Genomic DNA, 144,179 nt, shown 5'->3' with positions numbered 1-144,179 from the left:
AACTTGAGCTGAAGCATTTGAGATATCCCATGCACTCATACTGAAGCACCTTCATGGCCTGAGACCAGACCCGATACCATATGACCCCAAACTTTCCGCACCCACACTGCTCTTTGCAGCCTGCACCAAGGCCACCCAGCCCCGCAGGTCTGCAAGCCCAGCAGCGCTGCAGCCTCTGCCCCCACGCCAGAAGCATGGCAGCACAGCAAACCCTGGGGCAGCAACCCCAAGGGCAGAGATCCCTCGGGAGACCGAGACCATGTCAGTAGAGTACGATGCTCAGGCTAAAGGCATGGCTGCAGCGGTAAGGAAAAATAATGGGTCCCACAGCGAAGCACCTTGGGACTGAGGCTCAAGAACTTGTCTCAGGGGGCCAACACAGAGAACCACAGAAGCGTATTACTAAGTTGCACCCACCTTTCTGCCCTTGGCTGGCCACCTGCCACTTTGCTCTTTGTAAAACAGATTACTAGAGGTACACAGACAGATGTAATTGGTTTCAAGAAGTTTGCCATTCCAAAAAGTTACTAATTACAGGGTACTTTTTTGGCACAAACAACATTTTCTTTGGAAATAAGATTGTTTGAAGGGAGATGAAAAGCATCACAAACATGCTCACAATTTGTGAATATGCATTCATACACATATTTCTAGTAATGCTCATGCAGCCCTCCTTAGAGCTCTCTTGCAGGTCTGGTGAATCACACCCTACAAACACCACTCAAGCAATAGTCATGCTGAATAGTGCATGACTAACCCCCAAGCAGAAGTTTATTCACAAAGTGTATGCAAATAGAAAACACATCTGTAAGCAGCAGCACTTCAGGATAATTTGCAAACAAGAAAGGGGTTAAGTCTGTCATGCTGATTGCTTACAGAAAGTAGATCACTCAGCCTTAGTCATTTGCATCTCTTTCTGGATTGCAAATCCTTCTGGCACAGAGTACAGCAGGCCCTTTCATTTGTTTTCCTACTCCTCATCCTCCAGATGTTCAAGTCAGACTTGTTTTCTGCAGTATTTTTTAATGACTTCTCCGCCAGATAATGAAACCTACTAAGGTCACTACTTTGCAGTAGGATAACTATCCAAGCTCTGAAGACTCATAAATATACTCGATTTATTATTTCCAGCTATCAATCATATAAACACATTAAGCTTTTCCAAAGAAGAAGTAGCCCTATAAATATTCTGCTTCAGCAGCAATGGAAGGTTAATACTGGGATTCAGCTGCAGAATGAAACAACGAAGAAATAATTTGTACCTCAGCAACACAAGTGGAGCAGCACTATTTAGCAGGCTCATGCTCAGCAAGACCAGTGAAAAGGACTATGCTCAGACATGGAAAAAAAGAAATTATAAAACCAAAAAGCTGGCATGGGTCAGAAGAAAAACAGATATCTGTCCCCTACTCCAGTAAATAAGTGTGTAAATAACTTATTTGATGTAATATTGCCCAGAGCACTCCATAACTGGACACACAAATTTCAGAAGCAACATCTCTAATTTAACTTCACCAAAAGTCAAACTCCCAAGAACTCCTTTCATTTGAGACTGAAATAGTAACACCTGCAGTGCATCAATAAGAGATCAGTTCAACTCATTACTGCTGTGCTGAACTCCTGGCAAGAAAGTGCAGAAGAATTTCCGCCCCCCTCCCTCAACAAGGAAGCAGGTGAGTGAGGAACAGACACTAAATTTGTACTGGGTGTAGGTAAAATTGATAGACAGGTTGTAAGCAAGCTTGGAAGACTGAATGCATTGTCATTTCTTAGTAGACTTCATGCTGCTTCTAATGACTGCTTAGGTGCTATCTCTTGTTTTATAGCTTACGCAATGTCTTCAAATTGTGTCATAAAATGACTGACTTGTAATCGTGTTAGTGTTACTGCTATGGGACATCTTTCGTGATGTTTTCTCAATTCTTAACATAAGCATTGACTGAAGTTCAAGCTACCTATGTGCATGCTAACCAAATCAAGTATCTGCTTTCTCACATACTATGAAAGATAATTTTTTAGGAGCAGACTTGCACTTTACTCTGATTTAAACCTGCACTCAGGAACTTCAGTAGATAAAGGATGCCTCTAAACACCGCTGCACATCCCACAATTTATTTTGCAGGAAATTGCCCTTTTCCCTGGATGTAAGATGTTACCAGGGATAAGAAGTGAGCCACTGTTAAAAGAAGTTGTTGTGAATACTGCGTCTCTCTCTTTTTAAAAGTTTGTCAATGTACAGTCAAAGCCTCGCAGCTTGCCCATGTTACAAATGAATAGTTATAAGCTTCCTCTTATGCTGCCTTGGTTAGCAATCCTAAAACAGGATGGGATAAATAATTCCTGGCACATATCACTTCATCCTCACTCACCATCCAAGGACTTGGGGTCGCAAGGGCCAGGGTCTCCAGCTGGAAGAGGAGCATAGAAAGTCTGTATTCCTGATCCCTCTCACTGGACTTCATTTCGGAGATTTGGGAAGAGTAGGTTAGTGCCTGACAGCTACAGCAGCCAGCTGGGAGTTATTCTTGCTATAGAGAGCAGTGATAAAGACTGCTTGCTTTCGGGACTTTGTATTTAGGGGGCTACGTCTCTCAAGCCACCTCTCGCGGATTGCCATCTTACTTTGGCAAATCATCATCATCAACAACATATCATCATTCAAACTGCAGCAACACGCTGCCTTGGCAGAGCTGAGCCTGTGTGCAGTGCAGGCTGGGGTCCCAGGGGGTTATACACCCCGTGCCCACGAACACGGGTGCCCGGTGCTCCTCCCGGGGACCTCTGCCCAGCGTTGCTGCGGCTGGTGGGCTTCACCAAAACAGGTAGCTTACCCTGGGCTTTGGAGTCACTGCAGTTTCCATTGGATGTCTTGCACACCTAACTCTCAGTGTGCCCTAAAAATGTTATAGCTGGTGTTAGCAAGAGCTGCTGCCTCATCTCACCGAACCTTTCCTAGCTGCATCTTTAAAAGTAAGCAATGGTGCTCAAGGGGAGCCTCTTTCTCCTCAAAGAAAGACTCACTTTTAATTACCAACTACTAAGTAAAACCATTCTCATTCTTTTCAGCTACCAGCACATGCGCCTAAATAGATAATGCACCACATACTCATAAATAACCTGGTAATGGAGACACAAGGAGAGGGAGATGCCAAGCGTAGACATAGATGTATTCCTCTGGAAAGCGTAATACAGCCTTATGCATGAGGTAAATGCTACTTCATGTAGTCCAACAGTGGTAATAAAGTGACTGTATATGTACTAAATGTTTTTGTTTATGACAGGTTTATAAAAAATCAGCAATTTAGAAATAACAGGAACAGAGTGTTTATTTTCTGCCTCTAGCAAAACCACAATTGTTGATACTCCTGTTTCATTGACATAAGCATCTTTTCCTACTTCTCTTCATTCCTGACTGATTTGAGTCTTTGGAAGTTATTTTGGTCTTGTGCCATACAGCCAGCTAGGCCTGATGATTTTACCTTATGTACTTCTCTGCCCTTTCTCCTAACCAGACATCAAACAGCACTCCCTATGGGTGAAGTCCCCCTCTTTACCCTGATGTGATGATTTAAATAAGTTATCTCCCTCTTACCTGACATAAATACTGGGCAATCAGGATTAAGCAGTGCTGAAACAAAAGGTTTTGCTTCAGTTCCTTTGCTTAGGGATGTGCTAATCTCTCAGTGAACACTGATTATAGGAGAAGGACATGGTGAGTGTGATTTGGTGAGCATTAATTTGGGTTCCCCACACTGTTCAGGCGTAGGTCCACAGACAAAGGACGGGCGAGGGACCACTCGCTCAGTGGGTTACCCAGTTCTCAGCCTGCCAGCAGTGCAGAGCGATGCCCACTCGCAGCCCCAGCCACCCCAGCCTGGCGCCGTGGGGCTGCCCACCCGGGACCTCCCTCTCCCCTTGCACAGAGCAGCAGGCAGCACACATGTCGGGGCATACGCATGCACATGGACAACTCGGCACCCCACCAAGCCAGCTGCAGTGCCGGGGGTGCTCCGTGGGGGTTAGCTTGAGCCATGGCAACTTGGGGTGGTGCTGGGCTTGTGAGCGGGGAGGTGAAGGGTGGAAGCGGTGTGGGGAGAGCGGCGTGCATGGCGAGCCGTGCCTCGATTGACAGACCTGCAACACGCTGTTGGTACCGAGCATCAAGAAGATGCTGACCACTTGGAAGACAGCAAACCGCGTCTCCTCGCTGCTTCACTGGTGGTTGGTTTGGGGTTGGGAAGGCAACAGCCTCTGCAGCTGCGCAGGGGGTGTGAGCCCCCAGTCACTGGGGCTTGGCCAGTGCCACCTCAGGGTGATGGTGGTGGGAGAAGAGGAGGTTTGTGTGCCTGGGGACACAGCGGTTGTTGGTGTTTGCCCTGGGCCACCACAGGACTTCTTGACACAGCCAGCACTTGCCTGCACCAGAAAGTGTTTGTCAGTATGGGTCCTCAAACAAGATAAGTCATGCCTTAGATAGCTAGTTATACCATATATAGCTATTACGGCTAAACTTGCATCTCAACTGGCCTTTCATGGCTACCACTTCATTAAGCAAGAGAGTGACTTTTCTCCATGCTCCTGATAGCTATGCCAGTGAGACTTTTACTTGCTAACCATAACATGTGTTCATTCTTTGTAAAGGGTAACACCATTCACAAATTCACCAGCTGGGCAGGATGGGATGGGCATGCACCCAGATAAGGGGGATGCTGCTCATGCAGCAGAATGACCTACAGCACTGGCATCCCCGTGCCAGCCCCCCAGGGATGCCCGTTGGCTGTTTTCCCTGGGCATAGTCCAACACAAAGCCTTCAGAGCCACCATCCAGATGACATTTCCACTCAGGAGACGGGCTCCAACCGCACTGTCTGACCAGGACCTCCTGCAGCCTGGGGTAGTGATACAGGGATGGGAGATGAAGTGTAGGACCCATCGGATCCAAACCCCACTTCCATCCCCGCCAGCTTGTTGTGTGCTGGGGAGTTTGCTGGGGCAGCCAGGCTGGATGTGCGGACTCTGGTGTACGTGTGACCCTGTTCCACATCTGCTCCCACAGACAAGCAGCCTCAGACTGTCACCGGGCAACAGGGTGATGCTGGTAATTTAGGAAATGGCAAACCATTTGTGTGTGCCTGAATGCTGGAAAAAATAAATCCAGGAAAGGTTAAATCTGTCTTTGCAGCAGCACAAAACTAATGCAGGTGAACATCAAGATGGGTGTGCTGTTGCTGCTGGAAGGAGATTGGTGCCCCTATTGTGGTAAAGGATACTGCAACGTAAAGGAGACTTGCAATGTCCTTGTTTGTCTCTATTTCATGTTACAGTAAAGACTAGGGCTGGGGATTGGGTTTGGCTTTTTTTTGTTTTTTTTTTTTTAATCAAAATAATTCTGCAAGTAAATTTCCTCAGATTCTTCACTTGATGGATTGTTTTTGACAAAAATTGATACAGAAATAAATATCCGTGCTGGATGCTACCTGAAAAAGCCATTGGTTCTCTGTTTTCTGTGTCTTCTAGGAAATAACCAGCAGTTACTCACCTTAATTGCCTTAGTTTTGCTTGTTTTTAAAAATTAAAAAGTCAGCTCTTACCTGAAGTTTTCCTAGAAGACTCTCAGCAATGAAGGGAAAACGGTGCAGCTGGTGGCATTACAGGCACCAGTGAAGCACAGTTTCATACAAGCATTGCTTAAACTGTGGTCCTGAGTGCTTCAGGACGTATATTGAGTATTCCTGTCTAGCCAGGGATGGAGATGGGGATGTTTAAACAGGAGCGGCTGAAGTCCATGGTGAAGCACAGGGTAAAGGCGAGGTGTGTGGCCGCAGGGTGGACCTCAGCAACGGAAGGCAGTGGCCACGCAACGACCCAGGGCAGAGCCACACAGGCGGTGAGAAGATGATTCTTGGGCTGTTTCCCATCATCCCTCCAAGGTAAAAATACACATGTGTCCAGCTGTGAGCCTGCCGGACTCATCTTCCTGCAATCAAGTCCTCTGTGTGTGTTTTAAAGGAAGGAAACAAACACGCAGCTGAAGGCACAAAGGTGGATATGGTAAGATGCAAGACAGGTTCACCACTGGGTAGATTATTCTTGCCAAATCTGATATCTGATTTTCTAGATATCAAATCTGGGATAAACCTTTCCTCTCTGGGTTCCAAAAAGGCTGCAGGGCAAGGCATGAGTTTACCTGGAGAAGGAGGAGGTTGAGTTGGGCAAAACCCTGGCTAAGGGGATAGGGCCCCAGGCAGTGGGGAGAAGATTCAGAGCAACAGAGGCTCCTTCCCCAGGACTGTTTCCAAGACTGATCTTACTCTATATTTTTTCTCATAACCTTGGCTCAGAACATCAGCATGTGCTAATAAGACTTGCTGATGACACAAAACTGGGAAGCAACATTAATTCAGAGTGTTAGAACATGTTACAGGAGGACCTCATGAACCAAAGTAAGAGAAAAGGGAGGAAATTCAGTAGCACAAAAAACAAGGTCATGCATTTGGGAAATACTTATTTTTTTGCTGTAAGCAAGGAACTCATAAGCTAACAGCAACAGAGCTTTTTCCCATGAGCAAAGGGAAGTTATGAACAATAACATGATGCAGCTGTGAAGAGGGAACTTCAGCCTTAAAATGCTTCCAAAGAGGTATCTCTGTTAGCAATAGCTCAGGAAGGGTCATACTAATGCCACTGTATAAGCTTTTGGTTAGCTCTTGTTTGCAATAGCAGGTACAAGTCTTGCTTCCAGTTTCCAACATGAATTCCCAAGGGACACAAAATAGGGATGGAGAAGAGTTATCAGGACAATCAGAAGAAAAAATGCTGTATTACCAGAATACTTTTGCTAAAAAGGTTTGGCTTGGGAAGCCAGAAGAACAAAGCTCACAAGAAATTCAGTTGCTGTCTGTAAGTGTGCTGGGCACAAACACTTGGGAAGAAGACCTGTTTACACATTAGGACAATTTCATCATAAGAACATATGGATACACACTAGCCATCAATATATTTAGACTGCACATTAGATTAAAAGGCTTCATATCAGATCATGGAGTCAAATGATCCACCAACTCTTAATATGGAGATTAATGAGTTAGAAAAGGGAGCGTATAGCTGGACTGGGTGACTCAATTAGTCCTTCTAATCACTTGTCCTACCCTAGCACGCTTCCTCAGTGCTATCCATCAATAACATAAGTGGTAAAACAGAGATGTATGGGTAGCTTTGAAGCTCCAACTTTATCTCAGGTTTCCAAAGACAACTGAAGGTCTTCACAAGCCTACACTCCCCGCTCTGCCTGCAAAGGATTCCAGCCAGAGAGTGTGGACTCAGGTTTCTGAGTATAAAGTAGCACACAGAATATGAAAGTGAGATTTCAAAGACATGTCCAAACCACTTATTCTGAAGAAAAAAAAAGAATCTGACTACATCAAGGTCTTTTAAAAACCCCACTGAAAGAACTGAAAGTAGTAAAGACTTTGAATACTTCTATTTTGCATGCTATCCTTTGTCTTTTTCTACAGCAAATTCCGAGCATGACAGATTTTTCCTGTTTCACATTCCCCATTGAGACATCTGCAAGAGGCTCCAAAAAGACAGACGTTTCCCATCTGTCTGGCCACTGTGATTCCACAGAGTCCTACAGGTGTAGAGTGGTGATAATAAATATATAAACTGTTTGATTTATATAAACCAGGTCCAACCCACCTGGACTCACAAAATCTGAGGTTCTTGGGCTGTCAGGCTTGTCGGGGAAGACATTTTTCCTTGTGCAGCATTCATTTTTTGATGCCAACAGCACCGTCCAACATGAGAGAATTGCACAGATTTCCAGGTCACATGTCTTTCTTTCACAGTGTTCTATTTAAAACATGTAATCACAAAACCCATGAATTATTGTCATTTAACAACTGTGACTTCCTGTCCTAAAAGCTCTTTGTTTATAAGTCATCACCCATCTCTCTATTAGTGAATTTTCCAGTAACTCGACACATTTGAGGACTACCTGGAAGGGCATGACTAATACCTCCCTGCTCATCTTTCCCCACTTTCCTAGTAAATTAGGCATGAGAAGTAGCCAGAGCATCTCCATCTGAGCACTGTCCGCCTCATGGGCTCCTCTGTTCTATGATATTTTCTGCATACAGTTCTGCTTCCCTGCATCACAGCGCACCCCGTCCCTGCCCCTCTGGAGCCTTGCAGATGTTGAACAGAGAGGCCAGCTGGTAGGTTTTGCACTGGCCCTAGACAAGGGCTCTTTCTGCATGACCGGCTCAGCCACACGACTCTCATACCCTCTTAGGTCCCATTCACAGACCTACCCTGGAAATACACCTCCTGTTACCTACATACTACTCCCATGCAAGCTGTTTCGCCTTCCAGTCATCTCTAGTCATAGGTCTCATTTTTCTTTCCCTCCCCCAAGACATACTCTCTTTCACCTCGGGCTGTCTGAGTCTGGTTCTGGCACGTCATCTCAGAAGACCTCCCTCCACCCTTACCACAGCCTCCAGGCCCGCTCTCCTTAGGCTATCAGCTTGCTAAACTTTTGGCACTCCTAGAGCTGCAGCTTTTGAATGGATACATCAATGACTTCTTGAAACACATTCTTATTCATGCTCTTCACTCAGCTCTCTTGGAAGCAAGCCCTTCCTTATCTCCACAGATCTTGTTGCTCGAGATCATAGCCGAGAACAATAAACAATTAACAAACTCCCGGGGAATACCTTAGGTCTATTTTCACATCGCGCCTTACATCACATCCCAGCATGCCCACACATGTTCGTGACTTTAAGTTCCAAGCTCAAACCCACAATTTCCCAAAAGATTTTTTTTCAGATCCATTTTTTTTTGCTGTCCTCCATCAACATCGCATGCAACCGCCACTTCACTCATCCCGTTGATTTTACACAAAAAGCATTTCTATGTTATGCTGACAGCCAGGGCTTATGTGGATAGACAGACAGAGGAATCCATCTCTTTCCAGATTTTAAACCCATTTTCCCTTCTCGGTCTAGTGCTCCACAGAGCAGTAACTATGTCCTTGCTGCTTTTCTCCCTCTGAAACACGCCTCTGTGTTTCTGCCATTGAAGTGAAGATAAGTTTGCCCCAGGAGAGACTAGCTAGGAAAGCAAGAGTGCACTGCAGTGACAGTGCCAATAAGAACATTGCCAGAGGTGTAAAGTTGTCTCCTCCTTTGTGATCCTCTGCACAGATGGCTTTTGTGCCAGGGAGACAACACCTCGTCTTTCCCTGAAATACCATGGTGTGGGAAGGGCGGAGGGCAGACTTTTCTTGAATGATTCTTCAGCTGGCCTGCGAAGGAGACTGGTCTTATTAATAGTTTCCTTAAATACTATGCAGTGGCACTGAAAAAAACATCTTTTATTCCACACATAGCTTCCTTCAAAGAAAGATGGCTTGTGGAAAGAGGAAATGGCTTTTCTTAGGTTCCCTAACATAGCTGGAAAACACAGGTGAGGTTTTGGGCACACAGCCCTTTCTACGGCTTCTTTCTCATATAATTGCTTTAGGATGTGTAATGGATGTACAGCACACGCAAGGTAAAAAAAAAAAAAAAAATTCATTTCAACTCTATTAACATGAATGTGAGCTTTCCAGCAGGACCATCCTTTTCACTTCTGTGGCACTCTTCTGTTGACATTAGGAGCTGCTTAATTATAGCCTGCCTGAAGAGTGCTGGTCATCTGAACTGTGCCAAGGGGAGAGGAAGCAGGCGGTCTGCCCCAGCCTGGCCTACAGTGCGAAGGCTAATAGGCATAAAGGGATGGTTTGCCCCATCCGACTGCCTCAGCCTCTTTATAGACTTGCTAGGTTGAAATCATTAACAAATAATTTTCAGACATGTCTTACTATGCAAACAAATGAGCCTAGAAAACTTCCAGAGGTGGTTCCTAATGCAAGCAACAAAATAGAATTAGTATCTTAGCTTTCTCCTTGAATATTTCCACCTGAAATATTCTGAAAACAAGTAAATCCATTGAATTACACAGGGAAAGAAACACACTAAAGCCCTTCCAAAACACTCTGGGAAAACAATGGCACTTCCAGTGACTTTCCTGCAGCACATCAGGGAGGAGAGAACAAAGGTCTGATTTATCAGACTTGTGAAGAATCATAGAACAATTTAGGTTGGAAAAGACCTTTAAGATCATCGAGTCCAACCATAAATCTTAATTTGGTGTTATTGTTCTTTTATTTCCGACACATGCCCACCCAAAAAGAAACGAGCCCTTCCTCCAAACAACACCAGGCTGCTGACATTCTGCGGATGTCTCAGCTGATATGTCTCTACCACGGCAGGCAGGAACACAAAGTACTTTACCGGATTGCTTAACAAGCACTGAGCAAGCAGCTATAACCTGTGGCAAGTATGTAGGGTTTTATTTTTTAAGCCAAATTTACATATAGGTGTGAAGAAGTGGCTCTAACTTGCCTCCACGTTTGAAATCTCATTAATTTTTCTGTTGATTCATTCAGTCACCTAGTTAGCACAGAACATACTGCATGCTGAAACTTGACCTCTAAGCCTGTTAAAAGCCCGGAGAGAAGTACTGGTTTGATTAGCATCTCCATAAACAAAAAATTTCCAGTAAGAAGAAAGATTTCTGCAAGATGATTGTAGCAGGAGCTGGTATGACGTCTGTCACACCAGTGATGGCTGTACAAACTTGGCTATAAATTACCACCCAGAAAAGGCTCCTTTCCAGGTCAGGGCTTCACGTCTGGCCCCAGTGGATGCTTACTGAAGAAAGCTGCTGATCCTCTCAGAGTTTCCAGGAGAAAAATCTCAAACATACGATGATCACTAGCAACTGCTACTACTTTTGTGATGAATTAGGATAGGAACTGTCTGCACGCTGCCTGACACAGTGTTGTCCTAACCCAAGCCTACTGGATGGGAAACTACAGCTGCAGCACAAGTAAGCATGGATACCACCCACATTTCTGTGTGCTATAGCTATGACATTTAACCTGATATTTAAAGCTAGTGGAAAAGTAAAAGCAATTGAAAGCAGAAAAAAGATAGCTACGTCTTAAGTAAATTCCTTCACTTTCCTTTGTGTTTTTGTGATTTACTGTGAAACTCTTTCACCAAAATACTTGAAGAGTCTTTTAGCAGAAAAATCAAATTAATAAGAAAAAGCATGGGAGCATTGTTTTCCTCACAGCTGGCCTTTGGTTTCTGGGCCACTGAATTTTTCCTCTCTTCACACTGTGATAAAAAAAAGAAGTTACCATAACTCAGGGATCCCTACATGCTTTATTGCAGTATGAGCAAAGCTAACTGAAATTACTCTACATTTGCACAGGCTAGGGGAGGGTACATCAGCAGCTAATGCTCAGTAACTAACTTGCAATGGCGATTCATCTGACCCGCTGGAGGCATCAAGTTCATCTGAGCTAATTCTTCCTTTACAGCCAACAGAAGGAAATCCAGAGCAATTCACCTTACCCTAGGACAGAAAGCAAAAATAGGCTGGTTGACTCATGACCAAAACACACCCATTTCTCCTGTTGACAGTAAAGGGAGCCTTGGGTTATGTGCCGATGGAGACAGCCATGGTGTAGACATGTAAAGGTAGGTGAGCCAAATCCCACCCCCAACATGGGAGCCCTCAGCCTTGGGTGCCTGGTCCAACTCCAGCCCCTGAGCTGGCTGTGAAAATGAGAATGATCCCTTTCCTTCTCACGTTTCATAAAAAGCAGCCAAAGGGTCATTTCTCAAAGAGAGCATCTCCCTCACCCCCAGGAGTCATGTGGAAAGGAGAGACATTTCCTACCCAGCTCTTGCTACTCATAACCCAGGCCATCACTGCCCTTTGTCCTTGAAGAAGACCTGTTTCACTGCAGGGTTTGCTGAGGTGCCCTCCAGTGCCTGTCTGCTGGCATGAAGTGCCGGGGCCCTGGAGCACCCACCAGTCTTGCCGCCGGAATTTTGAGTACACATGCTCATGGCTACCAGCTTGCACCTTCACCTCTCCAAACTGGCCATGGACCATTTGGTGCCCTCACTTGAGTCCACAGGTTTGGTCTTCTCAGCTTTCACTATCAATGTCTCATTGATCAGGGCTATTACTCCTAATTGCTATTGCAACCACTATTAGGCTTAACAGCAACATTTGTACCTCAGATAAGCCGGCAGAGATGCTGAGTGCCCTCAGGCCCATGTGGCTTGGAGGTCAGCAGGGTGGTGGCCTTCCTTCCTCCCCTCTGCCACCCCCACTGCCTGCACCCAAGCTTAGTCATGGAGAGGAGGCCTTCAAGGGCCATAAGGATGTCTGAGATGGCACCAAGTGGCACAGAGCCACGTGGGATCCCCTGCAGCCGGGGGGGCTGGCAGGCTGTCCTCAGCCCTCGGAGGGACGTGGTAATCCAGGGAGGGTGCCCACACTCATCCAGCACATGTCCCAGCTCTGCCAGGAGGCACCTGGTGGGTGCTGGGGTGTGGTACAAATAGCACACATGCTATTAAATCATATACACAGTGGGGAAATGAACATTGCATGTGCATAGACACATGCATTCACTCAGAAAGCACGAAGCTCTTCAGTCAAATAGGCAGCACTTCAGCTAAGAGAAAAGCAGGGGAAAGCAAAGAGCTATCACCCAGCAAGCAAATGCATCACAGTGAGAATTTAGTAAAAAATAGCTGCTGCGTAGTTCGGAAATATAAAAATAGTTTGGCTGTTCCCTTACCCTTTCCTTCCAGTCACCACTTCTCCGCAGACCTGGGGTTTGTTTGTGCCAGTTGCTATGGGGAGGCTGAGCCACTGATCTCTGCTAATGAGCCGTCCCGCTAACGAACCGGCTCACCCAGAGCTAACAGCTCTCTAACAACATTAACTGAGACCTTCCCCCTCTCCCTTTGAACATCTGGCTTAGCGTATCTTGATGCAATAAAGCATCACCGCATCTCCCCTCCTCATAAAGCATTTCCTGCCCTTTTAAAAGAGCTGTGGTGGCTGGGGAGAAAGCATGTACATATCAACAAACTGCTCTTGGGGTGCTCCCTGCAACGAGCGCCGTCCACTCCGTGAAGCCGCTGTCAACACCACATTACCCCTCCCGGGAGGGAAACATGCCCATGGCCACGTCCAACCTGGGTACCCTGGGAAATACCGTGGGCCACATTCTGCTGCCGTGGGCAGTGAGTGTGCTGGCACACTGACCCCGCAGAGCCGGCTCTGCCAGGGCAAAGCAGGAGAGGGGAATGGTGCCTGTCCCCCTCCGCACCCCTTGGGGCAGGTTGGAGGGCACGGCCTTCGGCAGCGGGCGAAGTGGTGGCACTTCCAGCACTCACAACCCTTGCAGGAACATGAATGCTTCCTGCATATGCCTGATAACAGCACTGACAAGTAATTGCAGGCAAGGGCTTGCAGCAGCTGCTTTTACCGCTCTGGCTCTATTCGTAGGCGACTTGAAGAAAACCTCGGCCTCCTTTCCATGCTCCTTCACCTCTGCCTTGCAGCCTCCCAAACATTTGGTGCCTCAGATCACCGTGCTGGCCAGGTTATGGACCTGGCACCCTGCACAGGTTAACCATCCACCTCTGGCTCTGCCGCCTGGTGCCACTGGTCATCAGGGGTGTACTTTATGGAGTGCCTGCAGTCCATCACCTCCTAATAAATGCACTTCGGCATCCTGTATTTGCGAGTTTAAACATTCCTGTCTGCAATAAACTTGTCTTGATCGCCCCACAACTGTCTGAGCGCCATATTTCTCTTTCCTGCAATGTTCAAATATGCTGTTTGGCACCTAAAGGCTTCACATTTTTGTAACACCTTCTATGTTTGCAGCACTGTGCAGACATTCATTGCCATCTCCCAACACCCCGGCGAGGTCGGCAAGCAAATATTATTCTCTTTTCTCCGGTGGGTAGACTGAAACAAAGTGAAAGCGGCTTGTCTGGGACCACATGGCTAAGGCTCCCCAGACATACCAAGTAGCTCCCTAGCCTCCTTTCCCTTTGCTGGAGCGCTGTGTTTGCACACAGCCCACAGACTTTCTCACACCTGGAGCCCATCCCTGCGGCTGGCAGAGCCATTTGCTCTCTGTGAGCTTGGCTGCCAGGGCAGCGCATCATGTGAGCACAGCATGAGTAAGAAACATTTCGTGCTGGGGACTCAGGTTAGAGCTGCTTTTTCACATCCACGGCACATAATGTGGAAACACCCGGCTCTCAAGAGCAGCCCCAACCTTCTCTGCTGGCCAGGTTGCAAGTGCTGGAGCTCAGGCAAGTGTGAAAAATGCAAGAGCGCTTTCCAGAGCTCGTGGGTGGTTTAGCTGCCATACAGGCACGGACAGTGAGGCTGAGCAATGGGGGTGGGAAGAGGGATTTACAACCTCCCCATCTCCAGGCCTGTGCTCCTCCAGCCCCACCTCAAAAGAATTAGGCAGATCTAGTGCAGAAAGGCAAGTCTTTGCTTGCAATTACGCAGAATAGTTGGGGTCCTGCATGTTGAGTTTCCTGCCCATTTGAATCTTTAATCCTCATTGCCATAAGGTACCAGGTAACTCAATGAAATGAGAGGAAAGCTGCAGCTGCTGTCCCGCCTATTCTACCGTGTTCCCGTTTATTTCTGAGCTCTGTGATCTCAACGCCAGAGCCTCAAAAAGAGCTGAACACCAAATATTGCCAGGCACTTCGCAGAGCTGTGCTGATAAGGAAGGTGCCATCAAAGGCAAGCACAGTGTGAACAGTTGTAAAAGGAGTGCCTGCAACTTTCCCTAATGGCTCGCAGGTGGGGGAAAAAAGACAACTCCGTTTTTTTTTTCTGTCGGGGTCAGCACTTATACAAGCCAGCGAAAGACTTAAGGCTTCTATTTTGGGCAAACCCTCTTGCCATTGGACTAGAGCAAGGTGTGCCATCCAGCTGCACCGCGGCTCCTCCAGCAGCACCGCCAACATGTTCGAGTCCTGACAGGCTCTGAGCTCCGAGAGGCTTACAGCTGGAAAGTCTGAATACGCCGCACTTCAACTTGACTTTCTAGGGTTTTTTTCTCTGCACGTGAGTTTTGACTCAACAAACTAACGTACACTCAGTTCATTTTCAATTTAAAAGCTTGGTTTGGATGTATGTTCAACAGACTTCTTTTTCTTAAGCGTGTAATGAACAACAGTCACGCCCTTCCTCACATCACCCCCCCTGCAGCATCCACCCCTGGGTCAGACACAAGTTTTGGACATGTTGCTGCAGCAATGCCACAGCCCTGTCCATTCAAACCAAACAGAAGAAAGAGCAGGATGGGCCCAAGTGCATGAGAAAGTTTTTCAGGAGCATTTCAGGCATTTTGATGGTTCAGCAGAAATTTGGTAGCATATCTACACCAGCTACAAATTTACCTGCACTGGAGTTTAGCGGTTCAGATTCCAGAGCATATTATCTAGGCTAGGGCACTGTTTCAAGTTATTAGTTTTATAGCCTGTTTGTAACTACAGAGAGCAATTTAAATAATTACATCCTTGCCACAAAGAGCTTGAAAACCTAGCCGGCTGGGCGAAAGGCGAACGGGAAGATGTGACAACACTGCTGGAAAAGCGATCGGCCAGGGAAGTGAGCCAGAAGCAGCTGGGAGACACCCTCAGTGGAGAGATGCTCGACAATCTGGGCTGAATGGGCACCTGGCTTCAGCTGCGCTGCCAGCAGCCCCTCAGATACCTCCCTACTGGTACCACTGGCAGCCGGGCAGCCTTGGCACTAAGCAGGCGCATCTATCGTGCCATCCATGCAGAAACTATTTTTGCACCTGGTTCCTCTCTAGGAAATATGCTTGGGGCCTGAAAAAGGGTGGTGAGTGCTCAAGCAGGGCTCTGCCCATCCCTGGGGGCTAAAGAGAGGAGCTTCCCCCACTAAAGATGTGACTCCACGAAGCGCTAAGGTTGCTATGGAAAACTGCAAGGACGAACAAGCAAAAGATGAAGATCTGGATGCAAGAAAATTAGAGAACTACAAAGTGGATGTTGAAAAAACCTGGGATAAATACCAGCTGAAGCGCCACAGGGGAGGGCATCAGCCTCCCCTGGCAGCATAAGAGAACAGGCGGTGGGCAGCGTGTGGGGGGAGCCCCGCCGCCCCTTCCCCTCCCTCTCATCAGCCTCCTGCAGGGAGCCACCCCTGCTCTGCACCATTTGCTACCCAAAAAACGCATGGGGGCAGAGGGAGGAAGCCAGGCTGCAGCCAGCTCCACAAGCACCAGCCCCCTGGGAAGCCACTGAGCAGGGGGGGTACCAGGAAATAATCCAGGGAGGGGAGCAGCGGGCGTTGGGCTGCCTGGCCAGCCAGGCTGTCCCAGGACAGGAGAGCTTTCCTCATCCCTCCCGCAGTGGTATGGATGGGTGGGAGCCACCCGCCTGGCCCAGGTCACCTGCATTATGCCTCTGGGTACTGGCAGCACCACCTCTGCCAAGAAAAAAGCACTAGAGCCATTCAGTGGAAACGGTGAGGGCTTCTACTACAAATCTCTGTTTAGGGCAGCATTAGTCATCTTCTGTGGGTGTGATTCAAGACCAAAGTTAGCTGACCAAATTCCCTATATAGTCAAGAAGGAGACCAAGAAAGACGGGGGTGTGATCCAAACTGCCTACGTTACATGCCTGAAGTAAAACAGCGTCAATACTGCCATTGTATACAGAGCAGTATTTTAGTTTCTGGCTGTACTGAATTTTCTGTGGAATCTGTAAAAGTAAAACAATCTTTTAATACTTCATCAAAGTAGTTTTCCTTTTTTTCTGCCACCAGCAGGAGGTATCACACATGTTTTGCTGGTATGCACTCACCACCAATAAACAGCACCGTTTTGGCTACACTTACCAGGTGTTCTTGAAGGTTTCGTGCAGCACCAATCCAAAAAACACACCAGGAGCAGCATTTCTCTCCACCGCCTCCAAAGCAGGGCTGGCAAGGAGTGTTGCAGCCCAGATCACAAAGAGGAGATTTTCAAAGGCCTTAGAAATCCAATGCAAATACACAGAAATGAAAAAAATGGAGTGAGGGCTGGGCAAAAGGCACAGGAGCCCTGTAAGTGTTCAGGTCGTGGTAAATTATGGGAATGAGGGAAATCCTGGGCAGTTACAGTCACGGCACAGGTGAAGGGAGAAGAAGCCTGTGAGATTAAATAAAGAGTTAGGATTAGTGAAACACAAATGATGGAATAACTGAACCAAAAATGTATCTGCCAGGACATGGGTCATTTACTGCTAGCTGTCAAGGAACTGCGTAAGAAAGAGTTGCTATCTTTAGTTACCCATCATATGAGGAGGCAGAGAAAATGATGCAGTGATGCAGCAGAGCTGGAAAAGAGTAAACATCATAAAAAGTTCATCCATCGGGGAGGAAGAGGCAGGCCAGCTAGCCTAATACTAATATTGGTGAAATGACAAGCTGTTCAGTTTCTGAGCACTTCTAAGGTTATAAAGAGCACAGCCAAAACTCTGCCACCAGTTTTCTTATCAGCTTTCCGAATTCCCTTGTTTCCTCCCCCATCAATCGTTTTGCCTTCACACTGCGTTTCAGATTCTGCTCCTTCTTCCTTCCACATCACCATTAAGCCTGCCCCCCCTGCAACTGAAGGTGCTTGCATACTTATGTCAAACAGCTTATCCAGTGACACCGTGATTTTCTATCTTTGGAATAACCAACAACATATCTATTTCCATACACAATTTTGTGATTCAAAGTGATGCAATCTCCCAGTTAGCATCCATCAATTGTTCTTAAACAGTTCCCTGGGACTATTTGTTATTGGCAATTAAGTTTTGTTGGTCACATAAAGTTGTGTGCCATTGTTTCCATTTCCTGACTGGAGAACAAGGCAAGTCATTTCAGTGCTAATATTAACACGGTGTGATTTTCCATTTGCTTTTGCAAATACTAGTACCTGCATCATTGAAATAATTCTTTGAACCACCGTGGCAGTACGGTTCAGCTGACCCAACAGTCATGACAGGTGCATGCAAATGGAAGGCAAGAATAGTTAGGCAAATTTCTTTAATTACATGCACAAATATAAGTGGATTTTTGTTTAATACTGTTTACCCTGTTCTCCATCACAACCGTTAGCCTGTTTTCCTATATTTTTGTTCTTTGCCTTTGTTCAGCTTCATTTCACGGTCTTTTCCTTTTCTTCCCATATTCCTAAGATGTCCTTCTCTATTCATTCCGCTACCTAGTGAGCCTTTCTCCTTCCTGAAATGACTTATCTTTGGCAACACTTAAAGCAAATATTCTCTATTATGAACTCTGTAATTACGTGAAATCTAATCTCCTCTTCAGCAAAGTTTGTTTGGGACATGTCTTGCTTTTCCCTTGGGATTTGTTTTGCACACTTTCTAGCAAAACATTTTAACCAGTTGTGAAAGACCTCAGCCAAAAACACTCTCCAAAATTGGATGGCAGCCACATTAATAAAATCAGCGATTGCAAAGGAAGAAAACGATTATTAAAAGTAATGCAGCAAACCTGTTACACTCTCCATTCTGCTTTTGCATGGTTTGGAATCAGGGCAGAAGGGATGTCTGGTGTGTAACCAAATGAACCAAGTGCTGCCACCTGGTTAACCTCTGCACAGCCCAGCTGGCTCTTCGCAGGGGACCCCACATCTGCCCTCAGTGCAGCAGCAGCAGACATGCCGCTTTTTTGATGCCTTGTAGCCATTCACCTGATGTGTCCACATCTGTGATCATTTTGTCCTTTTCACAGGCATCTATCATAAATATGAGATGGGCAAACTTTCCTGGATATTTTCTAGAAAAATCGTGGAGGGGAATCCTAAGAGTTAAACATTACTATAGAGGAAATGTCTCTCTTAGGGGAAGAGGTGTGACTTGCAGAATAAATGCCCTTCAGATAAACGCCAGTATGATGAGCTATCAACAGGCATTGCCTTTCTTCCTGGCATGCCCCACCCAAGCAGAATTCAGTTTTCTGCCCATACAACAAGTGAGAGCTTGTGGCATACTCTTCTTCATCCAAATGAGACACTCTCAAAATAAACTTTATGAGGCAAGCGAACCTCTGGTGTCTTGCTATCAAAGGAGAAAGATCTGCACACACACCAGCACACCAGTAAAAAATTGCATTGTGAAATACTTGCTGTTGACATGCAGCTAAAGGAACACACATCCAGAAAATGGAAGGAAATAAAAATTAAATTACCCAGCAGTATTTATCTCCCTGTTCATTCAGCCATGCTCCTACCCAGTTTTCTACCAATTCATTTACAGTGAAACTCAATGCATATATATATATATATACTGTAACCAGCTCTAGTTATAGCTTCTTTTTGGACTTTAGAGCTTGGCAAGGTAGATGTATTAAAATAATAGTCTGGTTTAAGCACAGTTTTCACACCCTTATTGACACAGTCACATTGAACTAGTGTCTGGGGATACAACATTATATCCTTTATTATCTCTCATTATGGCAAATTCAACACAGAGAAATATATGATAGACCTAATAATAGAAATCAGGAACTTAAGGCAGCTATGCAAAACTCTGATCTCAGTAATATGATAGGCACTTAGAAGATGCAAATTTGCCTTTTATTTCTTCATGCAGGCAGTCAGCTGATGACTAGGGACCCATGCCGGGGCTCACAGGCCCACACCAAAATTTCCAGTTCAGCCACAGCTTCCTGCATGATCTTAGTCCAGTTAATTAATCCTATAGATCTGTTTGCGGTGGTAGAAGGAGAATGCATGCTTTCCGTATCAGAAGGTAATTATGAAGGTAAAATCCTTCAACTACTGTAAGGAATGAGAAGTTCCGAGGGCTCCGGCAACCTCTCACTGGATTTTAAACACTGATCTCACTGCTGCAGCTGCAGGAGCAGGACAGACCAACACACTTGTGGTCAGACAGAGCCTCCTGTTCCACCGCACAGTCGGAGGAGCTGTTTTGGGTGGAGCTGCTGTGGATTTAGGGGTGACCTTACTCTCCAGCTGCTTGCCACCGTTTTCAAGCCGGGGCGGTTGTGACTACACGGACACCAAGTTTAAGGAAAGCAGCCTGTAGAGCTTTAGAGCCACAGCTTTAAAATTAACAGTTTAATGATTAGTTAAACTGTTGCGCCATCTATGTTTAGATATGTCTTCAGTTAATACTGTGCTCAATCATCCCTGAAATGGCACAGCAAGGTATCTCTCACCAAAGGTCAAGATCTTGGCCACAGGTGTCCCTGCACTGACCCCATCCATGCAGCATGGGGGGTGATGGCCCATGTGGGGCACTTTCCTTGAACTTTGGTTGTGTTCACATTTCGGTTGGCAGACTTGCAAGTCTCACTGACACTGAGATTTCTGTGCAGATGCCTGGTCCAACATCAGGGAAGGTCCATGACACTCCACGCCTGGCCATCTGCAAGAGAAACAATGTGGCTTGGACAAGAAAAGTAAAGCTCATAATAAAAGACTGAGGGAGCTTTGGCTGTAGCTGGCAGGAGACTGAGCTCGTCATTCCTCAAGACCAAGAAACACCCAAATGCATTTTTCTTCTCAAACCACTACCCTTCTCACCACTGGCGTTTTAAAATGCCGTGGTTTCATGTTCCCTTTTCTAAAGTGCCAGGCATTGCAGAGTAAGGTGTCCCTATTTTGGAAGTCCAGTTCTTTTCCTTAGTGCCCTCCCCTGCACTGTCCTCCTCACAGTTGAACTAGTATCACTGCAGTAAAGCTGTGTCAAAGGGATCAGTGCTGCAGCACTGCTATCAGCAGAGATACACGCTGTCCTTCCAATGAGATGACTGGGGAGGGAGGGAAAGGGTTTCAGCAGAAGTATTTTGGATATTTCCTTCTTAGGAAAGCTTTCCACTGGGTTTTCACCCTAAAAAAGAGGTGGTTTGGGTCACATTACCTGTCAACGCCTTGTTTTAAACATGCACAAAGTCACTTACAGGTGTATAGCACCCAAATGCCAAGGTCACCATTTGCAAATACAGTTGCCCCATTTGCACTCAGCAGAGTAGCTCGTTGTCTCAGGCAAGCAAAGGATTCTGCATGCACCCAGAAGTGCTTGTAAATACCATTCATGCCACTAGCTACCATTTTGCCTTCAGATTAGCAGGCTGAGTGTGAACCTGACTCTGAATTCAGCGATTCTTTTGCTTTGCCTCTGACCTGTGCCTTCAGCACTCCCCTCTTTGCCTTGTACACCCGCCGCACAGGGACAGCACCTCTTGGGAGTGAACACTGAGCTCTTGCTTATGACCATGGAAGCCACGTCCCCCTCCCTACCACCCTGCAGGGACACCAGTGAATTTTTGAGAGTAGTGACAAAAAGGAGAACACAACGTAAGCCAGATGGGCTGCAGCGTGCTTCCTGTTACAGTGCAGCCTACTCCCCAGCTGGCATCCAACACAGGCACCTCTTAGAAGAACAGATAAGGGCCAACTGAACCAGTCACCCATCACTCCCCTGCTCCAAGAAGCGGTCTCTACTCCCCTGTCTCACTCTCCTGGCAAATCTTTATTTTGATTCCCAGCTACTTTTGCAAACATCTTGATTTCACTACTTCTCCTCCCTTCTCCATCTACCAATGGTTAGGATAATCATGTAGACAAAGGAAGACCTACTCCCAGATCTCAGCAGTGTCTCTGTTTCACATGCAACAGCCTCTGGATAAAGTCCAGAGGACACATTTGGGCAGCAAAGATATCCCCTGACCATGTGTGAGCAGAAGCCACAGCGGCTCCTGTGCAGAGTGCTGCCCCATTCCTTGGGCCCCATGAATGGTGCACATGGGGTGCCTCCAGGCTGAGGCAGAAGCTGAACAGACATTTTCAAGATCACGGCTTCAAACTTAGTCCTTAAAGGGATCTGGACTTGTCATTGTACTTACCTCTCAGCTTTACAGGCTAATGCCAAAGCAATGCCCCTGCGGTTGAGAGCTCAAGTTGTAAACAAAGCAGATTTTCACAGGGAGTTTCCCAGAGGTCCAAAAAGTGAGATATCCAACCTTCAGTGCTTTCAGCTATGTCCATTACGCAAACGTGGTGCATTTCAAAGTACATTTCAAAGAAGGATATCATCCTGGAAAGGTACTAAGTTGTTAATTATTTGACACTGGTTGCAGGGAGCAGGGCGAGTTTGGCAATCTGTTAATGACTGCAGACTCACTCAGCAGCGACACATCCAAGGGAGCCTGGGAGATATATGAGCTGTTTATGAAAACTATTTTATTGTGAAAAGTGTTAAAGGCATCCTTTAAACTGCTCCTCCTTGGCAGGTTTTATTAGCAATTCATTTCTGTCACACCTCAGGTCAAGCTACTGTACATCATGCAGTGATTTTTTTAAAATGTGTTTTTATTTAATTGGTGTCTCAAAGATTGTTTTGAATCCTGTGTGTGCCCTGTGAGCGGTTGTCTGGGTCCTCTTCCAAGTTGGCCTCCTCAGCAAAGCATGTAACTTAACTGTGTTTTGCTTAGTGTGACTGCCATTACTAAAGGACCACTGCCACACACTGGCAAACTTTAAAATGCATATTTTCCTAAAGTCCTGCTGATGTTTTTTTCCATCCATCATCTCTGCTTCCCACAGGGTTTGTGTAGAAACAAAATTTCTCTCTTTTCTTAACCAGATTTAGTCCTCTGCCCAATTATATGAGAGATGATGCACAATCTGCTCCACAGGTGACATGAAGATTCATCACCACAAAAGCTGCTGGTAAGAGGAGAGGGCTGGTCATAGCACAACAAACTGAGCACTTACAAATACTCTTGCAAAAAATCAGCAATGACCAGAAGATGCTGCAACCGCTCTGACTTTCCGAAGATCTCTGGGCGAGCAGTTGAGGGTCTTCCATGTCCCATCAGCTTCTGAGAAATCCCGGGTGCCACACCACAAGGACAGTTCCAGTTCAAGGGTAGCTTGCTACAGAAATCTCCTGCAGGCCTTCAGCACTGTCTCTGCACAACTGTTCCTGGGAACATGATTAAACTTGTCTTAAAGAAGGAGATGCTAACACAGGTTGGCAAGAAAAACATCACTCAGGCTTCAGGTTCAGCTTGTGCTGACACTTCTCAGGCGTTAGAGGCCAAATTCTGCACTGATTACTGGGTCAGATGGATGGGGCCGTGGTTTTTCTTCAACATCTCAGCTCCGTTATTTTGTTCTTCCTCCAGCCAGGCATTATCAGTGACACTGTGGTCTAAAACACAGACCCAAAAGGATAATTCTGTTCTCTCTTTTACTACCTTTGGCAAATGGTTTACAGTCATGATTACAGAAGCTTGGTTTAATTGCTTTTGATACCCTGGGGTGCTCTATTTACATGTGATTATTTTGTTTTATCAGTCTTCTAGCTGGACTTTTTTCTTCCCTGAAACTAATGTTCATGACATTTCATCTTGCTTGTAAGGGTTTCTCAGAGCTGCCTGCTGGGTGCTGTGGTCTGCAGTAAAAACAGTGGAAGTTAACAGGACTGCAACAGACTTTATAGTCATTTTGAAATATTGTCACTTCAACATCTACTTTAAAACATTTTCAGGTGTATTCTGTGGTAGCCCTGGAATTATTTTTCTTCTCCTTGGGTGACCTCTCTGAGGCTGGAGCCACTTGCCACCCTGCTTGGGAGACACTTCACCTGATTTTTAAAAGAATTTATAAGTTACAGTGCTTCTCCCTTTCACTGCAAACACTAATCAAACAGCACTGATTAGAGCACTGCTCCATGTCTGATTAAACTGCCTCTCAGGTAGAAAACATTTCTTCTTCTGTAGCAGTGTGTCAACAACTGTTCAAGGCTGTTACCGATGAAGAGGAAAGCTGATGGGAAGAGCAGTTTCAGAAGTTGTTATTATGCCCCAACAATTCCAGCCCAGCTGAGTCAGAGGCAAAGAGAGACCCCTCATGCCTGTGTCTTCTTGACTCAGTACAAGATACACCAAATAATGCATGGAATGAGCTCCTTAAAAAAGCTAGGACATAAGGTTTCTATTAATCACTCCTAAAGCCTTGCAATGGTGAGAGTATATTTCATTTGACTGAAAAACATCATTCCAGCCTTTCTTCTTTTTCATGTTTCTCATGCCAAACCCTTGAACTCTACTGACTTGCAACTCACCTGTCACAACTCTTTCATAAACACGTCCCAAAAACTGATGCTGAGGCTGAGAAACATGGTTCTTTAAGCTAGATGGTCACATAAAACTTTTGCCTAATAATTGTGGTCACTTATAGCTGCTGTGATTTTGTTGCTGCTGTTGTTACAACATTTTTATGACAGCAAAAGCCTTCATATAGAATCAACCCTTCAAGCATACAGTAGATTTGCTTTTGTGTATCTTGTATTGGTCCTCATGCCTGCAATATATACTGGCAAAGCATTTTTGCCTGTGTGTGCTGCCTGCAACCAGAAGGATGACCCGGGTAGTTACTCTGGCAGAACCTTTGCATCTAAATGATGCCCAAACCTCTCGGCTCCTCGAATCACTTGGTGGAGTCAACAGAGCTCACATGCCTGAACTCTGTGGGTGGGTGCTTTGGAAAACAGGAGCAGATCAGAGGCTTCTTTTCCCCTCTGAATTTAGTTATTTTAAGTCAATACTCAGTATTTTTCTGCAGCATGTATGAGACAAACAGCACTCCTCTGCTGAAGACTGAAGCATTTTTCTTGCTTGGCTTTTCCCTTTTTTTTTGCAAAGGTAGAGATGGAAAGCAGAAAGTTCATCTTTTCTGAAGTGCCTAACCCTCAGGGTTTGTTGTACCACTTGTCAGATACTCACTAGAGCCCTTTCCAAGGAGAGGTTCCTGCGTGGTTTTTTGCTACATCTTGTTTGTGCCATGCTTTCTATGAGTTCACTCTCTTTTTGTAGTGAGGCACTGTATTCCTTATTTCTTTTTAGAAAAATTTTAGTTGATTTTCTTTCATTTTTCACCAGTTTGTCATAATAGGTGTTTGTGTAGTGGATTGCTTAATAATTAGATTTGTGTAGTAATTTAAGTAGATAATATATGGAAAGTCCATTTATCTTAGAAATCCCTTTAACTTCAAAAGCCAACATATCAGTTTGTCATGGTGCATCAGTGTGATGGAACTCGATTTCCTTCAGTAGCACGGACTGCATTCAGACCAGCTGGGATGTCAATGAGAGATGTGCATAAAGACCCAAAAGGCTTTGGCCCCTGAAACACTCTTAGACCAAGCCCAAGCAGCCTGACCTGTCGCACAAGTCCAGATCACAGAGACGTCTTCTTTCACATGGCATCAGCACCGTTTTCTTGGCAGCGTCATTTTAATGCTCAGCTTGATGAGCTCCACCTATCATGGTGATGTATCGCCGAACATCCCTCTCCCAGCTCTTCTTGCTCGGGACCCTTGACGCGCAGCAGGAGAGCGTAGGCACAGCTTCCCGAGCAGCCACGGGTGTCAGCGTCCCTCAGGAACCATGCCACGTGGCAGGAACCGTCTCCTGCTTCTCTTCAGACATGAAGAGCCAATCTCCTTAGATCCTTTGCAGTTTGCACGTTACTGATACAGCCCTGCTTTCACCGCCTTGGGTTAACTGTGCAACCCTTGGTGCAAGAGCCCTCTGCCCCTGGTGCCGCCTACCCGCCCAGCTCCACCGAGCGAGATGGGAGATAGCTGCATCCTGCCCAGCACGTGCAGGTCTCCCATGTCCTGTGTAGCAACTTGAAGCTGCTTACCCTGTTCCAGCTCTTCCTTAACACCTTCACCTCTCTCCCCATTTCACTCCACTGTACTATGGATTTCTCGCTCTGTCCTTGAAAGCATCTGAAATCACTAATCAGAGGAAGGTGCTGGAGTAAGTGTTCTGACCTGGCACGTCCTATTGCAACATCATTATTGAACTTAGCAGTCAGAATAACCTGGCTCAGTTCTGCATTCTGCTTCTGCTGTCCGCTTACCTGCTGTGATAATTTCTAGTCCTTTTCATTGTTTCATCTTTCTTACAGCATCCACTTTTCCTGCAAAGCTCAGAAATCCTCCTGTCTGCCTGTGCAGAAGATGCTAAAATGCCAGATAACAAACTGTTGTTATGTGCAATGCTAGGACAATCCTTGGCACTTTCTGAGGCATTTTTATGTCTGACTTTTAATTTACTATACTGAAAGCTGCTTGAAGCAGAAAGCACGTTTGCCCTCGTTTCTCACCCTGGCACCCAATGCAGCACGATCCCTTGTGTAACCATGAGGGGCCACGTGTGGTGGGAGCTGGATTTTTCACCTCCTTGTTTTGTGGCGTGTGGCTCTCCATACCCTAATCTCCCCACAGGTACTACTCAGCAGGCAGATGTGAGCCTCAAACTTCATTCAAAGATGCCCTCTTTCTGCCCAAGGGAGATGGTATTTCCATAAAACTCTTCTTTGGAAGGGGCTTGTTTCTGTAGTACTTTTAAAACGTTGGCACTCTGCAACAAGATGCAGCTTCCTTAAGGGCAACGTGACCATGGGTCCACCTTTCATCCAGACATGCCTTTGTGCAATGTTTGGAGGAGCCTCCTGCTTTTATTAGTCTGCTCTTCATAACTCATCTGCAAAAGAGAGCTCTGCACAGCCAAACTCAATAGAAAATATTCTCCTGGGGAAACAGAAGTATTCTCCAGGCTTTGTGTATATTTATAGCAGGCAAATGAAATGCATAAATTAGAAGGACAGGTAGAGGCTCTGAAGAGTTTAAGCCAGCCAGGATACTCACACACTATGTATATTTAATAAGGATAGGGTTCTTTTCACAAGGAGCTTTACTGTTTCATGTCTGACTTTCACAGTTGTGGTAAAATACACGGTGGCATTTCAAAGTGGTGGGACTGCTGTGAAACCCCTCACTTGGAAAGGTTCCCTGGTAGGAGACCTTGGCACTGCAAGATGGCAGAGAGGAAATCCTGGAACAGACCAAGAGCTGAAAGAAAGCACAGCTAAACATCACAAGATTTAAGTGCCGTGAATAGGGAGTTTGTCTCCAAAAGAGTCACATGGGCCTTTATCTGAAAGAGATAGGGTGGGAGGTGGTGGGGCTGTTTGCAGTTTTTATCCTCTTTTGCCAGCACAAAGCTACTTTCTGCCTGCAGGTGCCCCCGATGAGCACCTGGGCTGGAGGCCGATCAATAAATAAGCAATGCCTGTCAATACCAGTGCTCGCCCCTTGCCATGGCAGGAGTGTGCTGAGCAGCGAGGTCCCAGCGCCGGGAGCCAGCCGTGCTTCCACATGCGGCCTGAGGGCGAAATGGAAACCAGACGGGAACCTCTCCAGCCCCACCGGGCTCGCCTTCCACCCGGTCTGCAATTAATTAAGACTGAAGGGGAGGTTTTGAATAACCCCTTTGTGGAACAAAATACACACAGTCAAAACCCAGCTGACAAACACAACAAAACTGACTTCATGGTTTCTTATGAGAAAGCCATTAATGGCTAGAGAAATGAAGAAACACTTTGTTCAAGCCACTGGTGTGAATGCAGCATATTCAGATTACAAAGTGGTCCTGCCCTGCTATAATAAATATCATATAGCTTTATCCACGGATAACCAGGTATATAAAAGCCAGGAATAACACATTAGGTTTTAAGTTAGCATACAGTACCTACTATGACATTTTAGTGGAGTTGACTCACAAAGAGTCAGCACTTCGACAGCAGCCTATGCCTCCGATGCAGCAAGCAACAACGGGGCACTCGCCCGATATCCACCGCCACGGCTCTGGCTTGCGTTCAGCTCTTTGTCCATGCCCTCCTCCTGTGTCAGTGCCCAAGGGAGAGGGGGCTGCATCCTAAAAGGTTTTATAAGGAAAGATCTCCTTTAGCACATCGCTTTATTTTCCACAGTGGAGGACTTTAGAGCCTGCTGATGAACGGCAGCAGGTTGCTCAAACAGTCAGGCAGGAAGAAGTAGGGGAAAAAGATCGTATTTGGGCAAAACATTTACAGTCGCCAGACCTTATCCAGGGTGCAGTGTAATGGTGCGTGTTACATGGCAGGTCAGAGCAAAGGCTGCTACAGGCTCCTCTCCCTGTACAGGCTGTGAAAGCAGTACTCACCCCCTGTTCTACTGCCAGCACCCAAAAGCATCTCAGAGGTGCCCAAGCCTGGCTGCTTCCTGCTGTGGATGTCTCTTGCAAAGGCTTTGTGCGAAGGCTGGTTCGCCCCTCTCCATGACCCTTGTGAACGCACCACCCAGGGCCGACCCTGAGACGAGGAGTGTCAGCCCATAAAGCGCAGATCTCGAAGGCCCTTCGTTCTCCCTTTGGGCGTTAGCACCTGAAGCCCCTGAGGTCAGAAAGCACCCTTCTGTCTGCACCAACCCCTCAGCTCTGACTGGAGGCTCCTATCCTAACCTGCAGGTGAGAGACCTGGAGATGAGACTGCAAAACCCATTGCTCTTTGAGGCCTAACCCAACCCAGGAATCCAAGCCCCTTGGGGGAAAAGGAAGACACCATGGCATATAGGTGTTTCAGGCACAAATCTGGATAGTTTTTAGTAATAGCATTGTTAACATTCAGAAACACGGTAATTTTTAACCTTATATCATAGTCCTAAAATGAAATAAATTCAGATTGACACATCATATTTTCATTAGGTTCTCAGGAAAACAACCTTATTACCTCCATAGTTTGACAGCAGTTATAACTGACTATTCACATTTGTCTCCATCCTTTTTAAGACTTTCACGCATCAAGCATGCCAGGTGGGATAACAAATAATTATTTTACTTCCAGAACATGAAAAGAACCCACTGCAAGACAATTGAAAAAATCCTGTTTCTACACCTTTACCAGCCCTCAGAAACCTGAAAGATTCAACTTGCTGAGGTGGTAAGTGTGCAAATTCAGCAACAGTTTCTGTGGGCTGTATTCCAAGTACTTAGTTACTCCATAACAAGTCCTCTTTACAGACTCATGATCTGGAGTGATGGTCAACCTTTTCCAGTACACAATAATTTCAAACATGAAGTTGGTTCTGACTCTTCACCTTGTCCTGTCACGTTACAAGACAAACTGTTCTCTTCAGGCCCATGAAATATGAGATGATCGTACCATCCTCTGGGTAAGCAAGCTGTGCTGAAAGCAACCATGACCATATGCTGTAAGCCTTCCAGTCACAAGAAACAGGATCAACATCTCATTCTTCACTCACTGAGTTTGGGAGACCATATCACAGCTGTCACTGGCCCTGTGGTTTGGTACTCACCTGCCCACAGGACTTTGCTGTCTTTTCTAATGCATGCACAGAGCTCTTCCCTCCACACCTGGTAGGAGATGTCTTCTTCCTCCCTCTCCCCCATTTCAAATGTATGATCTTAAAGGTTATGGTTTATAAGCAGGCTCAGGTCAGGTCATCCACTAGGTGCTGTAGGGACAAGGATCTTTATGTGGACTCCCTCTTAAAACCAGCTGGGACTACTAATATCAGCCTTGCTTGATCAACCACCTTTGGATTCTTGACACTAATCTCTCCTGACCTCTCTGACTTTTCTCTTGAGAGACCGTGTAAGTTTGATCTCAAAAGATGGCCTGGGCAGAGCAGATGGGATTCCTGTGGAGAACTGAAAGACCTGACTTGTCCTTCTCCAAAATCACTGCAAAATTAGCTGGTACGCAGGTGGCCTTAGAAAGATTTCTCACCACAAACCTTTCATGACTTCAGATATACAGAAATATTAGAAATGAAGCCAAGCTTTTTCTGAAGATGAGATCTGAATTTGAAAGTGACCCCTGAAAAGCTAACAGAGTAATTAGCCAGACCAAAGAAGCATATTTCCTAAGGAACAGACACCAATGGTTTCCACTTCTGTCCCTAGTGCAGTCTTGGTCTTTAGATCTTTTAACATGGATGGTTACATCTGCCACCCGTGGGCTAGGTGAGACTGCAGCAGGGCCATTACTCCTCCTCTAACTGTACAAGATACTTTATTTCAGTGACTTGCCTCTTCAAGCATTTGCTCAAATTGCAATTAACTTAATGCACAAATTTCCTTCTACTAGGGTTTCTCTTATTTCTTCATAACTTGCCACACCGCCAGTCTGAGCTCTCCTCCTTCCTCCTGGTAACTTTGGGTCTGAGTTTCACACTGTGACTTTCTGCTTTCATCCATACGATGAGCAACCCCTTCGTCCAGTCCAGCTACTTCTTTAGGACCTTCAGGAAATACCAAGGAACAGGTTGCTTCTCTGCACACCACTTTGACCAAACCACAGGCCTTTTCTTAAATATCCGCTCTGGCAACCACAACACCACAGGAGCTGTCTCCTCCCTGGCTCTGACCCCAGCTCATTTGGGTAGATCATTACATCATCCTCTATTATAACCCACCGAATGCAAGGACCTACTCAGCATTTTACTTTGTGCTGTAATTTCTTGTGTATAGTGTGAGTCAACAGGACACATATAGCCCTGAGAAAGACCAAAGAACCTGCCACCACATTTACACACTCAAAACTTTGAAAAGTTTCTGAATAGATTTGCCAGCTGGATCACATATTTGACAACCTTCACAAAATAAGCCAAGAGTGATATTTCTGCCTAAGGTTTGTAAGTGATACCCGCACATAAAATTTCTCATCAAGTCTTCTTCAACACAACAGAAAGGATAAGCTGTGTTTGCTCTGCTCAAACTTCACAGAGCAGAATTTCCCTTTTACCAAGAGAGACCAGCACAGAGCATTTTGCTCAAAAAACTAGGTAGGCAGAGCTAGGAACAGGTAGAGAAAGTGGGGTACAACTGGAAATTAAACCCCAAGCTTAATTGTGTCCTCCAGTAACTATACTCACAGTCATTTAGACTTTTGCCTATCACAGATGTGTTAAAAGATCAACCACTTCATTAAGAAGACAATAAAAATGTCTGTTCAAAAGTAAACCTCTGTTATTCCACGAAAGGAAGCACTGCTTTCTACAGCTCACTGTCCCCACAAACCAGGAGAATGAAACCAAGGAGAGGGAGGAATCTAATAAAAAAGAAAAAGAAGGGAGGAAAATAAATAGCTCTTTGATAAAAATATCATAAGACACAGTAACTTTTGCAAAATATTAATACTTTTACTCTGTTACTCTGATCAATCATTATGCATAGGCAGCTGTTGGAGAATGACCCAATATAAAAACAGACTGTAACTTAATTGCTTCCTGGAAAAAAGTGGTGGATAAGGACTATTTTTTAAAGTCACCGTTTTTGAGGTGATCAGCATAACATGCTTTAACAAAATCACTCTCAGAAAGTAAAAAGATGAGTAGAAGTTGCCAAAAATCAGGAGCTCTTCTAAAGTCTCAAACACAAGATCATTTAAAATTAGTATTAGTACATGAGTTTATTGAGGCCATTGAGACAGGCAAAGTTTTAGTCAACAGCTTGTTCTTTCCCTGTGTCATCTTCTTCCTCCACTGCTATTTTTTTTAAACACAAGCCCACACATCGATTTTATCCAAAGTACTACCAATAGCACATAAATATTGTTTACATTTCTATAAATGGAACAGTTTATTACAGCAATTTCTGTGTGATTGTTGCTCTGTGCAAGAATGTTTTCAATGTCAAAGCAAGAAGGCTGCTGAAATCCTGCTTGAAAGCATTTTCTATTGTCCATGAAGTATAAAAAGAAAAGGCCCATGTTTCTTAGCATTTTAACGATTTGATAGAGTACTGAATCTCAGATCTGAACACACAGCAAAGTGTGATGGCTTTGGCCATTTGAAGCCATGTGAAAGCGTGAGGTCATTAAAGAAAGTTCTCTTGAAACCTCTGCATTAAAAGAGATTAACAAGGTCATGAAAGGGCTCAGATGTCTGTGGCAGGCCACTCCTCGGGCCTGAAGGCTCTGCATCATACCAAGCACCCATCCGCGAACAGCATTCACTCATCTGACATTTCATCTTGGATTAATTTTGGGTGGCTGTAACAAACTCCTCTGCAACCTCCAGCAGTCTCCAAATGGCAGTGTCAAAACTCGACAGGGCAAGCACTCAAGACATCTGGCTTTGCAGTCCCCCATATTGGGATGTGGGGACAGGGCTAGGGGCCTCCAGAGGTCCCTTCCAAGCCAAAACTTTCCATGATTCCATGAAAACATTGCATTTTTTTCTACTGAATCCATTAACATTTGACCCCTATCCAAAGTGAGCCACCATTATGCTGCAAGTTTTTTTGGTTTTTTGTTTTGTTTTTTTTTTTTCTTTCCAAATCAACCCTATAAAATTGTCTCTTGGTCCTACCTGTAAAAGAGAGGAGTACAACATATGACAATTATTTAGCTTAACTGAACACCTGATGCCTTATTATAACTGAGAGAGAAGTACTGTGAATTACATGCAACTCTAAAATTGGAACAGACTGAAGAAAACCCATAAGAAATCCTCTGTGTACAATTTCTGAGAAATACAATCATTATCTAGCTAGAAACGTTAGCTGTCAACTAAATGCGACTTGAGTACATACAGGAAAAAACAACTCAGAACATATTCCTCTGAGGATCTAAAGATGAAATTTCCACACCTTTGAGAGCTGAATCATATTGTGCTTCCATTTACAAAGCTCCTGTTCACTTCAGTAGTCAAGTATGCTCAGGAAGTGCCTATTTAAAAAGAAAGGAGCTTTTGCTAGACAGGCAAACAGCAGGATAAAACGCTGTCGTTTTGCAGCTTGCCACTAGAGCGGAGTGAGCTGGACTGGAGACCATAATGAACATTGCATCAAAGGAAAAAGCAACAGTGAGCTTGAATCTTCTGCCACAATCATCTGCTTCAGTGTTTTGGGTTAGTTTTTTTTAAGAGCCCCTGCAACAGAAATACATTCAGAGAGATGTTATTTTGTCCACCCTGGTAAATTAAGCACACTATACTCACATTTCCAGTTGGATATTAGAGTAGATGACGTGCTGGTTTCCACCTGTCCATAATCTGCTCAATATTAAATCAAATTAATCTCATACATGCAAAAATAAAGTATTAAATCTCTTCCACAAGGTGTTAAACGTGGGTGACTCGTTTTTGTTTTTAGCACAACTAGTCTCACAGCTTCCTCAATGTTAGGCATTCAGATTCCCTCTGAAGTGCTGATGAAAGCACCTCTTTCCAGCAGACACTGCTTCCCGCTTTGCCCTGGCCTGGGTGGGTGGCAGAACAGCAATCCTATTTCTGGCATTTTTTTTTTCATAACTACAGATACTGTAGCAACAGGCTACAAAAGGCTTCAGGCATAAATGTCATGGGACAGGTTAGGCACACGGTAGAATATAAACAAGGGAAAAGGATCTCATGCCTGGAAAGCCTCTAGGCTTTTCTCCTATCATCTCTCTTCCTCACGAAAGGTATTACTTCTCCTCACCTGTACCCCTGCGCCGTGTCTATGGCACTGTTAGGATGACAAGATTATTTGTCAAGTCGCTATGAAAGCAGGGGGTGCCGGCACCCTGCGACCCGCAGGGCTCCGAGGCCGTGCGCCGAGGGTGCTGGACCCCCGCGCCCCCACGTCCTCGTTGGAAAGAGGAAGCAGAGCACAGGTTTCCTCTGCAACATGCTTGCAGGTCTCTGGATGGAGAATGCTTTCAGTCACCCCGAGCAGCAGCTGCTCAGCAGTCAGGTTTGAAATATGGTATTTTCCAGATTCAAATCTGGAAGCATATCTAGTTTTATAACACACTCAGGGAGCAGGAACGACATGCACTGTATCACCTGCTGCAAAGACCTTCCTCAGCAGATTAAACCAACGGGCCAGACAAATGCATATATTATTCAATTCAGTTATTCATCTACAATACCAGATGAGAAAATTAATTCATTTACTAAACAGCAGTTTACAGCCCTTACAATATTTGAAACATGGGGGGGAGGGGAGAAAATCAACCTCTACTTATGCAGCTCTCTTGTCTGCATATTACAGCCATCTGGCATTAAAACAGAAATAAAAATCTCTTTTTATGGAATGTCGGTACAGCAAAGAGGAATCTGAAGGCTCACCAAGGGTCCAAACGCAGTAAACTCTGCCTGCTCAAGGCTACGAACTGCGCCAGGTGACATCCCGCATTTGCCTCCAGCCGGAGCGGGCTCGGCAGAGACGCGGCAGAGCAGGACACGGTGACGTGCCACCACGGGACAGCCAACCTCGTGCGACTGCCGTCCAGTGCTACCGTCACCCTGCAAGCAGGCGGAGGACTGACGTCCTCAGGGCTGCCACCGTGGCCAGACTCAAACAGGATAGCCAAAGCTCCCCGATTCCCAGGCCAAGCCTGCTGCTCCGTCACCTCTTACATACCCGTCACGTCTCAATTTTCAACCACCCCACCATTAGGCAGCCAGCCCTCTGCCAAGCTCCGCGCTACAGTTCTGAAAGGGGCTACAAAGACATCAGGTTTCTGCCATCTTTTACAAGCAGACAGTGTCTGGGTGCTGCATGTTGCACTTACACGTGCTCCGTGCAGACTGAAACACTGAAGTAAAGCGGGCTGTTTAAATCAGCCAGTCTGTAAGTAGAAAAGAGGAATATCAGAGGGCACTGCAAGAAGAAGACTTGGTTTACATAGTCCAGGTCTTCCCTCTTTCTCTGAGATAAATACTGTGATCCCAGAGAGCTGTGTTGTCTTGGTTATTGAAAACTCTCAAACACTTACCAAGAACTTGGATCAATTTTCTTCCATGTTACAAGAGAGAGGAAAAGAGGAGATGTTGCCTTGCCTTTTTTTTTTTTTTTTCTCTCAAATCTCAAAGTAACCACTTAAAATCAGGTAGAATAACTTTCCTATTTCTATTAATTTTTCAACATTTTTACCTCCTTAAAAAAAAAAAAAATCTATCTGAACTCTGCTAATCCATACAAAAAAGGAACCCACCCTTCCCAGGTTCCAATAATGGACTTGTTACCCATTTTAAACCCAAATGCACCCTCCTGGAGGTACCTGCTCTCTCTGTTTTTAGTGAGAACGATGAACAAAGCCAGTTATTAAGATTTTGTTGCTTATTCCACAAACATGGGACCAGATTCCCTCAAGGAGACAATAATCTTTCCATTGTACATCTCACTGAGCAAATTATAACCTTGACATAAAACAGGAAGGCATAAAGACATCTCATAGAGGGAATAAGATCTTTCTGGTCCCCTGTTTGTGGGATAAAGCAACCAATCTATCTCATTTCATTCCATGTGAGCTGGAGATCTTGACAGCAGAGCCTTCAATGAAGGGAGATAAACAAATCGTGGTGGATGAACCATCCCATCCTGAAATCAGTGTCTCAAATAGCTGGGATTAATCACCCTCTGGAAGTTCCTGGCTCTCTCCATTGACTAGAGAGGGGTTTTCATGTAAGGCATCATAGTAAACAACAGCCTGCTGTTGCGACAGCACAGTCCCGTTCAAGACACTACCAAAACACCCGTTTACTGCAGTGACTAGAGCGTTTCACCCCATGTTGCTAGGGAAGCTGTGGTTTCATGTCACAGCCTGTCTTGAAGGAGGGTTGGATGGCCACACTTCCTCAGGAACTCCTGCTGGGCTCCAGCTCAGTCGAGTAGTTGCTCATCAAGTGGTTCTCCTGCAACCCAATGGCCAAAGAGGCACTGTTCCCATCCTTTTATGGGTATAATCTGCACTTCCCATCGACTGTCCCCAGGTCTTCCTTTCTAGGCAGGCTGCGTGGTGCTCAGCAGCAGTGCTGTCTTTCAGTGTGTAGGGAAGAGGGAGAAATGCCCACCAGAAGAGTTCTTCCACCATTGGGTAGAGATGCTGATGGAAAAAAAAAGCAAGATGACTACAAGAAATGCTTACTTCTTTCACACAGCTTACACTTGCTACCTTTTTCGGGCATACAGGGATAGGGATGTAGCTAATCAGAAGATCTGTGCAGGAATCCTAATTTCTTCTGGAGAGCAGACACCTCCCTCTGGTAAAGCAGTAAGAAAATTCCAGCAGGAGTAGGGTCACAGGTGGAATATTCCAGGTGCCTGAGCTCAGATCACTCTGTCAGCCGCTCTGCAGAAGCTTGTGCTTTGTATTCAGGGAAAAAAAAAATGAAGGAAAAAAAAAGGCATATTCAAACAGAAACACCTGTTTCCCGCAGGACCACAAAATCCCCAGGGCCCTTCTCCCTCACAGAAGCCGTAGCTCATTAGCAGGTACAGCCAGCCTTGCAGAGAGCATTTGCAAACACATTAGCAGATGTAACAGCAGGCTGTTAAGATGTTTAAAAAACACATCCAAAAAGGTGCTGGTTATTTGAGATTGTTCATAAAGAAAAAAAATAACTCAGCTCCCGAAGCCCGTGAGCTGCACTGAACTTGCTCAACACAATCCTTTGCCTCCTCCAGGTGCACTACGCCACACTCCGAGGGAAAAGCAAACTGTGCAGCACACCGCAGCATGTGGGGAGGCCCAAACCAGTGCCTCTAGCAGCAGAGTATGTGTGCAGAGGCAGGTAAAGAGAGGAGAGACAGAAAAAACACCTCACATTCTGCTCCCAGTTTGACCAGGAATCATCTGAGACCAGCACCTGTCCTGAACATTCTTTTTTTCCTTTCTGTTTGTTTGCTTTGATTTTTAATGAAAGGTGTCATGGGTATGTCAGCAGAGCTCAGATTGCACCACAACTGAAGCAGCAGCACCTTGGAGGGATTTCCCCAGGGCAATTGTGAAACCTTTTGGGCAAGAGCCCCTTCCCAGTGCTGGTGTTGGGGGACCCACCTCCCCAGCTTGCCTCTCTTTGGCAGTTCAGTCCCCCACACAATGCAATGCACACGGGGCTTCTGTCAGGCAGGTGGAGAAGGTGGCCCACCTTCGTCTCCTCCAGAAATCATGCCCATGCTGATCTCTCCCCAGCCCACAGCACGTACCCCCCAGTGCAGGGTGCCCATAGGCAGCCCTTATCCCTCCTCAGCCTGAGCTCCCAAAGCTCCTCAACCCACGTCACGGTGGAGTTTCCCACTGCCTGGCCCCCAAAACAACGGGTTTCCCCAGGCACACCTCTGGCCAGCTCTGCTGCCCTCTCTCCACCATCATCCAGGTCTCCTCCCCAGTGACCCCACACGGCCCATCCAGCCCACAGTCCAGAACACAGACAGACTCTTCTACTGCTAAACCTGCAAACACCTGCACACCAGTTTAGTGACAAGTCTCACCCAGGAAGGTTCCAGCAAATGCAAAAGATTATGCGCATAAATGATCCAGTGTAAAACAAGCATACTATTAGGTATCACACACTGAAGCATAACACTTGTCATGTGAAACACTACATTGCAGAGCATCCCAACACGGTACCCACTGACAGATGAGCTTTCCTGATCGCTCTGTTCTCTGAGAGACACGGGAATTGTTTTCTGCTGCCTGTTATTACAACAGATATCTTCTCTGGAGGGGAAAGCTTATCAAAGTAAGTTGCCAAAGCAAAGACAAGAAGACATGGCAAGCCAAATGGAGAAGCAGAAAAACAGAAGAATGGAAGAAATCCTCAGCTCCACAGTGAGTGACGGATGCCACGAGCACCACTGGCCTCAGGAGGTCCGTGCAAACCCCGCTGCCACCACACCAGTAAGTAATCGGTAGTGCCAGGGAGAGACCCTCCAAGTGCTGGGCCGCAGGTGAGCTGCAGACGGGGGGGTCTGCAGCCAGCGTGGGACATGCTCGCGCTCCCTTCACAGGCGTACGGCATGGAGCATGCAGGGCGCCTCGTCCCGGGCCCTACGGCCAGCCCAGGGCCAAGGACAGCATGGGATTTGCCTAGGAAAAAGTTGAAAGAGGAAGAAGAAAAAAAAAAAAGAGATAAAGAAAAATCACCAGACAACTTACATACAAGACAATGTAGGCTTTAAATAAAAAGGAGATATATAATTGCATAATAATTCTGTAGTCAGATTATGGGAATGACATGACATTTTTCTATTTGTGTAAATAAAAAGAGAGTGTTAGAACAAATAGTTTCCCAAGAAAGGGAAGCATGGGCTGATTTTGCAGAAGATGAGTTTATCTTCTAGCTATAGCTGATGATAAAAAAAGTAGATGTAGTGGAAAGAATATCACACTTATTTGGGTCTCTCTCTTCATATCTGCTCACTGACAAATAAGAGAAATACTACAATTTAGCTCAACAAAGGCACCTCAGTTTAGACATACGGTGGTAATCTAAGAAAAAAAAAAAGGGTGATTGGCATGTGTGCTTGTGAACTGCAGAGGAAGGAGCCGTTCAGCAAGGCACGGGAGAAGCTGCCCCGTCACATGTCAGCATCAGATGCCAATTCGGTCACCAGACTGGTGAGCATGGAGTGAGAAGTCACACCTGAGCCCTCACGCTTCCACCAACAGCCAGAGGCTGTGCTACTCCAGTTAGTGTCGTGTCCGGCACAATGCTCCATGCCAAAAATAAATTATTTTTTTTTTATAAAGTTTGTCCAGCTGTGTACAGCATAAAACTTTCCAGGAAGACTTTTGGTAGAGAGGAATACTGTAACCTCATTCACTTCGTTTAAGGCCTCTGTTGATTTCCCGTCCAAATAATACGTGCACAACTTTTAAATTGCTTAAAAGGAGTTAAATGGAAAAAAATAACGGAAGGAAAAAACTCACCCCCAAAACCGTGGGTGAAACTTTAGCAAACCAGCTAAGATAAAGACCTGCACGTCTTTGCTTCAATCCATTTAAACCTGGGTCCGTTGGGTTCTACGAATTACTGTAGCACCCAAAGTTTTCCAGAAATGTCAGACAAGTTTACCACAGAAATTAAGCTGTCTACCATCTGTAAAAGATTTGCCCAAGAGTTTCCCTAATGTTTTTTTCCCCCTGAAATACATTTAACTTAATTCTTTCAACATTTTGCCTATCATTCAAGTCCATATACATTAAGTATTGCAGAGCTGGCTAGATTTTTGAGGGCAACTTTTTCCTTCTAAGGATTAGTTGTGCACTGGTGCGCTGAAATTTTATATACAGAGTAACACTCTGAATATGAATTATTTCTTGAGGAACACTGCGCCTATTCTTGGGAATGGAGAAGTAAAAACTTTATTAGCAACTTCAGCCAAGGAGCTGAGATTAACACCCTTTATTCTCCTCCCAAATGGTGAGTTATTTTCAGAATACTAGACCAGGCTTGAGCTTAATGTCTCCATCACACTGTATAAAAGTGCCCTACAAGTAAATATGTGCACTCAGCCAGTGACAATGAAAGATGTGGATCTGAATTCTTGAGCACGTTGGAGAAAGTTTGAAGTTTTCTCAGCAGCATTTAGTGTACCTTGTGGTCCAAGTAAAACAGCAGTTAGGAAAGCTGAAGGGTATTCTTTATGTTTCTTCTCCTTCTAGCTTGCATATAAACTGATTATTCCCAACTGCCTAACACTGGTGGGTGTTCTCACTTTTCACTATGGAAACCATATTTTTTATGTAACTCTCTAAATACAGATTGCTTATGTGACAAATAATCAACCAGTCTACAACATGTTATTTCCTCTCCCTGTGCATTTACGTTCTTACTGCGACTTTTGTTCTTCCATCATATACGCAAATACTGAGTCTCCTAAAATAACCTCTGAAAAAGTAATCCATTAATGATTAAAAGGCAGAACAGTTGGCGGCACAACCTTGTTCTTGTCACATAGATGTGGCGTCCCCTTTGGAGCCTGATTTTGACAGAGTTGGGAACAATTTTATGCTGCTTTTGTGACTCTGCAGAAGCAGAAGATAAGGTCAGGCCTTAGAATAATTGAGAATAAGGATCGGAATTTTAACAGTGCCCAATAGATGACTAAGTAACTGAGAAGTGTGGCAATTATGAAAAGAAATAGCTCAATTCCTCACCTGGGTTTGCTGTAGGACCTTTGAAATCTTTGAGTGAGAAGATCTATCTGTAAAATATAAAATGCTCCTTTGCTGTTGCAAGCACATACTGAGTTTTTGGACGGTCATTCTGCGCAGTTAATATCCATCCATTGGCCTCAGTGGTTTTATATCTGCTGCTTCATATTCATAGAAAATGTAGCAATCCTCCTGGTTTCTTCTTTCAGTTTCTTATTACATGTTTTTTTCTGCTTCTGAATTTCGTCCGAATGACGAAGCCCTTTGGACATGTCATCCATTTCCTAGTAAAGCACCCAAAATCACAGAAAGGGCTGATCACAGATGAGCAGCGCTCCACATGACCGGTCCCACCACGCTCGCCGGGAACACCAAGGCAGCAGAACGCTGTGCACGCTCCTCGAGCCACCCCAAGCGCCACGCAGCCGCGCTCCCGAACCCTCCCAGCTGCAGGGCTCCTCTCCCTTCCCTCCCCGTGCCCCCCGGCCCAGCCCTGTGCCAGCTGCCCACGCCTCGCTGCGAAGCACATCCCGGGGCGGCCGCCTCCGCTCTCCCCAACAGCTGCGAGGTGGGACCCCCCCGCCACCCTCCTGTGCCAGCCCCAGGGACTCGGCTTTGGGCTGGCTCTGCTTGGCTGCTGTGGGCCAGCACGGCCGTGGCCCCGCTAGCCAAACCCGCCAGGGTTGGGGCGGCCAGGCTGCTCTCCCTTCGGAGCCGTCCCTCGTCACGTCTCCTGCAGATTTACTGTCACTGACCCCTGCACCATGAGGTAGCGTCTCTGGCTTGCAGGTCGGGTGCCACAGCCGAAGAGGATGGCAACTGTCAGGGTTTGGGTTGGTTTGGTTTTTTGGGGTTGTTTTTTTGTTTGTCTGTTTTTTGTTTGCTTGGTTGGTTTCTTTTGTTTTAACAGGCTGCATTTCAAGGCAGTGAAGAGAGAAGCAGGACTGATGTTTGTTTTCAGTTGGGATGTTGAAAGCCACCCAAACAACACATGGAGCGCGGCGCGGCTAAGCCCCGGCACTTGCTGTGCCGAATACACGTGCTTCACGCTGCGCCTGTCCTCTGCTGCTGTATGTACGCCTTGGGTTGTCGTGCAAATTCTGGTGGAAGAAGAGCTGACGCAGATGCTAAAAAGTTGCACTGATTTAAAGCGGTGAAGGGTTTTGCTGCTTGTTCTTCTCTCTGTGCAGAAAGGCAAATTTACAGCACTCAAACGAGATGTCTCTTCACCCCACTTTACACACACTTCTGAAAATATTGCTGCTAGTCCAAATAGCATATGTTAGGCACTAAAAAAAAAAAAAAATAATCATCAACAGTGTGGAACACATTTGTTCCATTAAAACTTTTTTTACAGCCCGTGGGCCCCGTGTTGCTTGCAGTGAATAGGATACACACAAAAATACAGCAAAGCCATCAGAAAGGCTGTAAGGCCCCAGTAGCCCTGCAGGGGAGCCCGGGCTCTGGAGGTGAGACGGGGCAAGCACGCCCATTCCACAGGTTTAGCAGCTGGGCTGAAAAAGACAAGACAAAAAGGGCATCTGTGAGGACTGGGAACAGCACAGGGAACTGAGGAAGGGGATGGGGAAAAAGGCGGCCAGGAGTGTCACTGAGAGGAGGCCCATAGCCTGGGGCAGGCAGGGCCACGCACCCTCCCATCCCCAGAGCCACCTCATTCCCAGCGCCAGGCGTCTCTCCATCCTAGAAAGGTGCAAGGGGCACTGCTGGCCTCCCCCTTTCTGGGGCGAGGGCGGAGGGCTGACGATGCTGGTATAATCTTTTCTGGGGCTGGGAGTCCACACCCTCACTTGGATGCCTACGCCCTGGCAGCATCCTCAAAGCTGGCGGGGACAAAGCATCCCTCTGCCGCCTGCATCCTTTTGGCTCTGCCCTCTGCTCTCTAAACTACGTGGGTGCAGACTACAAAAGCTCAAGCAATTCCTTAGCATGCCTCCCTAACGCCCAAAAACTTCAGGGATAGTATTTCTGAGAGAGCTCGGCCAGAGCTTTCCAGCAGGTCACTCCTAAGGTATTCAGTCCAGGCAGCAATGGCTGGATCAATTTTCACAGATCAGGCTCAGCCACCTGTGGCTGCAGCCCCTATATGCACCCTCTTCTTTCATTCACTCATTTATTTGTTCAATCATTCATTCATTCAGAGAACACGGGGCTTCCTTTTTTTAGTGCCTTTTCACGAGTTACTTCTTAAAATTATCCCACACCTCCCCAGGGGCTCGTCGATGTCTGACAGTAACCACCAGTGCACCACTGGCAGCCTCCTCAGCAAGCCCAGCCGGGCACCACCGGTCACCAGAGCCGCATCCACGAGCCCCCAGCAGCCTCCCCTGGGGCCCCAGCGTGGCCCTGAGGGGGGTGGGAAAGCGGCTGCCCCCCCCTTAATTTTCAGCAGCACCACAGACACGCAGTCTCTGCTGCTCGCTTGCCCGTGGCGTAAATGGCTCCACGGGAGACAGTACAAACAATATGCGGTGTGTGACACAAGTCCACTAGGATCCCTTGGTTCTGCTTTTCCATCTGTCCTAACAGCTGGAAATCCTTCAAAAAAAAAAAAAAAAAAAAAAAAAGAAGAGATTCTTAGCAGCTCTTTTATTAAAGCAACTCTGGCTCATACATCACTTTAAGTTGTGTGAGGAGGTGCTGTGACCAGAAGCCACAGAAACACAATCAAGAACAAAACAGAAGTTTGAAAAAAAAAAATAGGTTCAGAACCATTTTCTCCTTATGATTTCTCCTGCCCTTTTCTCACAGAGACAAGGGCAAGGGAGGTGCTGAACACTGAGCCCCTACAAACAAGTTCAGCTCTTCTTCCCCATCAGGATGGGCTACCAAATACATTGTCTCTGCCGAGACATCCACAGCCAAAATAGTTTGTGTTAAGGATTCCCTTCAGATGCTTCCACCAAGCAGGCACAATGAGTACACCTCCAGGGTCAGGTTCACCTCCTCCCAGGGGTGCCACTCCCCTTAGATGCTTCCTGCAGATGCCCAAAAAAACAGAGTGAGTCCTGCCCGGTTTTCCAAAACTATTCACTCACTTGCAAATATTACAAGGAACAATTCAGTAACTGTGCAGCTGACTTGCCTGTTCCTTAGTTTGGGTTCACTAACAGTTAAGAGTATCCAAGGACAGATGACCCCTGAATCACTTTCCTTCCCTTGCCCTTGTTCATGTTCATGTTATTTGTTGTTGGTACATAACTTGTGCTTTACTGCAGTGTGTAGAATAAGGAAGGGCTACCACTCAGACCAGATCCTTTCTTGCAAGAGTTGCTCTTTCAGCTCTGTGGAGCCATCCCCACCTCATCTCCGCCATGGCAAGGTCCCAGCTCGGCAAAGCATTCGGACTGTGCTTATACCAGAGAGCTGCTGGGGGAGATGGGAGGAGATGGAGGGACTCTAGGGGAGCTAGGAACCATGGGGTTACCCCAAAGACTGTGTCCTTAAAAACAGAGGGAAACAATCAGGGGAAAATCAAGATAAACCATCTTGTCTGAGGGTCTGTAGGGAGAGGTGGTGCGTACAGCACAAGTGCCCGGTCACCAACCGGTGAAGCTCAGCTGCTGACCCTGCCCTTCCCCCATCAGACCTTCCTCTGGCTTGAAATGTCCCGGCCAGAAAGTCCAACTGCTATGCCTGGCTCTCCCCCTCTCTCCTCCGCTCTGCCCACACCCTGTCATTTTGCTGGACTTCTGGTCTCTCTCTCTCTCTGTCTCACGTATAAATTTCCCGATTCCCCAGACACCCACGTTCTGCCACAGCCTTCAGTGCTCTCTGCTAACAGCCCCTGGCCGCCCGGCTAGTCACTCCAAAGTTCTCACCACACCTGGAAAAGCAACAACCAGAAGTCCTGAACTCAGGCAACCTCTGGAGGTGCCAACACCCCTGCCAAGCCCAGGAGCACAGCAACCGCCGGGGGAAAAGCCGGTGCTGAAAATTACCTTTTGCCACTTCAACTCAGAGTTCACTCTTCGTGCCCAGCACAAAATCTGCTCGCCAGGCACAGGTCTGGTTTGCCTGTGCGGTGTGAGGGCAGCGGCCACATCCTCAAGCATCAAGACGCATCCTATTGCAGGGCTGGGCCCCAAGAAGGTTTGCTTGTTAGCTTTCTATTTCTACTCAGCGTGCACTTCGCACACTTGGAAGGCACTAAATAAGCTGTAAGCGTTTTCCAGGTTTTACTGTTATCCCATCTACATCTGTATTTTGCTCTGCATCTAAATTTCTGGGACATTTCAATATATCACGAACCCATCTGAAAAAGGAAAATACAGCCAGAGTAAATGCAACCTTGAGTGCCCAAGCCTAGATCACCTGGTCTGACACAAAGCTCTTACTGATTTCACAGATACTGAAGGGAATTCAAGCAGGAAGACAGCAACAATGATTTCAAGTATTTGCTTTCTGTTTCTCTAGGATGTGAGTCATTGTAAAATTGACACTTTGCAGCAAGCAAAAAATAACAAAATAATTCTATAAATCAGGCTAATATGCCTTATCCTAATAGGCATGCACAAGCGTGCTTAGGTATATGCCTGCACACAGACTGGAGACTGGCTATTTGAATTCACGTATTATTTTTAGTGTAAAAATGCTGTCACTGAAAAGCAGGTTATTTATTTCCCCCCCCCCCCCCCCGAATGAAACTTCTAGCAAAAGCATAAAAATTAAGTAGGTCCTATTTAATTTTCTTTCTATTCTAAATGCATTTTCTGCTGGAACTTATAAAATTCATTTTGTGAAACACTGCACCTATGCTAACGGCAGTGTTGCTCAAAAGCATAATCTGCAAAACCAAAAATCTAACGTGAACAAAATTGTTGGTAAAAACATCATTCTGTGCTACAGATGCAAACAAAATACGGCTCCGTTTTCAAATGCTGCCAGAAAGGTAAACTCTGACTCATGGATGTGCGTTGTAAACCATGACTTCATTTCACAAAGAAAACGTCCCGGCGGGGACCCAAAGCTGAACTCGGAGCAGAGGAGCGGGGAGCGACCGCCGGGGCCGCACCCGGCAGCGCCGTTTCCCCGATGCGGGGCTCCATCGCGTTCTGTATCGCTGCTTACAGAGACGGAGAGGTTTGAAGCAAAGCAGCAAGTACCAGAGCACTGCAAGTAACTCATACGATGTGGCAACACTGCCCTCCTGCTTTCGAGTGACTCCTGCCCTTTTTGCATCTGCAGCACGCCTTAGGCCAAGAGACATCCCGAGCAGCTTCTCCCACCACAAAAGTGTTGAGGGACTTACTCTGTGCTTCCTACAGTCTGTCCAAATCTCCTCGTGCAGGCAGTGAAGACACATCTTACCAGGGAAAAGAGGATAATAAAAGCCCAAAACTTTAATTTCATGATTTTCTCAGAGGGAATACATGCAGCTATAAAAATCATCCCAAAATCCACTGTTTGATTTCTGGGTTCAGCTTCAGGCTTTATAACTCAGCTTAATGCTTTATTAACTGAATTAACAACAAATAATAAAATTATAACTAATTAATCTTAGAATTGAAAATGGCTCATACCTGTTCTTTTCATTAAACACAACGGAAAAAGGTTAAAAAAATGGAGGAAATAGATTGTTGAATTGGATTAGACTAACCCTGCTCTTTCTGCATTCGGTGTTTGGGGGATGGCAGGTAGGGAAAGACGCAATACTCTAACCCTGACCAGATCAAAATTTAAAAAATCAATTAAATGGAAACACAATTAAAAATATTAATCCCTATGACCTGTTCCTATCTGCTCCTATTGAAACAGCTGTCCTCTATCAGCCAACGAACCAAACATCCTACTGAGGAAAGCGAGAAAAGAAGAGGGAGGACAGGACAGGACAGGTCCCGCTGTGCTCCCGGCACGGCCCGAGGACGGGCCCCGCAGCCAGGTGTGGCACTAACACAGCTCCAGGAAACTGGCAAAGCCTGAGCACATCAACAGGATGACTCGGAGGGTTAATTTAAGCACAGGATGAAGAAGTTAACTACTGTAAAGTAAAACGATGAGGGAAGCCGTACCTTTTATTTTGTATAACACTTTATGTGAATGTCTGCATTTTTTTCCTTCCAGCAAGAAAAACAAGCTGGGATGTACAAATAAACCAAGAAAGCTGGAGGGAAGGAAGGAACAGCTTGCAAGGCAATTGTGAAAAACAAATAACAGCAATAATGAGGAAGGAACAGAAAATGCTTCACAAAGAAAGGACGTGGGTCAGGATTTAGAAGAGATTGGAAAGTCTCAAAAGGTGCAGGAAAAAAAAAAAGCTTGAAATGGCTTATTGAACCTAGGAGGTGAACAAGATTGAGTAACAAAATGAGAAAAAGGAGATTTACAAAGAAAAACCAAAATCCCTCTGTTTCCGAGTTCCTGTAGATCAGGCCTTGAGTACTACTGCTGACAAACCTGAGCCCCTGGTGTTCATGTGTCCCAAATTCCCCCCAACTTCTGTCCTCCTTTGAGAGTGAAAATCTGCCCTTCCTCCCCCGACAGTTGTCACATAAATTTTCACACTTGGAGCATAGAGGTTTACCTGGTAAAAATTATCTGTGCGCTGTATGCATTAGGAAGGATGTTTCTGCTTCTGAAGGAAAAAAAAAAAATTAGAAAAGGCAGATGTAGGCTCTAGCCTTGCCTACTTCACTGCCTCAAAGCCCTTATGGTTTTCTGATTTGAAGCCAAAACATTGCCAATTTGTGGATCCCCAAACCACCCGCTCGAGCACTCTCTCCTACATCTCCTTTACTGTCCTTTGTCACTGACCTGACTAAAGCTTTTTTTTGGTCATGAGCACACTCAGGAGTCAACATGGCCACTCTCTCTGCTGCTGCAGCCCCCGGCCCCCACCAAGCGCACGCCCTCCAGCAGTGCCATGCGGGCATCACCGACAACTCTCACCCCTCTGTCCATCTCCCCTCTCCGAGGGGAGAGCTGCACTTGCAGCACCGTGTTTTCCTTCCAGAGAGCCTGAGGAAGAGGAGCAGGGTCTGAGAGTTTCGTTTGTGTGTTGCTTCCCTCCACGCTCGCTGGCATTTTGCATCGTCAAGCACCACAGCTGAATGGTCTGACAGCTATTTTCACTCGAACATTACTACTCACTTAATTAGCATTGATCTGCACATTTGCCTCATGCTGGCTATCACCTTCTAGGCTTTCCATACGTGTCGGGTTTTCCTGACATGTGGCATTACTTTGATGCCTGGGAACATGACTTTGTTCTGCACTCGAAGGTCACGCAGAGTGCTTTTTCAAAGCATCCTGCAAGCCAGCTCCCTGACAATGACAAATCTTGGTTTATGGCTTTTCCTAAGGCCTCACAGTGTTTCCTAACAGACATCCTAGTGGTATTCTCAAATCCATCACTCTTGAGGCCAGATGTAAAGTAACCACGGAAAGCTGTATACAGCCATCAAACCGTATGAACGGTTTTATAACTACTGGCAACTCACTGAACACTGAGTATTGGATTAACATTCAACAGCTCTGCTAGTGCTTCCTGCACTTTTGCAACGAGTTCTCCCCACTCTGTCATATGCTGGCAAAATGGGCTACAACTCTTTCTCAGGAAAAAAAAAATCTCAAAATGGAGGGCTTCGCTTGCGCTATGCCAGACTTGCCACACGCAGCTGGAGGGAAATGAAGCAATGCAACGGGACCGCAGGCTGGGAGATGAGACTGCTGCTGCTTCTCAGCCTCCACAAGATCAGTCTGCAACTCTTTTCTTACACAGCTGGCCCAGGGAAAAACATACACTCAAGTTGCTACCAACCCAAACCTACTCTCTCACATCAGTTTTGGTTCCCTCTCCTCCTCGCATTCCCCTAGGCGAGAACTGTGACCCCTTTTTTTATCGGGACTGGTTTTCCTGGGTGGGGGGTGAGAGCCTGCCTTACTCTTGCTTGACTTTTTTCCCTTACGCACCACAACGCGAGCGCGCTTCTCCAAGCAGGAACCATTTGCTTTGAGAGCTGGTTCCCGCTGCCTCCGCTCCAGAGGTGCAAGCTCAAGTCCTAACCCTGCCTTGTACTTCCTGCCTGCTTCCAGGCAAGCAGCTGCCTCAGCTCTGCATCCCTCAGGTGCCTTGCGTAGGGCCAAGCCTCCCGTGCGAGGTGCTGCAAGACCGCAGGCACTAACCTGACCCTGTTACATCCAGCTTCCACCTCCACGAAGCGTGGGCAGGTGAGCTGCCGTGAACACGGGCAATCCCGCCAACACAGGTCAGGCACTGCAGTCGTCACCTGCCAACTGCTAGCACAGATCTGGGCAAAATAAACAGACCCAGCTCAAGCTCGCAGGGAGAAGCCTGATCCCAGGGGATGCCAGGCAACTCTGCTGGAGAAACTACGGCTGCCTGCGCGCATGCATTCCTCCTGACGTGCTGTTTTACATCCAGACGCAGGCTGCACCGCTTGGAGAGGCAGGAGGAGACTGACTGATGGACTCCAGCACACAGCCCAACAGAACATGCCAACAGACCCGTGACAGGGGTAATCACCGCGTTTAAAACACCATTTAAAGAAAGGTAACCTGTCAAGTTTGCTTATCTTGTAAGGCTCAGCCCCAGAGGACTCCAGCGTATTTCCAACACATCAAACTAATTGTAGTTTACATTTGTTTCACTCTCTATTAGAGGTGCTCCACTTTCCAGGAAAACTAATTTAATCTGCAGCACTTGGCCGGCCACAGCTTTCTGCACGAAACCCGAGCACCTCTCTTCACTGAATGGGGCTTTGGATAACAGCGGAAAACGTGCAGCGCAATCTGTGGCATGTCACCCTAAACATTGCTACACGCTGAAAATAGTTTCAGCTTCCTCTGCCTTGCGTAGTCTGGAAATAAAACATATGGAGTTAGCACAGCCGCTGATTGGATTTTGATTGTTCTGAAACGCTGCCAAGTTTAAAGTGGAGAGTGCGGCCCGAAAGGAAATACAGTAGACACTAGACAATTTATTTGTTTCTGAGTGGGGACCTGGCTGACGGGCCGCTTCGAAGGTGGCTAACAAGAGCAGCATGTTCCCATATGGAAACCATATGGGGAAACCGGCCAGGATCTAAAAACATGGCACAGTGTATGTTATCATGGCAACAGAAAAAGCAGAGCACTGTAAAATCGGTGCCAATCACAACAGCAAATTGCTGATGGATAATGCTGATAAATAACTAGAATAGCTAACATACCGGCAGGTTTTAGATAAAATGCGGTAGGGGAGGGGGAAGGCACACAGGGCAGGCAGCGGGAAGGTGCCAGGGCGGCGTTCCTGGTCGGGTGTTTGCAGAGCTCTCCGGGTTCAGCGTGGCAGATCATCCCACAAAACCGCGGGCCCCTAAAACCCTGAAAAAGGCGGGGGGAGGATCCCAAACAGCTGTGACCTTGTTAAAGATACCTGCGATCGTTTTGTCTCCTGAGAGCAACCACCAAAAAAACAGCCGCAAGGGCGAATATTTACCCCCGAGGAAAGCAACGGCGAGCTCCGGGAGCGCCAGAGCCTTGCCCGGGGCTGACCTGCGGGGCCGGTCACACCGTCCCGCGGGGAAACGGGGCGACCCGTGACGGCGGGAGCACGCCCTGCGCTCGGCCGGAGCCCCGGGCGGTGCCGGCGAGGCACGGCCGCCCCGTCCCGTCCCGTCCCGTCCCGCGGGGGTCCCGGCGGGCAGGCCCAGGCCCAGGCCCGGGCCGGGCCCACCCCCGGCCGGCGGCCTCAGGGCCGCGGCGTTGCCCGGCAACGGGCTGCCGCTGGACCGCAGCGCCTCCCCGCGGCCGCCCCGGCACACGCACCGCCCCCACGGAGCCTGCCCCCCCACCCGGTCACTCAGGCCCGGGGCGGGGGGGGGGGCACCTTCGAAGAGGGGCAAACAATAGAGGAATGGAATCAAACGGATTCCCTGAATTTCGGACAAATTTATTCATCATCCTGGCAGAAGGAGGAGGAGAAATTGACCCTCTCCCCAGAATGCTTTCATTCATTTTTTCCTCTTTTTTTTTAAATAAAAAAATAAGGCCAAATTTATCTGGATATAAAAAATCCCCACAATTTAAAATGAATACACAATCTCAGAATAAATTAAAATTTTCAGAAAAAAAAACAACAACTTTTAATTCTTTTTTTTTCATTTCATTTTGTTGAGAAAGCAGAATTTTTTCATGTCGTTAAAGACCCAAAATAGGCACTTTTCCAAGGTTGTTTTGTTTCAGTCAGTGAAGGAGAAAAGAAGAAACATCCACACCGTTTCAACTTTGAGGGTGAAGAAAGAAGGAAATAACTGAACACACTGAAGCACGGTCCATCCAGCAACCCAACAGTCACCAAGGCCACAGTGCAGGCTGCTAATCGGCTGCTGAAATGTTTCCAGGACAGAAGCATTTTGTGCAAAAGCAGTATCCAGAGAGCTAAAGCACAGGACTATATATAGGCTTATGCTACTGTGATCTTTTAGAAATAAGATCCCCTGTTTTCTCACCTCATGAGCTACTAACTGATTTTACAATTCTTAACTTCATGATTTTAAAGACAGAGGGAACAGATTTTTTTTTAAACCTTTGTCTGTGGAAAAGACATTAGCTTTTCCACATTAACGCTTCAAGATTTGCAGCTTACCTTTTTGCTGGTGACAGCTCAGGAACTGTTTCACCAGTTCTGCGTATTTCTACATCCTCAGTTCACGTCTCCAGCCGTATTCAAGACCAAAGCAGTGATTTTGTGTTTATTAAATTTATATAATATTTACGCACAAGGAAGACTGTTCCAAAGCCCACAGAAATCAACGGCATTTACACTGACTCTGAGAAATACCCTCTGGGGATGATCATATATTTCATTATAGCTTCGACTAGCCCCAAACACTTCGTTCACTCTTCCCTTGCAGGAAGACTCCTGCGTGCTCCTACCCTGTGTATCTTCCTACTGCTAATACCTGGGCAGATGCTACTTGAAATACAAAGTCCCTAACAACACCATCCTAACCCCCCGAGATGCTGTTAGCAAACTTTGGGCCCTGACATTTTGGGTGCGTGACTGCCTGGATACAGGTGCCAGCGCGTGTCCTGCTCAGGGAGTTTGAGCACGAGTGCCAAATCCCAAACGTTTGAGAAACATCAAAGGTAGAGGGGGTAAGAGAGATGTCCAGAGAAACCCATACATGCCACACACCCATCAGAGATGGAGTAACTCCTGAACCCTGACGAACCGCCCAGAAGCCAGGTAGTTCTCAATCAGAACAGGAATTGGTGCTCTAATCACCCAGATTCTCTTTTTTGTCCTTTCATTTTAAATGAGTGATAGTACTGCTCATTTACTGGCTTTGTCTATGTGCCATTTCCTTGGACCTTTTTTTTTTTTTTTTTTTTTTTCCTTTATAATTTCTGTTTGGGCTGGTTAGCTGGTGCTCTGGAGCTGAGGCAAGTGTGATATGCACAGCAGTGACCTGAAGCTCATCATCTGCCATTACAGCTCCCATTTGTCAAGTTTTAACAGGCATCTTTAATGCTAAACTATACAGCCAAGAAATCAAAATAGAGATCTCTGTCATTGCTTGTGATGATGTACCTGGTTAAATAAACCACGCTTCAGAAGAAAAATAACACTTCATGCAAAAGCTGTAAGTGCCCAAAGGCCTCTCAATACGAACTTAGAAACTGTAAATTAATGTTTACGTGTCAAAAGTCTGTGATTATGTAAGTCTACATATACACATGTATGTTTACATTTACTACAATTTGGAACAAAAAAAAAAGCCTCTGGGATGAGTTTTATCTTATTTCAAGGTAAAGCAGAGTTTATCACATATTTCAACATCACCTTATGCACCACAAAGGTACCGGATGACATTTTTATTCTAATAACGAAAAAATTTTTGCACCGATTTATGATAAAAAAGTTTGTCCCATACCTGTCTCCAGTTGCAAATATTTGTTGCCTGTGTAACACCCATGGTCCATTCTCCTCCAGAAACAGAAAGGTCACATCCAGGCTGACATTACACCTGCTGCAGGCAAAGCCAACCAGATGCACCTTTATGAGCCCCAGCAGCAGTGGCACTCCTACTTTTCATTCTCTAAGCCAGCTTTTCAGCGGCAACCCCTAAACAGGCCAGTCAGCACAGCTCACTGACTGAGGCTCCCATTTTCTTTGTGAACTCAGAAAATGTAGAAAAACTCCTAGTTTTAATTAGTCAACGTACTCTAGAGTATTCCACTCTGCTCCTTAAGCAAAACACATCGACTGGCCCAAATCTGAGCACCTGCTTTTTCATTCCTCACCCTGGATTAGTTCCTTAAGGTTGAAGCAGGTGAGACAGCCCGGTTAGACCTGTGCACGCTCTGCAATTCCAAAAGTTAGGGCCAAATTGTCTTTGGAGAAACAGGGGCAAAACTCAAGCCCGTGCAACCAGTGGCCTCTTAAAAATTTGGTCCTTTTTCTGAACCCTCTTAGGATCTCAAGCTGAGAGCCACAATGTCATTTCTGTGGCTGCAATGCACTTTCCAACTGTGCGAAATACTAGTAACAGGCTGCAGTAGGGCGGGGACAGCTCTGCTCCAGCTCAGAGGTGGTGCCCACCTCTTGCTCCTCCGGCTCCACATCACTGGGAAGGTCAAAGGAGCTGAGGTGGGTCAAGACGAGGTCCCAGTCAGCACCCTGTCTTACATCAGCCCATGGCAGATGACGAGGGAAAAGAGCAGATGCTGTGAGAAAGCCCACAGCAACACCCCCCTGGGTCTGCCCTACCAGCCACTGGCAGTTGAGCATTTCTTTGCATTTAACAGCTCTCCATCAAGTTTTTCTTTCCAGAATTTGCACCTACTGCCGTTGCTGCCAGCACAAATACGCTCGGTAGCACCATGGGAAAGGCTGGGAGTCTTCCCATGGAATAACATAGCCTAGAGGTTGCCCCTACACCTGAGGCTGGAAAACATCTGAAATGCAAGGATGGGAGGGGAGGGAGGAAGATGCCAGCACAGAGTGGGCAGGGTGGGAAGTGGGTGAGAGACAACCGGAGAAGGGAAAATGGAAGAGTGGGGTATGTATATAAAGCGATATTTATCCCAAACTGAAGAAGCCAGAGGTGATGTTTCCTACAGAGAAAGAGGCAGTAGTTGAGAGAGCGGGCGGGGGCTTGCCCTCCTTTTATTGCTGTGTTAGACACATTTACTGATTTCCCTAAAGTCCTAGCTCCTGGAAACACGTGACTTTGCCATAACCTTAATTTTCATCAAAAAGTAAGAAAGGAGAACTCCAGCCCTCATAGTTATAGGGGTGAACTCAACACCTCAGGAGGCAAATAAAAACACCCCAAAACGTACTCGGATTTTTAAAGTCGATTCAGAGTTTGCACACTTGGAGCTAGCTACACCTACTAAGACTACCTATATGTGTTTGCTTGTCAACAACGTCTTTATCTTTAAAAGCAGCACTTCACTTTGCTACTAAACAGACTTGTTACCCAGTCACGTCAGACTATAACATTTGCCTCTTGACAGCAAGATTTTTATTTCTGGCTCTCAAGTTCTGACCAAAAGGGTAATTTTTCAATCATCAGAGAATGGGTTTGACACTTAGGATTTAGTGCCCCATAATTACGTCTTTAAGGTCAGAGAGTTGAATTGTACTAAAAAAAAAAAAAAAAATAAAAGAAAAAGCTGGGCTAGAAAAGTAACAGCTGAGAATGTTGCTGGGACCAAATATAAAAAAAAAAAAGGGTTTTTATCTTTCAAACACTCAAATAATTTTGTCCAACTGCAACTGCAGTAACGATTGAAACTTTTTTCATCTCATTTTAAGCGCACCTTTAAAACAAACCACAACAATGGACATAGCTTCCTGCACCCACTTCCTGCTATGAACCATTCTAATTCTTTGAAATAAATATGTTTTGAGTTATTTTTGTAAGGGTAATGTTAAATATCTGTCCCCCAGTGTGTAAATGCGTAGAATACACCAAAGATTTAACATCTGCTACAAATAATTTTACAGAGGATCTCAAGTTCTCTATTTTAAGATTATTAGGATATTGTACAGGTGGCCAAATTATTAAAATATGGTTTAAATTCAACACTCATGCATTTTCATAACGTGTATTGGATTTTAAAGTCTGGAAGCCACATGTCAACACTAGAAAACAGAAGGCTGGCTTGCTGGAAGTTCAAACATTAAAGGCCACTCTCAAAACATTACAGACTTGCTACAGAGCACCGCAGCTGTGGCAGGAGGCTGCTCTGCAGAAACACTTAGCAGCACCCCCTAGGTAGAGGCGATGTAAAAAGTTAAGACAAGCTACTTTCCTTTCAGACAAGTGACCGCTTCTATGAGCATTACAGCATTACTTTCTCTACCCCATACAGATTAATTCAAGACCTTTACCAACTGATCTTAATTTTAACCTCTAACTTGAAGTGCACACTGCAAGTGCAATGCAGAGTGAAAACTGAGGCATCCAAAAAACTGCTCCTGATTTTGTTTCTTTGTTCATAAAGCACCGTGAAAGCTGAATGAGGGAAAGCTAAATAAATGTGGTATTAGAGAGCCCTACTTAGTCTTACTGAGTAAGACTCGGTATTTATTCTTATTTTGGGTGAGTTGCTCCTTAATGAATGAACAGGAACCTCTTGCCTGTTGCACTGATGTGGTGCAGAGCTCTGACGATGTGGAATTTGGGTCCTGGCTGGAAGCATGTACATGATTCACACCAGCATGTGCAACATCAAAACCCACTTCTGCACCCTGTGGCTTTACCGGGCTGCTCCAAAGACCACAGAAAGTGTTTTTCAGCACAGGAACTTTGGCACCTTCTTTGGGGGAAGCACTGGCTATGCTGTTGCAACAGAGAAGAGTTGCTGTGCTCAGTTCCCTCAGTCCCACGGTGTAGAAGTGGGTGCCCCGAGAAGCACCCTACAGCACCACCTGAGCTCCTTGGTTCCGAGATCTCAGCTAGCACATCTGCTGTTTTACTTCCCAAGAGCCAGCGTATGTCTTCCAGGTGATGCCTGCGAAGGCATGATCCACGATAGGGAAAAAAAATAGCACATGTGCGAAGGGGAGCTGGGATGATATCTGGTGAGGGGGGAGCATCACTGTGAGGGCCCACCTGCTGTGAGCCATCCCGTTCATAGATGTTTTATTTTCCAACACACATAATTTTGAGCACATTCCGGGTAACCACATCAAGCACGGGACTCTTACTGTTTTAAGTAGAGTAACATCAGATGCAGCTGAGCCTGAACCAGAACAGAGTCAAAAAACATCTCAGAAGTGAGCTGATACAAAATTCAATCTCCAGCATTGACTTGGGGAAATATTTCCACACACATTTTTTTAAAAGACAATTATTAAATCAATTGAAAAAGTTAGTGAAAAACTAAAATTTACATAAGCCTTAGAAAGCAGTGTCACCACAAAGGAGCACCACAGAACAAACCAGACCACAATTTTCATTATCTGACCTCTAGGTCATCTCCATACTGGGATGCTCAGAAAAGCAAACAATAGGATCATTGTCCAGTGGGACACAAAACAGAGTGCTCGCAGCTAGAGCCAACAAAATCCTCACTAAAAATTATGCTAGACAAACCTGCACAATCTAGAATTTCTTTACTTGGCAGGCAGGGTGTCACCTGGGAACTGTGGGGATTCATACTTGGTTTTCACTCACAAGATCTCTGCAACAAGTCTTGTAGGAGACAAAGTCCATTTTCATAGAGACAGAAAACTTGACTACCACAACACCCAGGTGTAAGCCTACTTATAAAAACCCCACATATTTAATTATTTCTTGTTAGAAAAACCCTACTAAACTTCAATAGTTGCTAAAAGTAAATATTCCTCACATACACCCTCACTGAGCTTATATTAAAATGGAAGAACATAAAGGAAAAACTTTAAGGGTAGGTGCTGTGGAATCCACTATCGCAGACCATCTCTTCACATGTGGCACTAAAGGTTATCTCAATCTGCTTGCTTCCTGCCACTTGGAAAAAAAATCCCAGCAACCTGATGGAGCTACGTTGGGCACTCTTCAGTTCTGGCTTCAGGTTGCAGAGTTTTGCACCAGCACTTTCTAAGTAATGAACTGTCGCAGGTGCACCCACCCGATGAAAAGGGGGCTTCCTGGCTGCTGCTGAAATGTAGTGGTCACCGATTTCTATTTTTTCCATGCCCTTGTTCTCGGGGCTTTACAGTAATTGGGGCCCTCAGCCAGTAAGGGCAGATATTGACCACAGATCAGATTCGGCTTGGATATAACTCAAGTCCCCTAGGGGAGCCATTTCGAGCCAGCCCCCTCCGGAGCAGTGTGCTACGGTTGAGGACTCTCCCCTTGGGGTGGGATGCCACCCAAGGAAACTCCTTGAGGTTTCCCCTCTGGGTCAGGACGCTGCCCAGAAAAATTCCTTGAGGTTGGGAGCCCTCACTTTTTAGGTGAGTGACCAAGCGTTTTGGATTATCTTTAAATCCTAAGAGTTTGTGTAGTAATAGTTTAATTTTCCTCTCACTGATTTCCTTTCTGATTCAGATCAGCCGTTTGTATGTTTCGTGGAGTGCCACCGGATTGTATTAAAATCCATTTTATTAATTGCTATCTGTTTATCTTGAGAGCCTCTGCAACATGAACAAAAGAACTGCTTGTTTCTGACAGCATCTGCAGAGTTTCTTGAAAGCGTCCTCCAGGGGGTTTAAGGGTGGAAAGAGCCACGCACAGTATTTTGTACTTGCTCACTGTGCTTATCCTGCAAAAAAATATCTTTTTCAATCCATTCTGGAAGCAAGTTAAGTGGAACAGCACAAAGGCATTCTTTGTGTCCTGTGAAAATGTTACTCAGGCCAGCAGGGAATAGCTAAACCACCTTACAACCTCTTTCATTTCACAACCACCATTTCAAACCCTAATTTTATAGGATGGTCAGTGCTAAGGTTTTTGCTACTGTGCTCTTACCTTTCCATACTGGCTGCCTCTGTTCGCATGCAACCTTCCAGCTACAACCTTTCTACCCACAGGTTTTATTGCTCTTTTAAGCAAGGCTGTACATTCACCATTCATCTGTTCAGTAATCAAATTGCTGCCTTTACTGATTGTGACTATTTTGTTCATTCCCCCTTTAGTTAATTCCCTATGAAGCAGCAGATTGGCTTTAAAGTCTATAAAGCTGATGGAAAAAAAGATGGCTTTCATTTCAGTAGACCATGAAAAAAGATCAGTCCTGAACATAAGAAATATAGTGGTTTTAGGATATGAGGGAGCATGCCATAATCCTCTAATTAAAACAGAGGGGAAGACTCTATGGTCTCTTCAGTAAACGCTTATGTTTAGAAACTGCCCTTTGAAGGTATATCACTATCCTTGCAAAACATTTGCTGCTTCAAAGCAATTATGCAGGCAAGTACATAAAATATCATACAAAGAACATTTAAACACTTAGTTACATGATTATTTGAAAGTAAAAAACTTGAGACTATAGCCTGCCATTCAACCTTTAACTTTCTTCTACATACACACTGTTCAGGGTCTGTGGTGTTCTTCCCTCACTGAAGACATCTCAGGATACCTTGCTATCAAAGCAAGTGCTTTGTGTTTTTGTCCCTGCGAGTTAATGGTTTCCCACAGTATTTATTATATGGAACTCTCAAGTACTTTTGCTCATCAACTATTCTAGGCTATCTATCAACTGCATCTCAGTGTTTCCTATAAAATAAGAAAGTCTTACCTCAGAGCTCTGACCTCACTAGGCTAGACAGAAGTGCCCATTAATGTTGGTTGCTCTTATGTGCAGCAGCTGTCAAAACTTATAGTCTAAAATATTTAAAGGGAAAAAAAATGCCGATTTGATTGCACTGATAAAAATTGTTAATTTCTCCTACTTTCATTTCATTCTTAGCTCATTTAGATTTTTCAATGTTTTAGACATAGAACATTTAAAAAAATCACAACATCTGAGGTTGAACAAAATGCTTGCCTTTTTAAGAAATCTTTTTTCATTACTTGCAACATTTTAAGCATTTTCAAGTTTAACTATAATACTTCTATTTCTACTTTCAGCATCCTGACCCAGCTTTGTTCTTACAATTCATCTGGCGAGTGCCTGTCAGCAAGTCAGGTTCCAGGTACCTCAGCTTGTTCACCCACAATATACAGCTACCAGTTGCATGTCAGATTGTCATCTACAGGGCTTGCCTAGAATTACTAAAGAAACTCCTGCCTGAAGTTGAGGCAGAAACAAATTCCTCCTTTATGGGCCATACTCACTTGCCTCAGTTATCACACTCTCCAACACAGGAGAAACCAGCAATCTCATTCCGAGCTTCCTCCCCTCCACGTTGATGTAATAGAGCACTGCCCTTTAGCAGGGTAGCTTTATCCAGGAAAAAGCACCTGACGTTGTAATTAAACATGCAAACATCTTCAGGCATTGGGTTGGGACTGAATTAAAGTTTGCAAGACAAACTTCTAGGATTTTCCTAAATTTTGCCTACTTGACTTCCCAAACGCTTTAATACAGTTTTTGGCATCAAAACTGTAAAGTTACATGTTGTGAGGTTCTTCCTCCAAGGTTCCAGCAGCAGAGCAGTTTGCAGGGTTGAGCCTATGATATTTGCTGCCAGTATGAGAAGACTGGAGTCTAGGAAGATTTAAACTGTTTGCTAGAGCCATACATTAAGATGAGGAGACCTTCACCTAGAATGGGGAAGAGACGTGCATCATGCACCAGCATCACGGATGGGTTTTCTACCTCGTCTCTGCTGTGCAGTGGGAACACAGGGGCACATGAACAAGGTTCGGGGAGCACATTACTGGGCAGGAGGCAGGCGGTCACTGAAAGCAACCTTTGGGATGTGAGCTCCATCTACTGCTTTAGTGCCACAAAAGGCTTGGGCTCCAACAGGCACATTCGGGCTCACGCTTTTGTGCACTGTACCAGTGTTCCTGCTGGTGGCACACAGGAAGGAGAAATTGTACAGGAAGGAACTAGTACATCATGTCAAATCCAGAAGGCACATATAGGGATAGAAAAGTGCTCAGGAAAGAGAGCAGGGCATAATGCTGGATTTTCAAGAGACTGCAAGAATTTTACTACTGGAGAGTCACTGTACTGTGCGTGACCACAATAACCACATGCAAAATGAAAGCAGAATAGCAGGTATATCGCTGTTTTAGACATTCAAACACGGAGGTTTTGTAACAAATTCAAATAAACCTCAGATTTTGTGGCTTGGACATTACCTTCTAACTGCCTGTACAGTCCTGTACTCATATACCTGTGACCTGAACTGCACAGACACCAACATGTTACAGGTCAAAATCTAAGGAGCCTCATTAAAGAGCTTGTTAAGAATTGGGTCAGGCCCATCACCTTTGAGGAACATGAGAACAAGTCTGCCTACCAAATACGTTCTGCAGTGTGGTAAAGCAGATTAAACTTGAGAATTGGCCGAGTCCTTGTTTGGAAGACAGCATTCTTCAGAAGAAAACTCCATGTTATCTGAAAAAAAAAAAAAAAAAACCACAAACAAAAAAAAACCAACCAAAAACATGGGTAGCAAGTGGCTTTGATGATCTGAAAACTGGAAAAAACACTCTTCCAGTCTAATAGTTTATTTGGTTTCATTATTTGCATTTAGACCAGTACACCTTAATGAAACAAATCTCATTTCAGACATGCAAGCAAGAATGTGCTTCTTCCCCCAAGGCTTCTGAAGCCATCTGCCACACTTGACAAGTTTATACACTCCTGCAAGTATTACAGAAACCGGCAGCTGTTAGAAACAAAGAAAACCTTATTGCAGGCTCTTACTAGATACTGGAGAGCAGAGAAGGAGGAAAAAAAAATAAAAACAAAAAACAAAAAACCAAATGACTTCGCAATGTTCTGCTATGAAAAACTCTTCTGCCAATGCTCACATCTTACGAGATACTCAGGCCTCAGGCATCACTATTTCTGATGCTTCCAGAATTATTTAAGGGGGAGAATGAGAGCTACTTCATACACCAAATTACGTAAAAAGACATAAGGAATTTTAAATTGAAGTATCTCCTTTCACTGCCCTATAGTACTTAACGTGTACTGGAAAAGGTTGACGTTTCAGATTTATACAGCACAACCCAGCTGACACTGGCAAGGAGGAGTCTTACTCAGTACACGGTATGCACATGCCCTGGCCTATGTAGTGTCACACCAGAGAGAACTACTATTGCACAAAGCTTGACCTCATCTATGACGTGGATCACAGAAACATACCTGGATACACAGGGTGAAACCAGTAGCTCAGTAGTATCCAATGTAAGAAACACCACCATTCTACATTAACATTTCCAGCTATGGAGAGCTATCACACCCTTAAGCAAGAATAATCAGTCTTTGGAGCATTCTGGCAATGCACCAGTTTTCAGTCTTTATAATTGCATCTTCCGAGTTACTAGAGTGTTTTGTTTGCCTTTATTATTGAAGGTGTTTAAGAGTATTCTCATACCTCAGCATAAAACCAGGTAGTTAACTCCATGGGTGATAAAAGCAGCACTAGAAATATATTTACAGTTCCTGTAAGAGCCTGCATTTTTATTATTAAATATATTTCGTTAGGTACTTTATTACAAATCAAACATGTTCATTAAGCAAGAAAGAAAATGGTGCAATCAATGTGCAACTCTTTCAGAGCAAGAGAATTCTCACCTCCAATCACCCACACAAACAGATTTTAATTAAAATGCTGCACAGAAACGGGAAATGAAAAAAAAAAAAAAAAAAAGAAGGAACCATGTCCTGCACTCCATGCTTCAGTATGTTCCAAATACACTACCACTTCGAGCATTATAAATCAGTGTCTTAACTGACAGGCAACTTGATATCCACATCAAAAATATTCTACTACTGTTGCAAATGTGATGCAGTGTACAGTTAAAAATTTCCAAAACCAGAAGCTGTAGGGGGCCTGCTGAAGCCGGGGGTTACTTGCTTCAGTGGGTGCTGACTAAGCCAACCACTTTCAAACCTGGGGGGATGACGGTTCTGTCAAAGGAATACGCTGTTCAAGTATGTCCACTGGGCATCCAGTGCAAGTCAAAGTAAAACCTGGTAGAGAACTCTGAAGCTGTTACCCTTATGTTCTAAATACCTTTACCATACTTTACTTACTATATTTCGTATCAACACATATATAAAAAATGTGCACATGTACATATATATGTGTCATTCATACACAGACACAGACAAAATAATATACACGTATGTAAAAAGATGCAGATCATATTTTCTCCATCACAGTCAAATCTTTAAAGAGGATCGAATATTTGGAAAACATTTGTCTCAAAATAAAGTAAAAAATAGGTGTTCTCATTAGATACAGACATAATTCCTTAACTGCATTTCTGCTTTTACATGTAAAAGGTATACATTTAGATTAGACTATCCCTTCAGGAGGGGAAAAAGAAGCTGCTTTTCATATTCAGGCTATCTTTTCTAAAATCACTCCAGAAGAAAGTCTCCCAAGCCATGCAGAAGAAATATATGTGTTTGTAGTGATGAATGTGAAAGTAACAAAAATGAGGGCAGAAAATCTACTGGAATTTATTCCACTTCTAAGGAAACAACTACAATTCCAAAATGTCCTTTACAGAAGAAACTGGAGTTTACAAAAGTGCAGTCTGCGTCATAAATGTCCTCTTTAAATATAGATATTATTGTGAGTTTCATTAGTTGTCAGTAACTTCTTCAAAATCTTTGTGCTTTCAGATACATCCTGGGAAAAGGAAGAGATAAATCAGCATTAGAGACATTGCTGGTAACAAAACAAAACAACCTCACTGTCCTCTATTCCAATTTTTATTACTCTGAGTATCAGTTGATGAAAACTGTGAGTGAAACTCGGATCTTCTGAATGAAGGTATCCAGAGACCTGCTAAAGGCTCCAAATGAATTTGCAGTTCAACCACAGAATGAGATTTGTTAATCTGCATTCCTCCTCGCTTGTATAAAAGAGGAAGAGCCTGCATAGTTGCTGTTGTTTTCCATCAGTTTAAACACGTATGTACTAGCCTCTTAGACTTATTCAGCAGAATAGCATAAGCTGTAATGAAAACTAACTTGCAGTCCCCATATCTAAAGCTGAAATAAACACTTCAATACATTTACATGACAGAAGAGGTTCGTGTGTAAGTTCAACTGGCACAACTGAGAGTGTTTTGAACCACCTATACTCAATTATAAACATTTCAGACAAAGATTCACCTTAGTAGCTACAATGCTATGACTTCACAGGTGCTTGATTAGTGTAAAACTGTTAAGAATCATCTTTAGGAATTCAGCTTTTTAATTCAAGAAAAAAAGTTATAGGTCAAAATAAATTTCTTAAGAAGCTTTCACATAAGGCACAAACCAGGTAGATGCAGACCTAGAACAGAGCCATCCTCCATATGAATGTAAAAAAAAAATAATAGATAGTTAAAGGTTTTAATGTGGGACACCTCCAAAGGAAACTGCAGTTCAAACAATCACAAGAAATCACACCCTCATATACTAGTACCACTAGAATAGCTTGAAAAGTCAAAATGAGTTTTGAGAGACATACAGATTCATTATTTCTAAGCAACTTACAAACAGATGTTACAGCAGGTACTATACCAGAAATCATTGCTGTCTGTCATTAAAGTCTGTATTTTTCTGCCTTTTCAGGTAGAATCCTTATAGGGGCACATCAACAGCAGAATGCAGAGATGAAAGACAGACAAAAATAGATCAAACTTCCCAATAATTTTTAAATATAAAATTTTACCTTGACTAAACTCTTCAGGATTTTAGAAGAAAGCAGAGGCTTGAAGGCTTCAATTGTAACTGTGTCCAGTTTGATGATATCAGTGTAACACTGATACAGCACTGCAGGAACCTGCCATACTTGACAGTAACTCAAAACTAAATACAAGTCAAAAGAAAAATGTGTGTTACATTCAGCAGAGAAGTAATATCAGTTTTGTGTATAAAATCACACTTGTTCTGGCCAGAACTTCAAAAGCATTGAAGTTTATAAATTAACTACTGAGGTTCCTGACTGGGAGACCAGCCATCCTTCATTTCTCAGGTACAGAAAAAAACACTAAAAATTAGTAAAATGCAGTTGGCATTTCTTCCTGGCAAAAAATCTTAACTGGAAACTGTGTATTCTTGGTAAACAAAAATAGTATGAGCTTCTGTAAAAAAAAACAAAACAAAAACCAAACAAAAACAACCAAAAACCCCCAAACCCACCTCAAACAAACAAACAACCCCAGACAACTAAAAACCAACCAAACATAAAAACTCAAAACTAACAGCGAACAAGATAAACTTTTTCTAGAAAAATCATCCACTTTTAGCTCCTGCCTAATTTGGTACTGTCTAATAAAAATCTGGCATTTTATCACATTACATAATAAAACCGAGTCTAACTTTTACACAAGGTAGATCACTAGCACTGGCAAACCTACTTTACCCGTAATATCCAGGCAGGACTTTATAAGCTACAGTTTGGATGCGCAGATGAGCTCTTAATAGAACACACTTAGTTCATAAGTAAAATGCCCAAAAACTCCAATATACAATACGCTTTGTGAGGCTATACTGAAGAATTTTTTACTAATACTTAAGTCCCACACGTAAGGGGTAAAAGGATTTATGGGTGGTTTTGAAATTTTTCCCTATTTTACAAGGCAACGTGTAAGATGTCAAACTGTTAGGAATTAATTTTCAGAAAGCTGACTTGTAAGCCAGTTCACACAACTAAGTAAAAATTCAAATTGCAGTGGGATGTCCTTCAAAGTGAATTTTGTGTTGCCACCAGCAGACTTGTAAATAACTAGAATTGTGAAATACCAGCAGCAGGAAGATCTCTCACAATGTTAGGTTGTTCCAGCAGTGGGCAGCACACCTGCTCTTTGAATTCTTTTGTCTTCAAGGCTTTCAGAAATGGAGATGGAAGTGTTAAAGTGGATTCCTGAGTTTTATAATCAGCTACAGGACACGTTGACAGAATGGTGACTTGCAAGCCCTCCTTTCGTATACAGCCAAAAACCTGAAATAAAGATGTCAACACATAATCAAAATCTATTTTCTCACAATAACAACATAAACCCAGACAGGTTCATTTCCATTTCAGTGCTGAGGGCAGTTTAATACAGGTTTGCAAGTCTAACTAAAATTTAAATCACAAAGTTCAGGTAGAAATTTCATATGCATTGCTATTGGGATGGAGATGAAAAACCTGAAAGAACAACTAACATTTACCAAGTTTACTGATTTTCTTGAGATGCTTTAACTTTCCATCACTTTCTATTCACCTGCAAATATACTAATACTTACTATTCTTACTAATGCTGACTGTAGAACAAATGAGGACTCCAAATAAAACCAGTCTGCTTATGACAGAAAGGCAGCTTAGTAAGCTGTGAGACATCTGAAATTGAAATCGTGCTCCCTAGATGCTCTACAGTACTTAGAGTCTTAAATAATTTAATTTCATTATGTTCAAATTGAATTAAGAAAGAGAACCTTCATTTTTCCACACTCTTCCTCAAATTCAAAGAAGAGTTTCAAAAACATTGTACAAAACATATTTTGGAGCCATTTCATGCCATGCCATCACAAAACACCAGCATGCTGCACAGTGTTCCACTATTTTTAAAGAACACATGTCAAAATGAGCAGAAGCACGATAAACCTGCACCTTCCCTTTACACTGCCCTCTTCAGATATATGGTCAATAAGGAAATAGGGAATTTGATAGACATTACAGAAACTCGCCTGTTTCTGTATACGGTACCAATCACAGAAGGGAAGCTGACTGTTCCCTCACAGGAGTGTGTTATCACTGTAATACAAAACTGATATAACTTTTCAGAAGCACACATATTTTCAATTTAATCTGCTGGAAACACTGGCTGGCATGCATTATTGCAAAACTTTAATCTGTATGTTCTCATTTTGTCAGTGATCACTTACTGAGGAAACACATACAGAAGTACAAATCTGATTCCTGGAGACTGTGAAGATGGTCAGTGAATCAGAATTTACAACACATACAGATCAGGTCTGTAACTCACACAACAAGCAAAAGATTACCAGCACAATGTTTTTTGCTGTGTATTTAAAAATGCCAATAACCATGAAGTCTAAAAATACTCAAGAACATCGACTTGGTAAAACTGTACACTCCTACTGTTCGTGAACACCCACGTTTGAAATAACACATGTGCAAACAGCTGGAAAACTGCAAATGGGGAAGACAGTAAAACCACAATCATCTTTCTTTGTGATCCCAGTTGAAACGAAGTACAAGAATGCATGGAACACAACAAAACCAGAATGTTTTAGGTCTCAGGGCTTCTAAACTTCAAAGTGAAACAGTACCCCCCACCAAAGCAAATGCATCTCAACAAGCCAAGGAACCACAAAAGGCTAATTTTCCACCAACTTGGATCTGAAAACCCTGTATCGTTCAGTGCAGCCACCACAATTTTCCATCTCCTTTGCCTTCCTATAATCTCTCTGGCTCTCTCACACCGAGATGCTCGTATGGTTCCCCCTCGCAACGGAATAACCCTTCTCATGCGCTGGCTGGGCCAGCTGGCAGGTTACACTGAGCAGGTATCGCTCAGCTCAGGCTGAGGACTTGCTCTCAGTGGACACACGGCTTTTCATCTCACTCTTTGTAGCTCTAGCCATGGTCTTACACAATTCCAGCGTAACAGAATAGCTTTAGAATCTCTGCTTGCTCATCGTATCAGCAGAGGTGTAAAGGAAGGTAGGCTAGCAGACAGACAGCAAGACAAAATAAGCCATACTTCCTTGAGGCTAAGCAGTGACCCATATCCATAAAGAAAATCAACAGCCAGAATATTCCCCTCGTGGCTTTATCTTATTAAAATTAACATGATGGTATTTGGAGGGACCTGAATGACCCAGCAGCATTCGTGCACCCGAATGATGCTGGGATAAGGCACTTAGCATACTAAGTCTATGAACAAATGGGACAGATGCTGCATTGGAGACACCTCCCTTCAGAGCCCCCTGTGAAAGGAAAAGAACACACCCATTAGTAAAAATACCATCCACCATCAGTTTCACAACAGGCTTGTCTGGTGATCCTCTGGCAGCCGTACAAACGCAGTTATGTTGGTTTTTTTTAAGGAAGGATTCTCCCAGAGCTGGAAGGCAGCTGAAATAAGCCATAGAAAAATTAAACCGAACAGGAAAAGTTTGGAATGTAGCTAAGGGCAACAATATTAAAACTGACCAAAAGAAGTAACTGCACAAAGTTGGTGAGTTACAGCAGATACAACTGGCAGCATCTACAACAAAGGAATTTCACAGAATCTGTAGATAGTAAATCTGTCCTATGTTGATTATTTAAGAAAAGAAAGCCACAAGGAAAGCAGTTATTTACAATGCTGTCATGTTTAGAATATCAGAGATTAACAGGCACTTGCATTAAGTTGAAGATTCCCACCCCTAAAATTTCATTGCTCAATTTGTTGTCCTGCCAGTTTTACCTTTTCAAGCCATTGGAACTGTTGGTCCTCAGCAACATAGCAACTACACTGGCACAACAAAACCTTAAAAAAAAAAAAAAAAAAAAGTAGTTGCACAAGCAAGTGGTTTAAAGAACACAACAACAACTCATAATCATGTGTAAAGATAATGTGACCGCAACCAACAACTTGTTCAGTTTTCTTGTGCTTCTTCAACTTGATTTCAACAAGAATTTTTCACACACAACAAGAATTTTTTTATGCACAACTCATGTGAAGCAATCAGGCTGTCACACATCATCTTGATACTGAACTTCACATGCCAGAACTTTAAATAGTTTTGGCAAGCATAATGACTCTTCAGATTTTTTTTGCAAGATTAATCCAGAATACCGCAGCCTTAATGCTTTGTTTGCCCTGGGCATGGTAGGGGGTAGATGAAGGTTGCTCTCTTTTTCAGAATTCTAAAACACAGAGGAATTCATATGCCTATAAGTCACTTACTGTCGGATCTGATATTGATCGGTAAAACAAACAGAAGGAATCTGTTGGGAGGACATTTGTTGTGTTGGATGTTCGACACCACTCATTCCACAACTTCACAACTCCAACTACTTCCCAACATACAGAATCCAGAATAAAGGAAGACAGGAAAGCTGCAAAAACCAATAAACACTGTCAATTTACAAAGAATAAAAATCTCTGTTCTACAAATAAATACCTGAAGTAGATTATTTCTTTGCAATCTCAAGTAAAAAAAAAAAAATGTAGTAACTTATTTTTTATCAACATACATTTATTGACCAAATTCAGTAAAGATCAAGAATATAAGTAACCTCACCATATTGAGACTTAAAAGATCAAGAGCAGTTCTACATACAGAGATGCCCAACATCAAAAACATGTATTCTTAAGAATTATATCACCACAGTCAACTTTGATTCCTTCTGTATACACTAAGGATGTAAATATTAAGTCTCTAATACTTCTTGACATAGCAGATACAACATGTTTCTCTCACTGAGCCAGCAAGGCAGAGCTATTACACAGGCTCTAGGAAGCAGAGACATGAGTATGCATGTCTTATCCTACATCAAATGTTCATAAGTCAAGTCCCTGTCAAAAGTTACTATTAAACAGAAGACAGATCTAGCTATTTTTCAAGGAAAAACCCGAACAAGTTAAAAACAAGTTAGCAAAGTGAACTTAGGTATCACCTAAACACCATCTAGATGTGGCCTAAATGTAAGGAAGACTTAAAACTTCTTTACATCCACAGGGAAACAGTTATTAAAAAACTAAAGACCTTGGTATATGCGCGAGGAGAGGGTGTTCCAAGACTCCAGGCCTAATGGATAAATACTCACCTCAAAAGAGGGGCATTATGAACAAGTGGGGGGGATTAGAATGTGAAAAAGGGACTAGTTGATCTAGTAAAAAAAATAAATGTATCAGCTCATTAAAAAAATAAAGAAATTACTTCTTATTGATCCAGAATTTTACATCTCTGACAGATCCCTATTTCAAAATGCTAGACTGCAGCGAGCAACGCGCTACTATTAGAAGGAAACTTCTGCCAACTGACAGTCCAGCAGAAGCTACCAAGCAGAAGTCAGATAAGGGAAAAGGAGGGTCGTCCCGACTAAAATCCAACACCAAAACATACTTTGCTTTTGCCCTTCAACTGAAAATCCATTGCACCATGATCTGACAGGAGCAATAAGCAGCTGTAACAGAAGCTGTGTTTCACGTGTACAGACTAACTGCTTTTCTCTGGACAGCTCAGCTGTCTCTGGGTTAAAACTCCGCTCCTTACACGCACACCCGGCCACCCTTAAGGGCCATTCTTGTACCGGAGACCAACGCTAGAACAGCAAAGGGAGCGTGCTGCCACACTCGCACCCGACTCCTTCCCACGCGAACAGCAGAAGAGCAGCAGCATCTCGGTGTGTCTCCGCCGCCGGCACCACCCACCTGCGGCGTTGTGTCCCACCGCCACTATCAGCCTAGAGCACACGAACGGCCCCTCGGCAGAGCCCTCCGTGGGCGCGCCCGGCTTCAGGGTCCAGAGGACGTCGACCTCCCTGGAAAAAGACGCGGAGGGACGTGGAGCAGCTCTCCCCCGGCCCCGGCCGCCCCCGCGGATCGGTCGCGGGGGGACGGAGGCCGCCCCACGGCGGCGAGGAGCGCGGCCGGGGTGCCGCGTGGGGCCGAGCCCGCCCCCGCCGCGCCGCTACCTTTTCTTCTCCAGCTCCCTGCGGATCTCCCGGTCCTCGGGGCTCTCCTCGCGGGCCTCCTCCTCGTCGTCCACGCCGGCGCGGGACGGCGCCACCACCACCTCCCCGAAGAAGGTCGCCATGGCCGCCGCTCAGCGCGCCTGCGCCACGGGAAGACGCTTCGCCGCCGGCACCACCGAGTTCGCCTCCGCTTGGCGACGCTCTGGCAGAGCCGCAGACCATAGTGCGGGTCCGCCGGAGGCCTCCGGAGCGGCCGCCGGGCCCCCGCCGCCGGCACCGCCCCGGCCTCGGCCCGGCCCCGGGCGGTGCCGCCGCGGCCCCCCAGGGCGGGCAGGGGCGCGGCGACCGTCCGGTTTTTCCGCCCGCCTGAAAAGGGAGCGGGCGCGGGGGACCAGCGCGCCCGTCACACGTACCGGCCCTCGGCCAGGGAGGGCACGGGGACCTCACGGGCTTTGGTGTAGCTTGACTTCGGGTCCGCTTGTACGCCTACTGCGTGAAAGTCTTTAAATACTGGAAGAAACTGATTCCCCCACGCTCCACGTTTCGTACTTTTCCTCCCTTGGCGCTGCCGGTCAGCCTCGTCGCTGCCGCAGATTCGGGTCCTGCTTTAAAACAAACACCGGCACCGGCCCCCTCCTCCCCACAAACGCACCGCATTAAGCTGCTTGTAAGTAAAGACAGTACTGTTACAGGTCTACTACATCACTTTACTTCCCTGAGTACAGCCAGAGCAAATAAAGGATGCTGACTGATCAAGACTTCCAGATGGAAGAACTGCTCTCTGCAAGGCTTGGAAGAGCCAGTTCTGTTAAGAGTAAGTGTGCTCACTTAAATAAATAAACAAAACCCAAAATTCAAACTCTTAAAAAGCTGAAAGAGTGAAAGCCCCTTTCGAGTTTAATCATTTTCCCTCCTACTGGCTCTCCGGGACCTGTCTGTATGTATAAAATTAGGAAATACAAAGTAGGATGTGCTTTGCTTAGAAAATAAAGCTTTACAGTCCCTAGGACAGTAATTCCCTCTCAGATACATAAATGCAGAGGCTGGAACCTCCTGCCAGGTTTCAGGGATCACCATGAACATGTAGCACACGTGCGGTACAACAGAGAACACAGCACCTGAAAAAGGGCGAGAAAGAAAACCACCTTTTTAAAATTTAAGCCTGAATTAGAAACACAAAACTTACCAGCCCAATTTTAGCCGTTTAAATTTAAGATTAATAAAAACTCTGACGTTCACCGAAGAGCCATTGTACCAGTATTTATTCCTATACTGGAGGTTATACTCCACAGAACATTGATCATAAGCGGCTGCTGAACAATGCATTCAGTTTACGGATAATATAAAAATACCAGTTGATTTACTCTCTTTTAACAAAATTGCCCCTAGAAGGTAAGACACACAAAGCCACCTCAAACTTTCATCGCTAAACACAACCGCGTTCATATTTTAGAAACCAACTTAAATTCAGATGAACATGTATCTTGAATTTACACAATTCTTCTGTGTCATATTAAAGACTATGCTCTAAAGAAAATTCCCGGGGCAAGAATGACATAAAGGAGGTTATTTCTGGACTTTGTATAGAAGTCTTAAGGGAGGGGGAGGAGGGGAGAGGAAGTATTTCTCTGTACCGAGATAACATTTTAGACACCAAAATGATGTGATGGTAAATACACCTTTTGGCACATGATGTCAGCGACACTGCTGGAGAAGTGGTCCTCACCAACCGCTGGTGAGCAGCATGTGGGTGGGACTCCCTTTCCCATTACTCCACTTCTATTTGTACAAGCAGTTCTGCCATTAATGACTGATTTTGCAGCTGCACTACCTTTATTTGGGTTTTGTTTGTTCGTTTTTTTCCCCAAACCCCTTCCGGATGCTACTACCAGCCCAATCTGCTGGAAAACTAATTCACAAACCTGTTATTTCAGTTCAAGTGAGCTGGGTTAGGATAAATCTAATATTCTAACACACCTCTACCAATGAGATTAGGAATCACTAAAGTCTTACTGAGTGTGGGAAAGGGAACCAGCAGAGCAGAGGGAGGAAACCTACAGCGGAGAGGGGGAAAGGAGCGGAGATCACCAAGTACCTGGTGTTGGACTGAAGGCAGCGACCGTGGGGCTTCTGCCAGCACAGCTCCAGGGAAAAAGCAAGGTAAGAGTTTAGAGGTGCTATGCATTCCCGTAGTCGATACATGGCCAACCAGGAATTTACACATTTTCCTGGAGAAATTTTCTCCTATCTTCTCTGCAAGAATTGTTTCCTACTAATAATAACAGCCACCTCAAACATTTTGGAAATAGGAGTGGTACTGCAATAATTGGAAACTGAGAAGGTTTAATCAATGAGAAGTCTAACATTAAAGTACTTAAAAGTTTAAATATGGAAGAACCACAGACATGTAGCAAAAAGGTCTGGAATGTAAGAATCCTGCACCTCAAGCTTTTCAGACATAAAGAAAACAGAACAAGTGTTTTGTTTGTTTTTCTATTTTATAAAGAAAACACACAAAAACCCTTAGGCCCAAGAGTTCACCTGCATTTCATATTCTTAAGTTTACAGTATAGAAGTCACATTAATGATGATAGTACTACCTGTCAGCATAAACCCTCTCTTTACCAGCACCAATATGCCTTCTTAATTGGCAAATACGCTTTTTCACTGGTAACTGGTTCTAATTGCATGTTATCAGTAATGGAAGTACAGAACATTTCACATCTGTACTAATGCAAGTTGTGAAGTTATTAGCGTACTGACCGCTCATTACTTTTTTGATGCAATGCTAGCATCTGCCAGATTTTTATAGTGTATAGTATTTATAAGCCTGTTACTATTGTATATGATTTCATACAGCATTAGAGATGTTTGAAATCTGTTCTTGAATGTTGTATGACCTAGGTAGTATTCCATTGCAGCACCCATAACAATAATACTCAACATACTGCTATTAACCTGTTGCGCAGTGTTTTAACATTTTAACTCTTGTTATATGTAATAAAATACCAGTAAAGACAAAAAATTGCCCCTATAATGAGGCACATTTTGGCATCTGTGCTAAATGCTGCTACATGGGCAGGCAAGTGCAAGTCAAAATATGAAAAGGAGAAAGTCATCATCTAATCACATTCATAACTTTTTCATAGAAAAATATAAATATATTCCCTGAAATGTAGGACAAAGAAGAGCCAGCATCCATCATGAGTTCTAGTGCTATTACCATAAAAAAAAAAAGTGGGCTGGCTTTTCCTTTTAAGGTTACGTTTCGCAATCTGCATCATCTAAACTTCTGTCATCATCGTCGTCATCACAATCATCGTATCTCACAGTCCGTCTACCGCCGTTCCGAGTTCTTATCTTAGAACGCCGATTAGCTCTTCTGTATTTGGTGTAATCCAAATCTTCAGAGTCATTTTCTTGGTTAGGTTTCCAACGTTTCCTTCGCTGGGGTCTTCTGGAAGGCTTAGGTGGGCTGGAATTGGGAATATCTTTTCTAACAATTTCTGATTTCCTTTTCCTCTTTCTTGTTTCTGTGGCATCACTATAGATACTGTTATCAGTTCCAGAGTCTGAATCAGAGGAACAATTGAAACTGGCTTTTGAACTTCCTGCAGTCCCAGGTGCTTCCACAGTCTCCGATACTGAGCTTTTTTCATCTTTCCTCCCTCCTGTTTCAGATTCTGCTGTTTCTTTGAAGTCATCCAATAGCTTTGATCTTCTGAAAGAGGCTCTAGATTTTTTATTTGATCCTTCTCTGATATTTTTAGTTTCGTGTTTAGCTAAGTCAGAATCTACCTCCTCTTCAGAGTTGCTCATATGATGGTTGTAGGCTGAAGTTGATGGACTAGAACTTCCCCAGTTTCTCCCGTTTTCCATCTTGTGGTTTGCGGAATTTTCCTCTGAAGAGTCGTACTTGAGATTTTTAAGAGCTACAGCACAGACTGTTTTCTGTGCCTGCTTGTAGTCATCATCATTCTGCTTTTGAGTCACTTTTATCTCTGCCTCAGATTCTGTTTTTTCATTCTCAGACTCACTAATGTATTTTCTTTTAGGAGCAGATGTTTCAGGACAAGCAAGTTTTTTCCTGCCAGAAAGCTGTTCTTTCTCATTTTCAGACTTCAAGCAAGCATCCATCTCTGAGTTGCCAATCAGTCTCTTCCTGGATGCTGCAGACACATTGCCATGAAGCTGCCTTCTGTTCTTTTTCACTGTGTAAACACTTTCTGAGCTTGATAATTCTTCCTTTGTATCGCTCATTATCTTAATCTTATTAGCTGCCAAAGTAGCACATCTGCGTGGATTTTTCTTCTCAGTCACATTAGACAGCTTTATATGCTTCTTGTAGTTAATGATACACGTCCTGTTCCTGAGCACTTTTGCACTTTGTCCAGTCTCCTCAGATGTTGATTCTACAAAATAAAGATCAAGAAGTTTTTAATAACTTACAGTCCTGGAATAATTAGTTTATTAAGCACAAACACTACCACCTTTAATAAAACATAGAAAAGCAATTTTTTTAATTTCAGCTGTTACATGCAATTTACCTTAAGCCTTTACTAAAAATACAGTCAGCTGGTCCCAGGCACGCTTTTAACTCTCACGATTACTCTTTTGCATTGAGATAATGAAAGGGTTTGAGAGTAACATTCTTTAGCATCACTACAGTAATTAGCTTAGCAATTACAAGTTACCCAAACAAATGCTTTTGTATTACTAATGCGTCTATCATTAGAACCTATAATTTTCTTAACAGAATGAACTTTCAAAATGAATTATTACAATTTTTAGACTTTTTTATTCTAAAAAAAGAGATTATAATATTTTATGTAGACACAAGCTCTGGATGGATTTCACAATTTTATAAATGTTTCACATATGTAGACAACATTTAAACCATTCAGTTCCTTAGCAACTTAAACAGTAAGACTCCTAACAGTGAATCTTCCATCCAGTATTTTTACTTTTAATACAGCACTTCTTGCTTCTTATGTTGGGTTTTAAGACAAATGTTTAATTGGTAAATAATGTGAATGAAGCTATGAAGATCAGTAGTTTAAACTTTTACCTTCTAAATAGAATTACTCATAGGTATCAATAAAAATTAAAAGCAGAGGTTATTGAAATAAGTTTGCATAGACTTGTTAAAAAAACAACACAGTTTTGCTATTTTAACAGAAACGTGCTTTGCAAAGTTAGTTTTCCCAAGACTGTTGTCCATCTCATGTTTCTTTGTAGCTATTACTGATTTTATGAGCAAAATGGATAAACGTGCTCCATTAAAGCCTCTACGCTGCATTAGCCTATTATCTCCTGAAAACAGTCCATGTTTTTCTAGATTAAACTCATTACTTTTGATGGTTCTCTACCTGTACTCAGCAAACCAAGGGAAAAATCATGGTAGCTGCTGTATACTTGCAGAACACTAGGCAACTAAGTATTTTTTCAAGTAGAAGTTTAGGGAAACAAGAGGAATTCATAGCGGGCATGCTCTCTCATCTTCCTTCACAGAGGGATGGAAACAAATTTGTCTGGCTAACTTTGTTTCAACTGTCTCAACTGCTAGTGGCTGAATCCCCTCTGAGAATGACAGCCACCCACACACGGGGATACCAGCCTGAGACCTAAAACCAAGTAAGGTTCAGTTCCTTGCTCCTTCTGGGCATCTTAACCAGAAGTATTAACATTGCAAGTCATTTGAATGCTTTTGTTCCCCAATTCCTCACCTAAGACAGCGCAACGTCTTCCCTAAATTCCAACAAGAATAAACACAATGGAGATGTATTATAGTAAGTAAAAAAAAAAAAAAAAAAAGTTACAGGACACAAATTCAAATGTCCATCTTGAGAACCAATATTAAAAATCTCTTCAGATACCGAATCTGGTCATTATTTCAAAGTAAGTCCTTTTACGTACTGAAGTAAATTCCTGGTTTGATGGTTCCAAAGGATACTTAATTTACTGTCTTCTCTAACAGTTTCCAGAAATTAGACATGGACATTACTACTGTTACTATTTGTACTGTGTGATTTTATGGCAATAACATAATACATTCCTGCTGAATACCACATAATGTTGTGTAAAAGGTGAACTAATTCACAGATTAGAAAAATGAGGAGCTAAAGCTTCAATTACACACTGTCTTCCAATACTATCAAGTAGATGCACACCCGACATACAGCTTCTGCTCAAGGCAGGTAAACCTGAACAGGCAGGAGCACAGAGCTCTAACATAGTAAATTGCACTTGAAGCAGGAAAATACTATAAGTAAATGGAATGATACATCATAACATACTAGAGGTGGCAAACAACAGCACACAAGTTACTGGTACAAAGAGGCATTCTGACCAGTTAGTAAGTGTGGGAATGTATAACCCAACCCTAGGATTAAGATTCCCCTACATCTGCTTTGAGCTACACTCACTTCCTGGAGGAGCAGTTTGGAAAGGTGGAAAAGACTGCCCGACCTTAATGCTGAGTGCTAACTTAATCTTCTTTTGAATAAATAAATCCTTATAACTCAATAGCATCACCTGGAACTATTCCACGAAAGGCAGCCAAAAAAAAAAAAAAGCAAACCCCAAAAGAATGCACACAATGATTTTAGCCAGTTTTTCATAGAGGCAGGTGCTTAGGTGTTTACAGATGTTACAAGTAAATATATATATATATATATATATATATATATATATATGTTTTGAGGAAAAAAGCCTTTATGGTAATAGATTATGCACATTTTCAAAGTTTCGGCAGCTAATTCAGAAGACGGAATGCAAGACTAAAGAATAAAGGAGTCCAGCCTTTCTGTAACACACTACCAAATTATTAAATCTATACTTTGTATACAGTATCTTAAATTGGGAGCAAATTTATATAAAGCTCATCTTTTTATTAAAGCTTAATGAAATTACACAATGAACATCCTGAATTAAATGCTGCAAAAGTACAAACAGATTGCACAGACAGGAAGAGAGAGGATTAAACTTCACTACCCACAAAAACTGAGAGAGCATTTACAAGAAAGGCACCAAGGCCTTGTCCATCAAGTTTACCATTGTGACAAGCTATCCTGGAGTTCATGCCACTGAACTCTAAACCTGGAAGTCCAGGCTGAAATACTGGGTAGGATTATCCAGCCAGCTAATCTGCAGGGTGTGCTACACTCCACAAACTATTTCCCAACTATTGACCAGTTACACAATTTATGTGGAAACTTGGCTTTAGTTTTTTTTTAATATACACAAAAACATGCTATATACTGTATATTATATATTTGAGCAAGAATAATATACATTACAGTACTATATATATTACATTTTAGGTATTATATTTCGTATGTAGTGTGTATATATTATATATATTTAAAAAATAACCAAAGGAAAATGTTCACATAAATTTCTTAGCTGATTAATTGCTTAGTGTATATATATATAGTTATATAGCATTGAATATATACACTACATATAGTACTTGAAAATAGGTATTATAAATACATATGTGCCTATATGGATGTATCTAAATAAAGCATGCACATACTCCAGCAGTACCTAACAATAACTTTTAGAAGTACAAACATTTTAGTTTATTATTTACAGTTAGAAGCCTCTTTAGAAGAGAGCAATTCATGCATCAGTTTGACAAACCACAGTAAACCAGGCTGTGCTAACAGCAAATCTGTTGTTGCATCTATTGATTGTTGAGAAAAATGAGCTAGAAAGGGTATCTGCTAGTTTAAAAATAATGATGTGACTACCTGCAGTAATACCGCAAACTAGATTAAAGATTAGACAAACTGAAAAAATAGTAAGATAATAATGAAATAAACTGAATAAATACTGTGCTTTACAGTAACCATTGTCCAAACCTAGCTATCGGTTCATATATAGGACAAATAATGTTTCAACAAAGGGAGTAAGTCACAATGTAAAGAAAACTAAATGCCCTAAAGTTACTCACCTATAAGGAACACTGTATAGGACAATGATATATTCCCCTTTCACACGAAAGGAGTCTCAAACTTGGCCCTATGTCTTTAACCAACCTGAATCTGTGCCTACTGGAAACACTAAGTTTTTTTACCAAGTTAACAGTATACTGAGCCCTCTTGACAAATGATTGTGCAATGAGACCCAAATGATACAAGTATTCATTACTGTATTTTATCCTTATTGACTTTTAAAAAGCGTATTTTATGGACTTGTAGAAATGTAATGATATTTGCTGTTGCCCCATATGTACCTTAAGGATTTCTTTTAGATGGAGTCTCTTAATTTGATTTAAAAGGGCATCAGCTTAAAAATTTCGGTAAAACAAAAAACTGACATTGGGCTGTGCACACACCTGAACATTAGGGTGGTTAACAGGGGAGGTGTCATGGTTTGAACCCAGGCGGCAGCCAAACACCATGCAGCCTCTTGCTCACCCTCCCCTGCCCGGGGGATGGAGGAGGGAATTGGAGGTGTGAAGGGAGACTAGCAGGTTGAGATAAAACCAGTTTAATAATTGTAATAAAATAAGAAAAAAAAAAAATAGAAAGCACAAACAGGTAATGCACAGTGCTATTTCCCATCACCCACCGACCGATACCCAGCCTGTCCCTGACTAACAACCCTGAAATACCAAGATCCTGCAATTTCAGTCCTGAAAAGGAGGGAACCCCCTCCTTCCTGGCTGCCCCTCCTTCATATACTGAGCATGATGTTACAGGATATGGAATATTTCACTGGCCGATTTGGGTCCGGTGCTCTGGCTGTGCTCCCTCCCAGCTCCTTGTGCACCTGCGCACGGGCAGGACATGGGGAGCTGGAGAGTCCTTGATCTCTTAGCGACAAATGAAAGCATCAGTGTGTTATCAGCATTCTTCTCATACCAAATCCCATACTGAATCCAAAACAGCCCTATGCTAGCTAAGATCTAGAAAAAGCTAATGATCCAACTGCATCCCTTAAGATACTTCACTTTTTTGGGTGTGTGTGTGTGTGTGGGAGGTGTGGGGGGGTAAGGAACACAACAAAAACTCTAAGCACAGTTGAAATTCCTAGGGAGATTTTAGATGTTCATATTCTGGTCTTTGTGATTCAGTGACAGGTTTGGAGAGATTAGAGCAAACACCAACCTCTGAACAGTCTTTCAAATTGTAAGTCAGGACCAATCCCCTAACAATATGAAGACACATAATGTACAGAGCCTGTTTTAATAAATCTTAGCATCATTCTGATAAACTTAAAAAAAAAACCTAAAAAAACAAATCTCCTAATCATAACAAGTCAGCTAGCATGCAGAAGCATTTAAGTAACAGACAAAATTACAGGAGGGAAAAACAAACAAACAAACAAAAAAAAAAAACACACAACAAAAAGCAAATAAGGAAACTTTTTGAAACAAGTGGAATGGTAAATCTTGCTTCTGCAACTACCTGGAATTTCTGCCCTTCAGTTGGCTGTTGTTAACTGCTTTACAGAGACCTTCTCATGTAATGTCTTATCGGTCTGATAATGTAGTTAGAGCAGTGACATGATGCTCCAGTTAGATACAACATTGCTTGAGACACGCGCGAACCTATGCAACTAAAGCAAGCAAGGACTAGGAGGGTCACTGAAAGTATCTGTAACAGCACCCCCCCACACCCCGTCCACAGACAACCTCCCCCTCAAAACCACCCAAACCCCTATATGTTAAATCTGGGAAAAGGCAGACATGCATCAGAACACTACCAATGAAGCATCAAAGTGCCTCTCTGTCTTAAGGACACTACACATCACTGACAGAATAAAATCCAAAAGTCCAATCAAGTTACAGATTCCAGTGTACACCATGGAAGTAAGAATAATTAAACCATCTTTCCATAAAATTCATAAGTTACTTTAACTGAAAGTAACAGTTGTAAGTCTGTTTTAGCATAGAAATTTCAACAGAAAATTAAGACAATCTAAAGTAAGAACTATTATGTTACCCACAAACTCAAGGTAACAGGAGTACAAACCAGTGGGTTTCCATTACTGAAATTCTCAAAACAAGGAGCAGGAGAAAGAAAGAGAATGCACTGCTCCTTTCTGCTACCTTGAGCTGCCTATCATAGAACTCTTCCGCAGCACCCTTTAGAATATTGCTTAGTTTTGTGCCAACCACCTCAAAGCCAGCATTTCTCAAATTTAACTGTCACAACACACACACCCCCAGCAATCCTACTTCAGAATAGATATTTTAGTATTAGTTACTAGATACTGCTCCACAGATAAGCGAGTGCAAGTTAAAGATGGAAAGAACGATCATGATTTAATGGCAAGTTTTTCAGAGAAGTGTATCGCCTGAATTGCACAACAGCAGCCGGTGTTCAAGTCTGAATCATAAAAACCATAAAACTACAAACTGTAGTACTTTTCTCTCAGTGCTGTGTTTGATAACCTTGCAGTTCCAAGCCTGTCTAGACTTCTAGATACTGTCATCATCATACTTTACAGTTCTCCTTCCCCCATTTATAGTTATTTTAGAACAACAAGGAACACTATTACACTTTGTATAGTCCAAATCCTCCCAGTCATTATCCAGTCATTAATCTTACAGCCTCCCTCATCTAGTCAGTATCAAGAGTTAGATGTGTTAACTTCGAAAATCTTACCTTTTCTAAAGACTTTTGTTTTTCCTTTTCTCCTCCTCTTTTTTGTTTTGGAAGAAGTTTCACAATAATTACTGTTATTGGAATATGTCTCAGATTCTGTATCAGAAGAGTGATCGAAGCTGGTACCTAGTCCAGATTTTGAACTCCTAGCAATTTTAGTTGGCACTAAACTCTCTGAGACAAAAATTCTCTCAACCTCTCTGTCTTCTGTTTCAGATTCTGCTGTGTCCTCTAAATCACTCAAGACCTTTGCTTTTTTTAAAGGAACAGCAAGCTGCAGACCAGTTGCTTTTCTGCCATTCCATCTATCTGATTCATAATCCACTTCATCCTCAGAGTTGCTCACCGCAGGCTTATTATGCGCAGAAGTTGACTGGTCAGAAACTTTTTGAGTGCTCCCATCCTCTGAATTATGGCTTTTGGAGTCCTCTTCCGAAAAGTCTAGGGTGGGATTTTTTATTTTGGGAGATAAAGAATGGACTATTCCATGTAACTGTTTATGACCATTGCTTTGCCAGTTTTTCTGCTTCATCTGCGTGTCTGTCTCAGAATCCGAAGTTCCATTTTCAGATTCACTAACAAATTTTCTCCGTGCAGCAGATGAACCAGGTTGAGAAGGAATTTTCCTCCTGGCAAGCGGCTCTTCTATTTCTTTTTCACTTTCGGACTTTAAGCCTACATCATCCTCAGAACCCTCCAGTAACATTCGCCTGGCTGCAGCTGAGGCATTTCGGTGAGGCAGTTTTCTGTTCTTGCATCCAATGCCAATACTTTCTGAGCTTGAAACCTCTTCCTCCACATCACTCATCAGCCTTAACTTATTAGCAGCCAGAGCAGCACTCCTGCGTGGAGTTTTTCTATGTCTACCAGTACTATTACTGAGCGACTCAGATGTCACCACTGAGGTATTTTCAGAGTCACTTTCATATAACTTTTTCCTGACAGTTTTTCTTGTATTCCCATTCTCCTGAAGAAGTGTTCCTGCAAAGGAAAAAGTAATATTAATATCTTAAATATAAAAATAGAAGCCTAAGTCTTGTCAAATCTGGAACAGGTTCAACCCACAGACAAATGAAATATACTCCTGGTAATAGTTACGTGCTTTTGCTGTCTGCCAAAAGAAGTTTTTTAGCTATGTCATAAATTTCAGATTCATTATAGTTTTGTGAAAATTAGAACTACTTTGAAAACTATTGCTTTTACTTTCATTAAGATATAAAATGTTGCAAGACATTCCCTCTCACTAGGATCTTGGTTCCTGCCCTCCCCCCCAAGTACGTAAAAGAAAACCCAAACTTTTTAAAAGTTGGGTGTAGTATTTTGAGAGCTTCAGAACTACCACCTATCGAAAAAGTTAGTATCTTACATATACAGCAGTTTAAAAAATAATAATTGCATTTAGTTATATAGATATATATATGCAGACTTGTGTTATTGCCATTCACAAGAAAACTACTCAAATCTTACCTATTTGTTTTCTCTGAGCAGCTCTATTTCTGGTTATCCTACAATTGCTGTTCTTTCTTCTACATACACCATTGTGTAGTGGAGGTGACACAAGAGCCACAGAGCTTTCCTTGCTGTCTTCTGAGCTACTTGTAGAGGATGAAGAGGAAGTAGATGAAGAAACCAAAGAACCTTCTATTTCACTTTCTGTTTTAAAAAAAAACAATAATTGTCAAGTAGAATTCTAAACATACCGTTAACTTCCAGTTAAGAGCTACTTTTTGCTGATCCAGGAAATCTTCAAAATTTCCTAATGATATTATCTCAAAACACAGTATCATGCCTTAATGTCTTACATGTATGAAATTGATAGCTTTATGAAATACAGCACTATTTATACAGTGTTCAGTGATAGGAAGCCTCTTTAACCTGTATTTTAAGTTTCAAGTAAAGTAACACAGCTGTTTCCAAGTAACAGAAGAGAAAAGCATGTTAAAATAAAACTCAAAACATATTCTGATAGATCTCTCTAACAGAGACTTGCATTCTTATTCTTTGAAAGAAGTTAAATTTTTGTCAAAGTGAGGTGGAGGGGAAGAAGGAAAAGACAGGAAGGTTTATTATGTCTCGGGGAGCTTCTATTATATGCTAACTTTGGATGACAATTTTTATGTAACATATATGGGTGTATAACCTGTATTTTATGTAGTACCACTTATCAAATACTTTACATTTTCCTCTCAAATAAGAGACATCCATTCACTACAACCACTCTCCTAGAACAGCTGCTTGAAATGAAGAAATTCTGTTATTCTATTTGGGAAGACTTAAGAGCATCACGTAACCACGCAGTTAGCAGGTCAACTTTTTCTTATCACTAGTCTTACTCAATTCAGCTTTGTTTTGAATCCCCATATAAAAACTGCAAAAAAAATACCATCCGCTCGACTGAAAAATGGATATACAACCTAGACAGCTTTGCCTCTAAGCAGCAAACTATCCTATTGATAGATTTCTTCTTAGGGGCAAGCTTCTTCATTAGTAAAAGTTTAGTAAACTTAGTGTATTCTATAGGGTTATTAAGCAGAAATTGCTATCTTCGGTACACAGATCTTTTTATAACATTCAATAATGTATTAAGTGTCCAAAATTCATTAAAATACACAAAATAAAAAATCACATTAAAAACGCAAACCTCATTTAACAATTCATATTTGCCATAATTTCCAATTACATTCTAAAGGAAAGGAAACCTTAGTGGACAATTCATAGATAAGACCAAGATGAAAATCCTCAACTGAAACAGATTCCATTTCTGACCTGATGATAATGCAGAACAATTTGTTAGTGTTGTGGATCTAGCTTTTCCATTCCTTTCAAAGGATGCCAGGCATGCAGAATCAGAGGATTCACCAGAGGAACTACGGTTGTAATCGCTAGCATTCATTTTATGGCTTGCAACACAGGCGGCTCTGCTTGAGGTAGGTTGAGTAAAAGAATCTTCCTGCTCAGATTCAGTTTTTGCCTGAGACTTTAATGATTTCTGCTTCACATTTCTAGTGAAAAAGGAAAGAAGTGAAAGCAACACAGGTTGTAAAACTATGAGAAATAATGGCAATTATGGATTTTAACAATGATTCCCTCTGAAAGCTTAACTAAATGTATGCCATACGATTTTAGATGTATGGTAGTTAGATTTGTGAGCTAACATGGCATGGGACAATTTTAACTTTCACAGGGATAAGCATTAAGTAGTTTCATTGAAATAATAGTCTGCGTTCCCAGTGAAGTTATACAAGAGGATTTCTTTCTCTGCCCTAAGAAACAAAAGAAGTTAATACTTAATGCCTACTAGACAGTAGTGTCCTCTTATTGTTTACCAGGAAATTGCAAGAGCAGCCTCAATTTCTGTTGAATTCCCAGTCTCTTGTTAATTGCACACAGGCCTCGAACTAACTGCTATGCATAGTAACATTATTCCACAACAGAGTTCCAAAGACACAAAGAAGGTGTATCTTTAGAGAAAGCTTGCTGTCTAAAATAAAATGCACGTTTGTAGAGAAACTCACTGATTTAATTCTTCCTTGCTATACGTGCTAGCACTACATGCAGTCCTGGTAAGTCACTTATTTTTAAATTTAGAATTACTATTTTATCAGTTGCTTCCTTACAGGCTTTCAGATATTCATCTGGGTGCACAAGATGTATATGCTTTTTTTTTCTATTCAATCGTCCTCCCACACAGTCCCAAACTTCAGTCCTGCTGAGCACTACTGACTTGTAAACAAGTCACATACAGTTCTTCAGATACGAGCAGAAGGCTAGTTTCAAAGGAAAATTTCTGCCTATTCTGATGTGCATTTCTTTATTTCTCTGTGAAGAAATGAGAACCCAAGGAATACTCCCAGTAAAGCTTAAAGCCCATTGCCAGGTATGCCTGCAGCGTAATCCAACACATATGCATAAAGGAATTTGAAAATGTAGAAGTAATCCACTGACATTTTAAAAGAAGAAAGCCAAACATGGAATTAAATGTATTCTTAGATCTATTTTTTCCTAAAACTCATTCCTATCCTTTCACTGTCAGACAAGAAAGGCTGGACAGTAACAGAAAGGTGTAAGCTCAGTTTCAGCAATTTACCATGTTTAACTTTTATATTTTGTCTCACTTCATCCCACATGCAAATTAAGAATACATGAGTTAAGCTCTTGACACAACTGCTGGTTGACATGACTGTCTTTCTTCAAAAGAGAAAAGGCATATCTAACTACCAACAGAATACTACAGTAAGTGAAGATTTCTACCAATTTCACAGGACTGACTTTCTTCCGTACATGATAAAACATGTAATATATGCAGCTTTGTAATCTTTGTAATACATACAATAAGTAAATCTTTATTTCATTCCTCATTATTTCAGTCAGATTAAATACTGATTTGCTGAACAGAGATATTTAAAAAAAGCAAAAGCCAAAACCCCAACCTATTCTACTCTTCAGTCTCTTCGTTGTTTCACAGCCTGTTTCATACTACACAACAAAAGCTGCTTTTTATTTGTGTCTTTCCTACTGCAAGAGAAGTAATTATAAAGTCTCACTAGAGTTAGCTAACCATTTAATAAATCAACTGTTCTCTTCTTCATAGACTAAATATGAGTCAGTATGAATATTTGTCAGCTGTGATACATCTCTACATCTTCATAATTTGTTTACCTGAGCATTTTGGTAGGATGCTGCACTGAGCTTTGATTATGAAATCTTCTAGTATACCTCTGGTTTCTTCGTAGTTTTTCATTCTGTTTCTGACAATTTTTGAAATCTGAAACAATTCTTCTTATTTTCTCTTCAAATAGTGCTGACAACCTCAAGGTCATACTATAAATCTAGGTAAGGAAGAAGCTTATATTAAAAACCTTTCATCCAAGAGTAACATTTCTAAAATTAAAAACTGTACAGAAAAGAAACAGAAAAAGCATGGCACACTAGATAATATGTAACATATAATATGTAGCATATGTAATACTAGATAAACAAGAATTTAACATATAAAATACTTTTGCCATACTTCCCACTATCTAGCCATCCATCAACTTTATCAAAAGTGCTGATAAACAAACTTCCAAATTAATACCTCATTTAATTAAGACAAGCATAAACCCCCAATAATAAACCCCTCAATATTAACAGCTACCTTTGACTTTTTGTTTGGAGTATAAGATTTTGCATTACTAAATATTAGTCTTATATCTTTGCACAGTTCCATTGGAGTGTCATAATTTCCAGCTTCCAGAGTTTCTTTCACTGTACCAAAGTCCATTGGAGTGTCTATAATATGCCTGTAATCCTAAATAAAACATACGAAAAAAAGATTCAAGAAGGTATAAAGAAAAAACCAACCAAACAAACAAACAAAAAAAACCAAAACAAAACAACAAAATCCTTTTGAATTTTATTTCTGTAATTTAAGGGTAGCTAAAATGGCCACAGATTATCTTGTCCATGAGCTGAAAATAGAAGCACCTACCACAGCAGACAGCAATACTTTTGCTGAGAGTAGTTGATTTAAAGTCTCCACTACATTATCCCATACGAACTCTTGCTCATTTTCAAGGTTGCCTTCAGAATTTCTGAAGGATCATAAATTGACAGTGTCACTTGCTTGCACATGCAGATTTCCCATTTCAATTCTCTTGAAGTTCCTCAATAAAAACTACCCAGTAACATTAACATGCAAGCCATTGCTTTCATTGTTAATCAGAATGAGAAATGAGACTGTTGTAAATCACCATGTAATCCTTTCCATGATGCATTTACTGTGAGAAACAAACTGATGTGGTTAAAAAAAAAAAACAAAACCAAAAAAACCCAACAAAACAACCCCACAAATCAGAACACCTCTATCCTTCTCTCCTGTTAATGAATTTTAGAGAACCTCAAGATGTTTTAAAATCTGAAGTGAGAACCAGACTCAAGATATGAAGTCCATAGGAAAGTAGTTGCATGCTTGCTAAGAAGTTTTTTTTCCTTGAAAGTTTGCTGTGTTTTTAGACAAAGAGAGACCAAAGAGTTAGCATGAATGTCATGAACAGCTAATAGAAAGGGAAGGAACAAATCAAGTTTGTAGCTCAGGCTCAGTAAACAGATTTTGTAGATCGTCCCTCAAGAAACTAGTTTTAATTAATAACAGAGATTTGTCCAAAATTATTTACCCATAAAAGACAGTAAAAAAGAAAACAAAAAAAAAGACTGTGAGTGGTTTCAAATGATATTTAAGGTATCAGGATATTTGTAGACACCACCACTGCCCTACAATTGTTTTGTGTTGTGTGTCAATTATTTTGATGGGTGTTACAGCACAGCTCATAGTTCTAAGCACAGAGCAAAGCAAATTTCTTTCAGTGGTTTGGGACTAAAGCTATAAAGAGAACAAATAGCTACAAGTGCAATATGGAGATTTTTTTATGATATCAAATGCTACAAGAAAAAAAATTTATGTCTTACAAGGTTAATAAGAACAACTTACTGGGTATTGATCCAAATCAACTGGCTGCCTGAAAGGTTCAGAATCTTCACACTGGAAAATTAAATTCACCAGTTCCATGCACTGCCTCTTCCAACAGTTTTCATCATAGCCAGTTTTCTGGCTTCTTCCTTTTTTTGAGCCCCGTCCCTTGGGAAAAAAGTCAGAAAAAAGCATTACTGAAATATAGGAATAAAAACTAAACCTGATAATCTGTCTGGAATTATTTCTGTAGCAGAGAAATGCACTTCCAAACATACTGTTTTATAACAGTGTATTGTTTTGTAACATGGCAGTACACTACTAGCAGATTTTTTCCTAATCTTTATTAATAAACTCTGACAAATTATATAATTTTATTTTAATATTTCAAGGTTTTTTTTAATACTAAGTAACTAAGACACACAAAAACATACCCTCTGATACTAAATTATTCTCAAAAGATTCTAATAATATCCATCACTCATAATATTTTTTTCCAAGCATCTCAGCTGAATAATGCTTTTATTTTAGTACCATAGTGATAACTGAAAATTGTTACACTAGAAAGCACTGGTATCAAACTTGTAATTAAGATTTTCCTAGACAGCTATACAGAACAAGTATAGAAGCATTAAAACAGCAAAGACTTACTTAAGCAAAGCTTTTACTTCCTTAATACCACTGGAAAAATTCTGTTCTATGTTTGTTATAAAACCGAGCATCACTCCCACAGAATTTCAATACAGCCTGTTAATCAATTTTTCCTGCCAGACCCGATTTCAGTATATACGGTAAAGATTAGCCAACTCACTTTTCTTCTTCTATACGTTGTTCTTGGAAGACATTTTTCATCATCCTGCACAAAATAAAAATCAATCATCTTAAAAATTATAGATGAAAAAATAGGTATTGGGTGCTCAAAGTGTCATCAGATTTGATATTGGGGTAAAAATAGATTTTTATTCTTATTTCTTTCAATAAGACAGAAGATGAACATATCAAAAAATAAAACACAGCATTTGAGACTTGGAAAGCAACATTCTGGATACCACCAGTGAAGATTCCCAACTCCAATTCTTATTCTTAATACAAAGGGAAAACCACCACCAGAAAAATTGCAATGAGAAAATACCCATCAGCTTTGAACTTCAATGACTAAAGATTATCAGTAATTCAATTCACTGATAATAAAAGTCATAAAACTTTCTTATTTTTGCTTGTCCGGAGTTTAGGAAAAGACATCCTGTGAGCAAGTTACTTCTGGTGAAAAGAAAAACCTTACAATGTGAAAGTGCTACAGCGATGGTGAAGCGGCAAGATAAAGAACTAATAGGACCCAATGTTCCTCCCTAGGTATTAACACCCAAGGGAGAGCAGCTACTTCGAAACTTTATGAAGTCTTGTTAGTAAGTAACAAATTAGAAATCAAAATGTGAAAGAAGACATCAGCAGTTTGGGCAGTTTTCGGTACACTATTAATAAACATACAGCACTGCAGATAGCATTCACCGGATAACCACAGTGCATATTTACCTCTATGAGATTTAAGATAAATGCACTTTATTAAATTCTGAAGCATGCAAATCTGATGCATGATTCATATTATGGTATACAGAGAAACTGAGAGCCAATGCATTGCTGCAGTAGTTACACAACTTGTCAGCTTTTAGCATTTATAGCTATATGAATAACAATTTTGACCTTAGAAATAATCAGATGCATATAATTAAAAAAACCAATGAGAGATAGCTATTCAAGTATTCTTGAAATATTTATATTACATTACTGCATGTTAACATGCTTCAGAAATAAAGTGCTACCCAGCAGAGATGGAAGAATTCTCCTAGTTGATGGCACAAGTAGTACCAAGTGCATATTTGTTACACTACTTAACTAGTATTGATAACTCAAAATTATTTTAATAGAGCATCTCCTCACATCATCCCCCACAATGCTAATATATTCCATGTTTATATTAGCTATGTAAATGCATAAATACACACCAATTTTACCAAAAATATTTGAAGGCTGGTGGTATTTTCTTACCACCATACATTACTGGAATTATCCACAAAAAAATCTTACCAGATCAGCATCAAGACAATCTTGTTCATCATCTGTTGTGCTACATAGTTCAAAAATGTTTGTACAGTCCTGATCACTGTAATGCAATTAATCTCTGTTACTAGAATAGCAAGAACATAACTGTCATTTTCTAGATTAAACACAGCCACAACCAAAAGCTACACATAAACTGGAAGACAGTAACTAAGAATTAAATTAAATATAAAAATGGCAAGATTATAATATTAACAAAGTAATGTTACATCTGAAAAACTGCTATAACTGTACATTTCAGAAGTGAGGGAAGGAGGGTTAAATTACCATCACTGATTTGAAAGGGGCTTTCATAGCTGATCTACCTGCAAGAAGGCTGCCTATACCAACTTCTTTCAAAAATGAACCTCTCAACTGAAATAAGTGAGACAAGCTGTAACAGGAACTTCTAGGCATGTGCTAGACAGCACAGAACTTACTTGATAGGTTGAGCTACTTTCACTCATGTAACTAAAACATCAGTGAATGCCACTAAGGGAAAACGTGAAAAGGTCTCTATGCTGAACACTTAAGTATTTCCCTGGTTAAGATAATACTCAAAAAGAATTATACAACTGTCCCACAGTGTATTGAAAAATAGTAAGAAATCAAAAGAAGCAGAATTCACAACAAAGGGATATTAAGATGCTTATACTGTTCCATCATTTAAGAGCACGAGTATTCAAGCACTATTTAGATTAAAATGTCACTTACTTGATAAACTTTAAGAGCTGGGTAGTGATCTTTTTTGCAGCTCTAGCAATAGCACTCCCAGGTTCATTGAAGGTCCTAGCATTGCTTTCAATATATCTTACTTCCCAAACCAATGCAGAAATTCTCCTTAAAATTAAAAAACATCGCACCTTTAGAACTAAGATAAAAAGCTTAAAAACTGCAAAAATTAATTTTCTGTCCACATTAGATTAAGATAGTTGTCCTTGGTTTTATTTTTGCTTAAACCAGTCTCAAACCTTTCCTTCACATGTAAAACTGAAATATCTGCGTATGTGTATGCATACATACACAGACACACACTCAACTCAAGGATGCAAAACCAACAAGGCACATCTTTGCTCACTCATTTTCCAACTCGTTGCTAATTCATCTTCAGAAAGCTTGCGAAATTCTAGCATGCCTGGTTTCATTCTCAAAATTCAGTTAATAAAACTAGCCAAGTAAGCACGAGCATTTGTTACCACTAAGTTACACAATATCACTGAAATATTAACTGGGCATTGCCGATTTCCTGGATTGTTTAAAAACGCATGCATTTTTAAAAATGTTTACATTTGGCCTTATTCAAAAAGGAGGGAAAAAAGTACTATTTAACCACCACTGTAAAGTGTAACATTTATTCTGGAAACATCAGAAGTTGCTTGTCAAAAAGCCCTATCAAATGGAACACAATTTATGTAGTATCTTAGTAATTCTTAACTAATGAACACAAGGGACAAGCAACTAAAAAAGGGTGACAAGAAACTTAGTCTAATTATGTTTTTAAAGACATCTCAGCTACAATGTTCTTTCCTGTCTTCCCTCAAACATCTTGCTTTGAGGCCAACTGAGCAGTCAAAGCAGTGCCCTCTAAGACAGATTTGTAGAAACTGCTACAAATTAAAATTGTAACTTGATAGAAATGAGCTAGCACAAGAATGTAATTTTGTTTTTATCATTAATTTTTCCAATTCCCTATAATCGTGAAGCAGAGATACCCCAAGTCTGCAGCTCTTCCATAGTCTGAAATTCTACAGAATTTCAAACTATTTCCTAAGACATTATTTCAGTCTTATGTAGGATGAAAACAACTATTAATGTCTCTTCACTGTATTTACAGACACACTAAATGCAAGTCCAGATGAAGACGACCTTTACATTTCTTTTAGACCTACAGGCACCTAGGACACCCAGCAAAACAGAACATTATCATCACTACACTTCAGTTCCTTCCTTCTCTACTGTAAGTGTTTATAATTTAAAACGCTGGTGGTAATATTTAACATTTCATCTCTGTGTTTAAGCCCATTTCTGAAAGTAGTAAGTGCTTAAGAGCTTAAAACTCTTCAATGTAAATTAAGTATAGCACTTTAAAATCTGAATTAAGTCTTCAGCGCAGAAGTAACTTCATTTTTTCTTTTATATTTACTTACTTTAAATAGCATATTTCTCAAAGAATGAATGTCTGTGTATTGTAACTCTGAAAACAGTACCAATACAGGCTGCAATCAATAGCCTTAAGAACTAAGAAACATAATAAAAATTAATATAACATTGCAGTTATCAAGCATCAGCGCCCTGCTACAAAACGCTAGTAATGCTGAGTTCAGGTACTGGACTATTGGTTTTCAGAGTGTTTGTAAAAAGAGTAATTGCTCTTCTTACTAAAAAAAGTTTAGATCTTCCCACAACAAATGTGAGGCCACATTCTCCCTTATTTCTACTGCTAGTACTAACCTGTAAAATCGGTTGGCCAGTCTTGTCCGAATAGTGTTCAGGTCTGTTGGATAAGCAATCACAGTACAGTACTTGGGATATATACACAGGTCAACTGGGCCAGCAAAAGCTGCTGAAATGTCTGTTAAGAAACAACAAGATTAATTAAACTATTTTAGGCTTGTATGCATATGACAACTGAGCCAGGTGTTCAATTGCTATGTATAATTATCCTTGATAAAACCAATGCTGTATAAAAATATAAAAATCTCAGTATGGACAAACAGAAAGAACTGCCCATAAAAATGTATGAACATTTACAGTACTTTATCATAAGGAATTTGTAAAGGATGCCATGGATATTCCAGGGACCTGTAATGAAATGTAATGTTATGAGAAAACTACCTTAAGCTTAGATTACATGCTCACCTAGAGTCAGAAGCTGATCAATACCACTGATAATCCGTTCACACGCTTCATCACGAGATCTCATACCCCACTCCCCTTCTTGGGGTTTGTACAGGAGCTTCTCCACCTCTTCAAAAGTCACGGAAACGCTAGCTCCTAATTCTTCAGGCTGATGAACTGAAGAGAGATAGCAGATAGGAAGAGGTAAGAAGTGAGAACACAAACCAACAAGATAAATTGTTAAGTACTCACATTTATTAAATACTCATATGCTCATAACTGACAAGAAAATTCTTGCCTTAAAGTGGAGTTCGATGCTAAGACTATGGGGAAAAGTAGTACACAAAACGCATACAACAAAGATATCCTTTATTCACCTCTTCTGTAATTCTGAATTTCCAGAAGACTATTTCCTCTCTTCATCTAAGCACCAGATATAAAACAGGACTTAAACTCAGAGGAGCTGTTTATGTGCTTTTGTTTTAAACACATGCCCTAAACTTAACAGGATCATAACTTAGTTTAAGGAGTCAGTTTGTGCGCCCAACCTTTTAATATGTGCAAGACTGGCAATGTGCATTGTACATCCTTCCTGGTATTAACAACCGTGATCTTCCAGATAATTTTAAAAATATTTGTTTTTAACATGGCAGATTAATTGTTTCAAAGCAGTAAGAACTGCTAGAAATATAAAGCTGTGAAGTATGGTTCTGCGGAAAGTCACACTTCCAAACACTAATGCAATCTAGCCAATTGTCTTGGTTTGGGCTGAAATAGAGTTAATATTCCTTTTCAGGGACTAGATGAGTGCTGTGTTTTGGATTTAGCTTTGGGTTTGGTATGAGAAGAACGCTGATAGCACATCGATGTTTTCAGCTGCTACCAAGACTTCAAGGACTCTCTGACTCCCCATGTCCTGCCCATGCGCAAGGGCACAGGGAGCAGGGAGGGAGCACGGACAGAGCACCTGACCCTAACTGGCCAGTGAAATATTCCATATCATGGAACGTCATGCTCACTATATAGAGGAGGGGGGGTTGGGAAGGGGCTCTCTCTCTCTCTCGCTTCCGGGATTGTGATTGTGGGATCTTGGTATCTCGGGGTCGCTGGCCGGGAACGGGCTGGGTATGGGTCAGCGGGTGGTGAGCAATTACGCTGTACATTGCCTGTTTATATATTTCTTTTTGTTTTCCCCCATCATCGTTATTGTTCTCGTTTTATTACCATTATTAAACTGTTCTGATCTCAGCCTGCGAGTCTCCCTTCACCCCTCTAATTCCCTCCCCCATTCCCAGGTGGGGAGGGGGAAGGGAGGGTGACCAGCTGCGGGGGTTGGTTGCCCATCAGGCCCAAACCACAACACCAATGCAGAATGACTGAGTAGATAATGTATTATCCCCCTCAACTCCACAGACTGTTTTTAGTACATCTGCAGTTTCTGCACTTTCATTGTTTTTGAAAAGCTAAGTTCCTCATTTAATTTGAGTACTTGAACAAGCATGTGAAGGCTCCTGATCAGACACTGCGGGTAGGCAAGATCACTTCTTTGTACTGATTAGGACAAGTGGAATTAGCAGATAAATTATTTTTTATTAGCAGATAAATTCAACAGTATTAAGCTTGTAGGCCTATAGCTAGAAACTAACAGTAAAAACTTACATTAGCATCTGAGAATCTGTCCATTAAAAATTAAAACAAAAAAGAGGACAGGGTCCTTGTCAGTGTTACAACGACTGTACTCCATGAATAAGTTGCACACACGTTCTAAAATACATTTCATCTACAACTAAGAGGAAAAAAACCCAGAAGCTTTTAGGGGGGGATCTTCTAAGTTTACAAAAAAGACTATTTCTTCCTTCAGCTGAACAGGGTTAGTCTTAATAACCTACAGTAACTGCTAGTTCTCTGTTCATTATTGCATTGACAGAGCCCTAACAATATTTGTTATCCACTGAAATAATACTAAAGACGAAGCAGTTCAAGAAACAAACGGATGAAATACAAAAGGTACTAAGAAAAGTTGAAGGGGCAGAGGCGACTCACTTAGATGATCCTTCTAACTCATCTTCAAGCTGAAATAAATTCTGCAACCAAACTTCCTGAAGACAACACTAAGGGAGTGCAGCAAGTAATGCTTCTACACTTACACAGGATTGTGTCAAGAAGAACTCAACATGGTATCTGGTACTCCATTGCATAAACGCTCAAGAGGGATTTTCTCCTGCAGGAGTAAGAACTAAAGCAGAATGACAGACTAAAACCAACAAAACTGTCCTTCTCAACAAGCATGTAAAGATTTCTGCATCGTGTTCTTTGCAGAACCCTGGTATATGTGACACAGAAGACTCGTCGTAACTCCTGGCATGTTATATATATACCTATATCTATATATAGTATGACCCTGTGGTCTCATCTTCAGGAATAAATGGGTCACAGAAAGCTGAACCCCCAAGAAAGAGGGTTGCTGTGCTTACAGTCTAAGTACATACAGTTAATACATACAACAGCCAGTCCACACCAATAGTGGTTTAGCAAGCAGGCTGCTGAAAACTGAACTTTCAGGTCCAGGTGCACCAGCTTTTCCTGGTCTTGACAACATTGTCCCTGACAAGACGAGAGTTTGACATCTACTACTGTATCTTGATAATCATGACACAAAACTTATACTTGCAGGACACAAAAAGTAACTAAAGCTGTGACCTGCTAGTTAGTCCAACCTCAGTGCCGTTCTTCTCCCATACACCTACCTTAGTAAACTGAATGAAGAAGTATTTTGAGAGAAGAGTGGCAAATGTGAGGTATAAATTCAATCTGATCTGCAAGTCATTCAACTGAAGAAAGGACAAGAAAGCAAAGGAGAAGGGGTTTAACCCCTGTTTTATACTATATTGTTAACACAATGACGCTTTCTGTAAATGCACAAAACCTTTCTGTAAGAGCTTTACTTCCTTACAGAATGCCATTTTCTGCCTGGAAAGAACGGTAGAAAAATAAGGAGTTCTGGATTGTCTTCAGACAATTTTTTTTTTCTTCCTCTAGCCCAGTGTCTACTGTGGTACTTATCCTCAACCTTAGAGGATAAGTTAAGGACGTTCAATCCTTTAGAGGATGTTCTTCTCAATTCTTTGACCTTGTCCAAAAAAGACACATTATCTTTTTTTTTTTTTTTTTTGGGTGTCCTTTCACAGTTTTCCTATGGTAAAGTCACAGTTCCTCAGATCAATCAAACCTTAAGCTCTTAACATGGCAAAGTAACAACTTATTAGATCAAAGAAGTTACAATTTGCTTCTGATACGGCCAGTAAACGATGACTTACACATGTAAAAATCTCCAGATTTAAATTAGCATCTGTAGGATGTCTCTGTCATTACATTGCCAGTGTAGCAATTTCAACAATTCTAGTTCCTTTATGCTATCAAACTTCAGTGGATGAGAACACTAGTCTTTGTATTTCAATCCATAGGAGGAAGAAGTGATAACTAATACACTAATATAAAGAGCAACTTAAACCACAGTGTATAGCATTCAGAAGAAATTGATACAATTTGTCATGTAACAAAAGAAATCCTGACTTAAGTTCACACATAAGGCTTGTGAGCCTCCAACAATAATATGACTGTCTCTCAGTGACATATATGGGAAGCATTAACCAGTTCATGATGAGTAAGAAAAGCTCCTGTGTGTTAGAAGGAGACAGATGCTGGTGATGAGAAAATGGACTGTTTCAATTAAATCCTCCTGTGTGCGTAAGACCAAAATCCTGCTAATTACTTGTTTTCTGTAAGCTAAAATGTAGAGATGTCCATTTCACAAATTGATTTCAGACTGTTTTGCAGAATTTGCCATCACAAGATACGATTGAGGCAGCCAGCTACCATTTCAAAGATCAGGTGGCTACTGAGAACATCCACATGTGCACAACATACTCGTATTTAAGAAAAAAAAAAAATATAGCTTAAGCCTTTCTGTTGTCTGTGAAACAAGCTAACTCCTAGCAAAGGTTATTAAGAAAATTAGTATCTTTTTGACAGCTTATTCAGTAACTATTCTCTCAGTATTTCACAAACTTTTCTCCTTCCACCCAGCTGGTACTGAAAAGCACTGGAAAACTGAACTGAATAAAGACAAACCAGGAATCCAACTTTTTTCATTTATAGTTAATTTGGATTTGACCAGCAGACTTTATAAATTGCTGATTTTAAACTATATGAAGCAAGGTTTTGTTGACTGGAAATTATTTTATACATACTCTTCCCCTACCCCTTATACTATAATTTATTACAACAAACAAGTTTTTTGAAACTCGAGATGTTTTTGAAACTTAACATTTGGAAGTAGCAGGTTTTATTGCATAAGCCAGAGCTACACATTTGAAGGATTTCCTTCAGAATTGCTCTGGAAGATGCAGAGAGAAAAATATAGGTATATTCAAAGTATTTCACCAAATCTGAAGAAAGACTGTCTTTAAGAACTTTCTTGCACTCACACAAAAAAATACCCTGCTGACTTTCTCTATAAAGAATAACTATTACCATATCAGTTCCACCTGTTATGTAGATATGTACAATGGGTATTGTACTTGGATGACTTAGTGGCAAGAGTCACAAGAAAGATAGGAATCATCTAAGGTCCACTACCTGCATGAAATGAAGGATCTGGAAAGAGGGAGCAGCACATGAAACTGTTTTATTAAATGAGTTTCTACCTACCATTATCAGGAACTGGTTCCATGTCCCACGGGCTAAGCTTTTCAATTTCACCATTGTCCCATCTGATTCACCAAGTTAAAAAAAAAACAAACAAAAAAACAAAAAAACTTCAAATTATTATCTTGACTCAGCAGTATTCCCTCCAAGCATATTTAAATCACAACTATTTTTAGTTATTAATAGAATATACTGTATAAACATGCTTATAAACCAAAGCATTAGCTAAAAGTCAGCTGTCACAGTGCAAAAAGGAAACATTCTTCATAATGAAATTCAAATTAAAATTGTGCTCCTGATTTTGGCCATATGCAACTTACCCAATATAAAAATAAATTTTACAAAGTCTGTATCAAGAAGTTGCAGAAGAAAAATAAGCCATACACTTGGAAAAATGAGATAACATCAAGGGGAAGACACAAGAAAAAACCCACAGAGGAAAGGATTTTTTTGCTAACCCCAACAGTAGTTGTGAAAGTCCACGGGATGTTTCAGAGAAAGGAAGACCAATAAGTGAGGTATTTGGTATATTAACATTTAATTTTATAAGGCATACCACATTACGACAAAGAAAAGAGTAAGTATAAAATGAAGAAACTAAGGTTAAGTAAGGACCAAGAGGGAGCAAAGGCAAACACAGTTGATATTGATAGTGTATTTGTATATTCACCCTGATACTTGACTATTAGATATGAATATAATTTTGATAACTCTCCAAATCCTAACACATTTGGGCAGATTTTTACATGCTTCAACAACACAAAAAATACCAACAAACTTTGGTATTTCCAAGATAAGAAACGCCCAACTGGATCAGCTTAATGCCCTACTGGTCCAGCTAGACCAGTAATTTGGGTCTTTGAAACTATTATTGGGAGATGCTATTTACAGAGATCCTATGATTCTGGTACAAGTCCATTCTACTTGTACTTCCAGCATTCATGATCACTGTATTCCTCCAGGCATGTTTGTGAATACATCCCAACCTTTAATATCTATTTATTTTTGTCCAACATGTTTTTGAACCTACCAGTATGGTTTTCAACAGCCTCATGTGTAAATATATTTCCGAAGTTCACTACCCTCAATGTTAAAAAAACCAAACCCAAGCTCTTTTAAACAAATCCCCTACAGAATTCAATACGCACCTCTAGTTCTGTCATTACAGAATCTGGTAAATAATAATTCTCTATTCACATTGCCTGTCACCCCTTTCACCCTTCCCTTCCATCTGGAGAGTCATGGGTTTTTTGTCTTAACCCACAAAGCACCTGGCACAACCATTTTAGTTGCCCTTCTCTGTACCTCTCCCAAAGTCATTACATCTTCCTTTAGATGCTAAGACGCAAAATGCATCAAGACATCAGCACATCACAGTGCTAGAAAGCAGTGAGCATTACTGTTTTGTCCTTGATATCCTTTCTGATGGTGGCCAACACCTTGTTAGTTCCTTGTAGCTGCCACTGCACAAACAGCTGATGTTTTGAGAACTGTCAATGACTATCTCAGCAACATTTCTGTCTTCAGCTGCATCCATTAACGAGCTCCATGTCTTATAAGACCATTGTTCCCTCAGGTGTCCTACACCTAACATACATCTGCACTAAAAATTATCTGGCACTTTTTTACCCAGCCAGTTTTATGAGGTCCTTCTGGAAGTCCTCACCTTTAGCATGAGATTTGACTACTACCTGAAATGACTTGCGATATTTACAGACCTTGGATATTTCACGGTGCATGCACCCCAAGAGGCTTAGAAGGACACTGAGTAAAGCTGGTCCCAGCACCAATTCCTGGGGGAGCTCACTACTCCAACCTGAAATGTAATTGTTAAGAACCACTCTTTTGCACCCTATGATTTAACCAGTTTTCAACACATTGAAGTATTTGCTCCAATCATATGTCATCTTAAGTTTCTTTAACATCTCTTAAGGAGAAATTCTGTCAAGGGCTTCTTAAAAAAATATCCAAATACATGCTGTTGACTGTCCATTTTATTCATATGCTTACTAACAAAGTCACAGAACTTCAAAAGGGGTAGAGAGACAGAACTTCCCTGTACAGATGCAGTGCTGGCTCTTCCTTACAGCTGGGTTTATCCTTATGCTCAATAGTATTATTCTTTATTGTAGGCATGTACTAGAAACTGAAGTCAGATATATCACTCTACAGTTCAACAATTTTCCTCCAGAACCTCTTCTGCTGGCAGGAGTTGCAATAGTCATCTGCCAGTCCTCTAGTACAGGGTCCAACTGCAGGACAGTTTGGAACTTTGCCAGGAGTTTCCTGAGTTATTCAACTGTCTATGTGAATGCCATCTACTTCTTATAACTTAATAAACTTAGATATTTGGTCTAATACCTCCTGTGTATTTATTTCAAACAAACTGAAAATTGAGATGATCATCCTCATAATATTTTATAACTAATACTCTGGTCAGGCAGGAGCACCTTCCCATTATTTTGGATTGCCCATCAACTTAGGAAAATTTGGATCTATCCACATTCAATCTGTTTGATGTTCATGAACTAAGAGTTCTCAAGGTTCAAAGGTTCATCTATTTGGTTCTCCTCCCCAGTTAACATACAGTACTTCAGAAGTTGTTGGTATTTATAAATGTATATACTGCTTCAAAGTATTGCATGAAAGATTTTATCAATACAGTTTAGTACATCTTAAGTCCTCATTTAGTTCTGCTTAAGCTCCATTCATCCAGGTAAGGCAACTTTATATTATTAAGCTGCTTCTACACAAATACCTATTTTTTTATCTGGCCAATAAAATAACAAAATATTCGATTTATATATCTTATATTTAGTTATTATCTATACAACAGTGGTGGTGATAATTTGAAATGATTCCTAAGTGTATGACAACGTGGTTACCAACAAAACTTTCAATTAAGTTACATGGCAATTACTCCCCATCATCTCATTCAAATGTGGTTTCCCAAACTCTCCTTCATTGAGTGTTTTGAAGCCAACTTCCAAAGGTTGTTTCCGGTATAAAATAGAAAGCGCTTCTATGCCAATAAAGCTCTGTCTCAGAGGTGGCAAAGAACTACTGCGGATACTCAAACTCAGCTGGATTAGCAAAATTCTAGTACCTAAAAAAACCCATAACCCAAATCCTGAGTGGAGAGACAGCACATTGTAGTTTTTCCAAGACAGCGTCACAACCCTTTGTGTTCAGGTTGATTTTTCCCATTTAAAGAGATGTAAAATGAAATGTATTTAAAAATACTTTTGCATCCAATGTATAAAGCATATGAGTGCAAATGAGGAAGCTACTGCTGCTGAACCACGTGCAGATTCTAGGGTAGACAAGACTTAAGATTCTTGAACAGAGGACTGTATTTATAAAAAAGAACTGAGGACCCAGACAAGTTGCAAAATCTCACTATACCTGCAAAACCATCCAGACATTTTCATATACATATCTTAGGAATCTTCTCCAGCACAGTTGTTTGTGAGTCAAGGTAGAACAGTCACATTCTCTACTAAAGCAGCACAGATCTTTAAAGAGCTCTCTTTTGAAAGTGTTCTTTAAAGAGCATTGTATTCCTTACCTATTCAATTAAGTTAACTTCAAAGCAGCTCTAAACTTCACTCTGTTAAAGTCTGGTGCATTAAAATACTGAAATATCCTTTAGCAATCACAGAAAACAAGGACTCTCGGAAATTGGCTACAGGCTCTTTTTCATAACTGGAAACTTGATTTTGAACTGGCCAAGAAAACAACCAAAAACCCCATCTAAACTTACTCTTAAGGAAGAATTGTGGTACCAACAAAACTTATGAAAGGTATAACGTATGGAAGGTAACATATATCCCCATGGTAGCATATCAAAGGGTCTGAGCTATGTAACAGATAAAATTTAGTACTTTGAAATAAGATTCAGTTGTATTTTCATACTGGTATCTGGGACTCAGTGGCTTTTTACTCTTTATATCATTTTACAAAACAAGGGAAAATATACTAGCCAGTAACTTGAATATTTTTACCCCTACATCACCTGCAGAAGATATGCTCCAAGTGTACTACTCCTCATGCCTGGGACACGAGGAAGATCCAGCAACATTTTAGTTTGTCAAGATCCTCTCTTTAAGGGAAGAGACGAGTTCGAAGAAGAATTAAACGAGGGCAAGAAATCAACGTACAGATAGCCTAGGTTTCAGTTTTAACTCTGTATACTTTCTCATTGTGGGTGATTAAGCAACTGTCAGAAAGTAAATACAAGTATCTGCACATACTGGCAGATCCTTTGTATGTGGAGCAGTCTTAGCTTTACCACTGTCAGGAACATGAAGAAGTCCTTTATGGTGAGACGATCTTTTGTAGGGACTTAATGCTGATGCCACTTTCATTTACGGCACATCAAGACTGCCAATTTGCTAACTCTGTAGCTGTAGAAGCAAAGTGAAAATTCACTTGCTGAAAGCATACAGCCCAGAACTTCAATCTGGAAGTTAGTTACACCTTCCCCCTAAGGAAAATCAATGGGATAAATGAGACAAGTAACCAAAATACGTAACACAATCTTGGCAGTCTTGCAGAATTGTCTATTAGCTACAAGTACTTCCTGTCTTTGGGATGAGTTACAGGTTCAAAAGCCTCTGAGTGGAAAAAAAGAAAAAGCCCTCTACAATGAAACTCTGAATATCAAAAATACTGTAAAAGAAATGGGAAGAATGTTTGGTCATGATAGAATTAGGAATATTGTGTATTCACTGATTATCCTCCTTACAGTCCTCCCTTGCTGGGGGAATCCAAGGCGAGCAAGATCCCAGAATCATTCCACACAACTTGGACAGGACACTACAAAGACAATATCCTGATTCTGATCACTGAGGTCCAGAGTTAGCTTTGTCCACCTTTCTTCACCTTTGTGTGAGACCCTTTTGCTGATATGAAAGAAGGTGCACAGGAACACCACTAATGTCAAACTGTCATGGGGGGGATAGTAGGGAGTAATTTTTTAGAGCACACCTTGGTAAAGAAGGTATGGGTCCAACTATCTTCTTACCAGTTTGACTTGGATGTTTGTGGCCTTCCCTGTTTAAGCAGGTTTTTTTTCCTACAGTAATACCCTTGATTTGCTTAATTTGCCATGTTTTGAACAATGCACGTGGTATCGTATGCCTTCATCTAGGCAGTATTATCTCCTGACAAGTAAACTGGTCAAAGGTTACAGGTAGCACAAGGTTACATTATCTGCCAGTTATCTATCTAAATATGACCCAAAGAGGAAATCAAAAGGTGAAAATGTACGTGGGATCTGCACAACAGGGAATATGGCAGAATACCACTAGGCAGTGAAGAGACTCAAGTTCTGTCTTCACATTCATCTGTCAAGCATGAAGACAGAGTAACATTTGGAAACATCCTCTGCAGGAGTCTCAAGGGATAGCATGAGATCATCTTATACCTATACTTGCTCCTGTGGACTATAATGTGAAAGACAGAAGTGTGAGAACTTAAAGCATAAAGATCATGATGACAGCAATAACAGACTAGATTCAGCATGCCTCAACCAAAACCAGTTATCAATGAAGAATAATAATTAATGTACACTGGAAATTGCATTGCTTGCTTCATGGAAGAGATCCAGCATTAGTCATTAAAGAAAATGATTTGCAAATGTGAAAGGGGTCAGTAACTCCTTTTATCACATTACTATTCACTGAAAAGTTGTCACAAGTTATTACATGTTCACACTGTGCTAAATTAGCAACTTGAAATCATTAACAAGTGATAATAGAACCAGTAAAATCATTTGGACAATTTATACATTCTCATACCAATAAGCCAGCTATGTAAGAGGCAACTCACCCTACTAATATGAGAAGTGTAAAATTTTTTTATACTTACTTAACACTGTAACACTGGAAGTGACTATCAGGATATTGAGGCTGATACGGTTCTTGACCCAGCACTGTTCCAAACCACCAGGCATCATCAATAATGGATCGAAACCTATCAGCTAGAGCAAAACCAGTCCGCTTAGATTGTCTCCTAAGAAAAGCTATTTAACTATGCTTCTTCTACATGCAATTAGAAAAACTTTTGATTAATGTATTTCAGTTTAAAGTTCTAAACCCACTGATACTGAATAAAAGATAAGACAACTTATGCCAAAAAAATACAAGTGTTGAAATCTAAATAAATTTGCTACTTTGCTATAAAATAAAAAAAGGGAACACTACAGTCTCGATATGAAGACTGGATCTTAGATCTATGGTAATCCCTCCAAACTTCTTAGTACAGCAGTTAGTAGGCTCATATTTCTAAAGAGCAAAGGAATCTTACCTACCAGAATGCCTTCTGAAGTTACAAGCAAGTAGCACCTACCATATTCAGCCATCAGCCAAGGACTAACTTTTTATTTCAAAAGCATTCAGTCAAATACTTAGAAAACACACTTACAAGCTTGCCAGTTCCTTTGCCGTGCTTCATCATAGAACTGACGTAATATAAGGAAGTCGATAACATCTGGCATATCATGGTATCTAGAAAAAAAAAGTAATCCCTTCCATGTGTGTGCCTTAGAGCTTTAGGAAGAAGCTTAAAAAGAAACGTATTTTTAAGTACTTTCCAGAAAAATAAAAAGGCACATACCTGATGGAAAATGATTTGTCTGTATGTTTTCCAGTGGCATGATCTATAAAAGCAAGCTTGAGGCAACACAATGTGGGAGGACCAACTTCGTATCTAATTCCAACAATTTTTACCAATTCCTGATCCTACAGGTAAGAACAAACAGTTTCAGCAAGTACCACCTTCTGGACTAGGCACAGAACTATTAATTTAACATTAGTTATCCAAGCACATGAATTGTACCCACACCGAAAAGCCAAAAATATTGAAAATGTATCTGAGATTTCAACAGAAGACAGTTGGTCAGACTTGGCAATTTTAACACAGCTACCTGTAGTCAGGCTTCCCACAGGTAGCTCTGAAGATACTCTGGTAATTGAAGACACTTTCCCCTGTTGTTTCCATAGGGAAACGTTATGGGAAACAGCACAACCTCACAAACCAATGTTTTGCAAACAGTGTAATACAACTTCATTCACAGACTACTAGTATCGAGCCTACAGTATCTTCAGTGCAGACCTACCCTAAGAACTACTTTTCTCCATGGCTCCTTGTGTGGATTCAGTTCATAAATGTTATTTCTTCTAACTGCTTCAATGTAAGCTTCGTGTCCTTGTCGGAAATATATTACCTAAAAAAACGAACAGTAAATGTTTTCCTGTATTGAGTAACTCTAATAATGTTAGGTACTGCAGGCATTTAAAGATTTTTAATCAATATTCCCACCTCATCACCCATCTGAGGAACAAAAGGAGATCTTCGAAGAGCTGTGTCTGTTATCCAAACAGGAGGATGCCAATCATATGATAATTCCAAGTTTACTGGTTGTGTTGGAGCATTAACCTTCACATTTAATAGAGAGCAAAATTAAACACGAAAGGACATATTACTGACATGACAATAATACAACTCATTCCATTTTGATTTGGCAGAAAAATGCTTAACTTAAAAGGAGACTGATATACATTTCCAAAACGTATTAGCAAAATTCCTCCAGGGCTTTGCTTGAGTTGTAGCTGTATTTGTAGTACTAATACTAAGCATTCCTTTCCTATATGAGTATTCAAGTGAGCAAGATTACTATTATGCAGGACTGAAGAGAAGCAACGTTTTATAATTGAAATGGGAGTCTCAGTGCCCAATTAGAAATCTCTATCAAGCTGCAAGAAACTATCTTAAGATGAAAAATTGTGGGAGATATTGCACAGTAAATATACACATTAAAACAGTTTAAAAAATAAATTTTTGAGAATACTGGGATAAAAGTAAAAGGATGGAGAGAAAAACATGCCAAAATTACCCCGAGCATTAAAGATGTTTGCTCCTTTATGGTAGAAAACAGCAAATAGCTATTGTAACTTAACAAAGGATAATTACTTTAACTTAAAAACTTCAGTAACTCTAAAAAGAGTAATTATTGTAACTTATAAAAAAGATATGTTACTGAAAACCAGACAGTTTCACAGGGTTTTAGTCTAATATTTAATACAGATATTTAATAATCACATTTCCCTCTTCATACCAGCAACCCTGAGAATCCCTTTTATATGAACAGTGAAAATTACTTCACTTGGAATGCAGAACCATCCATGCAAATCAGCAGACACCTTGCATTTGGAATGGTCTCAAGTTAATTAAGGGTAGACTGTATGCATTGATATCAACACCCTTGTCCAACAGCAATAACAATTACTTTAACAGTTTCCAGTGAAGAGGTCTAAAAACTTAAGAGACAAATTTATTAAAGAGTGAGTAGAAGAAATCAATTGTATACCTCCTCCAGCTTTTTTGGTTTGGGCTTTTTTCTCCTTTTTCTTCTTCTTCTCTTTGGAGGAGATGATTTCTCTGCTGATACTTCATCTTCTGAAGTACTGCAGTATCTGATGGTTTTCCGTCGAGAAGTCCGTACAGGAGGTTGTAGGTTAATTCCTGCATCAGCAATCCAGTCAGAATATCTACTGGAAGAATCACTGTCCAGAGTGGATGGAGTCAAGAAAAATACAAACACAGAACCAAGTTGTTAATATTTCAGAAGGCTAAATTCTCTTCCAAAAATATCTGCAGATATAAATTGCTCTTGAAAGCGTTAACAAAAGAACTAAAATTACTTTGACCTGTTGTAACAATTGCTTCGTTTGATGTTTAATGCAATTTTTTGGGAACAAAGTAATTCAAAGCATGTTTTTTCAGAAAAATCAGGTTAATTCTAAAATCAGTAATTTTACTTAAAGATGTGCAATGAAATTCTGGACTAGTTAAGAGCCCTCTCGATAGAACACACCAGACAAGCACTAGTTAAATTCTTTAAAGATAGTTACACAAATCTCACAGGTATACATTTGCTTTATTTATCTTTCTCTCTCTCAGTATTTTTTGATTCTATTACTACAGAATTCTAGAAACTATTAAAAAAAGCCATAGTAAAAAAGTCACAGTAAAGTGATTAAAAATTTATCTATAACTTCAGTTCTAAATAAAATTATAACCTTGTACTTTTTTCCAACTGACTGTTGCTGCATTATTAAAAAAAACAAACAAAAAACAAAACCCCCCACCCCTCAAAAACCCAATAGAACAAAACACGCTATCAAAAGTGTTCCAGCCTATCTTCCTTTTCCTTGCCATTTAGCAAAAACGCCAAAGGATTTTAACCTACATTAAAGGACAGAAGTGTTCTGGTGGAATGGAACACAAAACAACAATGCAATGCGTCAATACAGGGCAGTACCTCACAAAATACTATTACATACAAAGCACAGCAGAACTTCCATACAAATTTTAACTTGCCAAAATTCAAGTAAAACTCATTACAGTAAAAGCTGGGATTTGTTTGTTTGCTTTTACCTAGAACTATTACTGTTGCTTTTCTTGTCACTTCTCCACTCTTCCTCTTCCTCAGATGAGCCAGAGCCCTCACTTTCTTCAGCTTCCTGAATTTAAAAACATGCACAGTCAATCTAAAACTTTCTCATAGCACATGTTTTATGGGTTTGAAACATAAAACACACTTCCCATTCACGTCTGCATATTATCAAGTTAGGAAGAAATTTGATGAAGAGTTGTAAAAATGGAATGAAAGCAGTTATTTTTCGTAGTCAATTTCAACTTGCTCTATTAACCTTGGCAGTGTACTGTTACTCATTAACTTCTGTATATTCACTCACATATTAGCAACATGTAGATCTACCTGCTGCAGCCATACTTCACAAAGCAACACTTCTATCCCCCTACTATGACTGCTCTATTTATTTTCTAGTCTAAGTTCACATCGTTTATCATGACAATGTGGTGGGTGATTTTGATTCCTTCAAATTCCCAACTCATGATGCTGTAATTAAGTCATGTAAAGTGCACAAAATCTAACTCATTAGAATGCAAAGGAAGCATTTAAAGATTGCAAAAGGTACAAATCAAGGGAAACTATCACATTTCCCATCTGCACACAATATGGATATATTCTGTTACAGGAGTAGCACTTCTGTGGATTACTTTTTTTTTTTTCGTTACTTATGCAAGTTAGAATCAGGAGATTTTTCTGATTTTGGTATCAACTGATTGACTAAGTACTAATTGGGTGTATTCACGTATATATTTAAATGCAAAACTAAATAGTCAAGAGATACCAAAATACATTAAAACTTCAGTAATTTCCTGATTGTTGTTCAACAATTTATTTGCATTAACTTAATGTTTTACATGTGTTTTCCATAACTGAAATGACTAAGGATAATGCATTGCTCATTTCTCGTTATACATTGTCAAGCAATAAAAAAATAAAATAAAAAAACCCAAAAAAAAACCACAACCCAACAAGATTTAACTTTCAGCTTAAAGTTTGATACTGTTTGAATTAGTCCAACTGATTATTTGTTTGCTGTTTTCAGAGGAACAAAGTTAAGAGTCTTCCCCCCTAAGACCTGTTCATATAGTGTACAGTATGGACAACACTCACTAAGTCAGTCCTTCTCTTTTATCCTACCACTTGTAAGATTAAAAAAAAACAAAAAAGCTCATTTACATCAAAGCTTAGCTTCTTATAGTATTATTAGTTTTAGTATTATTAGATCCAACATCACTTCAAAAATATGTTATGTAGCATTTACAGGACAGTGCATATAACTCTCCTATTTGCACTTTGCATGCTCTGAATTTGTCAGGTGCCAAAAGTCTCCTGTCAACTCTCCTTCCACCCTATTCCCAAAATAAGGAAACCCTGAACTTTCCATTAAATTTAAGTGATTTTTTTTTTTTTTTAAGCACATAGGTATTCTTTATTAAGAGGCCAGGAGAAGAGTCAGTTTCCACAGAATATCGTTCTTTCTAAGTTATCTCCTGAACTTCTTCCATTTCGTTCACTATCCTCCCTTAACAAAATAAGTGACTAGTCCAACAAGTCCAACCTTCTCTACTCCTTCCACTTCTTCCCTCTTTCCCTATTTGAGACTATTTCCCTGTGAGCAAGGCCAAACAACTGTGGTCCAAGCAGTCCTACCACTGATTTACAGCATCTGGTAACACAACACTCAAAAGCTGCTGCCACCCACAGCAAAGTCCTATTTCACCCCAAGCCAGGACTCAGCCAGGATAAAAAGACTCTGAGGAAGTTTACCAGGTCGTAACAAGGCTTTATCAAGAATCTTCACAATTTCCAGTTTTAGGTGTGCACAGAAATTTGCAAAGATTTCAAAGAGAAACAATAAAACACATGTAAAATCCAAACTTCACTTTAAGCCAACCACAGCACTGTACATAAGTTTTTTGCCTTGGGCTGTTCATTTGGTTTAGAAGAGTCTCAGCAAAAATAATTCAGCCATTTATAAAATGACAGGCAAGACTGCCATTATTAAAGCAACAGATAACTAGGTTTGAGAATTGCCAACAATAATGATGGTCACAGCAAGACTTTCCCTGGTAAAAGAGATTTTTTGTTTGTTTGTTTGCTGGTTTGTTTTAAGAGAGAAAATGCACATTTACATGAAACTTCACTTATTGAGGAATTCAAGTTCTAAATACAGAACTTGGAAGAGATCTTACCTGCTCTATCAAGCCAAAGCAGTTATCTCTTTCATCATCAGAAGACTCCAGTTGTTCAATGTTATTCCGTGTTCGGTAATTAGGATATTTCCGTCTATGCAGTCTGCGCTTAGATTGTATTAATGAAGACTCAGAGTCACTCTAATTTATACAGAAAGTGAAAAAAATAAGTTACGTAAGGGTATGTATGTGGCAAACTTACATAGGGGTGAAAGGGTGACTACAAGCACTGCTGAGTGTAAAAACTGAAATGGTCTCATCATGTCACAGCCTGATCACGTCAAAGCTCCTATTCACAAGGAATAATTTTCCTCTAAGCCAAGAGTTTTAAATTTGCTGTTCCAAATTTAAGATTTAGTAGTTGTTCTAAGAAAGTGCTCTTTATCAGGTAATGCAAATGGACTTGTCACTTGCAGTTGTTTATAAATATATGCACAGAATCAAGACATTAGCTGTCTCCGATGTGCAATTCTGACAGAACCAGAAATCCTCAACCACCCCCAGTTAAGGGGAATATGCAGTAGAATTCTTGCATCAAATTGTTTTGTACTGCAAGACACAGCGAATCAGGCCACTATCTTATAAAACCAGTACAATAACCAATTTTAACTTCTTACTGATCTCTTCCAAAAAATATAGTAAAAAAATCGTGCAAAATTGGGCAAGTCTGGAAAGGTTGCCCCGTACACAAAACACTGTCATCTAAAGTAACATAAGGGAATAGAAATATAGCCTCTGATTCTTCAGATATAGGACCTTGAACTCACTTGCACCTCAGTGCTTTAGCACGGACCTGCAACAACTGCCTTTGAAACCTTCACTGCAGTAAAACCAGAACGGCCTGAAATCAAGCCTGCCTTCAAAAATAACTACCAAATACCTGAGATGGAAGGAGGCAGGACTGACAGAAAAAAGAATTCAACTTATAAGTGAAGGCTGAATCACCAGGAACCTCTGAAGACCACACCTTCAGAAACATCCGCTTTCATTTTTTAAACCATGACTTGTCACCGGGCACAGAATACCCATTTTCCTTTAGAAGTCGCTGCATACCTTTTCCAGTGACTCAAATGACTTTTTCTTCTCTGTTGCATATAGATATCTCTCTTCTTCCCCTTTTGCAATTCGATATTCTTCCTGCTTCCTAAAAGAAAGTTATGAACATCTAATTCTCTGTTTTAACAATGCTGAAAAGTTAAATGACCCATTCTCTTTAAAGGATCTAAAAAACCTGAACACCTAATTTCATTCCATTAATAATTTCAGATGTTATTATTGTTCAAACACCTATAACACATGTCCTCTCATTTCCAGATAAAAACGACTGATATTAAGAAAGTCTTCCTTGCAAATATCAGAATATAATAAAAATTTTTCAACCCCATTTTTAATCCACATTTTTCCTTTTGCAATCAGTCTACCTCCCAATACCAGGAAACTTAAAAGTTTTAAAAACTTCAGAGATGTGGCAAATCATACAGCTTTACCATTAACAAGAAATATATTGCTATTGATATCAATTCTCCTTTTCACAGAAGCACACTGATGGTACTTCTGAAAGCAGCTAACTGTTTTAGAATTTCAAGTGCTCAGTGCTGCTTCTGGTCCTAACACATCAGCCCCACGAAGTCTCACAAAAGCACAATCTCTCCAAACTATTTCACATAAGTGAATTTAGCTTCTACCCCTTCATTTTGGAAAAAGCAAGAATCTAGGTAACCTACCTGTCCTTTAAGATGACTTAAAATATTGAAATATGGGAGAATCATTCTCTATTAAACTAGAGAAACTTCAATTTATTTTTGTTGAATGGGACTTTACAATGAAAGGCTTTTAAGCACAGCTGACTGTAACACTGAACTATTTCAATTCGTACCATGTACTTAAACTGAGGTGTAATAGCACTAGATTTTAAAAAAACAACATCATGTGTTCTCTCTAGCCATATCTGCAGACCAGTAAGCTGTCTACAGACCTGAGTACGCTCGGTGGTATTTCTGGTACAACAACTCTTCGTCTCCAGGCCTGAAGGTCTCGCTCTGTAGCCATCTGACTTCGTGGAGCATTCTGATGCATCTGACGCACACCTTCAACTTGTCCACTACGTCGCAGACCAATATTAGGAGGAGATTGGATGTCTAAACTCGGTCTTCTAAAAGCTAAAATATACAGAAACATTTTTTCCAGACTTCACAGAATTAGAACCTTAATTTTTTTATCTTGCAGTAAGAAGAAACAACGCTTTATACGTTCTTATCTCCACAATCCCAAGTATATGACTAGTTACCACCTTCGGGAAATTATCTGTCTTATGGAAAATACAGTGAGACTACACATACACTTTTAAAATGGTTATTTCTACTACTATTTTAATATAGTGAAAGGAAGTATAATATGACAGAGGTGTCTTTCTGAACTACTTCAGGCAGCTCTGAGGCTAGTGAGGTTCTAAAAAGCACTTTCCCTGGAGCTGAGCTTACATAACTAAAAACTGCAAGGACACAGATCAGAAGAGTGTCTGGTTTAAATCTATAAAGAAGGGAGAGGGGAACCCAGTTTAAATAATGGCAAAATACTTATTTTACAAACTTTAAAGAAGAATAAGTGTAGCTCCCACAAATGTTGAGTAGTCCACAAATTTTATTAAACATGTAGAACACTACAAGAAATACAATTAATACTCTTTAAATGGAGAAGCAAAAGGCTTTGTTTTGTAATTTAATCATAGGAATAGCAGTGTTTTAATGAATAAAAAGATCTTAACCAGATATCAATGTTAAGGGAATCTTAGTCCCCAAAACAACATTAATGTTAAAACCTGTCTGAAATATTTCACGCAGCGTAATAAAATCAGAGCTAGAACAATCACTTACGAATTTATCAGCAAGTACTAACCTCTTCTAGGTGTTCCTTCCCCATTTTGTGGGCCACTTGAAGCGGATTCTTGATCGGCTCCAGTTCTTTGATCCTGCTGTAGTTGTAATTGTCTAATCATGCCATCAAGAATGCTGGGCTCCAAGCCTTGTTCATCCTGATCAACTGTCTGTTGGCCTATAACTTGTTCAACCACTTCTCCATCACCTTGCAAGTGTAATACAAATAAAATTAATGGGTTCAGTTAACTGACTACAGCAAGTTCTTTAATCTCATTGTTCACATCTCCGTGAGATTGGTTCTACAACTAAACACAATGAAAACTATTACTGAAATTATTGCCGTTGCTTATTCCAAATGAGACATTTACAGAGTCTACAACCTAAACACAGTTTGTGCACGTCACTGCCTGTAGAAAGTTAAAGAAATTAAGACAACCATTTGAACAACTGATTTTTTTTTTTTTGCACTTGTTTAAAACTGTGTTTACTATCGGACCTTTCAGCATCTTTACTGATCATAAATACACAACAGGTAACGTGAGAAAACAAAGGCATTTTTAAATCACCTATGTCATATCTACTCTGTTCCCTTTCAGAATTACTACAGTAACTCTCAATTCTGGATGCAAGTCTTTAGTGATACTGTTCTTACTTGTTGCTACATATCCAAGCTGAGGAATCAAATGTTCATCTGCACAATTCTCTCTTCCTGGCACCAGTCTTTGATATTTTGTTGGATGAGGGTTTCCATCCACATCTACTAAAAAGGGAGGGGGCATGAGATGAGGAGCCTGTTGAGTTTGCTCATCTAGGACGTAATTGTTAGAGTCTCGAATAAGTGGCCGATAGTCAGTGTGGAAGAACATTTGATCAGGAATCTAGAAAGAAATTAAATTTTTTTTGTTATCAATTTGAAAAAAAGAATATGCTAAACAACAAAGAAGAACAAGTGACACTAAAATACCAAAAATCTCCTCAAAGGTAAAAGAAAGGGCAAGTTGCCAATAAGAAGAGTTATGCATAGCTACAATTAACCTATATGGTGTTGCAGTACTCTCATTTTTGATAGTGCTTTTGAAAGAAACAATATGCTTTTAGAAAACAATAACCTGAGGTAACTTCAAGCAGAAGCACTGCTTTACACTTAAAATTAAAAATATTTTGCACGTCATTTTTTTTTTTTCCACACAATTAAGAAAAGTTTCCTTGGTTTCCATGCAAGGAAATAATTGTCAAGTTCAACATAAGCTTTCAGAATTCTTTCTTAATCATTCAGTGTCCACCAGAAATTTTTTCTGCACCTGAAACAGTCTGTTAAATCCATGCAGCTGAAAGGAAATGGTTACACCAGTATTAGATCACAGTCAGAATCTTTACTCCTAGCAATGATGACCAAGATGAAGACAGTAAGTTTAAATTTCAGCTAAGAATGTAAAGCAAGAAAAAATAATTCTTTAAAATGACAAACATGGATTTACCATTGCAACTTTAAAAAAACTGAGGGGGAAGTGAGGAAAAGCATAAGCCAGAACTGCACTTTTGAGAGCTATTTCGAAAAAACAGAAACACATGTATTTATCAAAACCAAAAGGTAACAGGCAAATACATTCAAAAAAGCAAAATTTGTATCCCATGCACATTTTGCTAGTATTTCATAAGTCCACAGTGTTAGATTAATATTTACTTTTGCTTATTTTAATCAAACTACTTTGGTGAATTTGGGTTTGAATAAGGAAAGGCCTAAAGAACTGCAAGTTCTAATAACTGAAGCAAACCAGCAAATTATTCTTAAAATACAAACAGTCTGTTTTTTTGTTAATTAGGTAGTAGTGCAATTAACTTTGTGATACATTCCAATCTTTAAACATTAAGCTGTTTTCAGAAATTAAAGTAATTTTGAGGTTGAACAATTACCATGTAAATTAGCTGGCTGGAAGATGATAAATGTATTCCAGAAACATTCTTGGGAGCTACTCCCACAGGAATGTTAAGACACTGGTTGTTTCTGCTGTGCCAGGACCTTACGTACAAGAGAACTCACAGACATCAAGGAACCAGTTATATTTAGATCCTGTACCCATACAAAACTCTTTTTTACTTATGATGCTTTAGAGGAACGAATGTAACTCATCTAATTTCAGTTAGAAGCTTGAATAAATAGTTCTAGTAAAAAGCTGAACTTACCTTTTCATAAGACCTGCTACAGCCAAAACCAAATATCAGTAGATGCCCATGAGAATCTGTACATGCAAAATGCTGCCCATCAGGTGAAAATTTACAGTCAAAAACAGCACCATGTCCTTGGCCTTCAATCTAGATAGAAGGAAAGAAACTCAAGACTATTTGACAAAACTTTTTTTGAACAAGTGATAAAGCAGCATCGAAGATTAATTACTCTTATCACAAGCAGTCATGCACCCCTTAAATACCTCCATTAAAGCACAAATAATCTCATTACTTCAGTTTCTTTTCCCCTTGCCATGTGAATTTAAGTCCTGAATCATACAGTTTTAAAAGATCCACTCCTTTTTAAAGATGCGCTACAGGATATGGAAAGTTACTGTTATTAACAAAAAACAACAAACTTTGAGGCTTTTTAGCTGTTAGCATACTGCCTAAAAGTAAATTGCAGCTAATATACACTGATTTTGTTAAACCACTTTCAAGAAAAGCATAACGAAATCTTAAAGCTAAAGAAAAAAAAAAATCACTTCACTATTGACTGTAAATTGAAAAAAAATAAGATTAAAAAATTGACTGTTGGATCATAACTTAAAGTCTTAAACAAAATAACCTATTTTAAAGTGTTAATCGTGAGCTGTCAAATAGAGCAAATATCATGGGAGCTCTCAAGAAGGAACTGTGCCAATCCACTAATGGTTATGGCAATAAAATAATTTTTAAGCCATCTGTGATTACAAATATTTGTCCATAATACTCTTGAAATGATGGTTTAAAACAGGACCTTTCAGTCTTTTAGGTGGCGCCTCATCTCAATTAAAGAAAACAGTTACTGCAAATGAGGTGCAACATGATCTTCAGTAACCTGAAGTGGCAAAGCCCTGGTGTCAACTATTCACAACACCTCACAGACTGAGAGGTCCTGATCAACAGGTAAAGTCTAAAGAGCTCAGACACTGACTGCACTGCAAGTAAAGTCCTGCTCTGCTCCCCCACACCTCACTTTCCTCACACCTAACTGCAAATTGCCACAATTGATCTTTCTTGTCTCAGAAGCTTATCAAGACCTCCCTGATAGAATTCAACTCAGAAGTCCTACAGGAAAGTAGCAGTGGAAGGATGTGGGGAATACTTTTCCAGATCAGTGACCTGACTTCGCTTAGTAAGAGGTCCAGTGAGAGGCAGCTGATTTAAGGTAGAGAACAGAAGCGGGCAGCTGAGAGCACACGAGGGAGGCAATCCCAACCCTCCTTTTCTGCCACGTTAAACTGAAAACTGGCTCCTGGTCAGTTTGCACCTACAGTTACAATAACCAATAAATTCAAAGGTAAAAGCTCCAGAGAAAAAATGAACTCCTAAATTTTGCTGGTTTGGGGTTTTTTGGCTGGGTTTTGGCGAGTTGTTTTTCCCCAAAGGTGCAGGGGGTGTGTGCGTTGGTGACAATTCCTTAAACTACGTGAACACACTGCTGTGTATTGAGGAACAAATGGAGTTTACAAAAGGTCTTACCATGTTAAAATAATGCTTTGTTTTTGTGCCTTTGGTAATGTCCCATATAAAGATGTTGCCATCATGACCTGCAGACAGCATTATCCTGGAATCAAAAGGATGGGTCTCCAAGACAAATACTTCATCCGCATGCCCCTAGAATTTAAAATTGCACGTCACATGTGAACAACAGGACATAAATCCACATTAACAGGATATTTAAAGTAGAACCTAAAGCACTGCACCATCCTTTCCTCACACTCACACATGGAAAATTAGAGCCCTACAAGCTGCCTCCAAAAATACGAAGACTTTTAAATTCCACATATTTACAAATTCTGTATCTGGACTGGTGTGGCACATCAATAGGGGAAAACCCGAGGCAGCCAGAAAGACTTTATCATTCTAAATTCAAGCAAGAACTGTAGAAATATGGAGCTTTTGCCAAAGGACAGTGAACTAGTCAATGGACAAGTATGTTACTGCACAAAAAACCTTTCATTTATTCTACAGGAAAGGCAAGTTCAACAAAGCAGCTAGGGAAAGGATTGTTCAAATGCAGGAGGAAGCAGCTAGTTCTGGTTAAGAAAATCCAAGAAACACTACACTTGCTTTATCATTCATATAGAACCTTCAAGACAAATCAGATCTAACTATGCACTCAGCAAGCACAAGTTGCAATTCTAGAAAGATCATCTACTTCAAAAAGCAAGTAAAATTACATACCACCAAATCATGAAGCAATTGCCCTGTGCAGGAATTCCACACTTTGAGCAGGTGATTATTCACAGCAGTAACGACATAGCTATCATTTTGGTTCCATGCTATCATGGTTACTTTAGGCTTCATAAATTTGTCTTCTTCTGAGCATGCGTCACTATTTTAAAGAATTGAACAGGCATGAGATATTTTTAATTAGCCCATTTCAATCTCAAAAGAAAAATAACATGTTTTCCCATGTTAATAATCAGACAAAGGAAGAGATGTTAAAAATCAAATTTGTTTTGAAACTTTTGTCCATAAACTTCATTCTTTTTGTAGCAATCAACTCTAAAGCAAATCTGGATTTCTAGCATACTTATTTCAGAGGACATGGTAACTTCCTTCTCACATGAGATGCCAGGCAAAAAGGCTTTCCTCTTTCATGGAGTCTTGTCTCTTCTACAATTAGAATCCTAGCATAACTCCTTTAAAAATTTGCACTTTTTACAGTCAAGAGCTTTCCAACTAACTGTTCAAGAAGCTAACCTCTACATTAACTAAGCATTTTTTTCTGATTCCCAGCATAAATATATTAAAGATAATATTTTGTATTAATCTCAATCTATTTCCTCATTTCTGTCCCCAAAATACATTTATAGGATACTATAACACCGTTTCTCAGCATCTTAGTCAACGGAAGGAACAAGCTTGGTTTGAAACATACCTTTACAGAGTACTATCTACATTCCACATCAACTAGTAGCGTCTCTTACAAAGACTCTCGCTCAATTAGACACAGCTACAATTGTATATGTTAACCCAAAAAGATGGCACAGTCAAATTTTAATTATTAATACCTCCTCCTTTCTTAGTAAAACCACCTTAATTTTTTTTTTCCATGGCTGCATCACAAGAAGAGCTTGCAATCACCCTCCAATCAAGCGGTATACCCAAGGTTTGTTTTTGGTGTTTGTCCCCCCCCTCATTTAATCACCTACAGATTCACTTCTGCTTAGTGTCTACAGAAGTTGACTAAGCATTCTGTACTGCTGTACATAATCCACCCTTCAGGTTTATCCAGTGTCATGTAATATCCTGATCCTTATCTGTAATGACATTATTCAAACTGTGTGCCACAAGCATATTTCATTAATAGACTTGTAAAAAGTACAAAAGAAGTAATGAAAATAGTCAGCAAGATCGGTCCTTGATGTAACCCACCTATTACCTGTCATGACCTCTCCCGGAAAGACGTTACCAACTACCTTATTTTTATTAATCTTATGCTGTGACATGTCAGGTGTCTGAAATCCAGATGGAGAAGATCTATTGCACTTTGTTAGCTTTTTTCCCTTAACAAAGGAAATGTAATTAATTTGATACAGTGTACATTTGAAATCTATAGAAATAGTTATGCATTTATTCAAGCACAGACTCCAATTTTGTAAGTTATTAAATCACTAGAACACTCACTTCACCCCCTCCAAAGACCACACCACTTGATCATAATATTGCTATGGCTTGCTCTAGTTTGACTGTAAGTGCACTTGATGGATTTTTCAAATTGTGTGACTTTAAACAACAGATTAAAAAAAAAAATAGACAACACTTCACCTACCCCGGTAATCGATCAGACATATCCAACAGAATACTCCTCCATTCTGCTTGCTCAAAACGCCAGATTCTAGCTGTTCCATCTCTACTGCCACTTATGAACCTTAAAGAAGTTTTAAAAGATAGTTAATTCATCTTCAAAAGAATTGGCTTTAAAGTATATTCAGAGTTACACACCACCATCACTTCAAACATTACAATAAAAGACTGATAGAAGTGAAATCTTCAACTTTTGTGCAAGAGAATTCTTTACGGTTACCTGTACATTAAGTTTCTTTCCAGAAGCCCATGAAAGAGCTTTTCTGAACTGAGAAACTAAATAAAATTGTCAAAACATAGAATAGAGAAGCAAGTTCCAAAGCTAAATTCAATTCACAACTTCACCCTCAACTCCTTCCGAATTACAATACTTTAATGAAGTATTTTAAGTAATTAATTCTGAAATAGCAGAGTGTCAAATACTGAAGTAGAGGCAAGAACAGATCAGCACAGGAAAACCTGAGATGTTCCCACCCAGAACTGTACATAAAAGAGAAGACCATCAGTGGTTTACTTTAAGATACTAAGGTGTAAACCATGGCAGTTCAGGCTTCTATTTCATGAACTGCTGAACTACGAATGCAACAGAATGGAAATTCCTGAAGAGAAGAACTGAAATATTGTAGGACATCCAAAGATAATCTCCCTAATCCATGAATCACAACTCTGAGAAGGACAGTTGACATACCTACCACAGAGGAAGTCTGCATGCTAGGTATATCATGACTGTGCTCTAATTTGCTACGAGTCATTTTAATAGTAATTAAAACATCTTCCACAGAATGTGTCACCAAGCAAATGAGCAGAAGTTTTGCCTCTTTTTTTTGGTACTGCCTTGAAGAGTAATCTATGCAGGCAACATAAATGAACCAGTGCAACATGATGACCCCAAAGATAAAGATAATTGTAGAAAAACACATTTAAAAGGAAGACAACTACAACTTCCAAATTGAATGTAGATCATTACTGCTCTTAGTCGCAATTATTTGGCTTTCAAGAGGAGAAAAAAACAACAAAAATAAAGCTGCAACTTATGGCGGCAGATGTAAATCCAGCCTGAAGGCTAAAATATACATCTTCATTAGTAATAGGCCAGAAATCAATTTTGACTCCATTCTGTACTGGAAGTATGGGTTTTACAAATGGAGTTTACGCAACACTTCCCCTCTCCACCCAAATCAGCTGTAGAATTCTATTAAATCCATTTCCTTAAAATTTTAATAGTAGGCTAGAAGAAAATGAGAAGCATTAAAACTTATTTTAGAGTATTTGCATTGCCATTACCCATTTCCTATTTTGAGCCAATACCTTCATGAAACGGAAAGGAGGGGGAAGAGGAGGTTTATGAAGCCACAAATACATCAGATATGTTAAAAAGTGGTAATATTCCTCCATGTAAATAAAAACCCAGCCAGCCCAAAGACTGTCTAACAAAGACTAATAGAAAGCCGAGACAAACAGCTGCAACTTAACCATGCTCTCATGGATTAGACCAAATTTCCCCTCTGAGTTCTATATAAGTAGAATCTCCTTACTGGAAACCTCCAGGTGAGAACAAATGTACATTCTTAGTTCCAAAATAATGTATTCTTGTTCACATTTGAGCATATTTCAACATACCTATCACCACTGTTAGAAAACTGAATGCTGTCAACTTTGTCCTGTAAGAAAAAGCAAAGCTTGTTAGAAATTATGTTTTTAAACAGGAAATATGGTTGTGACAATACTGAGCTTAGTATAATCTGACACAATTAAATAACTGCATATTGTATAGTTTCTAACAGTTTTAACTCCAAGGTGAACCAAGTCCAACAAATAATTACCAGAAATCATTAACCGTTAATGCATTTAAAATGCAAGTTTTTTTTTTTTAAAAAGTCCCAGTTAAATATGAAGGATTGAAATACGAAATAACTATTCATTAATAACTTGGTAGCCAATTAACTCATATTTGAATATGTATTTCCAATATCCTAAGCCAATTATAATTGAGAGGAATCTGTTTTTCCCACTCCTACTTACATGTTCCTTCAAGAAATACATAATTAGTTATTCATTTTTATCACAATAAAAACTATAGGGGAGGTAGATAGCACACTCAGATCAGTTTATCTTCAGAGCTGAAAGTCTTCCCTACATAGAAAATATATACTGATCAAGTCTTATCACTATAACATAAATGCTTGAAGTCAGATTCAGTATTACAGAAAACATATTTAGGCCAACAAAATGAAGATGAGTATTTTAAAGTTTGCCCTTGAAAGAGCTTTAAGGGTTCAACTAAATCCAGATTCTCTATAGCAAAACTACAGATTGTGCATCAAGTGCCAACAAAAAAAATGACTCTACTTTCAGCACATGAACATAAGCCAAGTTTCCCTTAGATGTCTTAGAAAACAGAGTCTGCTAAACTAAGGTACACAAATGAAAAAATATTTTATCTAAGAACTTCTTTCCCTAACAGGTATCAGTTATATCAAGAAAGCAAGTAAAAGACAGACAGCACAGATTACATAAAGCACAGAGTGAAACAAGGTTAAACCAGCAAGCTGACTTGTTACTTAGAAAGTATCAAGTAGCTTGCACAGCCACTGAAGACGTGGCTAAGATCAAGATGGACACAAGTAAAATTCTGGCAACCCATTTGAAGATTTAACACAAAAGGTGTCAAATGGTAAATAACTTGAGTAATGAAATCCACATTCTCAGCCTACCTACTTCCTGTATCTAGCATGTAAGATGTGGGTGGCTAGGCACACTTGCATCAGAGAGAAGTAGCTGAATAAACCACACGCATTAAAATTAGAGAAATGTATGACATCCAGTTGAAATGACAGAATTCTAAATATCATCTTGACACATTCCAGCCTTTAAAATGGTCAAGTCACATGGAGATGATTGGCTGAAATTCTGCAGAAGTTCTAAAAATATTCAATAAAAGCACATTGCTGCAAACCCACTAGCAACATTAACTTGCAACTTCAATACTGCTTGAAGTGACTAATCATTAGATTTAACAATCTTACTTACAGCATGGCTTTCCAATTCAGCTATTTTCTCAGGCATTTCAGAGCCAAAAAAATACATCCTGATGACATGGTCAGTGCTGCCAGTTGCTAAAAACATACCACCTGTAAAAATCAAGCAATAATTAAACTACTGTGTAAGATATTAAAACAGATTACTAACATTTGTTGGATGCCTAGTTTAAAAAAAATTATCTGAAAAGTGTCACATTTTTTATGCTCTTCCACTGACATACAGATGTAGAGGAAAATCCCCCTCTTGCCCCAGAAAGCGCTCTCAGCTTTAGTAAAAATTAACAGTCATATTCAGTGTTATAAAAATTTTAAAATATGTAACTAGGGGAATGCCAAAACATCTGACACTAACTAACTGCATACAGAAGCCTTCAGTTATTGGGAATACGGCTAGTCATCATCAGAATTATCTACGTGACTCCTTCACTGTAGCATAGGTCTCATCTGTGGCACATCAATTACTTCAAAACTGCGCAGAAGCATAAGTAAACCAGTATAAGTACACCAGTATTTAGCTGTGGTGGAAGCAATACTAAGATCTGCCTCTTGGCACCTGTCAAAAAAAAGCCCCAAACAACAAAACCTCAAAAAAACCCAAATCCAAACACAAGCCAGTGCTATATCCTGACAATGTTAATAAGCTATACTTTTGATTGGTATTTTATTTTTGAAATTCTCAAGTTTCTTCTAATATTCTTGTTGTCTGGTACCAGAAAGCCTTCCCACAAGTCACCCACACGATTAGAATAAAAAAAGACTACAAGCCAGGAGTGAAGCACATTTATAGATACCTTTGTGTATTTCTAAGAAAGAAAGGATCTTTATGACTATCCCTGCATACAACTGGCACAGAATCAGGAGCTCCTGCTATTGGCAGTAACTGCTTCTACTGCTGTTGACTGTGGTAGCTTACAGAACTAATTTTGCAGATCCCTGACGTTCTACTAAGAGATTAAACAAAAATAAAAATCCAGTAAAGATGGATAAAAAGTAAACAAGCACCAGGTGACTTCTACTTCTGTAAAATCACCAATGGCAAAAGGACAATAATATCACTTAGTTCAACAGTCTTCCCCTGTTAGCTAAGGCAAGTCACATTATTTATGTAATAGGCTAACAATGCACATGTATATAATTACTTACCACACAGCTGCTGGTTTTGTATATTTTAAAGATATCACAAACAGAGTATTATCATAACTGCTTATGAGGAAAGAATAGAAATCACAATGCTGAACTCAATCTGTACGTGACTTACCTACACTGAATGAAGAACAAAGCATCTGAACCCCTGGTCTAGGTTTCTCTGTGAATTTCACTGGCCGATTGCTTAAAAAGAAAAGATACATGAAACAGGACATGCCACACAAAACTGGGCTTTTAGTAACATTTCAAAACATGAAGGTATGTTTCTTCAAACATCTACATGGTGGTACTTAAACGTATAGAGTAAGATCTGTAAATCTTGTGCAGGAGGATAAGCAATAAGGTTTAATTTTCAGAATTACTGTACACACATACACAAATGGTATTTGGAGCCCCCACAGCTTATGACTTTTTCTGTAATATGCTGTTACCTAGCAAGGATAACATGACATGCCAAAGAATGTTTCTTCTCTCTCATCCTTCCCCTAAGTATGATTTACCCCCTCTGTAACGTACATACCCATGAAGTACTGAACTCTTGCCCTCCCATTACAACCACCAGCAGCCCATGAAACAAGGCCTATCAAATGCCATTACTGCAGAAGGCCGTGCAAAATCATAAAATTTTACAGAAGTAAATAAAAGTTTTGCAACACTGTAAAGGTGGTGATTTAAGACTTGTTTCCTGTTCTGCAAGTCATGTACACACTCTTGCAGTTGACATGGCCATAATCTCGCAGAAAGTAGCTATTAAGAACTACATTAAGGAGAAATGCAGCAAACTCTGCCACTTAGAAGCATTAGAGGTTTCTACTCATTATTCTACTGCTTTTCTGTTTATCAGAGGAAATGCAGAGACATTGAGTAAAAGAGTATTTCTCGTGCTTAACAGCACAGAGATTCAAATCCTAAGAATGCTGCTTTGAGAACTACCAATTGAAGTCCATGCTTAAACTAATTTAAACAATGCTTACATCTCATACAGTCCTCTAAATGAATTTCAGAATAATAATGAAGGATCCAGTTTAAACAATCTCCTCCTATAACTTACAGCCCTAAAAGACTCTTCAGGTATAGCTATGCCTTGGATAGTTTTTGCAACAATTATACTACCTTAAAATCACAAGTTTGAATTAAAAATAATCTTCTGCTTTCTAAAGTAGTGATTTGTTTTTTCTCAAATAGCTGCTCTAATGTAAAATAGATCAATTTATACCAACTACCATTATATGGCACAATACTAGATACAGACTGATCATCCCAGATTCTTCTTTCCAGTAATAATCTAATTTTTTTGTACAAATAAACAGAAACCACACACAGAACATTTAAAAACTATCCTGAACATACACTGCATGCAAGTTTGGTAAGAGACATCCTAAAACTACAGGACTGTTGAAAACAACACAAAGCTTTATTATACTGCTCCAACATATTTATCTTTGCAGCAGTTCTAGTTGTCCTACATTTTTATTTTTAGTGTAGTAAGAAGTTAAATGTATTTCTCAATTAATCTACCAGAACAGCAGCATAACATAAATTTGTAAAGGATCTACTCACTGGTGGCATTTAAAAATAATTCTGTAATAATTATTTCCACAGCATTTTTATTATCACAAAAAAAAAAAATCCATTTTTTTTTAGCTAGTTAAAAGCAGTTGACTTATTTTAATCAAATATAGTATGGCATAGAGTTAATTGGCAACCTGTTTACATACTTGAATTTCATGGACTCTGTATCCCATTGCCAAAAGCAAACAGTTCCATCTGCACCAGTAGAGACCATGTATCGCATGGAGCCTTTCACCATTGGACTAAACTAAAGAGAAAAAAGTAAAATCAGACACATACAAAAAGAGATATTTAAAAACTGCTTTATGAACGTCTAAAAACCTTACTATAAAACCTTGATTTACTTTGGATTTTTCAATTACAACTGCTAAAGCAGTTGTTGATAACTTATTTTTAATGTTTACAAAGTAACATATCCTATACTTTAAAATAAGTTTGCAGTCTATGTTTTAATTATTACATTATATAAAACCAATTAATTCACTGCTTTGTTTTTGAAGTCTTAACTAACCACAATCATTCATACACTAAAAATTTTGTCAATGAATGAAGTAAAGAGCAGACGGAAAAAAATAAAAGGAAGGAAGTTTCACTAGGAAGACTTATAGTTTAAATTCTATAGCTCAGCAGAGCATTGGTTATGAGATAGTCCAAGTATGCGTAACCCAACATACGAATTTACAGGACGTCCTCACACATACTCCTTTAAGACACAGATTTATTGCTATGCACAGAGCTACCTTTCAGATATCTTAGAGAACACAAGTTACACAAGTTGATTAAATTGTTCATCAATTACTACTACAACCATTGGAAATGACCATATAAACTGTACATATTGCAATTAAATATTATTAAGAACTCTTGAGCAACAACAAAAAAATCTTCTATCGTACTACAATAAAGGAAACACCACAAATAAGTGCTTTGCCATTAAAAAATGAAGAAACAAACAAACGCAATGATTGCCACGGAAACTAAAAATATGAAGACTACTCTCAGAGCCAGCATGTTTGAAAAAACTGCAAAATTTTTTGTACTGAACTTCACAAGGTGGCAGGTAGCCACTTTTCACCCCTCAACATAAGCCCGTTTGTCTCATTGCAAAACACAGCAAATTTGTATAATGAGCTACGAGTTTATCTGTTAAAAAAGGAATTACAAAGGCCAAAATGAGACTGAATCCAAAGGACTAGCAAGAGCGCATAAAGTATCACAACACCTTGAAATTTAAATACACAGCATATTACACTGAACACCTTTGCACTTCTGAAAGAACTTGTGTTTTTGAGATTAAAACAAATACCCGTATCACAGAAGTTACAGGAATCACATACTGGATCAGAACACTCAAAGCTAGCACAAACACATCTCCTGTAACACACAATTGGAGGACAATTTTTCACAGAAATTCTCTTTGGTTCCAACAGCTCAAATATTACAGATAGTGATCTCTTAGGTGAAGAAGGATTCCTGTCATTATCTTCAGTTAAACACAGCAATTTCAGCCAGACAATGAACTTTTTTCTTTTCTTTTTTCAAAACGCAGGTTTCTCCTGTGGTTTTGACTAATTTTTGACATAAATATTTAAATGTTCAGATTTTAATATTCCCACAGACAGTCATACAGAAGTAATTTCAGTCAAATGAAAACCACAGTGACAAGCACAGTGAAAGTTATTTGCCATTCACGTGCCAGCCTTTACAGGACACAGATCAGTTCCTTGCGCTTAGATAAGTAAGATGTACACCTGGCAAGTTACTTCTTAACCTAGTAACAGCAACCAGAAAGTACTTTTGTCCACAAACAGAAAATAAGATACTAATCTTCCTTTTCAAGAAATTGTAACACAAATATAGAAGGCTCTATTGGTGTAGAGCATTCATGTAACCGTGTTTCTCAGTTTCAATAAGCAACTGTTTATTTCTTACCAATATGATAACTAGTTAATCCTTAGGGTGTCTCATCAATCTAAATCCTACTACTAAAGCAGAGTCTTAACTTTCCAAATCAGGTGCAATAGCATCTTTTTTTTGACCCAACTATTTCTTGTTTTCTACTATTTGATTAAAATACCTTCAAACTTTCCATACCACACTGTCAAGTGAAACTTATCTTTGAGTTTCATGAACTGGCTGCTTCTTACAATCCATCTACATTATCTGTGCTTCAATATGCAGAAACACTTAAAAAAAACATACCTGCAATGAGGTAATGGACCCTGTGTGTCCATGGAGGACCGCAACTGGTGCACAGGTTCTCAGACACCACACTCTGATCATTTTATCACAGCTTCCAGCTGCAATCATAGTGTTTTCATAATTGACAGCCATATCAGAAATCTCTGCTGAATGTCCTCGTAATGTGGCAAATAATCTGCCATTATGAGTTGACCAAATCTTTACCAAACAGTCATCTGAGCCCTAGAAAGAAATATTTATTACACTCAGCAAGGATTTTCATAGACATTCAGGATAAAAGTTTTAGGTTTCCTTTAAAGAACCTAACTGTGTTTTTCCACAGCTTGGTAAATTACACTTCTATTTAAAACTCGGTATGTTACTTAAGCTGAAAGGAATAAAGTCAATCAACCAACATTTAAGAAAACAAAATGTTAATTTATGGTTCAGAATTACACTGTGATCACCACAGATCTATACCATATAATGCAAAAAGTCTGGAATTAGTTTGAGGGGATTTCTTGCAGTAATGGCAAGGGCCAATGAAAGTACTGTTCTGTAAAAACAACCCCTCTGCCACTTCAGAAAGAGTATGAAACACGCTTAACATCAAACTACATCACTGAATAAAGCTCCTACTTCAATGTCAACACCTGACCAGATATTAAGTACAACAATTTTTTACATGCTTCTGACCTTTAATTATGTCAAATTGTACTACCTAAGTACAGTGATAAAGCGAATTGGCTGAATTCCAACACTCCCGATATCCACCCCTAGAAGTTGTAGCGTAACATGCATTTCAAAGTTCTTTTCCTTGCATTGATCTAGAATGATACTCAGATTTGGATCTATTTCATCAACTCACAGTAAATATTCTATGTCCAGTCCTGTCGAATGCAACACAATATACAGAAGAAAGATGGCCAAGAATCCGTCTGTGCATCTTGACGTGCTGATACATACTTCCTGGAAATGAAGTACTGAACTTTGCATATCCAGTTAATTGTTTTGCTCTATGTACTTCCACTAGAATACAAAGAAATCAAAGAATAAGTGTACTGATAGTTAAACAGGTCTATCCTATAACATGATTTTATTTAGCTTCCATCAATATACTAGTTCAGGACTTACTAAAAGTGACTTTCATATTTCAGGAAGTGAGGGTTTTTTGTATTTACAATTTTTTTGATGCATGAAATGAAGACAGTATCTTAAACTTGCTCCAATCAAAACTTCTGTCTCCAAATAAAAAGCACTAAATGTTATATTTATTTTCCCATGGCTTTCTATACCTTAAGTCATACAAAAGTCCTTCTATCCAAAGTAGAATGATTTGCATTTTCTGTAGGTTTATCTACTTAATACAGGGGCTTTATAAAAGAAAAAGATGTCATCTAGAGGCCACTGTCTCTCTAGTGCTGCGAGCAGACCCCTGTACCCAATACATAACTCCAGTGAAGCCATGGGAAGCTCTCCAGAGAACCCTCCGGATCCAGTTCTGAGGTGCGGTTTCCAGCATCGTAGCAAGGCCAGTATCAAGGTACACATCGTACACTCACAGCAGCAGTGACGAGCGTCGAGAAGAGCTTACCAAGATTTGGTGGTGTGCCATAGTTCACAGGCATTTCAGGAGGTCTTCCTCTGTGAAGAGCAGCAAACGCAGAGCCCTTCCAAATGGTGTTCCTGCAATCTTTAAAACCAACTGGTTGAAGTTTATCATAAGTACATGTTAAAAATGCCAAGAGAGCTGCAGTTCCAAAACATGGTAAAGAATGTATCCATAGGTGTTCTCAAACAAGGTATTGAAACAACTAAAAAAGTAGGAACACCAAACACCCCAAAACTTTTCAAGAAAACATAGTATCAGAGGAGAAAAATACTCCATTTAATATAGTAACAGAAGGAGGAAAATCATCCAACACAACCAACCACCAAACTCTGAAATTACTCCTAAATGGTGCTGCCCCTGCAGTTCACATAACACAAAAACTAACCTTTCCACTTAATTTTTCCTACTTGTTCTCAATGCAAAGCATTTAAGACTTTCAACATTTTAACAAATATTTATTCATAAATATTATAAGTCTTTATTGAATGTTTATTAGTATTAAATTATTTAGCCAGATGATTTCAAGAGGTCCCTTCCAACCTGACAGTTCACAGATTTTTTAAAAAAAAATCCCACACTGACAGTTATTTTGACACGCACACTCTGAAGTAATTGCAATCCTGATTTTCAGGATGGAAGAGTCACTGTTATTCAGAGTGCATCCTTTAGAGCAGTTTGGACAGATAACTGAAAACACAATAGTATCCCATAAACCCGTCCCATGTCACAGCATATAGCTACCCAACAGAACTTCATACAAACACATGAACATCCCCCCCTCCCAGAAACATTCAAAGAGATAAGCTAAAATCTACTCTACCAAATAAAGTATGTGATTATGCATCACCAACCGTTACCTTTAAGTTACAGGCAAGGACTTTCTTCCTGCATATGTACAGAATTCACAAGTACTAATTTTGATGCCATTTGCATTAACCGAGAAAACTTTCAGAAAACTGGTGTTACAGCCTCACATTTGCACTTAAAAGAGTACAACAGCGACCACATTCAAAACCAAGAGGCCAATGTACTACTGGGAGTGTCGGGAGATGTTAGAGAAGTAGCACCTGTGTCCTGATGATTCATTATATTGCAGTAACACTGAAAACTGGCCCTGTTCAGCAGCCTCAGCATTCAGAGTAACAATAATTCTTGTGATGTAACTTAAAACCTTCTCTTCACAACTATCAGTATATAGTTACACCATTAATACACAGATCACTGGTGTTTTGGTTGATTCAACACAGTACAGAAGAAGTGGGGGCCAATTTTTAGTGAAAGCTTACCACTTTTAAGTATTCCAAACGTCCACACCATATACTTATGAAAATGTATCATACCCATTTCAAATAATGAACAAACCATACCTTTTGCTGTACGTAACAACGACTGTCTCCCTGCACCAAGTAAGGAATTCACTCTCGAAATGCTGGGTGGTATCTCCTTATCCAGTATGGGGCCAATCCGCTTGCAAATTTGTAACAAATGGTCTGGAGCCACATGTTTGTTGGACAGCACCTGACAGAAGTTGAAGTTTTAAAAATATGTATGGTACATCCAGAACAGATTAATCTAAAAGCATCAATATTCACAGGTATATTAAACACTGGTTAAATATTTTTAAACTCAACTTACTAAACAAAATCAATTCTGTTAAGCTCTGGTCTAGTAAATTCAGCAAGTACTCTGCAAGAACAGGAGAGCTGCAGTAAAAATAACCGCAGTAAAATTACTTACTGCACATCAGTGTTTTACTACTGAATGCCTGAAACATTGACATGTATGGCACCCATTCCTGCGGCACCGTACAATGAGTGCCTTTGCCCCAGTCACCTGAATATTTTTTTTGAAAATAAAAAATAAAATTCAAACCCTCATAACTCAAGATCATGAGGAATTTTGTTGTAATCAAGCACAAGAACTTACGCATCTAGTACTTCAGTCGCACAGTAACTGGTTCAATAAACTGCTAACTAGTAGGTTTGAGTACAATCTCTCTGGAAATAGTTTCCTTGAAGAACCAGTACTACAGAGCATAAGACTGCCCTACTTTCTTAAACCAAAAGGATCAAAACAGTCATCCATCCATTCAGGAAGGATCCCATGCTATCTCCATCTAACCATCTAAAAAAATACACCCCCACACACACTCAGCTGTTTCAGTCAAGAACAGATGTGTGTGGTTTTTGATTATTTTTTCCCCTTCTTCCTTCTGGGCATTAAATGAAAAAAATCCTTATCTAACTATAAAGTCAATCACAATAATGTATTAGTTAAATATGCAAAGTAGAGTTTCCACAGACTCGAGTAAACCAAACCACCAGAATCATAAATTTAAACTACTGGGGAGGTCTGAATCAGCAGGCACAAACAGCCCCATGCTTACTCCGCTCTCTGATCTGGCCCTGTGAAAACCAGTTAGACCCAGAAACCACACTGCTACTTCAGCAGCCAGACCATTCCCAGCCAATCCGTCCAGGAGAGGCAGAGGGCCACGCCAACACAGGTATGTGGCCTCTTGCCCACGTAGCTCAGAACACAGGCAGAACTCGCTCATGCTTATGATGCTATTCCCTTAGCCTGAATTTCCTTAGCTGACTGAACTTAGATGAGGAAAGTCCTGACAAGGCTGATCTCATCACCAGAACAGCGGGAATAAAAATACCACATGCTGTCATGTAAGATCTGTTTGACAAAAAGTTGCCCAAAATTACAAAATGCACTTTTCCATCACTTCTGTATAAATTTTGTCTCTTGAATTGGTATAGATCAGTACCACCCATGACATTCAGGACAGAAAGGTCAGCATTCTTTACACCAAGCATTATAAACCATTCTGTTTGTATGCCATCATCAGAAAGTATATATTCCAATTGCAATCCCCAACAGAAGCATACATACAAAACCTTGCAACTGATTTCCTTTCTAAGTAGTTTTACTCAGATTCTGGAAGGAACAGTCATTTTAAAGTCTTGCTCCAATTCGATGATGAACAAAGAGGAAAATAAATAAATGCACCACTTGATTACATTTGTCTGTGGTTTCTGCAAATTCAGAGTGAGACCAGTGGGACAACAAGAGGCGCCCCAAGCCCCCCAAAAGCAGAAACTAAAACCTTCAGAAAATGAATCTGGATATTCTGAAACACTTTTACCCTGTGTAGAGATTTCTTTTAAATTGTGTACAAAAAAAGAGGTAGAAGCAGCACATACTAACGAATTACTCTTACAGCTGGATATGCATAATAAACACAGTTAAAATAAACTGTCCTAAAGTCAGAAGAATCCACACATGACATCTCCCAACACTGCCACTTCTTGTCAGAACAACTCAGGTCAAAAGAAAAAAAATAACAAAAGAAAAAACAACAAAATCAAGCAACAACAAAAAAAACCCCAATCAATCCTTTTTAAACTTAATACTACTATTATGTTTGCTAAATTCAAGTCAGAGCTTGAAAGTATTCCTGTTTAGCAAGACTATGCTTTTTAGTGACTTAGACCATTAGTTTAAAACCTCATCTGCTCAACTGACCACACTGACAAGTAGAATGGAATGCAGTTTATCATTTTAAGCAGCACTTAAATCATTAAGAAAATGTTTTAAACAAAATTTCATTCCTTCTCTATGCGAATACGATTCTGAGATCTTCCAAGTGTTACGCAAGAGGGACAAGGGGACCTAACTATAACAATACACAAACTGATGGGTGAGGGAGAAGCCAATCAATTAACCTGGAATGCCTGAATCTTGGGGGGGGGGGGGAGGGGGGAAGCGAGAATAAGCATCCGTTTAAAGAAAATAAGATCAACTACAATAAAACCACACCGGGCATGCACCACCAGGCCATCACTACACAAGATTCAACTGCCAAACATATTTTGCCATTTAAGAAGCAGTAAAATAAAACACCAAGAGAGCTTTCCATTCTGAAACAGACATAAATTAAAACATTCAGAGCAAACATCATCATCAGTAGAAGGCATAAATACCATGCTGTTGAGAGATCACTCCTGCCTAATATTTAGAAACAAAGCTATGACCAGTGAATAGCCAGAGATAAAGAGCATATTCCTAGGCACCAGAACTGCCAACCCTTGATTTCTAAACAGCGATTTCATTTCCTAATCTGTTGAAGGGGGCTGATGAAGGAAGCCAACCAGAAAATAAATACCGTCAAATCAAAACGCGCTTAACAAGCTTGCTCGGGAAACTCTGAAATGAAATCTCGCTCCAGATTGGTTCTTCCCTATATGTAGGCAGTGGCATGTACCAATGCACAACGCCAAGCTCCACCTCTGCTATGTAAACACTATCCTCAATTTAAAACACCACTTGTGTTTTTGTTAGTCTAATGTAAAGAAATTAAAGGCCCTTTCCAAAATAACTCCAGCGTCTTAACAGAGCCAGAAGGAAACTGGAAGGTAAAGCTTTGGGCCTACTTTTAAAGGTAAAGGGTCTAACATCAATGTTATCATCCTAAATAAAAGTGTTGTTTTTTTTTTTTTTTTTTCTTAATAAAAAGTCTCACCAATTCTTCATAACTTCGATAATGCTCATTTCCTTGCCAATCCAGCCTTTTAGGAAGCAACTAAGTGGAAGGAGAAAAAAAAAAAAAAAAAAAAGCGGTTAAAGGGGAAGGAGGGGTAGATCACATCCAAAACAACGTGTGTTGAGGGGAAAAAGTTGAGGCATTGGAGTGGAAGAAACTTGAATGACTTGTAAGGGAAACTTTCGACCACGGCAAGAGAGGTGACTTCATCAAAGCCCACACAGACCTGGTGCTGCTCCAGCTCCTGCACCAGCACCTGCAGAGAAAAAGAGACAAAATACAGAGTCCGGGACGAGCAAGCCTCCGGCTTCTCCAGCGGCCGCTGCCGCAAACGTGCTCGGGAGGGGGAGGAGGAACGGGGGGGACCGGCTGCTCACACCTCCCCTTCAGCCCTCCCTGCGGCGGCGAGCGGCCGGGGGCGCCGGGCGGCTGCGCCCAGGTGAGCGTGCGGCGGCCCCGTACTCACCGTCAGCGCTCGCCGGCAGGGCCCGGTGCTCAGGAACCGCGCGATGAGGAAGTAGAGCTCTGCAAGAGACACGGGGAGAGCCGGGGGATGAGCCCGGGGGAGCCCCCCGGAGGGACGGTAGTTCATCATCCCGGTCAGGAAGATGGCGGCAGGGGAGCGGCGGCCCCGGCAGGAGCTCTCGCCCTGGCCCGCGGCCGCTCGCGCCCCGGGGGTTTTTACCTGATTCAACGAGCGGCAGGGACGCGCCGCCGCCGGCGGAGTTGGAGGAGGCCGGGGGCTCAGCCATGGCGGCCCCGGCGCGGCGGGCTGCCGCTCGCTCGGCACAAATCGCTGCTGGCGGCGGCTGCCGCGGCGGCGGCTGCTGCTGGTGCTGCCGCCGCCCGGGCAGGGCTGAGGGCTGAGGGCTCAGTCAGCGCCTGGTGCGGGCAGGGCCCGGCTCGGCATAGCCCTGTCAGCGCCGCCCCTCCCCCACCGCCAGCCGCCCCCTTCCCCCCCCCCCAACTCCCTCCCCGCGTCTTCCCCCTCCCCTCCCCGCTCCTCCGCGCGCGGGAGCGAGCCGCCCCCGCCCCCGCCGGACGCCCGGCTCGCGCTCGCGCTCGCGCTCCGGCTCCCCGCCCCCTTCCCCTCCCCCCGCTGGCGCTTTAGCGCAGCCTCGGCGGCGCCGCCGCCATCTCCGCCGCGCGACACGGGCCGTAGCGCCGTCGCTGCCGCCTGCGCCGGGCACGCCCGGGGTGGGCGGAGGAAAAAAAAAAAAAGTAGTCCGTGCGTCCCCACCTCCCCGTCCGGGGCTCGCGCGGATCGGGGAGGGGTGGGGAGAGGGTGCGCGTGTGGCAGCGGAAAACGCGCGGGGAGGGAGGGCGGGGGAGAAGGCGCGCGGTGGTGGTGTTGGGCGGGGGGGGAGGGACGAGGGGGGGTGAACGGGTGGACCCGGCGCGGAAGGATTGCGCGAGGAAGGCGGCTGGTGAGGCAGCGCCGGTGGGCGGGGCCGCGCCGTGAGGGGGAGGGGGAGGTGCCACGGGGCGCCATTTCGGGGGCGCGCGGCGCGTCTGCCCGTCCGTCCGCTCGTTGAGGGCCCGGCGCTTCGGCTGGAAGCGGCGAGCGCGTTTGCGACCGCCGCGTCACCCACTAGTGTTTTCACACGCGACGTGGCTCGGGTTCGCCGCCGCGGGCGGGTCGCCCCGCTCCTCCTGTGCCACCGCGGCTCCCCCGCGCCGCCGCTGAGGGAGGGAGCGGCATTTCCCCGCCCCTCCCCAGGAAGGCATCGTGCCCCTGGCATCGCCCTCCCAGCCGCCCCGCCAAGGGCGGCCAGCACCACCTCCACCCTGCCCCAGCACTGGGAGCCTGTCCGTGTGGAATTTTAATTTTCCCCTTCTTAACAGTTGTTTCTCACCTCTGCCCAGCATGAATTCTAATGTAAATATAGCAATGGCGACACTCGTGCTGTATTTTAAAGCAGAGCTGTTTCTTTCATTTTACATTCCTCACCTGTGGCGGTTTGGTATGCATTTTTAGAGTCTTTGAAGTAAAATGTTTTTACATCTCATTGTAGAAATATGCGTGTATTTTATTAATCTCACTACCTCAGATGCTCTTTCAGCTTTTGACAAATTTTTTGTACACCTGAGGTGCAGGCCGGGCCGCAGGCAGTTTCCCACATGTGTCCTGGAAGGCAGACTTGTGCTTCCTGCTCTTCACCGCCTCCTGCCTGGACAGTGCTCCGGCACCATGGTTCAGGTACAAGAGAAAAATAGGTATCCTGCCCATAAAAAATCTCTCTTTGACCACAGTTTTCCGCTTCCTGTATTGTTGCAAGCTTCAGCCGCACCATTCTTAAAGGCCACCTGCGTTCCCCCAGTTTTCACTGCTGAACATATCAGCATTCATTAGCTAAACTTGGATGCACTTCAGCATCCCGGCTGCGTTCATGTTTTAAAGAGCTGTGATCTAGTTGACACTAGAAGATGAATTCCGGAATGGTGCAGTGTGAGCGCGTGTGAAACAGCACTCTCTTAACCAGAACAACTAGCAGCAGCGCGCGAGCGTGCCTGACTTAACTTCAAAGAACTATGGTTTGTTCTCTTCATGTTGTATTTTGAAGTGGGTGGCTCTCCGTTCCGTATGTATTCTGAAGTGCTGGTCTGCATTAGCTGTCACTCTGTTCCTTAGTAGCACAGAGCAAACGTATTTGCTGTCACACGGGAAAGAATGCTCTTTCTGAAAGATGCCCATGGAAACTCGTCAGGCGAATTGAAACGCCTTCTGCTCCAACTCTCCCAGGGCAGAATTGTTATCTAGTGCCAATATATACAATCCTCATTCTTCCAGTAGCCAAACTGGTTGGGTTTTACGGTTATGTGTTGGCATTTCATGCTATGTGGAAAAGAGCAATAATACATGTCTATTACAGAACTGATCCAAATTTATAGCTGATTCACCTACGTATTTACTAGTCATACTTTATGTAATTAGGTCTGTTTCATTGTTTACTGCATCAAAGTGGGCTGTGCTGCCCAAAAGAGACCTAGGGCTCCTGTGCCCCTTGATGCAACTACCTTTGTCCTTTCCTTCTTCTGGCATGGAAATTCCTCTGGCCAGTGAGAGAAGCGGCTGTGGATTGACCCTTGCTGAGTCCTTTCACTTCCCTAATAAAGAAATAACTTTTTGTCCCCAAGAGTAAATGTTAGGGAGCAGTTACACTAAATTAAACAGCAGATAATAGATGCTAGAGAGAAGGTGTTGAAAGTTAACAGGATCTCAACATCAGAGACTCAAAACACATGAAGAGTAGGCATTCAGTAAAAGGAGGTGAGAGAGGTTATTTTGGGGTATTCACCTGAAAGTTTTTAATTTAACTGGTGTTTCTGACTTGCTAAAAACAGAAAGTAAAGAAGGTCATTTAGCTATGTCACGCTACTAACTAATTTAAACCAAGAAATAAGGTAACCGGAAGAGGTGTTGGGAGGGAAGGCAGAGCAGGGTTAGAAAAACTGGCATAAATTTACAGTTTTGGAATATCCAAGAACTTGAAGCCAAAGCCACTGCCAAAGCCGGGTGCACTCTGCTAGAACTCAGCTGTGGTGGAAATGGACCTGAATCATAGGGTGGTCCAGGGCTGGGGGATATCCTATATGTAGGCTAAAGAGAAATTAAACATCGCTTAAATATTGAAGAGATAAAAATGGTAAGATGCTTTCTCAAATGAAAGCACTGTTTAAGAAAATTAGAGGTGAAACTGAAGTGTTTTTTATAGAAATAACTGTAATGATTTAAAAAAGGCACCAAAAATGTACAGGAAGCAGATACTGTGCTTGCAGGTGTTACATAAGAGCATAAACAAGTTCTCAGTCAAGGGGGAAAAAAAAAAAATGAAACAAAAATATTAACGTTACTTTTTGATCTTGATGCCTCCCAAGACAAGGTTGACAGTGATCTGACCAGCATCAAATAGATTGGTAAAGTAAAATCATACTACTACCTGCTGCAATTCAGCAAAATAAATGAAATGGGGGGAAAAAAACAAAACAAAACAAAACAACCCTGCACTCTGTGGGAGAACTGAAACAATGTTGTAGTAGATCTGACTTTTTTATTTTAAATTTAAGTAAGATATACTTAAGATGCCCCCTTCTGATGAAAGGCTGTTAAATCTTCAACAAGGCTGATTTTCTCAAATACAGCAAGGAAGAATCAGGGCAGTTTTGTATTACATGAATTAGCTCCCAGCACAGGTATGTTTTATTTGAATACTCTGTCAACCTGCAACCTTATATAGGGGGTATGCTTGCTCACAGCACAGGAAGCTCACCTAACAGCTCAGCGGCACCAAAAGCGAAATTTCCTCGTGCTTCCTTCCCTGCTCCTGCCCAGGCTGTCCCATGGCTTATCCTCTGTGGGTTCCAGTACAGAAACTCAGTTATCTGGGGAAGGTCACAGCTTAGGTTCATTTTTCCCCAGACACCTGAAGCTTTATTGATGTTAAGGTAGGATTTGGGGAAATTCCAATACAGATCCAACGACAGCAACACCATCTGATCAATTAACATTCAAGAGGTTTGCTTTGTGCATCTTCCCGGTAGCAGCTCTTTACACAAGAGTGCGTATGCAAACTCTTAGATGACAAACAGATGAAAACATCTGATGCTTACTAATTACTGACTTTTTTTTTAAGCACTAGGCTATCAGCTTTCAAACTGGAAGCCCAGATTGAAGCTGCAACTACAGTTTTCTAACTTGCTACTCACTCCCTGCATTACCACTTGTCTTGAAAAGTACATTTTTAAGAATATTAAGAACCTGGTTAAGATGCAAAAACTACACCGCTTAGTTTGTGAGTTGTCATAGTCAATGCAGGAGCTACAGAAACTTCCTTTCATAATTAAGATTTATTTGGCTTTTGGTCAGTGATCACAGACACTATGAACAATTTTACAATTCTTTTTATTCACATAGATTTTTTTAATCTAAAAATTATAATTCTGTTTGTTTTTTTTTCCTAAGACTATTTCAATTATTTTTTGTTTGATCTTTGTAGACAAGCTGTCCTTTAAAACTGGATGTGAAATTCCAAGATCTCAAATACTGACATAACAACTTAGGTCTGCCAAGCAGAAACTTTTACTTGGTATTTAAAGATAATAAAAGTTTCCAATCTTTCGCATCACAGCTACAAAGTTGTTGGAAAAAATAAAGCTGCAACTACCAAAAATAACTTTGTCACAGATATGTATCACTCAGCAAGAAATCCAACACTAGGGAGCAGTTTTATTAGATAAGCAATTCTACTGATGGTACAACCATAGATAAATAACTAAAATGTTAAGACATCCTCAACATATCATTATGAATTCCAAAGTCTCATCTGTGTTATGCTTCATTTAATAGGATAGAAAAACTGTCCCTCAGTCTATGGAACGTGAAGCCTAATCAAGGCTTCAAAGCCCTCTCCTTAATGTAACATGCCATTAATTTCTGGTTTCATAGAAAACAGACAACCAGTACATGATTTTACCACTTAAAAAAAGCATTTACACTTATCTAAATATGTAAAAAAATGGGTTGAGTTGGGATTCTCTCCTTTTTAAAAATGTGTTTTCTAGAACTACTAAAAAACTTGCATTTACAAAATAGTTGATAAAAATATTCCTCTGAATTGTACAAGAAGAAAGGTATAAGGACCACCAATTAAAGACTCCGTACCAGATGTTATTCAGACTTAGCTTCTTTCTCTACAGCTGCCTCAGATGCTGGGGTCTGAAAGGAAGACAAAAAAAACCAGAACACTTCAATGCAGAAAGTTTCTAAGTGACTCAGTCTCTTAGTTCATAGTATTAACGTACAAGCTAGCTAACTTGACATACAGAACAACCACAATGTGTTTCTACACACCATGCTTTACAGTTTTAATAAACCGGTGTCACGGTCTGCTTATTTCTCTTGGATAATGACCCAGTAAAAACAAGCTGTCTTGAAAAGGCTGCTGTCTCCTCAGATGCATCAGGATGACTTTCAGAGTGCTGCTACATTTACTACTCAATACTCACTGTAAAAGATTTTTATTTTTTTTTGAAGAACAAAGCCCATTTCAATAATCACTGACTTTATGACAGGAAAAGAGGGCTTTTTAACCTACTAAGCTCAAATCCCTACATATCGGGTGTTTAGAAAAAACACTACAGAAATGCTTCATGCATTTAAGTTTCAGTGCAGCACTGTTAACATAGTCTCAAATCTTACCATGTTTTGAAGTATCTAAGACTTAAAAACACAGTACTGCATTAAATTAAACATAATTTTGTAAAAATACATTCAGTGAAACTGAACTGTAGCAGCAGAGCTATACTGTTTTCAAGTCAAGTCTCTATGTGCTGTACCTCAACGGCAGAACAAGTTCATACCGACTTAACTGATTAAAATTACAACTCCATTTAGATCGTAAACCTCGCTGCATTTGGAATGTAGATTTAAAAAAGGAACGTAACATACGTGTTAACATAAAAATTAGACTCAATTATTCCGAAGCTTTGCCCCACCACCAGCAGAGCAGACTGTTTAATCACAGCAGTACCCAAACAGGAACCCTACCACCCGCCCAGTCTTTACTGCCACCTGGGGGAAGCTTTCGAAGGATGAAGCACAGAGGCCATTTCCAGTCGCTGGCGTTAGTCTCTGCGAGTGCCACCACAAGTCGTTGCTGGCCTTTCACCAGACCGTGGACTAACAACAGCATCGCTGATGCTGTTGTCCCGACTGCAGACAGTAACATCCAACAGGACAGGCAAGACCTCTGCCTCTTCTAGACTCAGCTGTTACACTAAACCTGCCATTTGGGCTGGTGTGACCAACATGAGGCAGCATGAAGACGTGCCCCTAAGTCATCATCCATTCCTTGTACATTTACATCATCTCTCCACTAGTGTACTAAACAGGCTCCAGCTGAGAAATACTGCCAAATTTAACTTTTGTTGGTATTGCTGAAATTCTACGTGCACAAATTAAAAGACCAAATTATGAGAAAGTAATACAGAGCCAGAGCTACACAGAAAGTTAAGCCAATTCCTAGTTACAGCACAACTTTTTCACAAAGATTACACTTTAAGCTTTCAAATGAAAAACTGCTACACCAAAGTAAGTTGTCTTGTACACTCGGGTACCATCCTGTACCTTCCTCACCCCATCTAAAAACCAAATACCCTTTTCCTCTACTTGAAAAATCTATCTGCACACTGATAGCTCAGTGTGACAGAGAATACAGATAGACTTCTATCTTAAAAAAAAATTACTTTTCAATGCAACAACCAGACGGGAAGCATGAATCACACATTTAAATTAAAAAAATCATCTATCTCATCAGCAAACTCCACTGAACTAATGAAAATTAGGCATTCAATACTGCAGAAACCTGAGACTAATTCTAGGCCTGTTACCACATGAAAACTTTTGTTTCATCCAGTTGTTAGCAGCTGTCCTATTAGCTGCTTCTCCCCTCAGATCTTGTCCTAAATTTTAAAACAAATTATGCCCACTTTTCAGTATAGAAGATGTTTTAAGTTAGATGATCAGTGATTCAAAAAACTTCAGCAACATAGCCATTTTAGCACAGTATTACAGCCAAGACTGATTTGGCATGTTCATTTCTTCAGCAACAACAACCGTTAGCAGTTCTTGCACTTTCTCTTCTACCACCAGTGTCTGTAACTATGACTCCTATAAATGTTAACTTAACTTTGGGTAAATCATTTCAACTTTCTGGGTTTTCAGTGAAAACTGTTTCCATGCCCAAGAAAATGAATATTGCATTTGTCAGAGAACTTTTGTGGCAAGAAGGAACCTCTCTTCCAGTAACAGCAAAGGCAGATAAAAACCCAAATCAAACCCTCTGAAGACAGACAACCCCCCCACACCCACAGAGCAATATCCCCTCTCTATACCCTGTACATACTGTTTTGCTGAGGCCTACCCACAGGGAAAACGGCCCCTCTCTGCAGGACATTACCCTGTACTGGAACTTTGGTAAAATTCTCACCTTCTTCCTTAATTTCAGAAACTGCTACCACATCACTGAAACTCTTTTTGGGGCAACTACATTTTTCCAGGTATATCTAGTAATGTTTCAATACAGTAATTTATCCGGCTGCTTTCCACCAAGTACAGACAACTTTACCTCCTCACTTTTAGCTTCCCCATTTTCTGCAGGCAAGTTGTCCTTTGTCTGTTCTTGGTTTGTCTCTTCTGTCTGTTTTCCTTTAGGCCCCTTTTTCCCCTTTGATTGAGCTTTCTTGTCCTCAGATTTATCCTACAATGAAAGAAGTGTCCAGTAAGTAAATTCCAATGAGCTACACCTACTAGGTAAACTTTTAAAATAATAAAAAACACATAAAATGAAGAGGGACTTGCTAAACAGCAGGAGCTACTACCACCAACCAATGAGTTAATACATAGTCCAACTGCGAAAAAAGTGTTTCTCTACATATAGTTTAGAAAAATCACAGTTTCAGATAGTAAAACGAGGGAATCAAACTAGGATGAAAAGGTAACTAGATTCTAATGACTAGACCGAGCATAACAAAATTCTAATGCAGTCTTTTCACTTTGTAAATACAGAGCACTTCAAACATTCTTTTTCCTCTTAGATTGATAGGCGGGAATTTCAGTAACCAAACTTGAAATAAATACATCACCTAGAAGTATCATTCTCAGCACTCCTTTGCTAGTATCTCAGTCACATCCTCTGTACCTACAAGACTGTTGTTAAGTGGGTAGGGAAGAAGAATTTCTTCAAGAGCTACTTTCATATAAATATGTAACACATCCTCCCAGACATTCCTTACAGCAACCAAATGCTACAAAGTTTGCCTGTCCTCCAGCTGGTGCCCCTACTTACAAAATATTTCTATCAATTCAGAATTACATAAATGCACTGGTTTTGACACTACTTGTCAAACATTACGATACTAACAAAACTTTTTAATAAATGACAAACTGTAACACTCTTCCTGGGCAGGTACAATGTGAGTAAGTGGCAAGAGAACATAATGCATTTATACCTCTAAGCAGAAGGCCACCACACCAATCTACATCAAAATGTGTCTAATCCCATTAAAATACTGTGTGCATTTCCTAAATATATTCTTCAAACTATGTCATAATTTGTTGTCTCTTCCACTCCAATAAATAAAGTTCTAATTTTTGCATATTTTAAGTACTGTAGAAATGCGTATCTCAGATTACTATTAGAAACCATCTGGTCAGAAGCATTCCACACTATCTTCACTCTAAGCATTCTTCCTTACTTCACACATGCAACTTTTTAATAGCTAGCTGAATATATTTCCTATTTTATGTGAATGCTCATATAAAATACTGTTGTCATGAAAATAGAGTTTTGTCAACCAATTGCGACTATTGAGCAAAAATTCTAAGTACTTTACCCAAACATGCAGTAAGTTACATTACATATACAAGAGATGCAAGGTGAAAAAAAAAAAAAAAAAACAAGCCTGAAGCATCTTATGTCAGGTAGCTAAATCGTTAATGTCTGCAAAACTTTAGAAAGCCTTTGCTCCTATTTTTAAATCCTTAAGAGCACAGAGAAAACAGCTGAAACATGCTAATGGGAAAAAAAAAATCCTTTTCAAAAGTTATAAAGGCCAAACTCAGTATTACAAATTCAGGTAAGACACAATTTCACAACATGTAGACTTCTGTGTTTTGATTGTCAAAATATTTTTTTCTTCGTTAATACTTAATGAAAAAAAACAAAACAAAACACTAACTCCATAATGAGCAAACATCTCCCAACCAGAAAACATACTGCCAGGAAAGTTTTAAAAAGTTACAAAGTTGATGCAAAGCATATTTTGATGGATCGAATACAGAAAAAATATTTTTTTTAAAATTAAAAACTATCACTTGACTGGTATATAACAGTGAAATACTTCTGCAATCCATTTAAAGGAAGTTCAGAGACAGCTAAAATGAGAGAAAGTACTGAAGCTGGAGAATTAAAACACAATCAGAAGAAAAGAGACTTTTACATTAACAATGTTTCCAAGTGACAGAAAATTTTAGTGACAGCATGAGTTTTACAAAGATGATCAAACGCAAAATTCATTATACATTGTCCTGGGTCTAAACCACAACAACATTTATTTGACTTGCCAATGGTAATAGCGATTAAAAAAAGATTGTTCACGTATTCACATTACAGCAGCATTCCATGAGGAGCAAGGTGTTCTACTTAATATTCTAAGATGATAACTGTTGGTGATGTACTTGGTTTACTTGAACATGTTTGCAGCTATGAGCTGTGGAAATGTTTCTTTCTAGAAGTAAAGTAGTTATAGGCAGCAAGTCAGTATCACACCTATCAGTCAGCATCAACTAGCAGCATTAAGAATTAGATGCACCACATGAAGACACTGGAAAAAAAGAGAAGCAGAACTGAAGTAAAATTGGAAAGCTTTCCCAAATTCTTTAGGCTTACAGCTTCAAGAATGAGAGTGCACTGACACTAAAACCATTAGAATGAGGGTGCATTACTGACACATAACTGTTTAGTAGGATTAATAAAATTAAAACATCAAAAAGTCTGCAAAGCAGAGTGTATTTGAAATGCTCTTAATCCATCCAATAAAAATAAAAGCTTGTAATCACAAAGGAACACTTGAAAACACATATATCAACCAGGCAACAGATAGACTGCCTCTTTTATTTCTCCCAAGAAACAAAGAATTTTACACCTCAGTTCCTGGCACTGCAAAGGCCATACTGAAAAACTGAAAGATTACACTAAACTACGCTTACTTACACATACACACAAAGACCCGAAAGGTGGGCTATGTGAACGGAAGCTCGGACCATTTTAAGTGGCTGCCTAAGTAATTAAAATATTTTTTTCCTGTCCTAACACACGGCTTTAAATTGTGAGTGTATTTCATCCCCTTTTGTTACAAGGATGAAACGCAACCCTATGCACAGTTGCTTCGACATTCGAGTAGTTCTGCTCAGTACCAAACCACCTCCTATTGCCCATGAATCGGTGCCCCCACTCCCGTGCGGTATTTCGGAGTGCCTGACAAGGATCTTCTCAAACTGTGGCGGACGGCAGAAGCACCCGAAAACGATACTTCAGCTAAACGAGTGTTCCCACAAGGAACACGCCGAAACGAGTAAAAACGCCCAGACGCCGGCGGCGTAAACCGGGACGCCAGCAGGCACTCGCACAACAACGAGCTCGACCGCCTCCCCCTCCCTCCCCTCTTCCCCGTGGCTCTCACCTTTGCCGATAACTTTTTTGGCTTCGGCTCCGCTTTGGCAGGAGCAGGTTTCTGAGAAGGAAGAACAGGTAAGGGAGAGATTCAGCCCTGGGCAAATCCCCGTTTCGGTGCAGGAAGACACCCCCCCCCACCCCCGTACTCACAGCGGACAGCCGCGCCGATCGCCTCTTCGGCTACAGACGGGGGAAAAGAGAGAGAAACGGAGTGAGGGGGCGTGAGGGGGCGACACCCCTCTCCCCCCCACCCCTGGGGGCACCTACCTCCTCGGGGGCCTCCCCGTCCGCCACCGTCACCTGCCAACACAAACAGCGCGCGTCAGGCGGCGCGGGGCGGAGCGCGCGGGCACGTGACGCCGCCCGCCCGCCCCTTTCCCGCCGCTGCTTTCGGATTTCGAGTCCCGGAGAGGCGAGGCGCGCCCGCAGAGCCCCCGCCGAACCTTCCAGACAACACCGCCCCCCGCCCCGGCCCTCCCCGCCCCAGCGGGGCCCCCGCCAAGGGGTACGGAGGGGAAGGCGCCGGCCCCAGCGGAGCGGCCGCTTCCCTCCCGAGTCCCGTCCCCGCGCGGTCAGACCGTCACCCCCCCACACCCCAGCTCCACGCACACACACACGGTGTCGCGGGGCCGCGCCGGAACAGCGCGGCTCCTCGTCGGCGGCTCCGCTCGCTCCCGGCCCCGCTTCACCTTTCTCTTCGGCATGGCGAGCCTGCGCGGCGGTTCTCGGCAGCGACCTCCGGTACTGCGGCGGCGGCGGCTCCCGCCCGGCTGCTGCGCGCGCTGGGTGCCTCCCGGCGAGCCGCTGCGGCTGCCTGCGAGCCAGCCCCGCTGCGCAGGGAAACCGTCCCCCCCCTCTTCCCCCCCCCCACCATCCCAGCAGCGCCAGCGGCACCGCAACAGGATCCAGCCGGATTGGCGGGTGGGGGGGGGGGGGGGAGTGGGAGGGGGCGACGGCGGGGGGACGCTCCCCGCTCTCCGGCGGCCGCCGGGCCCCGCCCCTCTCCCCGCGAGGCGCCCCGAGGGGCGGGGCCGACCGGCAGCGGCGCACGCCCCGCCCCGCCCCTTCCCCGTCTCCCGCGCGAGGCGGGGTCTCTTACCTAACCGCCACCTCCCCTTGCCGGGGCAGGGGGAGAGACAGACACGGGACGCTGACTCGTGATTGGCTAGCCCCCATCACGTGACCCCACATGTCCCCGTTTCCCCTCACACAGGCACCCGCCTGCCGCCCCACGTGCGCGGGGGCGCCGCGCCTTAGCGGCGGGAGTTGGGGGGGGGGGGGGGGGGCGTGGGGCGTGTCCGCCCACGGAGGCGCTTGGCATGGCGGAGAGCGGCGCCTGGCTGCTGGTGCTGAGCTCCGTCTTCCTCTGCAACGCTCTCAAGATCCTCCTGCCCTCTTGCTCCTCCATCGTAAGTGACGTCACCGCGCCCGCCCCGCCCCGTGGCGGGCGTCGTAAGGCGGGGGGGGGGGGGCTGTGTGTGGAAATGGCGGCCGTTACAAAATCGGGGCAGCGGGGCTACGGGCGGGTTCTCGCCTCTGCCCGCCGGGGCAGAGCGGGGGCGGGTGCCCGGCTCTTGGGTAGCTGAGGCCGCGGGGCAGGGCGTCACGGGCGGAGTCACGGGCACCTCTGGCGGAGCTCCCGGCGTTTTGGGGAGGTGGCGTCACCACCACCACCCGCCCCCCCCATCCCCGCCTGACAGCTGAGAGATGAGGTGAAGTGGGGAGCGGTGCCGGTGACGCATCCCCGGCTGTGACAAGCAGGGCCTAGTCCTGCTCCTCGCCTGAGAACAGAAAAAGCTTGAGGGGCTCATGCTGGGGGGGGGGGGGCTGGGCTGGGGATCGTGACGCCGAACACCGTGACAGTGGGCGACTCTAAGAGCCCCCATTAAGCACGTCTGTTGAAGCAGCGTCCTGGGTAATGAGTTATCAGTGTCTTAACTGAGGCTCCAGCCCTTAGGACATTGTAGGGAATATGAAGGACAGCTTTGTTCAGTCTTCCATGTTTTCAACAGATGGGCATCTCTGTCGAAGAGAGAGATCAGTGGATACAGAGATGAAGGAGTTAGGAGAAAACATTAAGTCACAATCACTAATCGGGATTCCCCCCCTGGTCCGATCTCAAGCATTTTTGTGAAGGTGTGGAGAACAGAATTACCGACCAGTAAAGTCTATGACTGCCAAATAAACTTGCATGTGAACAAGCATGCTAAAATACTTACTGTTCTGCTCTTCCACGTCGGTAACTTCACTGTCGCACAGATCAGTGCACGCTGTTTTATAATGGATAAAAATCCTTTAAAACCTAAGTTACTCTTGGCAATTTGGGAAACTGAGCTCGATGTTACTACGGATGACTAATGAAAATCTAACCTTAACTTTCTGCCGTGGTTTGTGACAAAGTGGTGTAATGTTCTCATTCACTACAGTACTGAGAACATTATTTGTGGGGAAAAAATTACATGTGTCTTGAGAAAGCTAAAACGATTTGCTAAGGAACAGTAAGAAGAAGGCTTTATGTTCTTTGTATCTTCATTTCTATGGCAAAAGGAGTTTGTGAACCAACAAACAGGTGGTGCCTTAAGAAAATAAAGTAGGAAAGGAAGGGTAGAAAATGTTTCCTAGGGTGGTATGTGATTGGCTTTTTACATTTCTGTCAGTAGAAAATAATTTCAGCCGAGAAACCAATAAGATGTTATCAGAAAACTGCATTTAAACTCATGGCTAAGATGTAAGAAAAATAACTAATGCAAATTTGTGTTTCTGTTTTTGACGCAGTGGTAAAATCCTGCACTATGTGAATCACAACTCTCAACCAGTACAGCAGCTTGTGTGTTTCTAAGAGCCCGGAGTAGGCAACCCATAATTTCCAGGAGTGATTCCTGACTGGTCAGCCATGCATTATTGATGAGGTGTAAAACTGGGCTTCAGTGAATAAAGTTTCCAGATTAATGAGTTCAGACCCTTGCTAAGGCTGCTGGAGCTGGAAATGGGAACGATGAATGAGTAAGGGGCATTGCTGGAGCTGGAAAGGTAGTAATGAAAAGGAGTGTTTCCTCTGGTCCTTCCTCTCCTGCAGATCTGGGGGGCTTCTCACCCAAGCAGTGTGTGATGAGGACTGCAAGGAGGGAGGACAGCTCTTCAG

General features: G+C 41.6%; 4 protein-coding genes across 6 annotated transcripts in view; 1 reads left to right on the top strand and 3 right to left on the bottom strand.

Moving 5' to 3' along the window:
* Window positions 1-59,306: 59,306 nt before the first annotated feature.
* On the bottom strand, window positions 59,307-68,691 carry PSMG1 (proteasome assembly chaperone 1). Of its 2 annotated transcripts, XM_042788912.1 has the most exons (7): window positions 68,460-68,687; window positions 68,197-68,306; window positions 66,727-66,878; window positions 66,244-66,306; window positions 63,569-63,767; window positions 62,496-62,632; window positions 59,307-61,463 (listed from the first exon to the last, which is right to left on the bottom strand). In XM_042788912.1, the coding sequence occupies exons 1-7, from the start codon at window positions 68,579-68,581 to the stop codon at window positions 61,389-61,391; spliced, it is 858 nt and encodes a 285-aa protein (XP_042644846.1). In that variant the 5' UTR covers window positions 68,582-68,687; the 3' UTR covers window positions 59,307-61,388. The 2 variants fall into 2 exon arrangements, with proteins under 2 accessions (XP_042644846.1, XP_042644847.1); XM_042788913.1 differs by lacking the exon at window positions 66,244-66,306 and having other exon boundaries at window positions 68,460-68,691.
* Window positions 68,692-69,704: 1,013 nt separating this feature from the next.
* BRWD1 (bromodomain and WD repeat domain containing 1) lies at window positions 69,705-130,777 on the bottom strand. 2 transcript variants are annotated; one of them, XM_033011302.2, is made up of 41 exons: window positions 130,489-130,777; window positions 130,270-130,328; window positions 130,030-130,059; window positions 129,783-129,842; window positions 126,619-126,769; window positions 125,234-125,332; window positions 124,508-124,668; window positions 123,661-123,882; window positions 121,605-121,705; window positions 119,999-120,069; window positions 118,730-118,830; window positions 117,320-117,360; window positions 115,665-115,763; window positions 114,071-114,221; window positions 113,366-113,500; window positions 111,860-111,988; window positions 110,328-110,553; window positions 109,695-109,880; window positions 108,775-108,958; window positions 107,853-107,943; window positions 106,800-106,940; window positions 104,610-104,695; window positions 103,540-103,735; window positions 102,492-102,608; window positions 102,289-102,396; window positions 101,787-101,911; window positions 101,595-101,677; window positions 101,040-101,151; window positions 95,172-95,233; window positions 90,483-90,638; window positions 90,075-90,195; window positions 88,338-88,463; window positions 87,612-87,687; window positions 86,338-86,382; window positions 85,548-85,694; window positions 84,216-84,368; window positions 83,738-83,907; window positions 81,845-82,080; window positions 80,546-80,731; window positions 79,079-80,059; window positions 69,705-72,871 (listed from the first exon to the last, which is right to left on the bottom strand). In XM_033011302.2, exons 1-41 carry the CDS (start codon window positions 130,553-130,555, stop codon window positions 71,721-71,723), a joined length of 6,942 nt encoding a protein of 2,313 aa, XP_032867193.2. In that variant the 5' UTR covers window positions 130,556-130,777; the 3' UTR covers window positions 69,705-71,720. The 2 variants fall into 2 exon arrangements, with proteins under 2 accessions (XP_032867193.2, XP_032867192.2); XM_033011301.2 differs by having other exon boundaries at window positions 130,270-130,777.
* Window positions 130,778-134,632: 3,855 nt separating this feature from the next.
* Window positions 134,633-141,863, bottom strand: HMGN1 (high mobility group nucleosome binding domain 1). Its single transcript, XM_042788394.1, has 6 exons — window positions 141,727-141,863; window positions 141,305-141,337; window positions 141,188-141,217; window positions 141,045-141,095; window positions 137,930-138,061; window positions 134,633-135,519 (listed from the first exon to the last, which is right to left on the bottom strand). The coding sequence occupies exons 1-6, from the start codon at window positions 141,739-141,741 to the stop codon at window positions 135,472-135,474; spliced, it is 309 nt and encodes a 102-aa protein (XP_042644328.1). The 5' UTR covers window positions 141,742-141,863; the 3' UTR covers window positions 134,633-135,471.
* Window positions 141,864-142,042: 179 nt separating this feature from the next.
* GET1 (guided entry of tail-anchored proteins factor 1) overlaps window positions 142,043-144,179 on the top strand; it is a 6,945-nt gene continuing 4,808 nt past the window's right edge. Inside the window, exon 1 of the mRNA XM_033011333.2 lies at window positions 142,043-142,446. Coding sequence (XP_032867224.1) covers window positions 142,357-142,446 — 90 coding nt within the window. The 5' untranslated portion in view covers window positions 142,043-142,356. The remainder of the gene's footprint in view (window positions 142,447-144,179) is intronic.

This window comes from Tyto alba, unplaced genomic scaffold, assembly GCF_018691265.1.
Source record: "Tyto alba isolate M040663 unplaced genomic scaffold, T.alba_DEE_v4.0 Super-Scaffold_14, whole genome shotgun sequence".
In the NCBI taxonomy this organism is placed as follows: Eukaryota; Metazoa; Chordata; class Aves; order Strigiformes; family Tytonidae; genus Tyto; species Tyto alba.
This window is presented reverse-complemented; position numbering and strand designations above follow the sequence as displayed.

What these genes read in the sequence shown, in the direction of transcription:
- BRWD1 (XM_033011301.2), bottom strand. Translation starts at nt 130,398, where the DNA reads ATGATGAACTACCGTCCCTCCGGGGGGCTCCCCCGGGCTCATCCCCCG. An exon ending in ATCGAAGTTATGAAGAATTG is followed by an intron (nt 126,770 to 129,782) that starts GTGAGACTTTTT and finishes AACTTCTGTCAG; the next exon opens with GTGCTGTCCAACAAACATGT. An exon ending in ACAGAGTCCATGAAATTCAA is followed by an intron (nt 120,070 to 121,604) that starts GTATGTAAACAG and finishes TTTCTTTTTAAG; the next exon opens with CAATCGGCCAGTGAAATTCA.
- PSMG1 (XM_042788912.1), bottom strand. Translation starts at nt 68,581, where the DNA reads ATGGCGACCTTCTTCGGGGAGGTGGTGGTGGCGCCGTCCCGCGCCGGC. An exon ending in GATCAATATCAGATCCGACA is followed by an intron (nt 66,307 to 66,726) that starts GTAAGTGACTTA and finishes TTTTTTTTTAAG; the next exon opens with GTTTTGTTGTGCCAGTGTAG. An exon ending in TCCTGAAGAGTTTAGTCAAG is followed by an intron (nt 61,464 to 62,495) that starts GTAAAATTTTAT and finishes TCCTTTTCCCAG; the next exon opens with GATGTATCTGAAAGCACAAA.
- HMGN1 (XM_042788394.1), bottom strand. An exon ending in ACGGGGAGGCCCCCGAGGAG is followed by an intron (nt 141,218 to 141,304) that starts GTAGGTGCCCCC and finishes CCCCGTCTGTAG; the next exon opens with CCGAAGAGGCGATCGGCGCG. An exon ending in GATCGGCGCGGCTGTCCGCT is followed by an intron (nt 141,096 to 141,187) that starts GTGAGTACGGGG and finishes CTTCCTTCTCAG; the next exon opens with AAACCTGCTCCTGCCAAAGC.